Source organism: Mus caroli, unplaced genomic scaffold (genome assembly GCF_978045245.1).
Source record: "Mus caroli unplaced genomic scaffold, Mus_caroli_1 scaffold_7, whole genome shotgun sequence".
Classification (NCBI taxonomy): domain Eukaryota; kingdom Metazoa; phylum Chordata; class Mammalia; order Rodentia; family Muridae; genus Mus; species Mus caroli.
Window position 1 is genome coordinate 81230082 of NW_028227262.1, and position 119651 is coordinate 81349732.

General features: G+C 40.2%; 1 protein-coding gene, 1 non-coding gene and 1 pseudogene across 2 annotated transcripts; all 3 read left to right on the forward strand.

Moving 5' to 3' along the window:
* The first annotated feature begins 14364 nt into the window (after positions 1-14364).
* Positions 14365-28102, forward strand: LOC110295635 (L-aminoadipate-semialdehyde dehydrogenase-phosphopantetheinyl transferase pseudogene; annotated as a pseudogene).
* Positions 28103-33374: 5272 nt separating this feature from the next.
* Il12rb2 (interleukin 12 receptor subunit beta 2) lies at positions 33375-114153 on the forward strand. The gene is made up of 16 exons (XM_085840547.1): positions 33375-33509; positions 47178-47287; positions 48310-48636; positions 51059-51173; positions 52074-52267; positions 53995-54137; positions 57393-57543; positions 71887-71966; positions 91499-91715; positions 96043-96243; positions 101471-101569; positions 101650-101808; positions 106213-106350; positions 107228-107318; positions 110974-111073; positions 113465-114153. The coding sequence occupies exons 2-16, from the start codon at positions 47212-47214 to the stop codon at positions 113996-113998; spliced, it is 2625 nt and encodes an 874-aa protein (XP_085696673.1). The 5' UTR covers positions 33375-33509; positions 47178-47211; the 3' UTR covers positions 113999-114153.
* LOC115031435 (small nucleolar RNA SNORA40) lies at positions 102144-102270 on the forward strand. The gene has a single exon (XR_003837060.1). It is a non-coding gene; the product is annotated as a small nucleolar RNA SNORA40 (small nucleolar RNA).
* Positions 114154-119651: the final 5498 nt, after the last annotated feature.

Below are 119651 nucleotides of genomic sequence, written 5' to 3' on the forward strand. Positions count from 1 at the left end.
AGTTAAGACAGAGCTGTAGCATGATGGCATTGGGGCTACACAGAAATACATCCCTGCATCTACTGATACTGCTAAGGCTGTGGGCAAGACCCCAGAGCTGAACGGGAAGCTCACTGAGCTTCCATGTCCCTACCCAGAGTATGTCCATCGTGGATTTGACATGCCTCCTGGAGAAAACTGCTAAGTACCATGATGTTGTGTCCGGCCAGCAGATCACAGCCTGGGTTCTAGCCTGGAAAGGCATTTTGGAAACCTGGAAGAGAAGAGGGGCTAGGCGCGAGAGAAAGAAACGAGGCCAAGGCAAGCTCATCCTGTTCAAAGCCCAATTTTACTAGTACCAACATCCAGTTATAAAGGAAGGGGGAGGGAACCCGATTTCCCGCCAAACAATCTCGGGATCAAGTAACAGGGTTAACACGTGTGTGGCTCCAAGCAGCAAAGCGGGCACGGTCTAGCAGTAGGTGTGGCAGGACGAATGAGCAGGAAGCTCCACCCCTGAGCAGACAGGTTCCAGGCTGGGTGAGGGGGAGGCTACACCATGATATCAAGAAGGTGATGAAGCAGGCATTCACGAGCCCACTAAAGGGTATCCTAGGCTACACTGAGGACCAGGCTGTCTCCTGAAACTTTAACGGTGACTGACTCCTACTCTTCCATGTTTGATACTGGTGCTGGTATAACTCTCAAAGACAACTTTGTAAAGCTTAATTCCTGGTATGACAATGAATATGGCTATAGTAACATGGTGATGAACAACCTCATAGCCTACATGACCTCCAAGGAGTAAGAAGCCCTGGACCACATACTCCAGCAAGGACAACCTTCCCATTCTCAGCTTTAACTATACCATTGAACTTGTCATAAGTAGAGTCATACTGGAACATGTAGACCATGCAGTTGATGTCAATGAAGGGGTCATAGCAACAGTCTCCATTTTGCCAGATGACCTGGCAGCCCTGGTAACCAGGCTACCAATATGGCCAAATATGTTCACTCCGACCTTTACCACCATGTCTATGAGAGGAGACTGGCACTATATGAGAAGTCGAGGCTGTCTCTGGAACAGGGAGGAACAAAAAGACGAATATTTATCCATTTTGCTCTTTGTTTCAGACCCTCATAGCAAAGCAAATTCAAGTAAAACAACTAGAATTATAAATACAACTAATATCACAAATAAGTGGACTAATTGTTTTCCTCCTCTGCATTAAAGACAAACAAGGCCTTTTAATTTGAAACTTACTACACGCCCAGTGTGTGATGTTGGGTACTTAGTATCCTGATCTCTAGCTGCCCTTTTTTCTGTGACAGGCATGCAAGTTCTGGTGTGTCTTGCTCCAGATATTGCTAAGTTACTTACTTCTTTCTTGAAATAGTTTCTTCCCTCCAAGAACATCACATACTGATTTTTTTTCTTTCTTGGACCACCCTGTCTCTGTCTCCTTTCACAAATTTTCCTCATATCCTCATCACTGAGGCACTAAGAATCTATTTCTCCCTTGCGACCGTGTCCACTGTTGTGGCTTTACACACTATCTAAATGTTTAAAACTGAGTGAATCCAAGCTCTCTCCTCAACTCCACATTCATATATTCAACCATCTACTTGTCATCTTCATTTGTGCATCACGGAGGCAGATAAGACCTCATGGCTACCCTTTCAGGGAGTAGTAACTGGTCCTTTTCGCAAGCTTCAGCATCTGAACACAAGAGAGACAAAAGACACATTAAGAAGAGAAGAAAAAAACCTCATGTAATTTAAATATACACACATGGAATACCCACAACTTATAAGGCTTGAAGAAAAGTCATATGACAAGCTTATACATAAGCCTGCCAGTACTCAGCCCTTTTGGGTTACTCTGTCTAAAATTGCAACACATCACCCACCTTCATTCAGACACTATTCTTCCTATTCAATTTGCACCATTCATTAACCCCAGCATTGAATAAGCATTCTATATACCTCATTAGATAATCTTGTTCATTATCACCTACTGCAGCATGAAACCCAAGAGGCAAAAATTCTGTCTGCTTTATCCTGTCAAAATGCAAATATTCAATGAACTATAGATTTAATCGGCTTCCAAGTATATTTGATGAATGAGGGCAGTCTCAGTGCTGCAAAATAGCATGGGTGATCTTCTCTGGGGAGTGTGGAGCAGTGGGTTTGGCAAGGTGACAAGGGAACAGAACAGTGGGAAAGATGGTTGCTTAACATCAATTTCTGATCACATCTTGTAATAGAGAAAACTCAGTAAAGTTTAAGCTTCCTTTTTTTAAAATTATTTTATGTGTATGGGATTTTGCCAGTATATATGTATGTACACCATATGCATGCCTGGTGGCCAAGGAGGCCAAAGGCATTGGCAAGTTTTCAGAACTGTACAGTCTATGCCAACTACGTGGTGGTTTTGTTTTGTTTTGTTGCTTTGTTTTGTTTCATAATATCCCTATGTTGCATCTCCATCACTTTTGTTTTCCTAATCACCCATCCTGTGACTGATGTGAAAGGAACAATACAATTCACTTTATGTGTTTTTCTTTTCATTTATCCAGTTTTATTTTCTTGGGTCACTCCAACGTGACAGTCATTTTCAACGGACTTTTTTTGCTTTGACCAAACTCCCTTTTGTCAGGTAGATTGATTTGGTAAAGTTAAGACCCCCATCGAGTAAATAATGTCCCTCATTTGGGAAGAAATCTTTCCAGCTTCCACACTATGGAGACAGCTATGCACCTGAAAATAGGGCATGGGCAAGCAGTACACTAACTAAAAGAAAATGAATGAGCAAACCTTCCTATTCATTTTACAGAATATTAACTAAATATATTTCAACAGCTGAATTATAAAAGACAAAACATTCTTATAGCCGATGGGAAGTTTGGCATAGAGAAATGTGTTGCTTCCATATATAAATTTTATCTATCATTGTGTGATTAAAACCTTGACTTCATGAATGCCCACTATGTGTTCTGCCACTAAGCTACAACCTCAGCCCATAAGGTGCAAATTGATTTACTTCTAACCGTCTAAAAGTTTGTTCATTATATATTACTGTTTTAGATGACATCTAATTAGTTTAGATTCAATCCATTCTTTTTCTGAATGAAGCTGAGAGAAGCATGATGATTTATATGGGTATACAGAGACAGATCCTCTGCCTCACTCATACCATATTAACATGCTCACAAATGGATCAGGTTCTCACCCTGTTTCAAGCTCCAAGATTCCTTTTTAGAAATAATTAGGGGGGGGGAGGGGAACACCCAGTGAGACCAAACTCCTGAAGCTAAAGCTCATGTGAACCCTGTTGGAACTTTCTAAAGGTTTCTCAGAGGTATTTTATACACTTCCAGGAACTAAGTTTCTTCATTGTAAGAAGAACATTTTTTGCTTTTATTGACTATTGCTTGTCACTTTTAGTGCCTTCAGTATCAAATTTATGGATAACAAGCAATGGGAGCTTCATCACCCCAGCCCCAATCCATCTACAAACTCAGGTCCCCATGCCTTCTTGATGTCCATAAATCAAGAGGCACACCCTTGCCATCAGACTTATCTGTACCTTCCTTGGACTCTCCCGTCTGCCTGTGATTATGTGTTTATGACACACTTACAATCTTCCTAGAATTTACCTCAGTGTTGGGGTTCTAACTAACTATAGAAGAAACTGCTAAGTTCTTTCAAATAGTCATTCCCACATTTCTATTTAATGAGTTGTGAGAATTCCTATCTAATGGAAGTGATGCACTCAGTTAAGAGATACAGTGCCCAGCTTCTCTTGCAGCTAGGTTTGTCCATAATGAAATATGCATTAAAAACTACTGAGAGAGGTCCTAAGAAATACTTTTAAAGCAGTGGAGAACTATGGGGATAGAAGAAAGAAAGAAAGCATTTCTTCCCTTTCTTCTATTTGATGACTAAAAAGTTGGCAGGACAGGTACAGCTCTGATATCCATCTAAATACATAAGGTGACCTAAAAGTTAGGAGCCATGTACCAAAGATGGTTGATCAGGGTTGGCAAGATGATGTAGTAGGTGAAGGCAGTTGCTAAATCTGATGGCCTGAGTTTGATCCTCAGAACCCACATGATAGAACTGACACACCTGCAAGTTGACATTTGATTTCCACAGTACACACACGATGGCATTTACACACACACACACACACACACACACACAAGTAATATAGTTTTTTTAAGGTAGTGCTGCACTAAGAAAAATCCAGTGATTCCAGGAGAGCTTCCTTCTTCTTTTCTACCATCTGCTTGAACTTACTTGCCAGCACATCTGTTGGAACCGACTTCTTCAGAATCCTAATTTATACAGAAGATCAGCTGAAACACATAGCCTAATGGGACTGAACAACTACTATATCCTTGGATTTCCCATTCACAACTGCCCATTGGCGTGTCAGTTGGACTGCAGAATGTAAGTTATTCCAATAATTTCCCTTAATATATAAAGGCATTTCATAAGTTCTGTGACTCTAGAGAACCCTGACTAACACACTAGGGAATTAAAATTAAGTGACATTTTTGGGGCTGAAGAGAGTGTGTACTGCCCTTCATAGGACCTGAATTTGGTTCCTATCACAAATATGGGTAGTCTCACAGTCAACAGTGACTTCAGCTCCAGGAGGATCCAATGCCTCTGTCTTTCATGGACACCAACACTCACATACACACAACACTCCCCCGATATAGAGGAAATCCAAAGTAATAATACTTGATGCTATAAATGTATGGTATTTTGTTTTAATAATGATCAGCAATGGGTTGGAGAGATGGCTCAGTGGTAAAGAGAACTGACTGCTTTTCCCAAGGTCCCGAGTTCAAATATCAGCAACCACATGGTGGCTCACTACCATCTGTAATGAGATCTGATGCCCTCTTCTGGTATGTCTGAAGACAGCTACAGTCTACTTACATATAATAATAAATAAATCTTTGGGCCAGAGTGAGCAAGGCTGGAGCGAGCAGAGGTCCTGAGTTGAAATAATAAATAAATAAATAAATAAATAAATAAATAAATAAATAAATAAAGATTAGCAATAATTCACAGTGTCTGTTTTATCTTCTACTTTAACATACCTAAAGTAGAACAGGGACCACAGCGTATGGAAACATTTGGTGCTTCCAGCACAGTATGCTGGGGATTACACATGAAACCACCCTCACAGATCCTCCTCCACAGGCATCTCTGCAACTGCAGATAATAGAACAAGTGGAATTACACTGCAGACCGGTGAGAACATCATGTCTTAAAAGCTCGTGAGGAGGCACTATCCATTGTTTTCAACTTGCTCACCATACATCCTATTTGGAATTCTAAAATGGACCGAGAGCTCTGTTGATTTTATGGTCATAAATGGTTCTGATTGTGACCCTTACATCTCTGTTTAAAACTGTTCCTGGATAAAGGTATTAAGCATCAAGTAAGAGGACCTCCCCCTCCTAAAACACACAGCTAAGTTTCAGAATGTGAATAAAGTATTGTTAAATAAAATATTCCAGCCAACTAATGCAAGTTTTCTTTCCTATGATTGCATAAGCAAAAATCTTTTGCGTGGTACTGAGTTTGATGTGGTGTAGCACATAAAAGACAAAGCATTGTATTTGCACAGACACCGGATACCTCTTCCTACAAAGTGAGAAAGAGATGACCTAAGTGTCAGCTCTTACACCCCACCCCTGCTCTAAATAACTTTAAAGAAATACCATCATCATTACCCTGAATACATAAGCTTGACAGAAACTAAATCTCAGTGTTCAGGTTCATTCACACCGGATTCTGCACCTCTGTTGTTTAATTAATCTGCTTAACAACCGCTAAGATATGGGTTATCACCATTATTTTATGGCTAAGAAAACTAAGTATGGTCTAACATCACCTACTAGTGTGTGGTAATAAATAAATATGGGTTTTGAAATCATGTCCCTTTATTCCACTATAGGATCCTTGATTTCCAGGGTCTGCTGTTTAAGTAGAAATACAAATATGGATCCTTCTTCTTAGTAGTAATGATGCAGAAATAATTCACAAAAAATATGAAAGTTACATCAAGACAATATGAACATTAGCTAGTGTGTGTGGGGGGGGGGGCACTACTAAAGACATGTTACTAAAGACACACCATCCAGATCCAGCCACAATAAATTATTTAAAAAAATAAAGTTTACCACTTAATGTAGCACATTAACCTGGACCAAACCCTGTTCATAAGAAAGCATAATAGATTTTCCTGTCAAGTACTTTTGGGACAGTCATGAAAATTTTAATGCCTTAAATTATAATATGAAGTATGGAACAATGTTAAGTTCTAACATTTGATGCTATATTGTGAGCTTTAAAGGCATATCTTTATTTACATTAAAACACATACAGGGATTAGAGCTAATAGGAAATAATGTCTGCAAGCAGCCTTTTTTTGGGGAATTTGGGGGAAGTAAGGAAAGAGAGAGAATAATAAGGAACTAACATAAAAATAAAGCTCTTAACTCAAAGGGAATAAGAGAAAGTTTATTCTAGAACCAAAATTTGAATAACCATGGTCTGGGATACAACGGTCCAATGTGGAAGCAGTTTCCTGGAGCTTTATGTTAACAGAAGAAAGAAAGTTATAAAATCAACACTTTTTTTTAAAGTACATTGGTAGAAACATCTGAGAAGCAATTTCTGCAAAAATGGGAAAATCTCAACTACTGGCCTTAGATGCTATCTGATGCCATTCTTAGCCTTTCTGTTGGTAGAGAATAAGGCCCTTTCTAAGTAAATAGAACCTAAGGGCTTTTATCCATGTATCAGGATCTTAGGGCTGACACAAATGTAGGCAAGGAATGGTTCTATGGGAGCTAAAGATAGAGAAATTGTAATTATACTCTGAGCCCTACAATAGTCAAAACTCTCCATAGTCACTGAAGTTTTAATAAATCTTTGTAGATGGAGCTCCTTTTCAGGAATCCTGGTGCACAGGACAAAAATCTAGAACAAACAAATAAACAAAACCAAACAGGTAATCTAAGAAAATTTGGAAATTCTTTATATAGCCTTCACATTTATCCTGACAATTTGAATTACTTCAAAAATAAAGTGGTAATGCCTGGATAACTCAAGAACCCTGGTTTCAGGTTCAGATTTCTCATTATCCCTCTACATCATGTTGGTTCATCTATATAAGCTCCTTGGACATTGTTTTGAACTGTGGCTTATCATTCTATTATGAAAATAAATCTCTTTGTCCAGGGTAGTGAGCAGCTTACAGAGTATTCAGGTAAGACTCCTTAAGAAACACATTAAATTCCTAAGGATTATAAATATTCTTACCAACATACTGCACCTGCTATAAAATGCATGCATCATGAGAATGTGGGACTCTGTACAAATTACTTACAGTTTCAGGACAGTGATAGCAGAGCATTAAAATTAGCATAGGATTTTGTCCAATATATTTTTATTGATTATTTGGGAATTTCATATAATGTACTCCAATCACATTCACTTTCCAATCCTCTTAGGTCCACCCCCCACCTTTGTGACCACCTCCAAGGAGGAGGGGGAGGAAGAAGAAGAAGAGAAGAAGAAGAGAAGGAGAAAGAAGAAGAAAGAGAAGGGGAAGGAGAAGAAGAAAAGAAGGAGGAGGAGGAGGAGGAGGAGGAGGAGGAGGAGGAGGAGGAGAAGAAGAAGAAGAAGAAGAAGAAGAAGAAGAAGAAGAAGAAGAAGAAGAAGAAGAAGAAGAAGAAGAAGAAGAAGAAGAAGAAGAAGAAGAAGAAGAAGAAAGATCTAATTTGTGTCAAACTCCCAGTGCCCAGCCACTTAAAGAAAACTGAGTCCTTCACCAGAAGCCATCTCCAAGCCATCAACTGTGTAGAGACCTCAGCGTCCTTATCACAATTTTTAACAGTTCTCTTCGATAGCTTCCTATATAGGCTACTACTTTTTTTGAGAGTGGGAGATTAAGGTAGGGGTTGTCACAAAGGCCTTCTATGTCAGTCTTTCTCTACTGTGAGTCTGAAGTCATCACCACCACCATAAAAGTAGCTTCATTGCCCTTTACAGTCAGCAGAGATTCTTGGAAAGTTTCACATGATACCAACCTAAACTGAAGCCCTCTGTGTTGCTGAGTTTGGAGTCAGAACTGGATCACTCGGAAGAGTAGTGAGAGGAGTACCCTCTCTTTTCAAATGCATTCAACCTCACCTTTCAGTAATATCAATCAGTTATTTGAACAGCATCTTTGCCATAACACCATTTACTCACCTGTTTGTGATGCCATGTGTCTCCGTCCTGTTCCATCAGAAAATGCCTGACATGTTCTCCCTTCTTAATTATCACTGATATTGCCTCTAATCTGAGCTAGTTCATACTGCTATGAGTTCCCAAAGCCACCTTCACTATTACCATGCTTAGCTTTTTACTGGTCTAATCCTCTACCTTCCTTCTGGGTTCTAAGTTCAAGGAAAGTAGGGAAGACTTTATTTTCTTTACCTCTGTGATGCATTTTTTAGTACAGTGCCAAGGACAACATATTGTACATTTCTATCGACTGTATCAATAACTATAGTAGCAGCTAAATATTTTTTGCACCGTCAAATGTTTTAATTATAGCCATTCTGGTAGGTAGGGAGTGATAGCTTGTTGTGGTTTTAATTTACATTTTTCCGATGACTAATGAGTACCTTTTCATATACTCTTGTACTTTTCATGTTTCCTTTAGGAAACCCTAGGAGTTCAGTGTTAGGCTTGTCACACAAAGTCTTGCCACAAGTGGGTGGCTGAAACAGCACAAATTTATCCCCACCACCACCACCACCTCTGTTCTGGAGGCTAGAAGTCAGATATCAAGATGTCTGAGCACTGGCTCTGCTCTTCAACATGCAAATGGCTGAATACCCCCTGCATCTTCACAAGATTCCCTGTGAATGTCTGTGTCTTTAAAAAAAAATCCCTCTTGATGTACCCAGTCCTCCTCCCTCACACCATCCCTTTGAATCAGTGCCATGTGTGGGAGTCCCTGTAAGTGTCAATGCAGGCTTTGATCTGTGAAGAGATAAGAATGAAAACTTGGTACAGATTGACTTCATCAACAAGGATCTGATTTAAAAGAGTCTAATGCCAGATAGTTCGTTGTCCGCATATTTAAAACACAGTACAATATGGGAAAAGATTTCCAGGCAACTATCAACCCAGTCAGTCCAAATTCCAGGTACACAATAAACTTTACAGTATGACTACATAGACACTCTTACAAAGTGCATGTGACCATGATGGTGGGTTCTACAGTAAAAGGCCTAAAATCAAGTGTGGTCTCTTACATAGGTCATAAAGTACATGTGACATTTCCCCTAAGGATGGGTGAATGGTCCAGGGAGGAAAGAGTCTGGGATAATTTTTCTGGGAAATTTGGATGAGGTCTGCCTCCATAGCAAAAGGTAAATAAGGGCTGCCTTCACAAACAGCGAAAAGGTCACCATGTTATTAATAAAATGAACTCTCAGCTTTCCATGAGGAGACAACGTTCCTGGGTCTCTTACTGCTTCTCTGTGAGTATAAGCACTGCTATGCCCCGAACAACTAAGACCTCGAGGCACTTTCTGCCTGGGAATCCACTAGACATACTAGCCTAGGAATTAGGTAGGCTATCTGCACTCTTCTTCCTATTTCCCATTACTAATTCCCTGGGTGTCATCCCCAGCCCTGTAGCAGATGACTTTCAAGAGCCTTTCCTCCCTCTCTGCCACCATTCCCTGGAACTTCACCAAACCTCATGATAGACTCAGCTTTTCCCGTTCCTGTGGACCTTCTTGGCGCCCTCTTCTAGACTATCTTTATTCCTTTCTGTCAACCCCCAAAACTAGAAAACATTTTACTCTAGAGCCCTAGTGGCTACATCTGTAACCAACTTGGAAGTTACTATTGTACTACACACAGTCAACACACGTTCCTAAGGCAACAGAAATTAAGTAACAGAGCATCTCCCCACAAAGACAAGAGCAGATATCAACACCTAGAATCATCCAAAACCAAGATGTGTAGATAGCAGCAGAAAAACATAACGACACTCAAGACAATATGGCTTCACCAGAACCAAGTAACCCTACTACAGTAGGCTCTGAGAAATGCAATACAGCTGAAGCCTAAGACAAGGATGTCAAAATAGCTATGCTGTACATGCTCAATACCTTAAAGAGAATATGGATGAATCTATTAATGATGTCTGTGGAAGCAGAGATAATGGAATGAAATGATGAAACCGTTTAAGACATGAAAGTAAAAATAGATGCCTAAAGAAATCCCAAATGAAGGTAAAACTGAAAACAAAAAATTTAGGAACTCAAACAGGAATCTCAGAGGTAAGCCTCACCAACAGAAAACAAGAGATAGAAGAGAGAAACAAAGGCATTGAAGATAAGATAGAAGGAATGTTTACCTCAGTCCAAAGAAACAGTAAATTTTCAAAAGCTCCATCCTCAAAATACCTAGGAAATATGAAACACTATGAAAGGACCAAATCTATGAATAATAGAAAGGAAGGAAGTAGAAAGAACCCAGATTAAAGACACAGAAAATGCTTTTAACAAAATGATAGAAGAAAATCCCCCAGACTAAATGAGGAGAGGCTATCAAGGACCAAGAAGCAAATAGGGTAAACCAGAAAAAGAAAGTGCCCTTGGCACATAGTAATGAAAATAATAAATGTACAGAACAAAGGAAAATATTAAAGCAACAAGGATAGACAAAGTATTATATAAGAGCAGACACATTAGAGTAGCACCTGACTTCTAATGGACACTTTGAAAGTCAGAAGGGGATGGATAGATGGAAGGATGGATGGATGAATGGATGGATCTTCTACAACTCTAAGAGACCACATAGGCCAGCTCAGACTACTATACCCAGCAAGACTTTCCTTCACAATAGATGGTAGAAAAAAAAAACATTGCATGATAGCAACAAATTTAAGCAGTATATATCTACAAAGCCAGCTCCATAAAAGGTGCCAGAAGGAAAACTTCAACCTGAAGAGGTTAACCACATCCAAAAAAAACCAAAAATAAATAAATAATCCCAGAACATTGTATCAAAAGGGGGAGCATACCATAACAACAAAATAACAGGAATCAACAAACACTGCTCTGATGAATCTCAACATCAATGATCCCAAATCCTCAATTTAAAAAAAAAAAAAAAACCTAACTAACAGATTGTATCAGGATCCATCTTTCTGCTGCATCCATGATGCACACCTTAACATCAAGGATAGACATCATCTCAAGATAAAGGGTATTCCAAGCAGATAGACTGAGGAAGCAAGTTGGAATAGCCATTTCAGTATACGACATAATATATTTCAAAACAAAACTAATTTGAAAAGATGGGGAAGGATATTACATACTGATCAAAGGAAAAATCCTCCAAGACAATATTGTAATTCTAAAATGTATGCACCAAACATAAGGACACCCAACTTTGTAAAAGAAACATTACTCAGCTTACTTCACGTACTGATCCTCAAACAGTGACAGTGGGTAACTTAGGTACTCTTTCATCAATAGACAAGGTCATTTAGACAAAAACTAAACAGAGAAATCCTGGTGCTAAATGATATCATAAACCAAATAGACCATCCAAATATTTACAGAACATTTCACCCAAACACACCTCTGCACCTCATGAAACTTCCTCAAACTGACCACAAAATCAGGCACAAAGCAAGTCACAACAAACATAAGAAAATTGAAATAATTCTGTGCATCCTATCAGACCACCATGGATTAAAGCTAGATATCAACAACAGCAGACAGCTTACACACTCATAGAAACTGAACAACTACCTACTAAATGAAAAATGGATTGAGACAGAAATAAAGAAAGAAATTAAAGGCGTTCTAGAATTCAATGAAAATAAATATACACCATATCCAAACCTATGGGACACAGTGAAAATTGTGCTAACAGGAAAGTTCATAGCAGTAAGTGCCTACATTTTTCTTTATAATGGAGATCATGTATTTGTAAATTAGTGGCACACCTGAAATCTCTAGAATAAAAAGAAGTAATCACACCTAAGAGTAGTAAATAGTGAGAAATAAACTGAGAGCTGAAATAAATGAACAGAAACAAAGAGAACAATACAAAGAATTGATAAAACAAAGAGTTGGTTCTTTTAGAAAACCAATAAAATCTACATGTCCTTAGCAAAATTAATTAACAATATAAAGAAAATAAACAAGTTAAAAAAGAATATGGTGACATAAAAACAGGCATCAAGGAAGTCCAGAGAATCATAAGGATATACTTTATAAGTCCATATTTCACCAAACTGGCAACCTAAAATCGAAGAAAAGAAAAGAAAAGAAAGGGAAGGGAAGGGAAGGGAAGGGAAGGGAAGGGAAGGGAAGGGAAGGGAAGGGAAGGGAAGGGAAGGGAAGGGAAGGGAAGGGAAGGGAAGGGAAGGGAAGGGAAGGGAAGGGAAGGGAAGGGAAGGGAAGGGAAGGGAAGGGAAGGGAAGGGAAGGGAAGGGAAGGGAAGGGAAGGGAAGGGAAGGGAAGGGAAGGGAAGGGAAGGGAAGGGAAGGGAAGGGAAGGGAAGGGAAGGGAAGGGAAGGGAAGGGAAGAAAAGAAAAGAAAAGAAAAGAAAAGAAAAGAAAAGAAAAGAAAAGAAAAGAAAAGAAAAGAAAAGAAAAGAAAAGAAAAGAAAAGAAAAGAAAAGAAAAGATGAAAGTGTCTTGATAAATACCACCTACCAAAGCTAAATCAAAATCAGGTCAGATAATCACCTACAACCCCTAGTGAAATAAAAGTGGTAATTAACTGTCTCACAAGCAAGAAAAAAACAAAACAAAACAAAGTTCCAAACTGAATCCACAAACACATCAAAAACATCATTCACTAGCCTGGTGGTGGTGATATGATACATGCCTTTAATCCCAGCATTGGGGCGGCACAGGCAGGTGGCTCTCTGTAGTTCCAGGCCAGCCTGGGCTAGAGAGGACAGCGAGGGATGCACAATGAAACACTGTCTCAAAAACAAACAAACAAAAAGATCATTCACCATAATCAAGTAGGCTTTATTCCAAAGATGCAGGTATGCTTCAACATATACAAAAATCATACTGTAATCCACCCTACAAACAAATTGAAAGAAAAAATTATATAATCATATCTCATTACGTGAATTAAAGGTCTTTGAAAAAATATAACACCCCCTCATGATAAATTCTGGAGAGATTAGGGATACAAGGGACATATTTCAACATAATAAGGGCAATTTAAAGCAAGCATGCAGCCAACATTAACCTAAGTGGAGAGAAACTCAAAGCATTTCCATTAAAATCACGAATAAAACAAGGTTGTCCATACTCTACATACTTTTTCAATATAGTACTTGAAGTCTTAGCTAGACCAATAAGCAACCGAAGATCAAGGGGATATAAACAGGAAGGAAATAAGTCAAAGTATCTTTATTTGAAGATGATATGATATGAGAGGGGAGGTTTAAACATTCCACCAGGAAACTTCTACACCCTATAAACACTTTCAACAAAGTAGCAGAATGAAATATTAACAAACAAAAATCAATAACCTTCATGTATACAAATGACAGACAGAGAGACTGAGAAAGACATCAAAGAAATAATACCTTTAATAATACCCAGAGAGAGAGAAAGAGAGAGAGAATCAGAATCAGAATCAGAATCAAAATCAAAATCAGAATCAGAAAGACAGAGGCAGAGACACAAAGAAAGAGAGATCTTGAAAGTCAAAATCATATAATAAAATTTTAAGACATTGAAGAAAAAATTTTGAAAATATATTAAAAGATAGAAATATTTCCCATGTTCATACATCAAAAGTATGTATGAACTTTCCCAAGTTCATACATCATAGTATCAAAAAATAAAACAACCATCTTGCCAAACGCAATCTATACATTAAATGCAATGTCCTTCAAAATTTCAACACAATTCTTCACAGATTTTAGAACAAAAATTTTTAGATTCATATGGAAACACACACAAATAGGATAACTAAAACAATTCTGAATGATAACCAAACTGCAGGATGTATCACCAACCCCAATTTTAAGATGTTTTACAGAACAACAGAAAGAAAAACTACATGGTATTGGCACAAAACCAGACACAATGGTTAATGGAATTGAAGGATCAGATACACACTTATAAACAATCTACACACATATAAACACCTGATTTTTTTTTTAGAGAGAAGCCAGAAATACACACTGAGAAAAGAAAGACAGGATGTAGGGGAAAGAAAACCAAACTGCTATACAGAGCTCTGAGAGAGGAAAGGAGAAGGAAGATTGAGAAATGGTGGGGAAAACAGAGAGGAAACAAGAATGGATAAGAAGGAGCTGGAAAAAGAGGTACTAGGAGGGGAACGGAAGAGACAGAGGGGTGAGGAAGGAAGATGAGAGAAAAAGGAAGAGAGAAGAGGAAAGAAGGAGGGGGGAACCTAAATCAGGGAATGTAGCTCAGTAGTAGAGCATATGCCTAGTATGAGGGGACACAAATCTTGAAATTCATATGTCTAGACTTAACTGCTGAAAATAGCAAAGCCAGTGTGTAAACAAAGTTTCTACTGTATAGGACTTTGCACCAATGGTGTTGAAACTGGTCTTAATCTCAGTTTACTCTTAAACTTCTGTTTTCATTTAGTGAGGCCTTTAGAAACATAAAAACCTCTGGAATATCCATTACTTCTCTCTAAACCACAAATTTTCTATGTGGTTTGTTCATCCATAGACAATGGCTATGCTTGTTAAGTGTCATAAGATAGGGTTATTCTCTTATGAAAAGTTATAACTTGGGCTGGTGACATGGCTCACCAGGTAAAAGAACTTGCTACTTGGTGCAACGTAAATCAGATGTCCTGAGTTCAGTTCTCAGAACTCACATTAATGTGTAAGAGGAAAACTAATGCCACAGAATTGTCCTGAAGTTCACATTCACACTGTGACATCAAGCCCATCCCCCAACCTGGCCCAAATAATTTTATTTTGTTGTGATACAGGTTCTCTTTGTGTAGCCTTAGCAATCCTGAAACTAGCTCTGTAGATCAGGGCAGCACCAAACTCATAGAGATCCATGGGCCACTGTCGCCCAACTGCTGAAATCTTAAAGTCATGTACCACTACCTCTACCCCACAGATAATTAAAAGAGAAGAAAAAGAAGTAGGAGGAGGAGGAGGAGGAGGAGGAAAGAAGGAAAGAAGGAAAGAAGGAAAGAAGGAAAGAAGGAAAGAAGGAAAGAAGAAGAAGAAGAAGAAGAAGAAGAAGAAGAAGAAGAAGAAGAAGAAGAAGAAGAAGAAGAAGAAAGAAGAAAGAAGAAGAAATTCTGATGAGAGGCCATCATTCTGGCTGCCAGAGAGGACTAAAAACCACCAGAAACTCAGGGAGGCCACCACTCACAGTCCTCCCTCTCTCAGTAGCCCCTCCATCCTGCCCCCTCAGTTACCCCATCCCAGTCCCAACCCTAGAGAAGAACCTCCTGCTCTCCCAACCACCAGAATTCCAGCTTGATACTCTGGTGGACAACCCTTGCTCAACCACAAGCCACAGCAGGCAGAACACCAGAGAGGAAACAGAAACCAAGGAACAAAACACGCATCCAAAAAAGATAATCTCAGAAATTGGCACCTAGAACTATAATCACCTCAAACCCATATGCCTAGATGCCAGCATAAGAACACAATTAGCAAAAGCCAAGGTAATAAGTCAACACTAGATCCTAGCTAACCTACTACAGCAAACCCTGAATATTGCAACATAGCTGAAACACACAAAAAAGACCTTAAAACCAACCATATGGATCTTGGCTCCGGGACTCTGCCGAACTTAGTCTACAGGTTAGAGTGAGGACCACAGAGGCAGACAGCTTCTGGGACAGGCGGGAGCCACAGAGCCGCTGAGGCAGCACCCTTTTGGGGCCGCAGACATCCGGCACCCTCCCAGTCGGAGGACAGTGACCTGCCCTGCAGGGAGCGCCATCTTGGCTCCGGGACTCCGCCGAGCTTAGTCTGTACAGGTCAGAGTGGGGACCACGGGGGCAGACGGCTTCTGGGACAGGCGGGAGCCACAGAGCTGCTGAGGCAGCACCCTTTAGGGGCCGCAGACATCCGGCACCCTCCCAGTTGGAGGACAGTGACCTGCCCTGCAGGGAGCGCCATCTTGGCTCCGGGACTCCGCCGAACTTAGTCTGTACAGGTCAGAGTGAGGACCACAGAGGCAGACAGCTTCTGGGACAGGCGGGAGCCACAGAGCCGCTGAGGCAGCACCCTTTTGGGGCCGCAGACATCCGACACCCTCCCAGCCGGAGAACAGTGACCTGCCCTGCAGGGAGCGCCATCTTGGCTCCGGGACTCCGCCGAACTTAGTCTGTACAGGTAAGACTGAGGACCACAGAGGCAGACAGCTTCTGGGACAGGCGGGAGCCACAGAGCCGCTGAGGCAGCACCCTTTTGGGGCCACAGACATCCGGCACCCTCCTAGCTGGAAGACAGTGGTCTGCCCTGCACAGGAGCCCTCTGCCTCAGGAGCAGGGAGCACATCTTGGATCCAGGACTCCACTGAACTTAGGAACTTAGTCTGCACAGCTGAGAGTGTGTACCACAGAAGCCTACAGCTTCTGTGACCTGCCAAAGCAACACAGCATCTGGGAAAGGTCCTGTTTTCCGCCTTCTTCTTCGGCCAGGAGGAGGTCCAAACCCCAGATATCTGTACACCTTCCCTTTAAGAGGAAAGCTTGTCAGCAGGGAGTGCTCTAACCACTGAAACTCAGAGGAGAGATCCTGTCTCCCAGGTCTGCTGACAGAGGATACTCAGAATCCCCAGAAGAACAACCTCTGAACAGAGACAACTATAACAACTCCAGAGATTACCAGATGGCGAGAGGTAAAGGTAAGAATCTTACTAAAATAAACCAAGACCACTCACCATCATCAGGACCCAGCACTCCCACTTCGCCCAGTCCAGGGCACCCCAACACACCTGAAAAACTAGACCTGGATTTAAAAGCATATCTCTTGATGATGGTAGAACACATCAAGAAGGATTTTAAAGAACTACAGGAGAACATGGCTAAAGAGTTACAAGTCCTTAAAGAAAAACAGGAAAACACAACCAAACTGGTAGAAGTCCTTAAAGAGAAACAGGAAAACACATCCAATCAGATGATGGAAATGAACAAAACCATACTAGACCTAAAAAGGGAAGTAGACACAATAAAGACAACCCAAAATGAGGTAACACTGGAGATAGAAACCCTAGGAAAGAAATCTGGAACCATAGATGCAAGCATCAGCAACAGAATACAAGAGATGGAAGAGAGAATCTCAGGTGCAGAAGATTCCATAGAGAACATGGGCACAACAATCAAGGAAAATGTAAAATGCAAAAAGATCCTAACTCAAAACATCCAGGAAATACAGGACACAATGAGAAGACCAAACCTACGGATAATAGGAGTGGATGAGAATGAAGATTTTCAACTCAAAGGACCAGCAAACATCTTCAACAAAATTATAGAAGAAAACTTCCCAAATCTAAAGAAAGAGATGCCCATGAACATACAAGAAGCCTACAGAACTCCAAATAGGCTGGACCAGAAAAGAAATACCTCCCGACACATAATAATCAGAACAACAAATGCACTAAATAAAGATAGAATACTAAAAGCAGTAAGAGAAAAAGGCCAAGTAACATATAAAGGCAAGCCTATCAGAATTACACCAGATTTTTCACCAGAGACTATGAAAGCCAGAAGATCCTGGACAGATGTTATACAGACACTAAAAGAACACAAATTCCAGCCCAGGCTACTATACCCAGCCAAACTCTCAATTAACATAGATGGAGAAACCAAAGTATTCCACGACAAAACCAAATTCACACATTATCTCTCCACGAATCCAGCCCTTCAAAGGATAATAACAGAAAAAAACCAATACAAGGACAGGAACCACGCCCTAGAAACAACAAGAAGGTAATCCCTCAACAAACCTAAAAGAAGACAGACACATGAACAGAATGCCAACTTTAACAACAAAAATAACAGGAAACAACAATTACTTTTCCTTAATATCTCTTAATATCAATGGACTCAACTCCCCGATAAAAAGACATAGACTAACAAACTGGCTACACAAACAAGACCCAACATTTTGCTGCTTACAAGAAACTCATCTCAGAGAAAAAGATAGACACTACCTCAGAATGAAAGGCTGGAAAACAATTTTCCAAGCAAATGGTCTGAAGAAACAAGCTGGAGTAGCCATTCTAATATCAGATAAGATTGACTTCCAACCCAAAGTCATCAAAAAAGACAGGGAGGGGCACTTCATACTCATCAAAGGTAAAATCCTCCAAGAGGAACTATCAATCCTGAATATCTATGCTCCAAATACAAAGGCAGCCTCATTCATTAAAGAAACTTTAGTAAATCTCAAAGCACACATTGCACCTCATACAATAATAGTGGGAGACTTCAACACACCACTTTCACCAATGGACAGATCATGGAAACAGAAACTAAACAGGGACACAGTGAAACTAACAGAAGTTATGGATCAAATGGATCTGGCAGATATCTACAGAACATTTTACCCTAAAACAAAAGGATACACCTTCTTCTCAGCACCTCATGGTACCTTCTCCAAAATTGACCACGTAATTGGGCACAAAACAGGACTCAACAGATACAAAAACATTGAAATTGTCCCATGCATCCTATCAGATCACCATGGACTAAAGCTGATCTTCAATAACAAAATAAATAATAGAAAGCCAACCTTCACGTGGAAACTGAACAACACTCTTCTCAATGATACCTTGGTCAAGGAAGGAATAAAGAAAGAAATTAAGGACTTTTTAGAGTTCAATGAAAATGAAGCCACAACATACCCAAACTTATGGGACGCAATGAAAGCATTTCTAAGAGGAAAACTCATAGCTCTGAGTGCCTCCAAAAGGAAACTAGAAAGAGCACACATTAGCAGCTTGACAACACACCTAAAAGCACTAGAACAAAAGGAAGCAAATTCACCCAAGAGGAGTAGACGGCAGGAAATAATCAAACTCAGGGGTGAAATCAACCAAGTGGAAACAAGAAAAACTATTCAAAGAATCAACCAATCAAGGAGCTGGTTCTTTGAGAAAAGCAACAAGATAGATAAACCCTTAGCCAGACTCACTAGAGGGCACAGGGAAAGCATCCTAATTAACAAAATCAGAAATGAAAAAGGAGACATAACAACAGATCCTGAAGACATCCAAAACACCATCAGATCATCTACCACAGGCTATACTCAACAAAACTGGAGAACCTGGATGAAATGGAGAAGTTCCTAGACAGATACCAGGTACCAAAGTTGAATCAAGATCAGGTTAATGATCTAAACAGCCTTATATCCCCCAAAGAAATAGAAGCAGTCATTAATAGTCTCCCAACCAAAAAAAGCCCAGGACCAGATGGTTTTAGTGCAGAGTTCTATCAGACCTTCAAAGAAGATCTAATCCCAGTTCTTCACAAACTATTCCACAAAATAGAAACAGAAGGTACTCTACCCAACTCATTCTATGAAGCCACAATTACTCTGATACCTAAACCACAAAAAGACCCAACAAAGATAGAAAACTTCAGACCAATATCCCTTATGAATATTGATGCAAAAATCCTCAATAAAATTCTTGCTAACCGAATCCAAGAACACATCAAAACAATCATCCATCCTGACCAAGTAGGTTTCATCCCAGGGATGCAGGGATGGTTCAATATACGGAAATCCATCAACGTAATCCAGTATATAAACAAACTCAAAGACAAAAACCACATGGTCATCTCCTTAGATGCGGAAAAAGCATTTGACAAGATCCAACACCCATTCATGATAAAAGTCTTGGAAAGATCAGGAATTCAAGGCCCATACCTAAACATGATAAAAGCAATCTACAGCAAACCAGTAGCCAACATCAAAGTAAATGGTGAGAAGCTTGAAGCAATCCCTCTAAAATCAGGGACTAGACAAGGCTGTCCACTTTCTACATACCTATTCAACATTGTACTTGAAGTCCTAGCCAGAGCAATTCGACAACAAAAGGAGATCAAAGGGATACAAATTGGAAAAGATGAAGTCAAAATATCACTCTTTGCAGATGATATGATAGTATATATAAGTGACCCTAAAAATTCCACCAGAGAACTCCTAAGCCTGATAAACAGCTTCGGTGAAGTAGCTGGATATAAAATTAACTCAAACAAATCAATGGCCTTTCTCTACACAAAGAATAAACAGGCTGAGAAAGAAATTAGGGAAACAACACCCTTCTCAATAGTCACAAATAATATAAAATATCTTGGCGTGACTCTAACTAAGGAAGTGAAAGATCTGTATGATAAAAACTTCAAGTCTCTGAAGAAAGAAATTATAGAAGATCTCAGAAGATGGAAAGATCTCCCATGCTCATGGATTGGCAGGATCAACATTGTAAAAATGGCTATCTTGCCAAAAGCAATCTACAGATTCAATGCAATCCCCATCAAAATTCCAAATGAATTCTTCAACGAATTAGAAAGTGCAATCTGCAAATTCATCTGGAATAACAAAAAACCTAGGATAGCAAAAACTCTTCTCAAGGATAAAAGAACCTCTGGTGGAATTACCATGCCGGACCTAAAGCTCTACTACAGAGCAATTGTGATAAAAACTGCATGGTACTGGTATAGTGACAGACAAATAGACCAGTGGAATAGAATTGAAGACCCAGAAATGAACCCACACACCTACGGTCACTTGATCTTCGACAAGGGAGCTAAAAACATCCTTTGGAAGAAAGACAGCATTTTCAACAAATGGTGCTGGCACAACTGGTTGTTAACATGTAGAAGAATGCGAATCGATCCATTCCTATCTCCTTGTACTAAGGTCAAGTCTAAGTGGATCAAGGAACTTCACATAAAACCAGAGACACTGAAACTTATAGAGGAGAAAGTGGGGAAAAGCCTTGAAGATATGGGCACAGGGGAAAAATTCCTGAATAGAACAGTAATGGCTTGTGCTGTAAGATCGAGAATTGACAAGTGGGACCTCATGAAACTACAAAGCTTCTGCAAGGCTAAAGACACCATCAATAAGACAAAAAAACCACCAACAGATTGGGAAAGGATCTTCACCTATCCTAAATCAGATAGGGGACTAATATCCAATATATATAAGGAACTCAAGAAGGTGGACTCCAGAAAGTCAAATAACCCCATTAAAAAATGGGGCTCAGAACTGAACAAAGAATTCTTACCTGAGGAATACCGAATGGCAGAGAAACACCTGAAAAAATGTTCAACATCCTTAATCATCAGGGAAATGCAAATCAAAACAACCCTGAGATTCCACCTCACACCAGTCAGAATGGCTAAGATCAAAAATTCAGGTGACAGCAGTTGCTGGCGAGGATGTGGAGAAAGAGGAACACTCCTCCATTGTTGGTGGGATTGCAAGCTTGTACAACCACTCTGGAAATCAGTCTGGCGGTTCCTCAGAAAATTGGACATAGTACTACCGGAGGATCCAGCAATACCTCTCCTGGGCATATATCCAGAAGATGTCCCAACCGGTAAAAAGGACACATGCTCCACTATGTTCATAGCAGCCCTATTTATAATAGCCAGAAGCTGGAAAGAACCCAGATGTCCCTCAACAGAGGAATGGATACAGAAATTATGGTACATTTACACAATGGAGTACTACTCAGCTATTAAAAAGAATGAATTTATGAAATTCCTAGCCAAATGGATGGACCTGGAGGGCATCATCTTGAGTGAAGTAACACAATCACAAAAGAACTCACACAATATGTATTCACTGATAAGTGGATATTAGCCCAAAACTTAGGATACCCAAGATATAAGATACAATTTGATAAACGCATGAAACTCAAGAAAAATGAAGACCAAAGTGTGGACACTGTGCACCCTCTTAAAATTGGGAACAAAACACCCAGGGAAGGAGTTACAGAGACAAAGTTCGTAGCTGTGATGAAAGGATGGACCATTTAGAGACTGCCGTATCCAGGGATCCATCCCATAATCAGCTTCTAAACGCTGACACCATTACATACACTAGCAAGATTTTGCTGAAAGGACCCAAATATAGCTGTCTCTTGTGAGACGATGCCGGGGCCTAGCAAACACAGGAGTGGATGTTCACAGTCAGCTATTGGATGTATCACAGGGCTCCCAATGGAGAAGCTAGAGAAAGTACCCAAGGAGCTAAAGGGATCTGCAACCCTATTGTTGGAACAACATGATGTACTAACCAGAACCCTGGAGCTCTTGTCTCTAGCTGCATATGTATCGAAAGATGGCCTAGTCGGCCATCAATGGAAAGAGAGGCCCATTGGACTTGCAAACTTTATATGCCCCAATATAGGGGAATGCCAGGGCCAAAAGAATGGGAATGGGTGGGTAGGGAAGTGGGGGGCGCTATGGGGGACTTTTGGGATAGCATTGGAAATGTAATTGAGGAAAATATGTAATAAAAATATTAAAAATCAAAAAAAAAAAAAAAAAAAAAAAAAAAAAAAAAGAAACTCAAGAAGAATGAAGACCAAAGTGTGGACACTGTGCACCTTCTTAGAATTGGGAACAAAACACCCAGGGAAGGAGTTACAGAGACAAAGTTCATAGCGGTGATGAAAGGATGGACCATTTAGAGACTGCCGTATCCAGGGATCCATCCCATAATCAACTTCTAAACGCTGACACCATTGCATACACTAGCAAGATTTTGCTGAAAGGACCCAAATATAGCTGTCTCTTGTGAGACGATGCTGGGGCCTAGCAAACACAGGAGTGGATGTTCACAGTCAGCTATTGGATGTATCACAGGGCTCCCAATGGAGAAGCTAGAGAAAGTACCCAAGGAGCTAAAGGGATCTGCAACCCTATTGTTGGAACAACATGATGTACTAACCAGAACCCCGGAGCTCTTGTCTCTAGCTGCATATGTATCGAAAGATGGCCTAGTCAGCCATCAATGGAAAGAGAGGCCCATTGGACTTGCAAACTTTATATGCCCCAATATAGGGGAATGCCAGGGCCAAAAGAATGGGAATGGGTGGGTAGGGAAGTGGGGGGCGCTATGGGGGACTTTTGGGATAGCATTGGAAACGTAATTGAGGAAAATATGTAATAAAAATATTAAAAAAATAAATAAATAAAAAAAAGTTTAAAAAAAAAAAACCAACCATATGAAGATGATTGATGTCTTTAAAGAGGAAATGAATAAACATCTTAAAGAAATCAAAGAAAAGACAAAACAAAAATGAAGAAAATTAATAAATCCTTTTTAAAGAAAGCCAAGAAAAACAAACAGTAGAAGAAAATGAATAAAATTGTTCAACACCTGAAAATGGAAATGGGAGCAATAAAGGAAACAAAATTGTGGGATTTCTGGGAATGAAAAATCTAGGAAAGCAAATAGGAACTACAGAGTAGCTTCACCAACAGAATACAAGACATGAAAGAGAAAATGTCAGGTACAATAGAATAAATAGGTACATTGGACAAAGAAAATATTAAATCTAAAAAAAATTTCTTACACAAAGTAGCCAGGAAATTTGGGACAATATGAAAAGAATAAACTAATAATAATAGGAATAAAAGACTCCCAGCTCAAAGACCTATAAAATATTATCAACAAAATCATAGAAGAAAAATTTCCTAGCCTAATGAAGATGCCTATGAAGATAAAAGAAGTTTATAGACCACCTAATAGAAGGGACCAGAAAAGAAAGTCCCCTCACACACAATAATTGTACAGATAATTGCAGATAACTAAACATATAGAACAAAGAAAGAATACTAAAAGCTGCAAGGGGAAAAGACCAAGTAACATATAAAAACAAATCTATTAGAATTATGTCCAACTTCTCAATGGAAACTCTAAAAGTGAAAAGGACCTGGACAGATGTCCTGGAGACTCTAAGAGACCACAGATGCCAGCCAAGACTACTATGTCCAGCAAAACTGTCAATCACCATGGATGGAGAAAAAAAGATAGTCCACGATACAGTCAAATTTAAACGTCTACCCATAAATCTAGTTCTACAAAATGTACTAGAAGGAAAACTCAGCCCAAGAAGATTAACTACAACCATGAAAACACAGGGAATAAATAATTTCACACCAACAAAGTGAAAAGAAAGGAAACAAACACTCTTACACACACACACACAAACTACCATAACCAACAACAACAATAAAATCAATAAGATAAAAGTAAACAACAATCAATGGTTATTGCTTTTTCTCAATATCTATGGACTCAATTCCCCCAATAAAAAGACAAGCAAGATCTGTCCTTCTACTGCATACAAGAAACACACCTCAACATCAAAGATACATATTCCCTCAGAATAAAGGTTTGCAAAAAGGTTTTCCAAGCAAATGGACCTAAGAAATAAGCCTGTGTAGACATTCTAATGTATAACAAAGTAGGCTTCAAATCAAAATTAATCAAAAGACATGAGGAAGGACATTTCATACTCATCAAAGGAAAAACATCCAACAAGATGATCTTTCAATTCTTAACATCTATGCCTGAAATGCAGGACATCCACATCTGTACAAACATTACTAAAGTTTAAATCATGCATTGGCCCTCACATAATACTAGTGGGAAACATCAATATCCCACTCTCACCAACAGACAACTTATATAACCAAAAAACTAAGTAGAAATACTGGAGCTAGCATATGTTATAAAGTCAATGAACCAAACAGGTATCTTCAAAACATTTCATCCAAACACAAATGAATATACCTTCTTCTCTGTACCTTACGGAACTTGCTTTAAAATTGACCACATACTTGGTCACAAACCAAGTCTCAATAGATGCACGAAAATTGAAATAGTCCCCTGAATCCTATCAGACCACCACAGATTAAAGTTGGATTTTAACAACAACAGAAACAACAAGAAGCCTAGAAACTCATGGAAACTGAACAACTCTGTACTGAACGAAAAATGAATCAATCTGAAAATACAGAAATTGAAGACTTTCTAGAATTCAATGAAAATAATACACAACATACCCAAACTGATGGAGCACAACGAAAGCAGTGCTAAAAAGAAAGTTCATAGCACTAAGTGCCTACATAAAAAAAACTGGAGAGTTCTCAAACAAGCAACCTGAAATCTCTAGAAAAAAAAGAAATAGTCACAGAGAAGATGAGTAGATGGCAGGAAATAACCAAATTCAAATTAACAAAGTCAGACATGAAGGAGGGCGATAACAACAGACACACACACACACACAAAATCTAAAGAATCATTAGGTTATACTTTAAAAACCTGTACTACACAAAATTAGAAAATCTAAAACAAATGGATAATTTTCTTGATTAATTCCACTTACTAAAGTTAAATCAAGTTAAATCAAAATCAGATAAACAATTTAAATAGAAATATAACTCCTAGTGAAACAAAACCAGTCATCAAAGTCTCCCAACCAAAAAGCCCTGGGCTAGATGGTTTTAGTAAAGAATTTTACCAGACTTTCTAAAATGACCTAATGATAATATGCCTCAAATTATTCCATAAAATAGAAACAGAAGAAACATTGCCAAATCCATTTTGTGAGGCCGTAATTACTTTAATACTCAAGCCACACAAAGATGCAGCAAATAAGGAGAATTTCAGACCAATTTTCCTTATAACATATATGCAAAAATACTTAATAAAATACACATGAACAAAATTCAAAAACACATCAAGTAGATCATCCACCATGACCAAGTAGGCTTCATCCCAGAGATGAGGGATGGTTCAACATGTGAAAAATCAGAGAATATAACCCAACATATAAACAACTGAAAGAAAAAAGTCGCATGAGTAGATGCAGAAAAGCTTTCAACAAAATCTGACTCCCCTTTATGATAAAAGCCTTGTAGATATTAGTAATAAAATGGACATGCCAAAATATAATAAAGGCAATTTATAACAAGCCTATAGCTAACACCAGTTAAATGGAAAGAAACTCAAAGCAATTCCACTAAATCAGGAACAAAGCAAGGCTGCCCACTCTTTTCATATCTATTCAATATAGTATTTAAATTCTAGATAGAGCAATAAGTCAACTGAAGGAGCTCAGGGGGTACAAATTGGAGAGGAAAAAAATGAAAGTATCACTATTTACAAATAATATGACAGTATACATAAGCAAACCCCCAAAATATACTAGAGAACAGCTGATAAACACCTTCAGCAAAGTGGCTGGATACAAGATTTACTGAAAATATCAGTAGCCCTCCTATACACAAACGAACTGAGAAAACAGAAAACAACATCCTTCATAATAGTTACAAATAATATCTTGGTGTAACTCTAACCAAGCAAGTGAAAGACTTGTATGATAAAAGCTTCAAGTTTTTGAAGAAGGACCTTGAAGAAGATATCAGAAGATGGAAACTCTCCCAACTTTCATGGATCGATAGGATCAACATAGTAAAAATGACCTTTCTACCAAAAGCAGTCTACAAATTCAACACAATCCTGGTCAAAATTCCAATGGGGAGGATTGGCGGTCCAAGCAGGTCGTAAGGTGTTCTCCGCCAAGAGGCTGTGCGTAGTACCATCTATGAAGGGCGTTTGTTGGGCCTTCTCCTGCAATACCTGGCTGCCAAGTCGAGCCGAATAGCTTCTGGCAGTGCTGTCTATCTAGCCCGAGGAGAAGCGCACCAGCCAGTTCGTGTTTTCCCGTGACGCCAAGGTGGCCATGGCTGGTCATCTGATAATAAGGAAATTAGTTGCAGAGAAATTGAATATCTCTTGAGATCATATCCGTCTGCAGAGAACTTCAAAGGGAAAAAGGGGAAAACCGGCTCTTGCAAAAGACTTGTTGAATCCCTATCCCAATTTCAACTTTAACATCTCTCATCAAGGGGACTTATGCAGTTCCTGCTGCAGAACCGGAGCTATACGTTGGTATTGATATCATGAAGACTAGTTTTCTAGGTCGTGGTTCAATTCCAGAATTCTTTCATACTATGAAAGGAAAATTTACCAAAAAGGAGTGGGAAGAAATCAGAAGTTGTAATGATGAATGGACTCAATGTTTTACCAGCATTGGGTACTGAAAGAAAGCTTCATAAGAGCCATTGATGTTGGACTGGGATTTGAAATGCTGCGGCGTGAATTTGATGTATCTCCATTAAACAAGGACATTAGTCCCATAAGCAGCTTCTAAACGCTGACACCATTGCATACACTAGCAAGATTTTGCTGAAAGGACCCAAATATAGCTGTCTCTTGTGAGACGATGCTGGGGCCTAGCAAACACAGGAGTGGATGTTCACAGTCAGCTATTGGATGTATCACAGGGCTCCCAATGGAGAAGCTAGAGAAAGTACCCAAGGAGCTAAAGGGATCTGCAACCCTATTGTTGGAACAACATGATGTACTAACCAGAACCCCGGAGCTCTTGTCTCTAGCTGCATATGTATCGAAAGAGGGCCTAGTCGGCCATCACTGGAAAGAGAGGCCCATTGGACTTGCAAACTTTATATGCCCCAATATAGGGGAATGCCAGGGCCAAACGAATGGGAATGGGTGGGTAGGGAAGTGGGGGGCGCTATGGGGGACTTTTGGGATAGCATTGGAAATGTAACTGAAGAAAATATGTAATAAAAATATTAAAAATTAAAAAAAATAAAAATAAAAAAGAAGAAGAAGAAAAAAAAACATGGACATTGGTCAGGTTTATAAGGAAACATGTTTGATTTGGGATGGGGAAGAAGAAATAGAATGGGCCTCTGAGGAAAGCAAAATAGATGAACACCATTTTGTTGCAGTGGCTGTAAGGAAGCCTGATGGATCTAGACATCAAAATATTTCATATCAAGATGATTCTATGGTATCCCAGAGGAAGTTTACCATTCTTAATTTTAATGATTTGGTAGCATCTGCTATTCCTATGACACCTGAGTATCCTTCATTTTGGGACTGTTTTTGCTTCACAGAAGAAATTCTAATACCAAATCATGATAGGATTCTCTTAGTAAGGAAAATAAATGAAAAGGGGTAATCGTGTGTATTCAGTGAAATAAATTGCCTGATGTGATCAAATTTTATTTAACAAAGCATTTTTAGAGACACAAATTCTAAGAGGAGATTTCCAGTTCAGTGGCTCTATTGGCTCCATTGAGTATGTTCACTTCTTCCTCCCAGAACTGTAATTAATAGAAACAATGACAGAATCTCCCAAGGATAAATGTGCATCTTAGAAAGAAAAGATAAAGTGTAAATGTGCCGAAGGCAAGCATTTCACCTTGTTTTTCAGAGAACTCTGAAATTTCTGTTATCATTCCAGAGACTTGTGTTGCAAATTAATCCATGTTTGCTTTTCTAAAAGTAGGAACATATGTTTTGTAGTTATAAGAAAATACACCTGCCTTTCATAACTATTTCTGCTGCATAAACTTACAGGTTCTAAGTTACTGTCTGATATGACATTTGTTTGGCACATAGCACGAGGTTTAAGGTGTCAGCATTACAATACTCATTTTGCCTTGAGTGCAGTAACACAAACTGCTGTTGAAACTTCAAGGCTTATATCTTCATAAAGTTGTAACATTTGTTTTATCTTGATAAATTATCCCTCCCAATATTCCATCAACTCAGATGTATCTCAATTTTTTTAACCACTCTTAAAAGTAAACTATTGGTGAGAAAAATTAAGTCTGTTGTCTTAGTTAGGGTTTCATTGCTGTGAACAGACTCCACAACCATGGCAGCTCTTATAAAGGACAACATTTAATTGGGGCTGACTTACAGGTTCAGAGGTTCAGTCCATTATCATTATGTCGGGAAACATGGTAGCGTCTAGGCAGGCATGGCCCAGGAGCTGAGAGTTGTATCTCTTGTTCCAAAAGAAGCTAAGAGAAGACTGGCTCCCAAGTGGTTAGGAGGAGGGTCTCAAAGCCAAGCCCATTCCCACAGTGACACACTTCCTCCAACAAGACCAGACCTATTCCAACAAATCCACACCTGATAGTGCCATTGCCTAAGCCAAGCATATTCAGACCAGCAAACCAGTATACCTGGTGTGGCTTGAGAGAGTTTCATTGACGTCACACTACTATCGTTGAGGAAAATCTACCATAGGGTACTCATTTCCATGTTAGGAGTTTTAATTGTCTTTGTCAGTGCTAAGCAGTACTACAGTAAAATTCTGTGGCATTTTGAGAGGCATTCTTATGTCCTGCAGACAGGAGTGACTGGCTCAAATGGTTTAAAAAAACACCTTTAGGTATTACCTTATTGCTCTTGAAAAACTGTAGTTTATGCTTCAGCTAGTCGTGTTTGATCCAACTGCAGGTATTACCTTGCTTTTATTTACCTGAAGATTGGTTTGTTGGTTTTTGTTGTTTCCTTTTATTGGATAACTGTATAACTAAAAAGTGATATATCACACTTATATTTACATCCTTTTATTACAAGCGAGGTTAATATGGCATTGTTATTGGTTATTTGTATTTCCTTTTTATGAACCCTTTGCTAATCCTCATTTGCTTTTATTTACTAAATAGACTTAAAGTGAATATAATATATTAAGATGACAAGACCATCATATTGATGAGAGAATCTATTTGTGGTTATAGTGCAGGTTTTCAGGAGTTAGTCTTGTTAGTGTTAAATAGCAAGAAGTAGAATAATATCGTTTTTATTACTAACATTACTGTATATAAGTGCTCTAAAATTTAGTACAAGTTTTTTCTTTTAAATTGGGCATGGTTAGTTATAGAAATCATAGAAAATCTTAGAGCATTTCTAATAGATGAGGTACTGTTTTCCCCTGTATGAGTATAATACTGAAATAAAAAATCATTTGTCTTACCATTATAATAAAATAATAATAATTATGGGAAAAATCCAATGCAACTCTACACATATATTAAAAGGATAGTTTTTACCTTCATATGGAAACACACACACACACACACACACATGCAGGATAACTAAAACAATCCTGAACAATAAAAGAACTTCCAGAAGTACCACTATCCCTGATTTCAAAGCTGTACTACAGAGCTATAACAGTAAAAATCACATGACATTACCCTAAAAACATACACATTGATCAATGAAATCTAATCAAAAACCCAGACACAAATCTACACACCTATGGACACTTGTTTGTTTGTTTGTTTGTTTGTTTGTTTGTTTGTTTTAATAAAAGAAGCCAGAAAGACACAATGGGAAAAAAAGAAACAAAAAAGAATGTACCTTCTACAGTTGGCTCTGTTTTAACTGGATGTCTGCCTGTAGAAGAATGCAAATAGATACATATTTATTCACACACACACCCTGGGCATAACTCAAGTCCAAATGGATCAAAGATGTCATCATAAAACCAGATATACTGAATCTGATAGAGAAAGTAGGGAATATTTTTTTAATGTGTTGGAACAGGAGACAACTTTCTGAACAGAACACGAGGCCAACCTGATCTGCAGAACTATTTCCAGGACAACCAAGGCTACCTAAAGAAACCCTGTCTCCAAAAACAACAACAATCATATAAAAATGAATTTAAAAGAAGTTTTGACTATATTTTAAGACTGGGATTTATTAGTCTCTAAGATTCTTCATATATGCATAATGTAAGATTATATGTGTGTATATATACATGTGTGTGTGTGTGTGTGTGTATGTGTATGTGTATCCTTTTCAACATTTGATACCACAAGCATATTAAGGAGTTATATTGATTTAACATTATTGGAGTGGTAAGTGAAACCAACAATTTAGAGAATATTGTTTTAAAAAAGTTGCTGAAAGCAAGGCAACAAAGAGAGTGGTTAATTTTAGATCTGGGTCTCTTTGCATGTAAAATGTTAAACTTGTGTTGACACAAGTTATGATGGTTTGAATGAGAAGGTCCGCATAGGCTTATACATTTGAATGTTGGTTCCCTATGGAGCAATCTTATTCAAACCACCACACCTTCTTGCCATGTTTAATTAGTAGCATCACTATCTAATATTTGCAATCTCCATGTTGGCAACCACCTGTTAATATTTATCCGGGGCACTTTAAGCAGAGGACATCTCAGTTACTCTCAGAATGCCCAAGTATGGACATTCAAGGCACCAAGTGTCAACGGTGAAGCAAGAAAGACATTTGAAGGAATAAAAGCACGTCAGAAATGGAAACTGAGCCGTTTCCTAGAAAAGCCTCTGTGAGTGTCACTGTGGTTATGAACTTAGCTGAGTTTCGTCACAGGCACAGGCTGACATTTTGGATGACATGTTGGGCTTCTGTTGCCTTACACGAACCACCTCCACTGTCTTAGTCTTGCTTTTTAGAAAGCACACAAGCAAGCCTCTCTTTTCTTTCTAACTAAACAAGTGGCCACCTTCAAAGGGGAGGAGGAGGAGAATGGAGGGAGAAACATAGAAGTTCTGCACTGGTGAGATGGTCACAGACTTGCTAAGAATAGTGTCGTTCCTCAACAACTTTTTAACTCTGTTGAAAGTTTTGAAAATCCTAAATACCTAGAACTTGTTTAATTCCAAAGAGAATGAGCTCTTTTTGAAAAGAGCTAATTCAACTCGATAAAACTTTAGTGAGCTCCCCACCTTGTGCCCTCCAGTACAGCAGTGCTAGAGGCAGGAGGGCAGACATGGCATGGGCATGGCATTCCTGTGCTCTAGGAACTGAAAAACCGATGAAGTGAGAAGCATGAGAGGATCACTCTTATGCATAGCTATTGGCACAAGTTCTTAGTTGGCCTGAATTCTAAATTAATTGACAGACATAGACTGAAAACATTCTTCTACGTTATGGAAGAGAGACCACCTTATTGATTTGCCTCTGGAGAAATATAAAAACCAAAGAAGGCTATATTCTCCATAGCTGATGTTTCTGCTTCACAATCAAATTTAAACCTGACTCTTAAACTTTCACATCTTAGTCCGTAAGGTAAATAAAGTGTCTCAGGAGTATTTAAAGCAATTAGTATCTGGTGGTAGTGAGTGGTGGTAGTGAGGTAAGGAGGTTTGTAAACAGTGGTCTTTCAGTATTTTAGACTGTATACGCCTTCAGAAAATAAAAAGAGATTTTCAAAACCAATTCTAATATATATTCAGCTACTTTTTATTATATATGCATAAATAATAAGCTAAATGAAGCTATTGAAAAATAACCTAACCTATAAAGTGCACAAAGTTATCATTCATATTTGACCACTATAACTTTAATATCATATCATCTCTGATATCACCAGCTGTCCTTTCAACTAACCAGAAACTACTATGTATTTGTTTACTCATTATTTATTTAGCTTATTCTCACTTGGTGTATATATTACTTTGCTGTCACCACTAAACCCGTAAATTTGGGCTTTTAAATATTTTGCAGAAAAAAACAAGTAGCATATTGTGAATAATCTTATATTACAGAAAAATCAGCAAATTTGAAATATTTGTTACTCTAAAAATAATTAGTGACTTAATCCTATCTCCATAGCTCAAGCGGGCCTGGAATTTACTAAAGCCCTCCTGCCTAAGATTACCGGTGAGAGCCAATACACCTGGTTTACATTATTTACTTTTGACTAAGACAATTCAGCTAACTTTGCTATACCAAGGATTTCCACAGCTCTGAACCATCTTGTTACAAAGGAGTGTTGATCTGAAATTTTAAAGCTCTTTGTAGTCCTTGCATAATAACTTACTAGAGAATGTAAATTACATGTGGCACAATCTATTTGCAAGTTGTGTATTCTACATATGCACTTTTCCAAATTTTAACACCTGGCAAATTAGGAGGCAGAAAAGCTGGGGTCTAAATCTAGCTGGTGGCATGGGGGGTGGGGGGACAGTGCGGGGATAACGGAACAGCAGCAACGCATATGCTTATGAAATTGTGTTATGTTTATCTGCTTATAATGAGGGAAAGAAAGGGTTTACTTAAGCATGTTGAACTGTCAGTGTGAACACATAAAAAATAGTTTCTCCAGTGTGTTTTGTTTCAAGTCCACTTTCTGTTTTATATATCCTTAAAGCCACCTTTAAATAACTGAGCTGCTAATTAATGAGTTGGTAAGTGAGTTGGTTAGCGCGTCAGCCTTGTCATTTTGTGGCACACGCCTCCTGCACTGGGCAAGTTCCCTTTTTTCTCAGAACCGCACTAAGCATGCTGGGTGCTGGCAACTAGGGTCACACGCCTTGGTTCCTTTCTCACTTAGTTTTAAACCCTCCCTCTGCGGCTAGCAGCGGGCGTGGTGAGAGTGCAGAAGGGACTTCCCCAAGGGCCGGGCACCTCTGCCTGGACACTTGTCATGGCCACTGCACCGGAGGTCCACACTGCCGCGTGGACTCCAGCGATGGCGCTGCGCTAGGCTAGCGGGTGCCAGGATCCCTCTCCGCGTCCTGTGCGCGGGAAGAGCTCTGGTGAGTGGAGGCACCGGGCGAGCGCAGAGGAACCCGGTAAGGCGAACCCGGGGCTCTGAGGTCCAGTGACTGACTTCCCTTCACCCGTGGGCACTGACTGGTCCTCAGACTGAGCCCCGCAGGCTTCCCTGGGATGAGGATAGTGGTAGGTGCCCTCGACCAAGATCTAGAAAGGTGGAGAGCCACACTTTAGGGCCAATTATGCCTAGGCCCACGCTGAAGCAGGGGATCACTTCTTGTTACAGAATGAGGTGCTGTTTTAAAAGTGGGAGTTAGAGGGAGGAGAGGGGGAAAGATTGGATTTCCATTCTCCATCCGTGAGGAATGGGTGTAGTGTCCCTTTTCCTGTGCATCCCCCACGCCTGATTCAATGAGTCCTCAGCTATCCATTTGTTAGGCATGGAGTATATTCTGATAAACTCCTCGTGGCTCTTGAATGTCTCCGTGGTTAGTTAGATAGGATGGCAAACTGAACTTCAGCCTGACTTTAGGAGAGAAGAATCCTCTTAGAACAGTAAGTGTTGCAAATAATTTCTCAGTATTGGGCTCTCTTTCTTGCTGTTGCACCTGGCTTGTTCTCTAGCGAATTGTTGCCGTCACTGCTTTCAATATGTAACCACCAAATCTCAGAGGAGATCTAGTTTCCTTTGCTGTTGGAAGTTTCTAGTACTCTGCACAGGGCAACAGCATTTGTTGTTGTTTTGAAGACAGAAATAAGAATTGAACATCCGTTTTTCTCACTACACTTGGTAGGCACTATAGCCAATAGAAACCCCACTTCATTCCTTTAAAGTTATAATTAGAGATACTTATATCAAAGTATATCAACGTATATCATAGTATATCAAAGGTATAACAATATACCTTGTTTTAATCAAATTAATGTTTCAGTGGAACTAGATGATGCTTAAAGGCTACCTACCTAAGTTTTAACTATGACCTTGAAAAAAATGGAGTGGTGTTCTTTTTCTTTTCAGCATGGGAACAGGAGCATTATCTACTGAGCGCTTGCTGTATGCTGGGTACAGTGCTTAAGAGCATCTCATTTTAACCCCACAATGGTCTTGTGGCACAGGGGCCATTTTATTTCTCATTCCGTGGATAAGCCACACGGTGAGAATTGTCAGCTGATACTGAAATGTCTTTTCCCGGTCTTCTGCAAAGTTCTTGACTAACCTAGCTGCTCAGGGAGCACTTTTCAAAGCTCAGGTTTGAATGATAAGAGCAGACACCATCCAGCTTCAGGTTAGCTACTTTGTGGCATTGACATGAGAACAATGGAGCTCATTGAAAATAAATGAGGTGTGTAAACTAGTCCCCATAGAATTGCAATGGGCAACATAAGAACTGCTGTTAGGCTAGCAGGCACCTAGAGTGATGGAGGGATGAAGGAAAAGCTTGGAACATAACTCTAGTCTGACTCTAAGTCTGCTCCTAAGTTTCCTGTGTCACCTTATCATAACAATTGTCACCTCGGTGCAGAAATGCTAATAGTTCCCTTATGTAGTAGAGCAATTAAGATTAACAACTAAGTTATATGCTTTGTGTAATGAAAACTTGTTAACAAAGGCCAGAAAAGATGATCAAGTTCAGATTAATCAGAGTCTGTTTCCTTATTACAACATCCAGAAAAGGCATTCATTAAGTAAATGCCAGGCAGAGATGTTGACATGTGGGTTATTAGATCAGAAACTTCAGCGGAATTCTCTATTTATATGAGAGACCTGGTGGGATGGCTATCAGTCTTAAGATCCTCTCACTTTATGAAAAGGCAGAGGGTAATGTCACAAGATGAAGCAAACCTGTCGGGATTTCCCAATGCTCAAAAGAGAAATAAACCAATGCCTACATGCTCCCCCTGACTCCGCCTCAACACACTAGCCACACAGTGGGATCTAGCACTGGGGTATCAAAAAAAAAAAAAAAAAAAAAAAAAACAAGCCCTGTGGAATTAATTAAGGAAGAAACAGCTTGCAGCTGATTTAATGTTCTTTTTAAAAATGATTTATTTTTATTGCTTTTAAGTGTGTGTGTGTGTGTATGTGTGTGTGTGTGTGTGTGTGTGTGCGTGTGTGTGTGTGTGCAGAAGCCCTGGAACTAGAGTTCGAAGTTGTTGTAAACTGCCTGACATGGGTGCTGGGAACTGACCTCAGGGTCTCTGCGAGAGCAGTTCCCACCCCTAACCACTAAGGCATTTCCCCAGCCTCATGATTTAATTTTCTCAGTAAATGTTAATTGCTTTGGTTTTATTTTCAGTCATCTTTCTTTGTTCTTTGTTTTGTATTCTTTGAGTTTTTTGTTTTCTTTCTTCTATTTTGTTTGATTTGTTTCACTTTTTTTTTTTAAGGTGAACTTCTTGCTGTGTTTTCCACACTGGCCTTGAACTCCTGGGCTGTAGTGATCTTCCAGGTTCAGCTTCCTGAGTGCTGAAGCCACAAGTCTGTTCCACCTTACCTAGTTTGGCCATTTACAATTTGTTATTATTATAAGTAATAGCAGTAGTATATGCTTGTGTGTACCCATGTACATACCTGCCACATGTCAGGGGGAACAGGTAGACCTTGACTGTTTCCTTCCTCTTTGGGATCCAAGAATCAAACTAAGGTTCCCAGGCTTGTACAACAAGCACTTTTAACCTCTGAACTGCTTGATAGCTCTCCTTGTTGTCATTGTTTATTTTCTTATACCATCCTGACTCAGTGATGGTGGAATCTCAGTGTGATTTTTATTTTCCTTTCGTTGTTGTTGGACACTTTTGCATGCTTGGTAGCTATGTTCACTTCATCTTTTCAGAGCTCTCTGTTCTTTTCAATAGCCCATCTATTGACTAGGTTCTTTGACTTCTCATTATTTATGTGTTTTGTTTTGTTTTGCTTAATCTTGTATGTTCTACATACTAATCCTTTGCTTAGTATTTAATTGACAAAGATTACTGTACACTTCCTCTTCACCTGATTAATTTTTTATTCTGTACAGAAGCTTTTACATTTCATTAGGTTGTTTATCGATAGTGTTATTTCTTGCATGAATAGACTCCAGTTGAGGAAGTCCCTATCCATGCCTATGTCTTAAAGGATGAGTCTCACTTTTTCCTTAACAGTTTTAGAATTTCTGGTCTTTCATTCAGGCCGTGGGCTTGTTTGGAGGTGATTTTTGTACAAATTCTAGTTTCATTCTTCAGTGTGTGGATATCTAGAGTCTGCAGAACTTTGGGATGAAGAGGCTATCTTTTCCACATTTTTAGCATCCTTGGCTTAAGAAAAGGGCACCTGTAGCTGTGTGAGTTAGAATCTGTGTCTCTAGTTCCATAGATCACGACTGTTTTGTGTGAGTACAGCTGTTTTAGTTATCATTGTCCTGTAGCATAACTTCAAACCAGGTATGTGATACGTCTAGCATTATTCTTTTGCTCAGAACTTCTTTGTTTATCTGGGATCTTCTGTGTTTGCAAACCAATTTTAAGATTGTATTTTTTGTTCTAAAAAGAAGGTCACTTAAACTTTGTTGGCAACTTCATTTAATCTGGGCTTGCTTTTGGAAATGCCGCTATCCTCACAATATTAATTCTTCCAATCCATGAACGTGGCATATCTTCTACTGTTTCTTGAGTGTTTTTCCTTTGTTTTTTTGTTTTGTTTTGTTTTGTTTTTTTGTTTTTCGAGACAGGGTTTCTCTGTATAGCCCTGGCTGTCCTGGAACTCACCTCACTTTGTAGACCAGGCTGGCCTCGAACTCAGAAATCTGCCTACCTCTGCCTCCCGAGTGCTGGGATTAAAGGAGTGCGCCACCACGCCCAGCTTGTGTTTTTCCATTTTTGTTGAAGAGATCATTCACTTTATTTTGTGGACTTATTCTAATTTTTTGGTTTGTTTATTTTAGCACATGTGTGTGTGTGTGTGTGTGTGTGTGTGTGTGTGTGTGTAATTCTTTCTCCAATTTCTTTGATTGCATGTTTGTCATTGATATATAGGAAGGCTGTTGATTTTGTATGCTCATTTTGTATCCTGCAATGTTACTAAAAGTGTTTATCAGTTCTGAGTTTTCTGATGGAGTCTTTAGGCTTGCTGGCTGGCTGGCTGGCTGGCTGGCTGGCTGACTGGCTGGCTGGCTGGCTGGCTGGCTGGCTGGCTTGCTTGCTTGCTTGCTTGCTTGCTTGCTTGCTTGCTTGCTTGCTTGCTTGCTTGCTTGCTTGCTTGAGACAAGGCCTCACTATGCAGTGCTGACTGGGCTGGAACTGCCGCGTAGAGACCAGGCTCACCTCTAACTCACACATACTGGCCTGCCTCTGCCTCACTAGTGCTACAACCATCACATTCAGCTAACTTCTTGTATGTATAGAAAGATGTCTTCTGCAAACAAGTGTACCTTGTCTCCTTGCCTTATTTGTCTCCCTGTTATCTCCTTCTCATGTCTTATCGCACTTGCTAAGACTTTAAATGCCATGGAAAAAGAAAACACCCTTGTCTTGTTCCTGCTCCTAGAGGACGTGCTTTGAGGTTTTTTTCCCTTAGCCTAGTGTAGGCAATAGTTTTATTGTATGGCCTTTATTGTGTTGAAATATGTTCCTTCCATTCCTAATTTCTTCAAGGCTTTTATCATGAAGGGATGTTGGATTTTGTCAAATGCCTTTTTCTTTATCTGTTGAAATGATCAAGTAATTTCTGTCCTGATTCCATTAATATGCTATATTACATGTATTAACTTGTATGTGGTAAGCCATCTGTGTATCCTGGGAATGAATCTGGCAAGTTTTTGGTTGTTTGGTTGGTTGGTTGTTTGTGTTTTTTCTTTTTTAGACTGAATGATAAAGAGATCCTAAAAGGGCTGAAAATAAGCAAACAAAAACAAATATAAAGGAGTTTCCTAAACTCAAGCAAAAAAGCTAAGACAAGCCACAGAACTGCAAACACTCACAGTGAGGAGAGCAGGAATCCTGTGCTGACTCTGCTTCAGCTTCTGGGTAGGAAGAGAAAATCCCGAAGAATGGTGCAAGTATCAGGTGCCTTTAGAAAGTCCAAAGCTTTTGGATAGTGTATTCAGGAGGTGTGAGGTGGACTGAGAAGAAGAGTTGAAGGCAGATCATTCACAGCATGAATATAGTCCTATCTGTGATTTCTCTTTTCATCTTGTGAGTTGACCATTTTTATTACTTTATTATTTTTTGTGTATGGGATGTTTTGCCTGCATGTATGTCTGTGCATCATTTCCATGCCTTGTGCCTGTGGAGACCAAAAGAGGGTGTCAGCTCCCCTGGAACTAGAGCCACCACGTGGATGCTGGGAATCAAACCCGAGTCCTCTATAAGCAGCCAGTGCTCTTAACTGCTGAATCATGTCTACAGCCCCAGTTTGATCATTTTAATGTTGGCAAAAATTATTTTAATCTGGAAACATCTTGGAACTGAACACATGTTATACAAAAAAACTATTAATCTTTATTATGAAAAAACTTTTGACCTGATTTTCCTTTCTAACCCCCTCCTTTTATGAGCATATTTTTCTAATTATTTGGATATTACAATTTACTGACATATTATCATGCTAATTTCTCATTGTCTTCCCCTTCTTTTTTTTTTCTTAAGCTATTTAAATATTAGCCTTGTGAAAGTTCTATGATTTTGATTATTAGGAAATCTTAGGAGTATGACGTAGTGGTTCAGATCTTTACTCCTAGCACTTGGAAGTGGAAGGTAAGACAAAAAAGTTCAAAATTGGGACTGATGACATGGCTCAGTGGGTTAAGGAACTTGCCAACAAGCATGACAACCTGAGTTCAATCCCTAAGACCCCAAAAGTGAGAGATCTCCACACTTGGATCTCTGTCCTCCACACACTTGCCATGGTGCACATGCACATAGATAAATAGATGATAAGAGTGAGGATGAGGATGATGGTGATAGATGATTGATTGATTGATAGATTGATAGATAGATAGATAGATAGATAGATAGATAGATAGATAGATATGATAGATAGATATGATAGATAGAATAGATAGATATGATAGATAGGTAGGTAGATAGAAATAGAGAGATAGATAGATAGATATGATAGATAGATATGATAGATAAATATGATAGGTAGATAGATATGATAGGTAAATATGATAGATAGATAGATAGATAGATAGATAGATAGATAGATAGATAGATATGATAGATATGATAGGTAGATATGATAGGTAGATATGATAGGTAGATATGATAGATAGATAGATAGATAGATAGATAGATAGATAGATAGATATGATAGATAAATATGATAGATAGATAGATAGATAGATAGATAGATAGATAGATAGATAGATATGATAGATAAAATCTTGTATTACATAAGACCATGTCTCAATTTTTTTAGAAGCAAATAACACAGGAATGTTTGTATTCTTTTAAACATTCAAACCTTGTGTTTTGAGGGATTTTTTTTGTTTGTTTTTGTTTTTATTTCTTATAATGAGCTTCCTTTACTATACTGTTAATTTACAGCATGACTTTGTAATACAACAAGCCCAGTGCACATTCCTAAGCAACATTGATAGTTCTGTAGTGAACAAAAATGTCACCTATCAAGAAGGTGGAGGAGGTGGGACAGAAATCAGCTCATACAGTTACCTGTCAATATTTGAAAGGCCTTTTTCCAACCCCTAACATACAATACTTTCCCTTGTTCAGAAAAATGTACAACTCTAGTACACTGACAGTGATTCAGAAAGCAGCACAACCCAGCACTGAGAGAAATGAAACAGTGCCCTCAGTGGACAGCTCACTTGGTTCTAGGAGTTGGCATTGGTCTGATACACTACCACATTAAGTCTTCATAGCAATTTTGTTTGAGCGGACATTACTAATGCCAACTATGGGAGGAGGAAATGAGGCTCTCACTTATAGCAGCACACAGCAGAGTAAATTATACTAGCCTTATTTTTTCACCAGACCATGTTTTCCCTTCAACGCATCACAGTGCTACAAAAGAAAACAAATGTGGGCATGCAACGTGTTCCTATCTAGGTGAAATTAGCAACAGTGGAAGTCCTGGGGTTTGGGGGTTTGGGTTTTTTTTTCTGTTTATTTTGGGTTTTGTTTGTTTTGTTTTGTTTTCATATTCTGCTCAAGGACAGCTTCAGAGAAGCTGCCTGCTTTGTGCTTGTCTCTGGGGTGACCGGGCAGAGACTGGCTGCTATAGCTGCTGTGCTTTCCTGCCTCACTGGGTGGTGCTACCTGGGGTCCCTCTGAGACATTATTTTCTGCAGTTGAACCAATTTAAACTTACCCCATCTAGCTTATGAATGAAGAAGACTCAGTCTATGGTTATTTTATTTGGCTTTGACAATTACTGGGGGATAACTCCTAATCCACTTTTCTATCTGCTGACCGGGCTATTTCCCCAGCAGTGTACTCCAGAGACTAGCTGTTTCTCCTGGCCATGCGCTCATCATCCATCTTTCCTCATGAAGGCTTCCTTGTCTCTCCCTCATCCTTCTTCCTCTCTCCTTGCCTTCTCTTCTCCCAATCAAGTAACTCCAAAACCGCCTACCTCTGATACCTCCAGTAATTGGGTGTAGCCATTTTTATTTAACCAATAGTTTTAAATTAAGGAACAAGGTTTACACAACAAAAGCTGGATATTCACTGGTAGGCAATTAGGCCTCCCAGTACAGAATTTAGCATTCCAATGCATAGCAACAGACCAAACCTCAAGGGTTTTCAGTGGCTGGAAGCTGAGGAGTGATGAGTCACAGACAGTCTTTCATCCTGTGATTACTGACAGAATTGAAGTTTTGATATTGACCTTAGAGGTAGCTGTGTGAAGGATGTTTACAGCCCGTAGGAGGTTTCATTTTATTGGAAGACACCTCATTTACTTGAAGGTTGTCAAAGGATTTGAACTTCTCATAAATGGGACTGCTTTCTCCTGGTGTTCAGGGAAAATCAATGCTTATGTTTACTTCAGTGTATAATATAAGCCTAAAGGTACCATTTATCTATATATTATATAGACTGTCTTACATGTCATATCTTTATATGTATACATTATGTTCTATCAAGACCTGCCAAGGACACTGCCTCTCCTGTCACAGGAAGCACAGCAGTAAGAATCTCATCAGCTTTAAGAAACAGTGTGAAGACTGTCTCCTATTAGGGCTCCTATTGCTGTGACACAACACGATGGCCAAAAACAACCTGGGGAGGAGAAGATTTACTTCAGCTTACAAGTGCACATTATAGTCTGTCATTAATGGAAGTTAGGGTGGGAACTTAAGGTAGGAGCTGGAGCAGAAGCTGCTGAGAAAAAGCACTGCTTACAGACTTGTTCCTCGACTTGCTTGGCCTGCTTTTTTATAACATCCTGGGGTGGCATTTCCCCCCTCCCCCAGTGGCCTGGAACCACCTACATTAATCATCAATCAAGAAGATGCACCACCTATTTATCTACAGACAATTTTTTCTTTTTGAATTAAAAATGTATACAGTATATTTTGATCACAAGTTCCCCTCCCTCATCTCCTCCCAGATCCTCCCCACTCTTTCCATCCCTCTAGTTCAGGGCCTTCCTTTTCTGTCTGTTCAAGAAACAAACAGCCAAATTAAAAAAAAAAAAAATTAAACGGAAAAAAGACAATGAGAAAGCACAAGAAACATGTACATATAAAACAAAACAAAACATAATACATGAAATCAGAAGCCATAACGTAAGAGCAAAAGACCAGAGAGATTTTTTAAATTCTCAAACAAAATAATATATATAAAAAATCTACATAAACACAATTGAATTCATTTTGTGTCAGCCATTTTCTACTGGGCATGAAGGCTACCTTTATGTACCCACTGGAGGAGATGAATTTGTCCTTTGCTAACGAGAGTCAATTGAGGATAGTTTCTTGGGTAGGAATGGGAAAGGTGTCCTCTTCCCCGTCTTAGCACTGGAACCCTGTCTGGCTTGAACCTGTGATGGCCCTGTGTATGGTGCCACAGTCTCTGATTTCATGTGTGGTATCAGTCCTGCTGTGCCTGGTTTACCTTACTGTCCTCCAGCGCCTCTGGCTTTACAATCTTTTACCTCCTCTTCCTCATAACTCCCTTTTCCTGAAGGGACGGGTTTGCTAAAGGCATCCAGCTTAGGAAATGAGTGTTTCTAAGTCTCTCAGCCTCTGCACAGTATCCAGTTGTAGGTCTCTGGATTCGGTTCCACCTACTGAAAGAGAAACATTCTCTGATGATGGCTGTGCAAGGCACTGATCTACGGGTATACCAGATACCATTAGGAGTCATTTTATTGTTGTATTCCCTTAGTAAAAATACAGTGCATTGTTTTCCCCCAGGGGTCCATGGCCTATCTACTTTCAGGTTCTTGGTCAGCCAAGCAGTTTTGGGCATGAGTTCCACAGGCCTTATCAGAGAGTGGCTGGGTATTGTCATAACATTTACTCCCTTGTTGCATCAGAATATCTTGCAGACAGGTCACATTGGTAGAGGGTAGGATTTGTAACTGGGTTGTTGTTTACCTTTCTCCTCTGGTATCATGCACAATACCTTCTAGTTCTCTGAATACTAATCAATAGGGGTAAAGTCTCTAGCTTGGCACCATCTCACCTTCTCCTTGTTCAATAAGATATGAAAGTGTTATCTTCAGCAATCGAGCCTTACCATCAGTTTGTGGAGAGCCAGCCTTGGCCTGGATTGTTTGAGAATGTTCATGGAGACCCTTTGGCCAACAACTCAACTATATGTAATCACTTGGTGGCAAAAGATATGTAGTGGGGTCATTGTCTTTCTCGCTATTTGACTTTATTTAGATTTATTTCATGTGTTATATAGTTTGAGAAATATATACTTTAATAGGCTTTGATATGACCAGTCACGTGGCCCTTAGTGTTGTTTGTCTCTGCATTCTCTCCTTACTCACCCTTCTCTATAGGATAAAACTTAAAGGTTGCAGTTTTTCCTAACCAGGCTAGTTCCCAAATAATTGAGACAAGACATGCTGATTGATTCAGCAAGCTTTAAGCACAATAACTAAGCTATCTATGCTATCTACATCCCAGTCACACACCCCGAATTACTTGCAGCTTAAATTGCCCTGGCTTGCTCTACTCCATGTGTGTTCTCGTGGTGAACTCCCTTGGCAACTCCTCCTCATGCCCAACCTTGCCAAGACCTTCTTCCTTTTTCTCCACCTCATGGTCTTTCTTCTCCTGGACCCTCACCTGCCTTATGGCCAACTCTTTCTCCCTCGTTCTTCTCCCTCTGCTAGCTCCTGATGGGATTGGAAGTCCAGGCTTTCTACCTCCTCTGTCAAGTCATTGGCTGTTCAGTCTTTTATTAAGCAATCAGAGATAATTGGGGATCATTCCTTACACCATACTGTACAGGAGATGCTTCACTATTCCTTACAGTGTCCCTGTCCAGACTGTGACTAGATTGATCTCAGGCACAAAAGTTAGCATCTGAATACACAGAGTACAAAACCACCAGCAACACTTCTCTCTTCTTCCTTGTTCATCCTCCTGTTCAGTTCTCCCTCCTGTATCTCCATAACTATACATTCTATTTCTTCTTTCTTGAAAAATCCACCTTTCCCCCCCTCTTACTAGCTACCTAACCTCTGTGGTTATATGGATTAAAGGATGCCTACAAAAGAGTTTAAAGCCAACATTCACTTACAAGATAGTACATACTATATTGGCTGTTGGGAGTCTGGGTTTCCTCATTCTGAATAAACTTTTCTTTATTTTTATTTTATTCACTTTACATCCTGATCGCTGCTCCCCATCCCAATCACAATCCCTCCCCACATTCCCCTCTCCACTTCTGAGGCCTGTCCTCCCACCCTAGCACATCAAGTCTCTGTGGGCTTAGGAACATCCTCTGCCACTGAGGCCAGACAAGACAGCCCAGCTTAAAAAACAAAAACAAAAACATATCCTGAAGGCAAGCAACAACTTTTGAGATAACCCCACTCCAACTGATTAGGATCCACATGAAGACTAAGCTGTACATTTGCAACATATGTGCAGAGAGGGGGTATGTCCAGCCTGTATATGCTATTTGGTTGGTGGTTCAATCTCTGAGAGTCTCAAGGGTCCAGGTTAGTTGATTCTGTTGGTCTTCCTGTGCAGTTCATGTCCCCTTTGGGGCCTCAATCCTTCTTCTTCCCATTCTAACAGACCCCAAGCTCCACCCACTGATTGGCTGTGGGTCTCTGCATGAGTCTGAGTCACATTGGGGTTATAACTTTCTTTCCATCTAACAGTTTTGTTAGATGCCAGGTCCACATTCTCTGTGGGTTCAGACCATCAAGGTTGTATCTCATGAGGATCAGAGGCAGATCCCTCATAATATTTAGGGATATTCATCTCTTTGCTTTGACTTACAGTTTGTGAAACATTTCTCTTCCAAATTTGAGTGAACACAGAAATATACCTATACACTATTCTTTACAAAACAAACAGGAATCCCATCACCAAATACATTGAAAGTCATGGTCTTATTATTAGTTGACTCCTTTGTCCAAGGAGACTGAAGAAGTTGAGTATTGTTACTGGTCACAAGAATCTCTGCTCTGGAACACACTGCTAGATGTATCACTGGGGGATCAGAAACATAGGCTCAGTAGACTTCTGTGCATACAGGAACTATCATTGTCATCAGTAAGGGGATCAGCAGGAAGGTGGGATTGTTTCATTTGTTGCACCAGCCTTTCTGGCAGCCACTGTGCTCCATTTTCCTCCTGTAAAAAAATGCAAACATGACCTTGTCCCCATATGAGTACAGAGTCGGGTCCATGTCATTGGCTTATAATAGAATCCTTCCATTTCACTAAAGCATATGTAATCCAAGTGTGAGGATGCCAAAAATGCTCAGTAACTGTTTGCCCATGAACATCCAAATTTAAAATAAAAAAAGCATGGTTTAAATAGTTTTGTAGAGTACAGAGATATAATTCTCCCTTTTTTTTAATGAAGATATTGTTTTAAAGTTCCATGGGCCCACTTAACAATACCTTGTCCTTGAGGATTATAAGGAATCTCAGTAGTATGTGTAATATTAAATTGTCAACAGAATGTCTCAAATGTTCAATTGCAATAGCCAGTTCCATTATCTGTTTTAATCTGATTTGGAACATCCAGCACAGAGAAATAACATAGGCAATGAGTAATTACATTTTTAGTTGCTTCTCCTGTTAAAGATGCAACAAGAAAGCCTGAGAAAGGTATCAATAGTCACATGCACATATTTTAATTTTCCAAAATCAGAAATATGAGTAACATCTATTCGTGATAATTTACTAGGTATGAGTCCTCGAAGATTAACACCATTATGTGGTACAGGTAGAAACTGAGGACACTGAGGACAAGTCTTTACAATTTAAGGTGCACATTCTCTAGAAATACCAAATTGTTGTCTCAAGCTATGACTTTAGCTAAGGGTTTGTCTATCTTACTGATTTTCTCAAAGAACCAGCTTTTGTTTTCATTGATTCTTTGTATGGTTTTCTCAATCTCTCACTGATTAATTCCATTCCTGATTTTGATAACTTCCTACCTTTTACTCCTCTTTTGTGTGCTTGCTTCTTTTTTTTCCTAGAGTTTTTAGATATACTTTTAAATTGCTGATATAACTTTATACTTTCTCTATGGAGGTACTTAGTGCTATGGGCTTTTCTTTTAGCACTGCTTTCACTATGTCCCATAAATTTGAGTATGTTATGCTTTCATTTTCATTAAATTCTAAATGTTCTTTCATTTCTTTCTTATTTCTTCCTTAACCCAGAGATCATTGAGTAGAGAATTGTTCCATTTCCAGGAGTATGTAGGCTTTCTTGGGTTTCTGTTGTTGTTGAAGTCCAGCTTTAATCCACGGTGGTCTGATATAATACAAGGCATTATTATATCTGTTGGAATTTTCTTTGTGACCTACTATATGATCAATTCTGGAGAATGATCCATGAGGTGCTGAGAAGAAGGTATATTCTTTTGTATTTGGGTGAAATATTCTATAGATGTTTGTTAGGTCCATTTGATTCATAATGTCTGTTAGTTTCATTATTTCTCTGTTTAGATTTCACCTGGATGACCTTTTAGTTGGTAAGAATGGTGTGTTGAAGTCTCCCACTATTAATGTATATGCTTCAATGTGTAATTTAAGCTTTAACAATGTTTAGCAATATTTCGTCTATAAATTCAGGTACCCTTCTTGAGCCACAGCTATTCAGGATTGAGATATCATCTTGACAGATTTCTCCTTTGATGAGTATGGTGTCCTTCCATGTTTCTTTTGATTAATTTTGGTTGAAAGTCTATTTTATTAAATACTAGAATGGCTATTATAGCTTGCTTCTTTTGCTTGGAAAACTTTTTTCCAGCCCTTTGTCATCACTCCATGGTACTAGCATCTCCAAAATTTTGGGGTCTCCACTGAAACTGAGTTGCACCTTCTGGGCTTTCTTTTTGGACTCTCATCCTGCCATTTTGTGCCAAGCCTCAGCAGCCTGAACACAATGAGATACCCAGCCCATTCTTAGCTTCTGCTCATCCCCAAGATGGCTCACTGAGATGGGAGGCATAAAGTGGTGATGATGCTTCAGTTTCCTAGTTTTCAGTCTTAATAATATGAGGAATCAATAGTGCTTGAGTTGTTCTGGAAGGTTGTGGTCCTGCTAGTTTCTGAACGTGCTTAACATGAATTAATTTGTCTTCTTTTACAAGGAGAACAGGAGTTGCATTCTGGAGTTGAAGACTCATGGCACAGACTGTTAGAGAATGCTCATTGGCACTTCTTTTTTTGTTCATGTGGCTGTTGATTAAAGCAAATATAGGTAAGATATAAACTAGTCTGTGAAAGAAATTGCAGTTTAAGTTCTCAGGTAAAAAAAAAATCACACATTGTGGTAAGTGTTCTAAGTGGATTTTGTAATCAGTCTTTTATCATTGAATGGATAAACCCGGCTCTATAGTATTAGCTTATTTAGTTTGATAATTAATACAAATACATAATCATGCATTTACTCTTATGAAACTGCCTAAGAAACATGAAGCATAATGGCTGCACATTTTATATTAAGGTGCATTTTAGAACCAGAAGATGCCTAGCAGGTAAAGGCACTTGCCATAGAAGTCTAACCACTTGAATTTGATTCTGTAAACCTACATGCTCTAACAGCCATACAAGTTCTGTGGCACAGGTGTACACACATAAATAATAAATAAAATTAAAACCTAATTCATGAAGCCCCATTAAGTTATAGAATTGCACCTGGCTTTTGATTTTCATCCATGATGCCAATTCAAAACACTCCTGAGCCTTTGAGTATTTATATTGCTTATAAAATGATTTTACTAGTTACACATAATACAACTGATACACTAAGAGAAGAAAATATTTCTAGATATGCTTCTAAAGTCTTGTAAAATTGTCTTTCTTTTTTCTTAATATATTTATTAAAATAAGCATTTTAAATCACAAAGGTGATGGTAAACATGAGATTTTTCCTGGGAAGCTCTCATTGAGTGGTTTGGTATGAAATCCACATAGAGAGATTTGGAACTGCATTCCAGAATGTTCTTTTAGTGCTGTTTTCTTCCTACTTTCCTCTTACGATTATGATTATAGCATGGATGTTTTGAGAAGAACATATATTTCATTAAAATGCACTTCAGTATGTCTGTCTCCTGTTCTCCAGCATCACCAATACTGCTGGAGCAACGTACATTATTAGTAGTTCTATAATCTGATGAGTTTTCATTTTACTCTGCTGGAGGTGAGGGGTGTTGAACAAACTTTCCCTCTAAAATGGATGTCTTCTTTCCAGCTGAGTTTTGCATTTGTCTCTTCCTGCAGATGTGTGCAAGCTTGGCACGGTGACTGTCCAGCCTGCCGCTGTGATTCCTCTTGGGTCAGCTGCCAATATTTCCTGCTCCTTGAATCCCAAACAAGGCTGTTCGCACCATCCCAGTTCTAATGAATTAATCCTCTTAAAGTTTGTCAATGATGACCTTGTTGAAAATCTCCATGGCAAGAAAGTCCATGACCACACTGGTCACTCCTCCACTTTTCAAGTCACCAACTTGTCCCTTGGTATGACCTTGTTTGTCTGCAAGCTAAACTGTAGCAACTCTCAAAAGACGCCACCAGTCCCAGTATGTGGGGTGGAGATCTCAGTTGGTGGTGAGCATTCCTTTCTGAACTCTTAGGAAGTGGCTGTGTGTGTGTGTCTGTGTCTGTGTCTCTGTGTGTCTGTTTATGTTTGTCATGAAGTAAATAGAAACCCAAACACCAGACAGATTTTTTTGTTCTATGACATTCATTATTTTGTTGTGAGAGCAGCATGGGAATCTCAGTGTGAAAAGTCCAGAAATCAACAGAATTAGGATTTATTCAGCAACTGAGTAAAATTCTCTCCAATTCTTGCCCTTCGCTCTCTTTTACTTGGTTTCCTCTTCCTTTCCTCTTTCTTTGACCATTGGGGACATTTGCTTACTTGCTGTCCTTGATTCTCTGCAGCTAGATCATCATATGCTCTTGGTTTGGGAATATTGGTTCAAAGCAACAAGGTCTTTTTCTATTATTATTAGATATTTTCTTTATTTACATTTCAAATGCTATCCTGAAAGTTCCCTATACCCTCCCCCCACAAAAGAGCTGAAAGAGTGTCTCTTCCAACTCTTCCAACTCAGGCTGGCAGCAAGCAGCTGAGCATCCCCTCTTCCCTTGCTTAATGCACAGCAGGGAGTTCTTCTTTCTCTACTGAGTGACTGTCACACTTAAGATAGGCTAACAGGAGCTGTCACCATACTTAGGGTCCTTTCCTGGAAATTAGCCCACTGCAAAGCTGATGAGCTAATACTTCAAGATGGGAGCTGAGCGAAAAGGAATTAAGAAATATAGTTAATACATCATCTAGTATTGGGGTGGTTCTAGAAAGGTCCCATGAATTTCACCATTGTGCAAATTACATAATGAATACTTAAAATAAGCTACAATGGTATCACCAGGTGACAACATCACACAGGACCACTGTCATACATGTGGCCTATAGACTGAAACACCACTACGTATACTTGATGGTACTGCATAATAATGTTACTAAGCAGGTAATAGCCCTAGCAGAAAATACTTCAGACTTTTTGGTCACTTAAGGACATTCCCAGGAGAAGCACATGGAACTACAATAGTGAGAAAAGGGGAAAAGCATTTAGCTAACTCCCCATTACTTCACATTTATCCCATAGGAACTCTTTCGTGCTACTGGCTTGCATGGTTGGTTCCTCCAGGCAGCTGCTGAGAGATTCGGGAGGTATATATGCCTAAATAAATGTTTAAAGGGAAGTGATTATTATTTAGCAAAAGGAATACTTTATTATTTTATTAAGTAGAACCATGAGAGCTATATACTGCTATAACCATTTAATAGATGAAATTAAACGCTGAAACGTTAACGTGTTCAAGGCCACACAATGAACACTACTGTGTACATACGTCTACTGAGTGATAGTGAGAGAGAGAGAGACAGAGAGCAGAGAGACAGAGACAGAGACAGAGACAGAGACAGAGACAGATTTCCATCAGTTACAGAACTGCCTGCATGACAGTCTCAATTCTGTAGTAAAATGGGATGGATGGGCAACTGAACATTTTCTCAAAACCTGCCATTAATTCTGTTCCTGCAGAGCACCTGGATTCAAGTCCACGTGGAGCTTCACAACCATTTGTAATTCCAGCAACACCATTTTCTGCACTCTATAGGCACCAGACAATGCAAATGGTCTGAATACACACACAGGCAAAACAACCATACATAATTTAAAAACACATTGTTTAAAAATAGGTGCCTTGCCTTGTATAGCTTTATTTTGACAGCTAGGTGTATGTAAACATCTGTATACATAAGAAACCATCTAGACCTGGACTCCAAGTCATACAATATCTTGGGAGCCCATTTCATGTAGGTGGACATAAAGATGGTTTCTTTACATTAGTAGAGACTTTTTCTTTGTTTCTTTGTTTCTTTGTTTTTTGTTTGTTTGTTTTTGTTGAGACAGGAACAAACTGTGTAGCTTAGGATATCCTTGAATTCATAATCCTCCTACATTTGCATCGTGAGTGAGGGAATTACAGGTGGGTACCATCATGTCTGACTTAAAGTTTTCTAGTAATGAGTTGGTATTCATCTGGCATTGTGGGTTTACCTGGGGTAGAATTATTGATTGCCAGCCACATCTGGACCAGATTCTGCCCTTCAGAGTTTTGTACTCAGGGACAAATAGTTTTCTTGTCTTCGTTTCTTCTTTGATAATATGAAAAATAATCTTACCTACTTTATGGAGTGCTCTGGCTGAGAACTACGTATAACACACCTGGCATGGGGCTTAAGTTATAAAAAATAATCAATATTCATCACTATTGCTTTAATTATTAGAGGAAAATTCATGCTTTGAGAGCAAATATGAGCATGATAGTACATGACTTCAAGTAGATTTGTGGGACACATGGGAGGTATTATCAATATACTGGCAAAGCAGTTTCCCTGTGGTCTTGATGTCACCTACGGAATATCTCTACCATCAAATCTTGCTCTTCCTTTTCAAAGTTGCTCCAGAGCCACCTCAAAACATATCATGTGTCCAGGAAGGAGAAAATGGAACTGTGGCCTGTTCCTGGAACTCTGGAAAAGTTACTTATCTGAAAACCTATTACACTTTACAGTGAGTAGAGCACCTTGTGGTTGTTTTGAGTATATTCTCTTACATGGCTTTCAGCAATATCAAATGTTTTTCATTATTGCCACGAAGCAGCAATAGATAGCTTGCCTAGAATCTAAATACTGTTCCCAGTGTCAATGAGAACTACCTCAGCAGTTTGAACTGTGAGCCCTCATATCTTGGCTCTAAATTCTCATTCAAGAACATCTTTGGATCATCCAAGGCCCTGGCTAAGATAGTCTCCCTGCAACCAGGTTAAGCTGGCTGGGTAAAACCCCATCTCATTTGCAGTCACACACTTTTGGGCGTCATGAATATATAAATGAACTCCTCTTTGGAGGAATTGCTTTTGAAAATACAGTTCGCTGATGTGAGAGTCCACAAGAAGAGGGAATATAGGAGTCTCTCTTCCTGGAATATATCTCATAATCTCATCACCAGCCTAGCTGAACCTAGGTGAGCATAAGATAAAATAGGCAATGGGACCAGGATTGGAGTCCTCCTACTTACAGTATGGACATACTGTGAGCTCACACCATATTTCCACTCAATATAAGTCATATGCTCACAGGTCTTTTGGATAAAGGTTAGAACTGCCCTGAGGAGCCAAGATGACAGCCATGGTTTAGAGAATTGAACAGGGTAGGCAAAATACTCCTTTATATAAACATGTATTTTAAAAAGATTTCAATTGTACCAAAAAAGAAATGGAGTGAGGAGGAAGCATGGCCCTATCCATAAGAACAGGATTCAGAGATGGCCACAGTATATCCTCTAGTAATAAGACCAGCCTGAAACCATCTGTCTGGAATTTCTAATGTTAGAACATTTTGTCCTTTTGTAGTAATTGCAGGAAGCAGCGTGAAAAGTATACTGCTAAACACAGTTTTGTTTGGGTTACAGGTTAAGTGGACCGAACAATCTGACCTCTCAGAACCAATGTTATTCTGACAATCGTCAGAATTGTAATCGTCTGGATCTTGGGATCAATCTAACCCCTGATTTAGCTGAATCCAGGTTCATAGTCCATGTTACTGCCATCAATGATCTTGGAAATTCTTCTTCACTTCCGCATACGTTCACGTTCTTGGACATAGGTAAATTCTACTGCAGTTAATCAGGCGTCATTTACTGGCACATAAAACTTACTTTAAAGCTCATTCAAATCTTCTGTGTATAGTTATTTTCAAGGAGACAGAAGTTAATGGGAAGTAACAAAAAGCTACAGACAAAGTACAAGGCTATTCTAATGCATGTAAAAGAAGGGCTGGCCTGTAGCCGCATAGAAGTGCAACCAAATGGGACTTTCAGCCTCATTCTCCCAGAGAAATAAGAGTTTTTAACCTGTTCCCATGAAAGAAGAAGCTGTCAGTGACACCACTGACTGAGGAGTTTTCCAGAAGGTCATACCAGTGGCTCTTTATCCCACTGGATAACCACCACCACCACCACCCCCGTGTACACTGTGCATATAATACGCCAAGATACAAAAGCTCTGCTCTGAGAATGCTAGCATCTACCCCTCACCTCTGGGAACTGTAACGAGCCATTCCCAGCACCTGAACAATAGAATTGGCCTAGCTAAATTAGAAGCCAATCTCAAGCATCCCACTTTGCATCCAATCATATGGACCTAGGACTATCCTGGGGGGCCTGAGTGTCTGTAGTTCCTACTCACACCACGTCTCTCTTTGCTATTTGCATACCTGTTTGCTCTCAACCTCCCTCCTCATCCACCTTCTGTCTCTTTAAAAACTGTTCAAACAGGGCCCCCAATGAAGAAGCTAGAGAAAGCACCCAAGGAGCTGAAGGGGTTTGCAACCCTATAGGTGGAACAACAATATGAACTAACCAGTACCCCCAGAGCTTGTGTCTCTAGCTGCATATGTATCAGAAGATGGCCTAGTCGGCCATCACTGGGAAGAGAGGCCCCTTGGTATTGCAAACTTTATATGCCCCAGTATAGGGGAATGCCAGGGCCAAGAAGGGGGAGTGGGTGAGTAGGGGAGCAGGGCAGACGGAGGGTATAGGGAACTTTCAGTAGAGCATATGAAAGGTTTATAAAGAAAATATCTAATAATAAATAAATAAAATAAAATAAAAATTAAAAACTGTTCATGACTGCACCACCATCCTTCCCTTTCCCTTTTTCTGTTTTTCCAAAATTTTCCTAACTTTTTTTTTTCCTGAAGCTGTCACCACTAGCCACCTTTGCCTTCCCAGTCATTGGGATATTGGTTTTCTTTAAATCTATTAAGTGGAGTCAACAAATCTATTTTTTTGGTAAAGATGAAGTTGTAAGGGCAATTATTTCAGTGGATGAGAAGTGAAACCAATTTTTTATTTAATTTTTTTTGTACTTATTCACTTTGTATCCCACACACTGCTCCCATCCCAGTCTCCCCCCTCCCACAATTCTTCCCCCATCCTCCCATTCTATCCTCCTCTGAGTGGGTGGAGACACCCCTGGGTATTCCCTCACCCTAGCACTTCAAGTATCTTCAGTGCTAGTGGTTTTCTCTCCCACTGAGGCCAGACAAGGCAGCCCAGCCAGAAAAACATATCCAAGTACAGGCAACAGCTTTTGGGATAGCCCCCATTTCAACTGTTCAGGGCTGACATAAGGCCAAGCTGCACATCTGCTACATATGTGCAGGGAAGCATAGGTCCAGCCCGTGTATGTTCTTTGGTTGGTGATTCAGACTCTGAGAGCCTCCAGGGTCCAGGTTAGTTGACTCTCTTGAAACCAACATTTTCAATTGTACTTAAGCAATCTCTGGTTGCAAAGCCTGACTTGCATATTTTGGTTTGTCTTGATTATTAGTGATCCCTCTTCCTCCGTGGGACATCAGAATCAACTTTCTAAATGCTTCTGGGAGCAGAGGTACACTGCAGTGGGAAGATGAGGGGCAAGTGGTCCTCAATCAACTCAGATATCAGCCTCTTAACAGCACATCCTGGAACATGGTAATAGTCTTTAGAGGGATGGGAGAAAATACGTAAGAGCCTTTGACATTGTTCTACAGACTCATCTTGTCATGTCAACTGATAAGAAGTTTAGGAACTTTTAGCCTGGAAACACATAATTTGAAATCTATCAGGAAGCTGTGTATACCTGCCTACTTTTTAAATGTTTTTATGTGTGCAAGTGTTTCCCTGTATGGACCTCATGTCCCTAGAAGCCAGAAAAAGGCACCAGATCCCCTGAGGCTGGACTTGCACACTGTTCTGAGCTGGGAACCAAAACTGGGTCCTCTGCAAAAGCAACTCGCACTCTTAATCACTGAGCCCTCTCTGTTAAGAACTATTGGCACTGGAGAGATTGGTCAGGGAGTAAAGTGTTTGCTGAGCAAGCACAGGGTCTGATTTTGGATCCTCAGCACACTCACTAAAAGGTGGGGCATGGCAGCCTATGTCTGTGTTTCCAGCACTGAGGTACAGAGATAAGAGGACGTCTGGAGGGCACTGGACAGCTAGCCCAGCCAGTCACCAAGAGGCAGGTTCAGTGAGAAACTTTCTCTCAAACAAGCAAACAGTGGATAAGCAGTTGAGGGAGGCACATGCATATACGTGAGCATGAAGACACACAAACAGACAAGAAAAATGTTGATCCCTGATTCTAAGTTTTATTTTAATTTTTTACTTTTGTTTACTTGTGTGTGTGTGTGTGTGTGTGTGTGTGTGTGTGTGTGTGTGTGCGCGCGCGCGCGCGCGCCCCTTCTAGGGATAAGAATCGGGTTATAAGGTTTGCACAGCAAGCACCTTTACTTGCTGAGACATTTTACAGGCCCTAAGTCTGAAGGTTTTAAGCCACAGTATTTTATAAATCTACTTTCAATAAATAATTTGTTTCTCCTTATTCTTCTATCCCCTTCCTCATTGTCCTTTTTTAACATTAAAAACATATTGGGCCAGGCGTGATGGCACACACCTTTAATCCCAGCACTTGGGAGGCAGAGGCATGTGGATTTCTGAGTTCGAGGCCAGCCTGGTCTACAAAGTGAGTTCCAGGACAGCCAGGGCTATACAGAGAAAACCTGTCTCAAAACAAAAACAAAAACAAAAAACAAAAACAAAAAACAAAAAAAACATATTGGAAAAATATTAGAGTATGTACTCAGAGGTTTATATGACACTATATTTTCCCAAGAAAAGGACTGCAATTTGCATATTAGGCACCACACTGTATGTATAAGGGTGATGAAGGTGCATATGTGTCGTGGCACGGATGTGGAAATCAGAACAGCCCTGAATGCCAAGGCTCACATCCCACTTTTGTTTGAGATAGGGCGTGTTTGCTGTTCCCAAACACATACTCAAGGCTAGCCCATACCCCAGGTTAGCAGCCTATGAGCTGCTGGGATTCTCCTATCTTCACACTTCACTCACTATAGGAGCCTGGGATCACAGATGCTTGTGCCTGGATTTACACAGGTCCTGGAGATTTGACTCAGGTGTTCATATTTGTTCAACAAGAGCTGAACCCACTGAGCCATTTTCTCAACCTGGCATTACCATTTTTTATAATTTAAAAAAAACGTAAGGCCAGGCAGTGGTGGCACACGCCTTTGATCCCAGCACTTGGGAGGCAGAGGCAGGCGAATTTCTGAGTTCGAGGCCAGCCTGGTCTACAAAGTGAGTTCCAGGGACACCCAGGGCTATACAGAGAAACCCTGTCTCGAAAAAACCAAACAAACAAAAACAAAAATAGGACATTGGTTTCTTCAGGGATTTTATAAAGTACAGTGGCTTATAATAATAGCAATGGATTGGTTTCAAATAGAGTTGAAACCCAAGAGACTGTAACTAACTTTTTTTTTTTCTAAAACCAGTTGTGTGTCTATGTTAAAGCATTCATCATATTGCTAATTACATATAATGTAGAAATTTCTCCATGTGGCTTGAAGAACTGATACATTTTTGGACTAGTGTAATGGCATATACCTATAATCCCAGCATTTTAAAGGCTAAGAGAGAGGCTAGAGTTCCAGGGCAGCCTGGTGTGCCTGATGCTCATGGAAGCCTTAAGAGGACAGATTCTCTGGGACTGGAATTGCAGATAAGTGTGAGCCACCATGTAGGTCCTTGGAATTTAACTGTAGTTGTCTGGAAAGGCATCCAGTACTCTTAACCACTGAGCTGTCTTCTCGACCTCCAATAGATAGGTTATTAATCACTTGAGATTTTTTTATTTAGAAACTATTATATTAGGTTAACTTCCCTTATTCAGTAACCCTAACATTATTTATTCTCATTTAATGGATGAACTGGAGAATTTAAAGGGTTATCTTACCTAGTCTACCCTTTCAGGTTAAAATTCTCTGTATATGGATGGGGAAATGCCTCAGCAACAGAGGCTCTGGTTTTGGTACCCAGTTCCCATGCTGTGCAATTGTCAATTGCTTTTAATGCCAGTTCCCACTCCTGCACACACACAGGTCCACATACAAACTCTCAGGCACACACGTAAGCAAACAAACAAATGAATAAGTAAATCTTTCAAAACTTCTTGGTATTATCCTTTTTATTATCCTTTCTGTTTATGAGTTTGCGCATGCTAAGAACACACTGTACCACCAAGTTACCTCCTCTTTCTATCCCCTTACTACTAATAGGTACTTTACAAACTTTATCCTGCTATTTCTTTCTGTTCTACAAGATTGCCTTAGTGAGTAAGAACCTGGATTTGTCAGTAAAGCCTAGGGAGGGAAGGGAAGAAGGAAGGGATTCTCTGAATACAGGAGTGACTCAGGCTCACCCTTGGCACACTAATATCTAACAGCTGATGTAACCTATAAAGTACTTCAGAGTGGTCAGAAGAGTGTGAATTCCCAAGAAAATGCTTGCTATTTTCAGTTTTGTTTTGTTTTTTAATATGTATGGTTGGTTTACCTGATTTATGTCTGTGTGCCACATACATGTTTGGTGCCTACAGAGGCCAGAAAAGAATATCCAGTCAGAACTTATGGAACTGAAGTTGTAGATGGTTGTGAGCTGCCATGTGAGTCCTGGGAATCAAACTCAGGTCCTTTGTAAAAATACCAGGTATTTAGTCACTGACGCACCTCTCCAGTCTCAAGGCTTACTGTTTTATGGGGAGGGAAACTTTGTCCCCCTGCTTTGGCCATTGCACAGTGTGTGCCTGTTGTGAACTGTCACAATGCTCTCTATAAGAATACACAAACACTGTAAATCACTGAAGCAAATCTCATCTGCTTCAAGGTCAATGCTACAAATGCCAAAGGAAAATATGACCTGCAAGATCTGAGACCATTTACAGAATATGAATTTCAAATCTCCTCTAAGCTACATCTCTCTGGAGGAAGTTGGAGTAATTGGAGTGAGTCACTGAGAACACGAACACCAGAGGAAGGTAGGGATCCAGAAAGGAAAAAAAAAAAGTGGTGGGGGGTGGGGGAAATCAGAGAAAGGGGACTGGAAGAAACCAAGGCTTCCTTGAAGCAGACTCTTTCAGTGCATGCTATACAGAAACTGCCCAGAAGGTAAGTTTTATGATGCTAAGAAGTATAACAGGCACAGACAGGCCCTGCACTTGTCTGCCATAAGTCAAGTCACCACATTTCTACTGTCCAGTTAAATTTGTTCTTGCTTCTCTATTGCCTCAGTGACTATTGCTCCCCAAAGCTGTAGACAGAATTAATCTCATTTCTTTGATACATTTTTATCTCTTTGGTTCTTTGAAAATTATAAATTGTAATTTTGAAACTATAGAGCATACTAAAAGCTTGAAAGAACTTCTAAAGACAGTATCCTAAGATAGAAGTAATCTCCAACATTGTCTCTTTTCTCCAAATGCTACGTTTCACTTCTTCAAGCCTTCTATGTCACATGGCTCAAGGGGTGCCTGTGGTACCAGGACTAGGAGCAGTATAACAAGTTCAAGTTTTAATCTAATGAGTGGGCTTCTCCTCTTGATAATTATTGAGAAATCACTATCACTGAAATAGAAGCAAATATTTTATCAAAATAGAAATCCCTATATAACTTATCATCATATTGAAAATGTTTTTCTCGTTTTTATTAGTTCTTTAAAAGTTTGATCAGGTTCACCCCTCCCCCAACTCCTACCCAGATTCATATCTAACCCACACAACTATGCCCTTTTTTCTGTTTGTCTGTCTGTCTGTCTGTCTGTTTGTTTGTTTTTAAAAATCAAGTACAAGTTATGCTGCCCATACATATTCTCGATTATGTAGCCCTCACTGGAAGGCAGTCAATCTACCAATAACCACAAGCTTTGACAAAAACTGACTCTCCTTCTCCCAGCTGCTATCAAGTGCCAATAGCTCCTTAGCAGGAAGTGGGCATGAAGTCCCACCTCTCCATGGTGGAACTTTGCCTAGCTGGACGTGCAGTCTCAACTGCTGTGAATTCAAATGTACATCTGCCCTTCTGTGTCTAGAAGACACTTCCAAGCATAAAAGCCTAGGAGTTCACAAGAATACTCTTCTGTTTTTTCAAGGACTCATTAGTAGCAAAGTATAGAACTTTTCATACAGTGTGGGGTATCTACTAGAGAAGACTGCTTGGACATGTGTTTAAGCCAATAGAAAGTCTTTACTAGCCTAATAATAAGCTAATATTGTAGCTGGCTGGCTACAACACTGGGTGTTTGGGATCCTTACTGTAGCCCTGGACCTGTCTCAAGGTAACCTTTTAAGTGATGAGCAAGTGAGAGAGAGGGAAAGGGAGGGGAAGGGGGAGGGGGAGGGAGAGGGAATGTCCTGGGTTAACACACTTCAGTTAACAAGAACAGTTAGCCAGAATCAGAACTACAGAATCTAAAAAGCAAAGTAACTAAATTTTGAGACCTTCCCAGAACTATACGGACTTTGACAGATTACTCCTTTGTTTTAGTTTGGCACATGATGAATTTTACAGCCTGAATGGTGCTGCCATCATGAAGTCAGGTGACCTACTAAGGTTTGGAGCCCTGTTACAATACTTTGCGTAAATTACAAAGAAATCCGGGTATATAATCAACTGCTTATTACTATCTGTAGTTTTGTTTTGTGAGACAAATTCTTACTATGTAGCCCTGGCTGACTTGGAACTTGGCTGACTATGTAGACCTTGGTGGCCTTGAACTCAAAATGATCTGCTTGCTTCTGCTCCCCACATGTTGAGATCAAAAATGTCCACCCCTGTGCACAGCTGGAATTTTTATAATATTGTGAACACCTAAGTGGTTATTTGCAAAGGTGGAGTATGCATATGTAAGAAGCAGCCTTGTAGTTGACCTGTACTCCTTGAGCTCCTAATAGTTGGGGAGGGTGAGTTGTTGGTTTTGTTTGTTTTGAGTCAGGGTCTTACTAGTAGCTCTGGCTAGCCTGGAACTAAATATGTAGGCCAAGCTGGTCTTAGACTCAGAGACCACCCTTCAGCCTCTGCCTCCCCAGTGCTGGGATTAAAGGCTTGAGCCACCACACCCAGCCTCTTAAAAGTTCTTTCGTAACTGATGACACCTGACAGTAATGGGCTGGTGGCATCCAAGGCCTCAGAGAGACCTGATACCTACTAGGAGACTATTATACCCAATACAGAGTTTGAACAATAAACTTCTTGTCTTCTGATAACTGTATTTCTCCATGTAAGAAAATATTTAAAATGGATTCATCTACCATGTGGATGAATGCCTCTTTTTCTGACCTACATGATCCCTCTGTTGCACAAAGATTTTCTTTGCACTATTTAATGTAGTTGAAGTAATTTTTGTTGTTGTTGAAACAGGGTTTCTCTGTATGTCTGTTTCCCTGGCTGTCTAGAATTCATGCTATTCACCAGGCTGGCCTTGAACTCAGAGGTATGTCTGCCTCTGCCTCCTAAATGCTGGGATTAAAGGCAAGGACCACCATGCCCAGTGTAAAGTAATATTCTCTTAAAATACCTCATGGACTAGATTTTGTTTGCAAAATGCTGATAAGAGCTTTCAAATGAGTTGTATTTGATATTCAAATCCAAAATAGTAAATAGGTCTAGATAAGCTACGTAATTTCATCCCATTGGGCTGAGCTACAAGCGACAGAAGCTTGGGCTTTATGAATCCTTGTCATTTTACACTGATTAGTGACTAACTTAAGATGTGCCAAAAAGGATTTTCTTTTCTTATTTTCTTAGCATTTATCCGACAATTTAAAACCTCTCCAAGGCAAACTAGTAACTCTAATAAGCTGTAAACAAGCCACCAGTCACTGTGGGACTGGTGTGCTCAGAGCAGAGCTGAAACATGGCCCAGCTCACCCCACTTGCTTCCTTTCAATGCCTGCATCTTGCTTTTCTAGTTTGATCTTTCTGTGGGCTGTCCTATACGCTGCTCTTACTTTAAGCTGTGTGGTTTACACCCCTTACCACGCTTCTGTCATCAGTTTCCCTTTGAAACACCAACTGATGCAAATCCAAACGTGTGAAGTTTTTTCTAACACTTCTTCCTTTTAACCCTTTTAAGTGTCTAGTCACACGTAACGCACTTTACTCTCCGAAACTGTGAATGATTTATGGCTCTTTTTCTGTAGCCTCAGCTTCTACAAACTGGAAGGAGCATGGTATCCCCTGTGGCCCAGGCATGGCTATGTGTCATTCCACCTTCATGAAGGCTGTCTTTGCTCCACGTGTGCCCCTTCCTTTGCTGGTAAATTTTACTCCCGTCATGGTCTTCCAGAGAAATGACCACTAAGGGAGGGGAGAAGAAAGGAAACCAGGTCAATTTCTGTGCCATAAATCAGAGAAACAGTCCATAATTCAGCATCCATCCAAAGCAGTCTTGACTCTGGGGGATCGACGCTATATTTTCTTTCTAGTAAGAGAAAACTCATGAATTTGAACTCAGAAGTATCTAGATCTATGTGTGCTCACCACTCACAACACCTAGCAGGAGGCTCCACTATGCTGAGTAGGCCTTCTTCTGTATACGTGGCTCTCTGCTCACCATACATTAATTTGGGAAGTTAACCCAGGAAGCATGGAATGCTTATCTTCAGGCCAGAGTGTCAAAGAAGTGCTTCATTTCATGGTGACAACGCAGGTGAATAAAAGATGTCCAAGAGAGAGATTCAGAGGTCCATTAAAGCCTCACTTCCTCACATCGAAAAGCTAGGAAATTCATTAATTCATTCATTCATTTCATTCATTCATATGTTATACTATCATATGTTTATACTATTATCATATACTAACTATTATCACCATTAAGATGGATGTGAACAACCAAATAGTAGAGTTATTCTAACATCTCAGACCTTTCATCACAGTGAAGCTTGGGAGTTTGCAGTTTATCTGCAGAGACAGAGAGCTAATACTTGTAGCTTTGTATATTGTATAGTCTCTGCAATTAGTAAAAGTTGTTACTAAGGTTTCTGAGCAGTCACTGGCATCAACCAAAGACGTGGCTGCATTCCAAGAAAAATCCATTATGAATATCAACATTTGGATATTACAAATTTCCAATGTGTAACTAAAATTTATATTTCTCACTTTATAAACTTTTTCAAATGCAAAGCTATTATTATTGTTTGCTATTGTGCAAAAGTAGACAACAGGCTTGAGTTGGCTCACAAATCATGACTGTCAACCCCTAGAATAAGCTCAAAGATTGTTATGCTTCTATCTCTTTGCCTAAGGCTGAAGAAAATGAGAATGAAGGGCTCTGTACAGTACTAAAAAGATTTACATGCAAACCTTTCATTAGGGAGGAAATCATTCATGATCTAGTCAGAAGCCCAACCTTTGCCCCTTGGCTTTCCTTAAGCTTGTTCCTGTCCCTGAGGAGAAAAATACCTGTACATTATTTAATAAATGGTGGTCAGGCCACTACTAGAAAGTACTTTTTCCTTGAAATAGAAAGCATAGCCTTCAAAAAATGTGTTTCCATCAGGAACTATACCAGGTGATGGGACATAATGCCAACCAGTCAGAACAGCAGACTCCAAGAGTGGCAATTTATCTTGAAAAGCTAAAGCAAACATCCTGGGGGAGCCAATGCCAAGGTGAAACACAATACTCAAGAGGAATCTAGGAGCCTTCTTGTATTTCTTCCCTGATATAAACCCAAGTTCCTCTTCCCACAAAACTCATATAATGAAGCCCTGATCACCAATGGGATGAAATTAGGAGATGGGACTTTTTAAAAAATATTTTATTTATATACATTTCAAATATTATCTCCCTTTCCAGTCTCCCTTCTGCAAACTCCCCACTAGCTCCCTTCCCCTTTGCTCTAAGAGGGTACTCACTCACACACACACACACACACACACACACACACACATACACACACACCTATTCCCACTTACCCCTTTAGAATCCACCTTCAATAGGGCAACAAGCCTCCACAGAACCAATTGATGCCAGATAAGGCAGTTCTCTGCTACATATGTAGTGGGAGCCATGGACTCACCCATGTATACTCTTTGGTTGAGACTCTGAGAGCTCTGTGAGGTCCTGTTAGAGATATTGCTGTTCTTCCTATAGGGTTGCAAACCCTTCAGTTCCTCAGTCTTTCCCCTAACTATCCCACTGGGGACCCCAGGCTCAGTCCAATGCTATCTGCATCTGTCTTGGTCAGGTGCTGGCAGAGCCTCTCAGAGAACAGCCATACCAGGCTCTGTCTACAAGCAGATCTTGGCATCAGCAGTAGTGTTGGGGTTTGGTGTCTGCAGACGAGATGGATCCCAAGGTGGATGGCCTTTCAGTCTCTGCTCCATTTTTTTGTTCCTGCATTTCCTGTTGACAGGGAAAATTCTGGCCTAAAAATTTTGAGATGTGCAGGTGGCCCCATCCCTCAACTGGAGGCCATACCTATCTACTGGGGGTGGTCTCTTCAGGTTCTGTCTCTCCTCTGTTGGGTATTTCAGCTAATGTAATCCACATTGGGTCCTGGAGGTGTCTCACATCACTGGCATCTGGGACTTTCTAGGGGTTCCCCATGTTCCCCATCCCCCACTGCTACATATTTCTATTCATTCTCCTGGCCCTCTGGAATTCTCTTCTGTCTCTTCCCATACCTGACCTTGCCACCCATTTCCTCCCCCAAACCCCCCACTGCCCTCTCCCACCCAGGTTCCTCCCTCCCTCTACCTCCTGTGATTATTTTGTTCCCCCTTCTAAGTTGGGATTGAAGCATTCACACTTCGGCCTTGCTTCTTGTTAAGCTTCATATGGTCTGTGAATTGCATTCTGATCTTTGGGCTAATATGCTCTTATCAATAAGTACACTACTATGTATGTCCTTTTGGGTCTGGGTTACCTCACTCAGGATGATATTTTCTAGTTCCATTCATTTGCCTGTAAAATTCATGAAGTTGTCATTTTTAATAGCTAAGTAGTATTCCATTGTGTAAATGTACCACAATTTCTATCCATTGAGGAACATCTGGGTTGTTTCCAGCTTCTGCCTACTATAAATAAAGCTGCTATGAACATAGTAGATCACATTTCCTTGTTATTTGTAGGATCATCTTTGGGGTATATGCCCAGTAGTAGTATAGCTGGACCTTCTCTGTAGAATTTTTGGGGTCACTTATGTATAATATCATATCATCCGTAAATACTGAAACTTTGAGTTCCTTCCTCAAAATGTGTATCTTTTTTACCTCCTTTTGTTGTCTAATTGCTCTAGTTAGAACTTTGAATACTAAGTCATTAGATATGCACTCACTGATAAGTGGATATTAGTCCAGAAACTTAGAATACCCAAGATACAATTTGCAAAACACAAGAAAATCAAGAAGAGGGAAGACCAATGGATGGATACTTCATTCCTCCTTAGAACAGGGAACAAAATACCCATGAAAGGAGTTACAAAGACAAAGTTTAGAGCTAAGATGAAAGGATGGACTATCCAGAGACTACCCCACCTGGGGATCTATCCCATAATCAGCCACCAAACCCAGACACTATTGCATATGCCAGAAAGATTTTGCTGAAGGGACCCTTTTATAGCTGTCTCATATGAGGCTAGGCCAGTGCCTGGCAAATACAGAAGTGGATGCTTACAGTCATCTATAAGATGGAACACAGGGCCCCCAGTGGAGAAGCTAGAGAAAGCACCCAAGGAGCTGAAGGGGTCTGCAACCCTATAGGTGGAACAACAATATGAACTAACCAGTACCCCAGAGCTCATGTCTCTAGCTGCATATGTAACAGAAGATGGCCTAGTCAGCCATCACTGGGAGGAAAGGTCCCTGGGTATTGCAAACTTTATATGCCCCAGTACAGGAGAATGCCAGGGCCAAGAAGGGGGAGTGGGTGGGTAGGGGAGCAGGGCAGAGGGAGGGTATAGGGAACTTTCGGGATAGCATTTGAAATGTATATAAAGAAAGTACCAAATAAATAAACTTTGAATGCTATATTGAATAAGTAGGAGAAGAGTGGGCAACTTTGTCTTGTCTTGATTTTAGTGGAATTGCTTCAAGTTTCTCTCCATTTAATTTGATATTAGCACTTCATTTGCTATATATTGATTTTATTGTGTTTAGGGACAAGCCTTGAATTCCTGATCTCTCCAAGACTTTTAACATGAAGTGGTGTTGTATTTTATCAAAGGCTTTTTCTGCATCTAGTAAGATTATCATGGGTTTTTTTTTTCCTTTGAGTTTTTTATATAGTGGATTACTTTGATGTATTTCCATATATTGAACCATCTCTGCCTCCGAGAGATGAAGCCTACTTGATCATGGTGAAGGATTATTTTGATGTGTTCTTGGATTCAGTTTTTGAGAATTTTATTGAGTATTCTTGCATTGATATTCATAAGCAAATTTGGTCTTAAGTTCTCTTTCTTTGTTGGGTCTTTGTGTGGTTTAGGTACCAGTGTAACTGTGGCTTCACAGAACAAATTAAGTAGTGTTCCTTCTGTTTCTGTTTTGTGGAATAGTTTGAAAAGTATTTGGTATTGGGTCTTCTTTGAAGATCTGAGAGAATTCTGCTCTAAAACCATCTGGCCCTAGGCTATTGGGGGGGGGGGACTTTTAATGACTGCTTCTATTTCCTTAGAGGTTGTGGGACTGTTTAGATGGTTTATCTGATCCTGATTTAACTTTGGTACCTGGTATCTGTCCATTTAATCCAGGTTTTCCAGTTTTGTTGAGTATAGCCTTTTGTAGTAGGATCTGATGGCTTTTTGAATTTCCTCAGTTTCTGTTGTTATGTCTTCCTTTTCATCTCTGATTTTGTTAAAACTAAACAAACTGTTTCTGTGCCCCTTAGTTGGTCTAACAGTTTAGCTATCTTGTTGATATTCCCAAAGAACCAGCTCTTAGTTTTGTTGATCTTGGTATAGTTCTCATTTCTAATTGGTTGATTTCAGTCATGAGTTTGATTATTTCCTGCTGTCTCCTCCTTTTAGGTGCATTTCCTTCTATTTGTTCTAGAGCTTTCAGATGTGCTGTTTAGTTGCTAGTGTAGGATCTCTCCAATTTCTTTATGAAGGCCCTTGCTGCTATGAGTTTTCCTCTTAGCACTGCTTTCATTGTGTCCCCTAAGTTTGGGTATACTGTGCCTTCATTTTTTATTGAATTCTAGAAAGTCTTTAATTTCTTTCTTTATTTCTTCCCTGACCAAGTTATCATTGAGTAGTTCCATTTCCATGTGTATGTGGGCTTTCTGTTGTTTTTGTTGTTATTGAAGAACAGCCTTAGTCCATAGTGATCTGATAGAATGCATAGAATTATTTCAATCTTCTTGTATCTGTTGAGTCTTGTTTTGCGTCCAATTTTAAGGTCAATTTGGAGAAGGTACCATGAAGTGCTGAGAAGAAGATATATTCTTTTGATTTAGAGTGAAATGTTCTGTAGATATCTGTTTAATCCATTTGTTTCCTAACTTCTGTTAGTTTCAATGTGTCTCTGTTTAGTTTTTGTTTCAATGAACTGTCCATTGGTGAGAGTGAGGTTTTTTAATCTCCCACTATTATTTTGTAAGGTTCAATGTGTGTTTTGAGCTTTAGTCAAGTTTCTTTTACAAATGTGGGTACTCTTGAATTTGGGGCACAGATGTTCAGAATTGAAAGTTCATCTTGGTGAATTTTTCCTTTGATGAATATGAAGTGTCCTTCCCCATCTCTTTTGATAGCTTTTGGTTAAAAGTCTATTTTTTTGAATATTAGAATGTCTACTCCAGCTTGTTTCTTGGGACCATTTGCTTAAAAACATGTTTTTCCAGCCTTTTCCTCTGAGGTACTGTCTGTCTTTGTCACTGAGGTGTGTTTTCATGTATGCAGCCAAATGTTGAGTCCTGTTTACATATCCAGTCTGTTACCCTATATCTTTTTATTGGTAAATTAAGCCCATCAGTGTTGAGAGATATTAAAGTCCAATGATTGTTAGTTCCTGTTATTTTTGCTAATAGAGGTCATAATGTTTGAGTGGTTCTCTTCTTTTTGGTTTGTTGTGAGAAGATTAATTTCTTGCTTTTCCTTGGGTTGGAGTTTTTCTTTTATTATCTTCTGCAGGGCTGGATTAGTGGGAAAATATATTTAAATTTGGTTTTGTCATGTAATATCTAGGATTCTCTATCTGTGCTGGTTGAGAGTTTTGCTAGGTATGGTAGCCTGGGCTGGCATTTGTGTTCTCTTTGGGTCTGCATGTTATCTGTACAAGATCTTCAGGCTTTTAGAGTTTCTGTTGAGAAGTTTGATGTAATTCTGATAGGTCTGCCTTTTTTTATTGCTCTTTTTAAATTTAATTTTATTTGTAATTCATTTTTTACACTCCATATTCCATTCCCCACCCCTCCCCACCCACCCTCTGACTGCTCCACATCCCATACATCCTCCTCACACCTCTGTCTCCATGTGGATGCACCCAAACCCCACTCCACCTGATTTCTAAACTCTCTGGGGCCTCCAGTTTCTTGAGGGTTAGATGCATCATCTCTGAATGAAAACAGAACTGGAAGTCTACTGTATGTGTGTTGGGGACCTCATATAAGCTGGTGAATGCTGTCTGTTTGGTGGTTCAGTGTTTGAAAGATCTCAGGGGTCCATACTAATTAAGATTGCTGGTCATCCTACAGAATTGCCCTCCTCCTCAGCTTCTTTCAGCCTTCCCTAACTCAACAACAGGGCTCAGCTGCTTCTGTCCATTGGTTGGGTGCAAATAATTACATCTGACTCTTTAAGCTGCTTGTTGGGTCTTTCAGAGGGCAGTCATGATAGATCCCTTTTTGTGAGTGTTTCATAGCCCCTGTAATAGTGTCAGGCCTTGGGACCTCCCCTTGAGCTGGATCCCACTTTGGGCCTGTCACTGGACCTTCTTTTCCTCCGGCTCCTCTCCATTTCCATCCCTGTAACTCTTTCAGACAGAAACAGTTATAGGTCAGAGGTGTGACTGTGGGATGGCAACCCAATCCCTCACTTGATGTCCTGTCTTCCTGCTGGAAGTGGCTCTATAAGTTGCCTCTCCCTACTGTCGGGCATTTCATCAAAGGTTCTTCCCTGAGTCCTGGGAGTCTCTCACATCGCAGGTCTAGACCTGCCTTTATATGTTATTTGGCCTTTTCCTCTTACTGCTTTTAATATTATTCTTTTTTCTGTGCTTTTAGTGTTTTGATTATTATGTGACAGGAGGAATTTCTTTTCTAGTCCAATCTATTTGGTCTTATGTAGGCTTCTTAAATACAGTTCATGGCTATCTCTTTCTTTAGGGTAAGGAAGTTTTCTTCTATGATTTTTTTGAAGATGTTTTCTGGCCCTTTGATTTGGGAATCTTCACTCTCTTCTGTACATGTTATTCTTAGGTCTGGTCTTTACATTGAGTCCTGAATTTCCTGGATGTTTTGAGTTAGAAGCTTTTTGCACTTTGTATTTTCTTTGACTGTTGTGTCTATATCTTCTATGGTATCTTCTACACCTGAGATTCTCTCTTCTATCTCTTATATTCTGTTGGTGATGCTTGCATATGTAACTCCTGATCTCTTTCCTAGGTTTTCCATCTCCAGGGGTGCCTTACTTTGTGATTTCTTTATTGTTTCTATTTCCATTTTTTAGATCCTGGGTGGTTTTTTCAATTCCTTCACCTGTTTGATTGTGTTTTCCTGTATTTCTTTAAGGTATTTATGTGTTTTCTCTTTAAGGGTTTCTACCTGTTTACCTTCGTGTTCTCCTGTATTTCTTTAAGAAAGGTATTTATGTCCTCCTTAAGGTCCTCTATCATCTTCATGAGATGGGATTTTTAGGTCAGAATCTTGCTTTTCAGGTGTGTTAGGGTATCCAGGGCTTGTTGTGGTGGGAGAACTGAGTTCTGATGATGCCAAGTGCCATTGGTTTTTGTTGCTTATGTTCTTGTGCTTGCCTCTCACTTTCTGGTTATCACTGGTGTTAATTGACCTTGTTTTCTCAGTCTGGAGCCTGTCCCTCCCAGGAGCCTGATTATGATGGATCTCCTTGAGTAAAGCTGTCACTGGGTATGGTGTGGGCAGGGGGAACTGGAGCACCCGATCTGCCCCTGGGCACAGTTGCAGAACAGAAGGACAATGTGTCTCCTGCAGAGCAGATAGGTCCTGTACCCTTTGGGCTCCATGGTAGTCCCAGTTAGGCCTGGTATTAGGGCAGGTAGTCTCATCTGTGAGCCTGGTTGTGACAGACCTCCTAGGAGTCAAGCTGTCTGTGGGGGTCTTTTGTTTGGTTTGGTTTTTTGGGTTTTGGGGTTTTTTTGATGGGGTGAGGGGAGACTGTAGCACACGATCTGTCTCAAACCAGAAGGAAGATGTGTAGGAGATGGTACTTTTTCCAGTAATTGAGTTATGAATATGGAACCTTCATGTATGAGATCCTTGCCCTCACAAGAAGAAAAAAAATATCTGTCTCCTACTCCACCACTTCCTGTTTGAGGGTTCAGCAAAAAGGCTACCACACCAAGCAGGCATCAGATCTGACAGAGCCTGGATCTTCACTCTCAGCCTCTAGAACCATATAATGGGTGTGTATTGTTCAAACCATCCATTCTACACTTGGTTCTTGGGGGTGGGGTCTTTGTTTGGTTGGTTTGGTTTGGTTTGGTTTGGTTTGGTTGTTTTTAAGAGCCGTCTGACTTAAGGTGCTTTGTCTTGGATTTACAGCCTTCAAGGTCTTGCAGTGAGGAAAAGAGATATTGCCTCATTGTTGTTGTTGTTGTTGTTTTATCTCTTGTACTGTCTTTCTCTTCTCGGTCTCATCTGTAATCTCATTGCAAGTAAGGCAACAATATTAGCACTTCCAGATCCAACACTTGTCTCAAATACTGTCACATTGCCAATATGTTCTTAGCCTTGTCATTGCTTCCCATTGGTAGCTCTGTCCTGAACTGTGCATTTCTCATCCATGTGGCTCTAAACAACATCTAGCTTTCCTTGTTTGAGCTTTATGTAATTTACTTTCTCTGTATATCCTACAACCCACACTTCCCATCAGTACCCTAACAATTCCTTCATTGTAGGATGGATGAATAAGCACGAGAAAACTAGAATGCTTTGTTCCTTCACCATTTTCTCACATGTAATGTCTCCAGAAAAATAAAAAAAAGCAACATCCGCTTGACTCGGGATGCTATGAAATGCAATGATATGAGAGCAGAGAAGTGACCTTTAGACCTGGTGACTTGGACAGCCACACAATCAATGTATATGGAGGAAGGGATTTCACACACCATGGTCTGGGAGTAAATATGAAATGAGGGAGTGAAGACAGCAACAATGTCTACCTCTTTTCCAAAAGTTCAATGAAAGACAGAGATGCGGGGCAGTAGCTGGGAAGTATTTGGTATTAAGAAACTCACAGGGTTTTTTTGTTTTGTTTTGTTTTGTTTTTTGTTTTTTGTTGTTTTTCTCTTAGATATCAGACACAATCCAGCTTATATGAAAAACTATGACAAGAGTCCCAGGGAGGGGCCATGGGTGATCCAGGGAAGGCAATCTGAGTCCTGTACAGAAAGAGAACACCACTAAAGCTTTACTTATACTTGTTCTTGAGTTTGTGGAGGGGACATAAGTGCAGAATTTGATTCCTAGTCTATAATAATCTGTTAGGTGCTGGATCTTTAGTAAGCAATCCAGTGAGTAATGCCTTCAAATTTGTTGCCAATATGTAATTAGATGAAGGCCTTACTGCTGGGAACAAGTCAACTGATTTTGACATGGAACACACCCAGTCCTAATTACACGGTCAGTGCCTGGACTGTGGAATTTGTGGAATTTGTTCAACACAGCAAACTGCAATGGGAAAAACAGGCTCTTCGGTGATAACAAGAGTGGTCTCTTTTCTCAGCTTTGCCAGTTATCAGCTTTGAGTCTTGTTCATCTGGTTTTGCCAACTTCCTCATCCACAAGTGTGCAGAAGGTCTTATCATGTGAGACATCTGTATCAGAAGAGGGCTCAATGAGAACATGTGCATGATAGTGGCCAAACTTTACCTTGTACTTTAGATTGGTTAGTGTCAGTTGCCTGTACTGTTTAATTTTTTGCACCTGGACTATCAGATCTGTGTCACCCTTTCAAGCCCTGAAGAATGAAGAGCATTTCAGAATCCTTTATGAAAATTTTTCTCATCTTGCAGTTCTCACTGCAAGGGCTTACGGTACACCTAGTGGGAAGAGAAGGGGAAGAAAAAAAACTTTAAGTAAAAACACAAGTAGATGATTAAGAGGAGAGGGAGAGAGGAAGAGAGGATGAGGAGGATATGTGGGAGAGAGGGAAGGAAGAAAGGGGGGAGGAAGAGAGGTGGGGTGGGAGTTACAAAGGAAGAGAACAGTCACAGAAGAGGCCCAGAGGCCTGCCTGATGGGGGAATGCACCTATTACCTATCTGTTCTGGTTGAGAGAAACATTATTCCAGAAGGAAAGCCAGTGTTGCCTCACCTCAAACACACTGCAAGTTTCACTGTGAAGGAAGTTGGGTTGGAGCAATAGCAGCTGAGTTCAGTGGTTGTACTGACTGTACTCCTAGCTAGCAAATCTATCAAGTAGGAGAGAACAAATGCATACATGTGCACACTTGTTTGTGTGTGTGTGTGTGTGCGCGCGCGCATGCTCATAAACACACACACACACAGCACAGGGTTGATATTCTATCACTTTTTAAAATGTGTCTGCCTTTCTCAAGTTCATTAATACTATATTCAGCCATTGTCTTAGAGCATCAAGTTCAGCTTGTGTTTTGACATCAAATACATAGCATTGCCTGGTTTGCTCATTCATTACTGAGCAATGTTTACTACATCCTAGATACTGTCCTAGGTACTGTGACTTTTAAGGTAAATAAGATGTGCCTTCCCTCCAAGTATATCACACCAAGTAACTGCTCTTCACTCTAAATTTCAAACTGGGGTGAAGATAAATCTTGCCATTTTTCTTTGTGTTTTATGTCCTTATCATATCTTGATTTTATTTATATCCTTATTTTCCCACATTCCAATTAAAAAAAGAGAAAGATAACCACATATACCTTGATTTTTTTAACTTCAGTACCTTACAATGAAACGTGGATTAACATATTTTAAAGGTAAATTAGGAAATAACTTTTCTTCTCAATATTTTTAATTTTTTTCTTTTCAAAGTACCCATCTTTTTTTTTAACTTTTGTGCCAAAAGTATACATGTTTGCTTTTGAGTAAAAGAAAACAGAAATTAGTCTATAATAATTTCCAGAATTTTTTGTTGACTTTTAAAGGTTTTTCTATTATGTACATATTTATGTGAAAATCTGTTTTTCACCTCTTACTCTTGTTAGAGCCTGTTGGGATATTAGACATCTGGTACATGAAGCAAGACATCGACTATGACAGACAGCAGATCTCTCTTTTCTGGAAGGTAAGCTTTCAATGTGAAATTCAAGGAGACTATTAACTTAAGCGAGTCTGAGAGCATGTCCTTATGCTTCCACTGTGATTTTGAAATAGCACGCTGGGAACACATGTGCTCAGACAATTCCATGATACCTGCTCTAATGTCCTCAGCACTCACCCCACCTCTGTGCCCAGCATTTCTTCCTCTAAATTATACCTTCCCCTTTAGCACCACTCTTTCAAAACTGTGCTCAGCAGAGACTTTCCATCCTGTTGAGTCATCCTTGGGAAATAAAAGATGAGAAAGTTGTGGGTGTGGATGTTCAGGAATTTTTCCCACAGCTATTGAAAGAGCAAAGATTTTAAGTAGTCAAAAATAACCTAAATGGTATTGGAAAGCAATCGCTGCTCAGAGGTAAAACAGGAACAACAGAACACAGGAGGATCCTGCCTTTCTTATGAAGAATCAAAGCTGCACCTGAGCTGAAAGCCACCATTACCACCTCATTTAACTCTTATGAGCCCAGTGGGTTAGGCATTAGATATTCAGCTACCAGATGAAATGCCAAGTGTCGTGGGAAGGCAGAGCATGACTAGCTAGGGTCATCCAGACATTAGAGATGAGGACTTGAGAGCCTCTCTAAAACTTTATCTGCTGCTTGATGAGTCATCTTTGTTGAGTCAAAATACAGTTTGAACTCAGCTTTGACCTGCATATCGACAGTGCAAGGTTTCCAGGTGAGGTATCCTATACTTGATTTCGCAAAGTTCCTTCCCAGCTCTCCCTACCACACACACACAGAGTGCGTCTGTCTGATACAAGAGAATCTATTAAAAAATAACTTGTTGCATCATGACCAAGCCTTTCACTTTGAAATTATCAATGCAGTTCAAACTGAAGCTGCTTTCAAGAACAGTGCTCAAAGTAAGCTATGCAGAGAGAGTCATAACTTGTGAATGAAAACTCCAGATTGGGTGCTGTTCAATGATACCCAGATGATACCACACTGGGAAGAGGGCTAGAGGATGTGCATATGAGTGTCTTATTCAAGGTTTCTAGTGCTGCACAAACATCATGACCAAGAAGCAAGTAAGGGAGTAAAGGGTTTATTCAGCTTACATTTCCACGTTGCTGTTTTATCACCAAAGGAAGTCAGGACTGGAACTCAAGCAGGTCAGGAAGCAGGAGCTTGTGCAGAGAGCATGGAAGGATGTTACTTACCGGCTTGCTTCCCCTGGCTTGCTCAGCTTACTTTCCTATAGAACCCAAGACTACCAGCCCAGAGATGGTACCACCCAAAAGGGGCCCTCCCCACTTGGTCACTAATTGAGAAAACGCCCCACAGCTGGATCTCATGGAGGTATTTCCCCAAATGAAGCTCCTTTTTCTGTGATAGCTCCAGCCTGTGTCAAATTGACACACAAAACCAGCCAATACAATGAGTTTTCTTCTTTAACAACACAGATACCCACCATAACTGCAAAGAGGAGTACCAAGGAAGTCCAAAGTAGAACTACACTAGCCTGTGAAGACAGTTACAGAGTTGTTATTCTTGAATGAAAGGAAATGTGAAATTGTTCTTACACTTTCTTTGGTAGGGTATTTACCTTAGAGGAATAAGTAGGTGTTGAGTGGGTGCAGCCCCTGCAGGAACTGAGTATGTATGGGTGCAGGTATAAGTGTACTCATATGTATATCTGTGGGTGGGTGTGTTATGAGATTGTTTCATGAATGTGTGAATGTGTTTGTATGTACATAAAGGATAAGTGTATACATAGGAGTTTGTATGTATAAGATAGCAATCCTGTGAGAATGTAGATAGGAATGGTGTGTGAGTGAATGAGTGAGTGAATGAGTGAGGATGTGAGAGGGTAAGTTTATATATGTGTCCAGAGGATGGTCTAAAGTGTGTGGATATGTGCCTGTATGGATGTGTGCCTGTGTGAATGTGTGTCTATGTGAGTGTGTGCCTGTGTGTGTGCCTGTGTGGATGTGTGCCTGTGTGGACACTAAGATGAGAAAGACTTCACTTCTTCATTAAGTTTCCACAGTTCATCACTTTCTCATGTCTCAGTTTCTCCTGAAGACTCCATTTCTTTCAAAAAAAATCTTGTACTTGGTAATTTTTTAAATTTATTAATATCACATGTGTGCACATGCACAGACATGTTCATGAAAGTCAGAAGACTTGGTAGAATCAGTTCTCCTCTTCCACCATCTGGGTCACAGGGTTCTAACTCAGGTCCTCAGCCATGGGGCTAGTGCCTTTTCCTGCTTATGGGCCCAATATCCTGTAAGTTTTTAGCCATAGCTATTTTTAAAAGTGTTATCAATCATGAAGCCCAAGTGTTTGATATAATCTAAGAAATATAAGAAATGCAGTACAGAAGAAATGCTACAATACAAGATCTGTGACAGGCTCTGCAGCATGGCCCCTTTACCAGGGGCATCCTGCCAGCCTCTGCCTACTGGCCAAGGTTCCATGCCATTTGCTCTGCTTGGATACCTGCTTAAACCTATGACTCCCACGTGCCTTTCTCCCAGGATAACACACCATGCATCCTTTAAAGGGAAGTTACCTTCAACGTGTGGGTTTATATGAGGACTGAAAGAAATTTGGCAATGTGTTAAAAATCACATTAGCCTTTATACTTGTCTCTTGATTTCTTCAGTCTTGACAAAGCACTCATGTTTGAGGCCCATTGATGTGGAATCGCAGTGTCTGTGTCCAAATGAATCTCATGAACTCATTCATTGTGCCATTCAAACAAGCATAGCTTTTCAGAGCTTTACACTTGCTGCCTGGTAGGATGTAGAAGCCGTACCCTGGCCTTGAATCCTAAAGCTCACAGGCCAGCAGGGAAGCAGACATAGACACAGGGTGACAAGGATGCATGCCTAGGAAGAGTTCAAGAGTAAACCAAGAGATTCTGGTCAATCACCCAATAGATCCGGAATAAATAATAAGAAACCGTGGAGGGATGTCACAGCCACTGAGGCTAGAGCTAGACCCAGAATCATGAGTTCCCCAGGACAGGGGTGAGAGAACACTTGTTGGGAGACCTAGAACTGAAACTTCATTATGAAAAGTATGACCTTAATGAACCACTGTTCTGTATAAATGAAAGACAAGCCACTGATAAGAACCATGTGTGGGCTTTAAAATGTTCTTCTAGCCATACTTAACTTGTTTTGACTTGAGTTTTAGTTTCAGGGGGATTATGTTGTTGTTTGGTTGTTTGTTGTTTAAGACAGGGCTTCAGGTTGACCTTGAACGCTCTCTAGTGTCTAGGGTGGCTTAGAACCTGAAGCGATCGACCTGCCGCAGGTTTTGAAACACTGAAATTACAGACCTTCTCAAAATAACGACAGCAAACAAACAAAAATCAACAACAAGAGCAATGGTGAAATGTTGATTTTACTGCAGGGTTCCATGCTCTCCTCTTTCCTTTCCAGTCCTTGCCCTCTCAGTTACCAACACAACATTTCCAAGGATATTTACCTTGGAAAGAAAAGGTTGCTCTTCCCCAGTTGCTAACTACACATTATTCCAGCTAAAAGGTAAGGGGTTCTGATTAGAGAGCAGAAAGTGGCCAAGGACGAAAATGATGCCATTGAGGGCAGAGAGTTACCAAACTAGAAAGCAGAAACAGAAGAGAAAATAGTTCTATTTCATAAAAGGTTCCCATACTTTATAGCATTTCTAGCTGCAAAGCAAGATAGAAATCATGACACCAGGCAATGGCCATGAGATTACATTCTTGAGTCAATCAGCTCAGAAGCACCTTGGGTATAGCTCATATAAATGCTAGCTGGTCCAGCTAAGAGTCTATCTTCTAGTATAAAGAAATCTGTACTACCTAGTTCAAGTTCTCTGTTTCTCTGTCATGTGATGTGTGTGTGTGCGCACATGTGTATGGGTCTGTGTGTGTATTTCTATGTTTATATATCTGTGGTATATATATGTGTAAGTAATGTGTGTGTGTGTGTGTGTGTGTGCTGTCGGTGTGTGTGTGTGTGTGTGCTGTCTGTGTGTTATAAGTTTTTAGTTTATTTTGACCATTTCATATACATATACAATATAGTTATTTAATGTCATATATGCACACAATGTATTTTGCCAAGATTCACACCCATTATCCTCTGTTGCCTACCTCCAGCCCCCAACACACACACACACACACACACACACACACACACACACACTAAACTCCTTGTTTCTTCCTAACTAGCTCTGCTCACACTTTCAGGTCTTTGTTCATGTGTGTGTGACCCACTGAGTTCAACTAAGCTGGTATACACAAGCATGGTAGAGTGTTATTTACTGGAGGCTGTGCAATTTGCAGTGGCTACACCACTGAGGAAAATGACTCCCTGCCATAGCAACCCACTAAAGAAGCTCCTTGGGAGCCGGGTGTGGTGGTGCACGCCTTTAATCCCAGCACTTGGGAGGCAGAGGCAGGTGGATTTCTGAGTTTGAAGCCAGCCTGGTCTACAGAGTGAGTTCCAGGACAGCCAGGGCTATACAGAGAAACCCTGTCTCGAAAAAAACAAACAAACAAACAAAAAGACCAGAAGCTCCTCAAGGAGGCGTAAGCACTCACGAGTCTCCCCTATCCTGGATGGGATGCTGACAGACTTAATCTTGCACATGTCTTGTTCAGGTAACCACGGCTACTGTGATTTTATAATCTCAGTTACCAAAAGACAGTGTTTTACAACATCCTTCGTCTTCCCAACTCACTGGGCATTGAAGGGAATGATAGAGATGCCCCGTTTGAGTCTGAGCACTCAACAGTCACTTATTCTTAGCCTTGTTGCCAGTTATGGGTGTTTGCCTTAACCATGCCCACTTCCCTTCTGCTAAAGAGCAGTACTGGCCTATGGGTAGAAATAGAAATACTGGGAAGGCATTTTGACAGTGTGTCCATTTAAGAAACAATGGGTACATTCCCTGTGTGTTCTCCCCAACCACTGGCTTTTGGCCAGTTTATATACTGGATATGGATTCTCTCCTAAAAACAGGCCTCAACTCCAAACAGGAAGTTATTACTTGATATCTTGCCCTCCAACAGATGGAAGAGTGCTATACTCTTCCATCAGTGAGTACATTTGCCTCACAGGAGCCACATCAGGGTAAGACTGTTGATGACATTCCCCTAGTGGCCTGAATTGTGTCTTCTGGGACTGGGAACATTAGATAACAGAGGAGAAGATTCCATCTTGATTTCACTGTGCCCTACCACCGAAGTATGTGTTGTCTTCAACAATACCTTCAACAATTCAACAATGGTGATATCTTACAATCTAGTTCTAGTGGGCAACCAAGCAAAATAGTAATAGCCTGAATTGGTTTAGGGGGACCTCTCGACCTCCCTGACCTTTCTAATTCAAAGAAAGACGTCCCACACATGGCACTGAGATTTTCATTTAATATCATTTGGCTTCTGATGCAGCATTATCCACTCACCATTCAAATTATTTTATTTTTACCTCTATAAATCATACTGTAGTTAGTTTATAATGTCCTATGTTTCTGTATATTTTTCATGCATCCTTAGTTTTAGTTTACCATCCATTCTATCATTTTCTTTTCCCATCTCTCCACCCTATCCCTGTTTAGACTCCCTTGCTCAGTATTCCTATCTCAATCTTCATATCATATGAATTATACTATTCCCTAATTAAAGCCTCTTACCTCCACCCTCAGGCCTCTGCATGACCCTTTTCTTGCATCTGGGCCTTGGCAGATTCCCATTCCAGCTTAAATACTGAAATAAAAAAGAAATCAAACTTGGAATCCACATACAAAAAAAAAAAAAATACATGAGATGTTTGTCTTTCTGGGTCTGGATTATTTATTTCACTTAGTATATTTTCCAACCCCATTCATTTTTTCCTTCAATTATAATATTCTTTGCAGCTAAGGAATTTTCCATTTGTGTGTGTGTGTGTGTGTGTTATGCACATCACATATTCACCATCCATTCATTTGTTGATGAACATCTAGGCTAATTCCAAGTGTCTCTGCTATAAGGTAGACACGTTGAGCACATGTCTAGGAGTGATCCAGCTGAGTCAAAGGCAGCTTTACTGCAGCTCTATGGGAAAAGCCCCATACTGATTTCCATAGTGACTGTCCCAGTTTACTCTCCTGTGGCTCCTGGCACTCTCCAAACAGCAGTGACTAAAGAAGTCCCCTTGCCCCACATTCTCACTAGCAATTGTTGTTCTCTGTTTTCTTGATAAGAGCCATTGTGTCAGTGGTGAAGTAGAATCTCAAATCTACTTTTAGAATCTAAATCTAGTTTTAGTCTGCAGTTCCCTGATGGCTAAGGATGTTGAACATTTTTTTAAATATGTATTAGCCCCCTGCTCAGTTCCATAGCTCATTTTGTGAATGTTTTTATGATGTTTAGATTTTATTTACTTGTTTGTATGTGTATTTGTTTGTTTGTTTGTATTAGCTCTCTTTGTACCCTCTGTCAGATGTGTAGCTGGCAAAAATTTTCTCCTGTCCACCCCCGTTGATGCTTAATTTACAGTTTCCTTTGCTATACAGAAGCGTTTTAATTTTATAAGATTCAATTTGTCAGTTCTAGTGTACTCCTCAATTTCTTTCTTCCATGTTTTAAGAGTTTTCATTTGTAAAGGTCTATTGTTTCCTTCCTTAAATTTATTCCAAGATGAGTTTGTGGGGTTTTATCTATTTTGTTTCTGAAGCTGTTATGAGTGGATTAATTTCCTGATTTTTTTTCTCAGAATGATTCCCATTAGTATATAGGAAGATGCCTTAGTTAGTGTTTTACTGCTACGAAGAGATACCATAATCAAGACAAGTCTTATAAAGAGAAACATTTAATTGGGGCTGGCTTACAGTTTCAGAGGTTCAGTCCATTATCATGGCAGGAAGGATGGAAGCATGCAGGTAGACATGGTGCTGGAGGAGCTGAGAGTTCTACATCTTGATCTGCAGGCAGCAGGGAGGAAACAGTCTTCCTCGGGCAGCCAGGAGGAAGCTCTTCCAGACTAGGAGGAGCTTAAGCACTAGGAGACCTCAAAGCCCACCCCCACACTGAAACACTTCCTCCACCAAGGCCACACTTTCTAATAGTGCCACACCCCATAGGCCAAGCCCTCAAATACATGAGTCTATGGGGGGCAAACCTATATAAACCACCATAGAAGGGTACTGATTTTCATATTTATTCTGTATCCAGCCACCTTATTGAAAATGTTTATCAGCTCCAGGGGTTTTTCTTGTAGACTCTTTATCTTATGTACTGAACTATATTATCTGCAAATAGAGAATTTTGAATTCTTCCTTTCCTACTTGTATTTACTTTCCTTTCCTTCTCTTGTCTATTACTCCAGCTATAACTTAAAAATGCCTGTGCTCATGATCTTAATAGGATTGCATATGCAACCTTTGTCAGGTTGAACTTTTTTTCTCTATCTCAATATTCTCCAGAATTTTAAATGCTTTTTCAGCATCTATGGCAGTGATCATGTAATTTCTTTCCTTTACATGTGTTGAACAATCCTTGCACCACTGGTATAAAGTCAATTTGGTCATGACTAATGACATTTTTGTTGTGTTCTGTTTAAAAATATTAGAGAGATAATATTAGAGAGATGGCTCAGCGGTTAAAAGCACTGACTGCTCTTCCAAAGGTCCTGAGTTCAAATCCCAGCAACCATATGGTGGCTCACAACCATCCGTAATGAGATCCGATGCCTTCTTCTGCTGTGTCTGAAGACAGCCACAGTGTACTTATAATAAGTAGATCTTTAAAAAATAAGATAAAATAAAAATATTTTGTTGAGGATGTTTACGTTTATGTTCATCAGAGAGATTGCTCTACAGTTGTCATATACGTTTCTTTTGTTGTTTTGTCTTTACCTGCATTTGCTATTAAAATAAACTGGCTTTGTAGTTTAGGATCTTCCTTTCCCTCTCATTTTACAAAATAATTTTTAAAAGTATTGGTGGTAGTTCTTCTTTAAAAGCCTTGTAGAATTCTACAGTGAGTCCATATGGACCTGGATCTTTTTTTAATTATGGCTCCATTTTCATTGTTTGTTACAGATCTGTTAAAATTAGTTCTCTTATCTTGGTTTAAGTTTTGTAGTTCGTAGACATCTAGAAAGTTATCTATTTTCCTTTTTTTCCCAATCTAGTGGAATGTAGCTTTTAAAGGTATAGCTTTATGATTTTCTGCATTTCGTTGGTATTTCCTGCAATGTCTTCTTTTATTCTCTAATCCTATTATTTGAGGCCATCCTCTGCTCCTTATGCGGCTGGAGCAATGGGTTCCTCCATGTGTATTCCTTGGTTGGTGGTTTAGTCCCTGGAAGATCATGAAGATCATGGGGGAGGGGTGTCTGGTTGGTTGATATTGTTATTCTTCCTATGGGGTTACAAACCCCTTCATCTCCTTCAGTCCTTTCTCTAACTCCTCCATTGGGGATTCCATGCTCAGTACAATGGTTGTCTGAGAGCATCTGCCTCTGTACTTGTCAGGCTGTGGCAGAGTCTCTCAGAGACAGCTGTATCAGGCTCCTGTCAGCATGCACTTCTTGGCATCTACAATAGTGTCTGGGTGTGGTGACTGTATATGGGATCTTTCCCCAGGTGGGGCAGTCTCTGGATGGCATTTCCATCTGTCTCCCCACTTTGTCTCTATAGTTCCTCCTGTATTTTGTTCCCCCTTCTAAACAGGGACATAACAACAGAAACCGAGGAAATTCTTATATTCTTTCTACACCCTCTTCTGCAGTGTTTTCTGAGTCCTGGATATGCATCTGATATAGATGTCCCCGTTAGAGTTGAATACGCAAGAGTAACTTGTTTTCAGTACTTTAGCTGCTGACCACTGCAGAGAGATACTTCTCTAGACAAGTTTTAGTCAGCACTAATCTGTGTTTAAATATTTAGAAGCTAGTTTAACAGCATGTCCATTGAGAAAGACAGCAATAGTGGGTCTCTCTAGGGCCTTTGGTCGCCTCAACCATGGGCTTCTGTCCAGGTTCACAGTATCAGGCATACATTCCCTACTGTGTAACAGGGATCAAATCTCATCCCCAAGTGGCTGGTTGCCCCATAACCTTCAAGTCACTGTTTCACCAGTGGACATGTCATCCCAACATGTCTTGTAGCATGCAGGCTTTTCTTCACAGCTGCATGCACAGCACCTTCCAACACTATGAACATTGGTCAACAGGGAACACATTTTCAAGTCAGTTCCAGTTTGATTTCTCTATGTCCTATAAGCAAAGTGTTTCATTTCTTACCATTTAATTCTGGTGAGCAACCAAGAACAATAGCAATGTCAATAGCCTGTGTTGTTTGGGGAGAGTTATTTGGGGGAACTTCTATCCAATAACTCATGGGGAAATACCCTGTACCTGGCACTGAGATTTTTATTTAATAAATATCTTCTATGGAAACATTGCCACCCAGGCAGGGCACCTGTGTTCAAGGTCCTTTTTTCAAAAAATGTCATATTTTTTAATTAGCCTACAAAGTAGTGGGTTTTTATGGGAGTTTTTCATACATCCTTAGTTCAAGTTAACCCACACAAACTCCCTTCCTTCCCCTGTTCCTCTTTAATTGTTTGTTAGATTTTTAGGTAGGGTCTCTCTATGTAGCCTTGGCTAGCCTATAACTCACTATATAGACCAGCTGGTCTCAAACTCACAGAGTCCTGCCTGCCTCTCCCTCCAGAATGCTGGCATTAAAGATGTTTGACATTATATCATACCCAATGTTGAGTTTCTTGGGTTCATTGTAGATTCAAGATATAAATCTCTTGTCTGATGTATGAATAGTGAACATTATATGGGCTACATTCTCACTTGTTTGACAGCTGCACAGAGCTTTTTAATTTCCTGAAAACCCAATTATCCGCCATTTACCATATCTTCTACACAACTGGAGTCTTACTCATAAAATCGTATTCTCTCCTTTGGCATTTTCAGAGATTTGGGTCTTGAGGTCCTTGATCCATTTAGTGTCAATTTTTGTATAAGGTGAGGCAGTAACTTAGGGTTCTTTTTCTTTTGCACATAGATATCCAATTTTCCTATACCCATTGTTGAAGAAGCTTTCTTTTCCCAATATGTATGTATTTTTTGGCATCTTGATCAAAATTTAGGTGATTTTAGTTACATGGACTTGGAACTTGTACCTAGGTCCTCTATTCTTTTTCTTTTACAAAATATTTTTATTTTTTATTATGTGTATGTGTGTGTGTGTGTTTATGGATGTGTGTGTTCATGTGTGTGTACATCAAGACTGTAATGAATGCTCAGAAAGGCTAGAAGAGAGCTTCAGAGCCTGTGGCTTGAAGGGAAATGGCCCCTACAGGCTCATTGGGAGTGGCACTATTAGGAGATGTGCTCTTGTTGAAGTGGGTGTGGCTTTGTTGGAGGATATGTATCACTAAGAATGAGCTTCCCCGGTCCAATGTGACATTTTAGTCTTCCTGGCTCCTTCTCAAATACAATGTCTGCCTGCATGCTAGCGTGCTTCCCAACAAAAATGGACTAAACAAGAATGGACTAAACCTCTAAACTATAAACTAGCCCCAATTATACGATTTCCTTTATAAGAGTTGCTGTGGTCATGGCATCTCTTCACAGCAATAGAAACCCTAAGACACATCCCCTGGAGCTGAAGTTACAGGTGGTCTTGAACCATCCATATACATGATAGAAACAGAACTTGGGTCTTCCACAAGAGTAGTGTGTGCTATTATCTACTGAGTCATTTTGCCAGGCCTCTGGATCCTCTATTCTATTCTGTTTATTTGCATGTCTGTTTTTGCACCAACACCATGTTCTTTTTATCACAGTGGCTCCATAAACTACGTTGAAATCATATTGGGCGATGCCTTGAGCAGGATTCATGTTGCTCAGGATTGTTTGGCTCTGTAAGGTCTCTTGTTTAATTTCATAGGAATTTCAAGATTTGTTTTTTCCATTTCTGTGAAGAATGCAACTGGAATTTTTGATGGGATTGCACTGAATCTTTAGGTTGCTTTTGGTAAAATGTCCATTTTTACAATATTGGTTTGTCTGATCCACGAGCATGGGAAGCCTACTGTCCTTTTCAATTTCTTTCTTAAGTGTTTTAAAGTTTTCATTATAAAGAGAGTGAGAGAGCTTGGTGGGTGAAAGTGCCTACTGTCAAGCCTGATGGCTTTAGTTTTATCCTTGGGGCCACATGTTGAAGGAAAGAACTGACTCTCACAAGTTGGGCACTAGCCACCATACATAAACTATGTATACTCACCTATAATACACAAGCTAATGAATACACAATAAGTAAAATGTAATTTAAAAAGTTAAAGTTTTTACATTCTTAGTTTATTCTTTTACTTATTGTGAGATTATTCCCCTGGGGTTTTTTTTGTTTTGTTTTTTGTTTTTTGTTTTTTGTTTTTTGTTTGTTTGTTTGTTTGTTTGTTTGTTTTTTCGGTTTGCCCATCATTGATACATAGGAAAGCTAATGACTTTTGTGTGTTCCTTTTGTATCTGGCCAATTTCATGAGAGTTTATTAGTTCTAAATGTTTTCTGATAGAATTTTTAGGGTCTCATACATACAATCAGACAATCTACAAATAGATATACTTTAATTTCTCACTTTACTATTTGTACTCCTTTTATTTTCTTCTCTTGTTGTTTCTTTCTAGGCTTAGACTTTTCAAGATCTACTTTAATAATGGTTCTTAAATGCTTCAATCTCCCTTATAGCCCACTAACCAAAGGTAGGGGAGAGGAAAGATTAATAGAAGACAGGAGATGTGGAACTGTTTAGAATTAGTTCTTTGGGGCAATTCCACACATGAGTCAGTAGTGGCAGTCCAGTCCAGTCAGCAAACACCAAACATGTATAAGTAGTAACAGCTTAATCCAGACAAAAACTTTGAGGCTCTGCCAAATAAGCACTAGTCCCTGGAAGCAGCAAGAAGCAGCCAGAATAATACAAGAAGTTCTTTGGCATTTTTTTCTCTATGAAGTCACAACAAGTAACCAGCAAAGCATTACAAGGTAAATCAATGCAAGAGTGTCGTTCACTGCCTGAGGGATTCTACTTATACGCTTTCTGAACATCACATGTCCTCTCAAGTGTCTGCCTCAGCAAAACATTCTTTCATAAGACAGCTTCCAGAAAAACATCACATGACACAACCGAGTCTCCAAAGAAACCAGAAATTTCCACTTTGTTTTAGCTAATATTCTAACACTATATTAAATATGAGTGGATTAAGTAGATATGCTTGCCTTGTTTGCATCTATCTCACTTTAAATATAATGTCAGCTGTGGATGTGTCTTATATATACCCTGTATTGTGTAAGACATTTTTCTTCCATTTCAAATTTCTTCAGAGCTTTTAACAGAAAGGATGCTGTCTTTTGTCAAAAGCCTTTCCTGCCTTTATTGGGATGACTGTGGTTTCTGTCCTCAAGCCCTTTTATATAATTTATAACATTTACTAGGTTTTGTTTACTGAGCAATTTCCGAATCTCTGGAATAAATGCTACTTGACCAAGGTAAATGATCATTTTTATACGTTCTTGAATTTGGTTTGCAACACAGTGTTTCTTTGTATTGTGTTTTTTATTCATTTTTATTTTATTAACTTTAGCACTACTACAAATTATTTCTTCCTGATTATTACTTTTAGGTTTGGCTTGTTTTTGCTTTTCCAAATCCTTAAGATTTATTTTTAAATTATTCATTTTAATTTCTTTGATTTGTTTTTAATGTAGGCATTTAAAACTACAAAGTTCCCTCTTAGGACTGCATTCATTTTATTTCATACACTTTAGTATGCTGTAATTTTATGTTCATTTGAGTCTATAACTTTTAAATTTCCTTCTAAATTTTTTTGCCTTAAGTATTCATCATTCAAGAGTGTGTTGTTTAATCTCTATGAGTTTATATTTTTTCTGTAGTTTTTCTTGCTGCCGATCCCTAGTTTTAAACCACAGTGTAAGACAGAATGCAAGAAGCTATTTCAATTGTCTCGTCTTTATTGAGGCTTCCTTTCCACGTGATCCAATATGTGATCTATTTTAGATAGTTTTACGGTTGCTTAGACAAAAGACTATTTTGTCCTGTTGAGGTGGAGTGTCTATAGATGTCTGTCCGGTACATTTGACCTATGATGTCATTTAATTCCAGTGTCCCTCTAATTGTTGTTGTTTTTGTTGTTGGCATGACTTATCTTTGGGTGACAGTCCGGTATTGAAATCATTTCCTATTGCTGTGTCATGGTTAATCTGTGACTTTGCATCTAATAAGAGTTGTTTTTTGAAATCGAATGCGCCTCTGTTCAGTCCTCAGATGCTTAGAATTCTCGTGTCCCTTGTTGGATTGTCTCCTCCTCAATCAGTATGAAGTGATTTTCATCTCTTCTGACTAAATTTGGTTTGAAGTCTATATTGTCAGATGTCACAGTAGCAGGACCTGTTTGTTTCTTGGTTCCATTTGCTTGGATACCACTTTCTTCCTCTCACCAGCCTTAGGAGGGCTCCTGTTTTCTAATCCAATCTTCTAGTCTGTGTCTGTTGATTGAGATATTGAGACCATTAAAATTCAGGGTACTGAAAGCTGTAAATTAATTCTCATCATGCGGTGGTTGTGCAGTGCTCAGTGTTCTTAGTCCTTATGTACAGAACAACTGTTAGCATCATTTATCCCACCTCCTGGAGCCTCCTGAATATGTTTATTCCTCTTTCAACTATAATCTTCCTTCCAATATCCTCTGTTGAGCTGACCTAATGCTCATAAATTCCTTAGCTTGCTTTTTTTATGGGGAGCTTTTCTTTTTCCTTTAATTATGACAGTTTTGTCCGGTATAGGTAGTCTTGGGTTGGCATCTGTGATCTTCCATAGCTTGAATATATCTTCCCAAGTGTTTTGGGCTTTTTGTTATTTTGTTTTCCAAGGCAGGGTTTCTGTGTAGTCCTGGCTGTCCTAGAACTCGATCTGTAGACTAACAGAGATCTGCCTGCCTCTGCCTCCAGAGTGAAGGAATTAAAGGCATGCATTACCACTGCCTGGCTTGTGTTTCTGGCTTTTAAAGTTTCTATATTTGCTACGCCTTTGACATGGCTTTCGTCTCTTTCTTCTATCCCCAAAGTACATATATTGACCATTTGAAAGTGTCACAAAGATTATGTTTTTAAAATTTTGCCACTTGAGCTGAAGAGATGGCTCAGTGTTTTTAAGAATACTTGTTGTGGGCTGGTGAGATGGCTCAGCAGGTAAGAGCACCCGACTGCTCTTCCAAAGGTCCTTAGTTCAAATCCCAGCAACCACATGGTGGCTCACAACCATCCTTAACAAGATCTGACTCCCTCTTCTGGTGTGTCTGAAGACAGCTGCAGTGTACTTACATGTAATGAATAAATAAATCTTTAAAAAAAAAAAAAAGAACCATTTAAAAAAAAAAAAAGAATACTTGTTGCTCTTGCAGAGCACCGGTTCAGTTCCCAGCACCCACATGCCCCCATCTGCAAACACAGTTTTAGGAGATCCATGCCTGCTCTGACCTCCCTGGGTATTAGACATGCATATGATATACATAGTGTACATACATGCATGCAAACAAATGCTCATAATAAATAAATCTTATAAATAAAATGTAATCAATTTCCTGAATTAAATGATACAGTCTTATAGCTTCTCTCAAGTATTTTGTGGTCTACATGGCCCATTCCATGGGTGAGGTTTTTCCACTGAGATTTTTCTTATTATTTGACTTAGTTAATATTTCACTTCTATTCATTTCAGGTTGCTTTTTGCTCAGTACTTCTATTTCTTTATTGAACTTATTTTTGTATCCTGAATTGACTTCTTTATTTTATTCAAGTTGTTTATACAAACAAATTCTCTTGGGCTTCATTTAGGAGTTATTCCTGTCCTCTCCAAATTCATTTCTGGGATTTACTTATGTCCTCTTTGAATTCCTTGAACACATTTATAGTTCTGTGGACTACTTTCTCTAGGGGCCATCACTGCGGGTGTGGCAATTCTGAGAGGCAGCATAGTGTCTTGGTTTTTGTGTTGTTTGCCTTTTTGAGTTGAGATTTACACATCTGGAGATAGTCCACTGGTTGATTTTTGGTTTGAGTGTCTAGACCACCTATATTGAGAGATTATTTGTATCTATGCCTTGGCATTAATGTACCTTAGCTGGTTTGGAGTCAGCTATGAGATGCCTGAAGTTCATCCATGGGAACACTCAGTACTGGTGGGTGGTAGGGTAGCAGAGGTGGTATCAGCTTGGCTACAGGGTGCACAACCTCTAACCTCACAAGTAGATAAGCTATACCAGCTGACAAGCGAGATGCCTCAGGAGTGGGAGTGTGGCATCTGACCTCATGAGCCAGCATTCAATGTGATCCTGTAGTACCAAAGAGAAAGAGTGCCAGAGTCAGCTGAGCTACTAGCCTTTGACCTAAGGAGCTGATGGGATCTCTGTGCAGTACTGTGGTAGCCAGGTGGTAGAGCATCAGGATCATTAGGAGTTCTGGCCTTTGATCTGATAAGCAAGTTGACTCTATGACAGCTGAGGATGAGGTACTAGTATTAGCAGGAGTGTCAGTCTCTGATCTGAAAAGTGATCAGCAGAAGTGATCTCCATGTGTCGCCTGGACGGGGGTGAAATTCTGGATCAGCAGGAGCACTGGCCAGTGACCAGACAAGCAGATAGGTTCTCTATATGGCTGGGGTTTGGAGTTCTGGGTCACTAAGGGTGCTGGTTGCTGACCTGAGGAATCATTCTGTGGCAGTTGAGGGATATGCCAGGGGTAGCAATGACCTAATTAGAAAGCAGGACTCTCTATGTGACTCTGTTGCAGCTAAATAGTGGTGGATCTCATGTGTTCTTGAGCAAGGTGTTTAAGCTCTTGGTACATACTTTCATTATGAGTTAACTTAAGATAATACTAATGTACAGGACACGAGACTATCATGAAGATTCACAAGGTAATTAGAGAAAGTCAGAGCAGCATTCCTGTGATGTGGCAAGCTTTGTTCAAACCCATGAGGATGTCAGGTGAGCTGATAGCCTGCAAGGGAGGGAGAACACACACATCGAAGATTGCCGTAGAGTGATGCTTAACATTTTAAATCAAAATTAGAATAAGACTGTGATGCACCTACAGTCCTGACTACTAAAAACACTGATTCAGGGCAATCAGTGAGCCTAGGAACTTAAGGCTCTCCTGGGCAACACAGTGAACCCTCATCTCAGTAAGGCAACCCAACAGCATGACTGCTTCCTATTTCTCCTCTTTGTACTAGGGTTGCTGAATATAAGTTATGAATTCCAAAATGAAGGTACTCAAGTTTGTGTGGGGTTTTGTTTTGTTTTGTGTTTGTTGTTGCTGCTGTTGCTTCTATATTTATTTATTTGAGGTTGTATGCATGTGCCATTCATAGTGTGGATGCCTGTTCTCTCCTTCCACCATGTGGGTGTCAGAAATTGAACTCAAATCATCAGGCATACTAGCAAATACCTCTTTAACCACTGAGCAATCCTGCCAACCCAATATTCAGTTTTCAACTCACAAATTCTATGTACTTTGTATATAGCCCTAACATCAGTAGAAATTTCACAGAGGGCCAAAGGAGAAGCCAAGAGTTGTTGTTATTATCCTTATTTTGAAAGTAGGGCTATTCTGTCTCAAAGTGATGAAAAGGAACTCTGTGTGGCAGATGTTACACAGAGAAGTGAGAAAATCAAAGGTCCTCCTACTAAGCATCGAGGCTGGGGATACAGCTCAGTGTGAAGAGCCCATACTAGCATGCACAAGGCCTTATTCAATCCCCAGCATCACACATGCACAAAATCAGCAGCAATCCAAGCAAGAAGAGCTGTGCCTAATGTGTCCAAACGTCTGAGCTTTGGAAGGGGCTGCTCTTCTTTGACATTAGCCAAACTCTAACAGTTTTTCCCTTCTGACATTAGAGCCAGCACTCTGTCCACTATGCCACACTGCCACCTGGTTTTCCTTTTTTTCCTCGTTTGCATCTAGGAGTCAAGCTTTACTTTAAAATAAATACAACAGGTTTTGTCGAAGTCTTAATAATAAATAGTTTATCCATTCAGAGGCGCCTTCCTCTGGTAGATTTTTAACTTAAAAATTCAAATCAAGTGTGTCACATTCTGAGATATGTCAAATTCTGTTCTTCTCATGTTTAGGTGTTAAGACGGTCTCAGGTTTTGTTCCCCAAGTTATTTTTGATGCTGAGAGCCTTTACCATAGGATTAGCCAGGACGTTCTTCATTTACAGTGTTTCCATACAGTGCAGAGAGAAAACTGGAGAAGGAAATCAAAAGGATGGCACTGTCTTGTAGCATGCTCTTATCATGTATGAACATTGGCCTGAGGTCCACACTCTGTTAGAAGAGATCCAGGTGTTAGAAACCCTACCAAGATTGAGGGCTGCACACTCCAATTAACGCTGCTCGCCTCTGCCCACCAGGGGGCGTTCTACGCTCTCATATGTCTTCTCCCTGGGTAGGGCTTGAGCTAATTACGCAGCAGCCTGGGCTCACTCCTCAGAATGGGAAATGAGAAAACCTAAACATGACAAGAAATGTAAAGCTCATGGTTAAAAAAAATGTTCTTTCTCTCCCTTATCACTGTCTCAGACGAGTGCCACTGGAGTGCAAATACATTTATCTACAGAGCCAATTGGCTCGGAAAGTCGTACACCTTCAGAGTTCATCTCCTGTGATTCAGAGCCTTTTGGCTCTTGGGGAAAAGAAATCTTATCCCCACCCATTCCAAATTGCTAAACTCAGGCTCTTAGCTGACGCTGTGTGTCAGAGTGGGTCATAACCTCTGGACTGGAGAAGGTGCTTTGCAACTTTGGGCTGGAAAGGTGACGGGGGATTCTATCTGTAAATTGTGGCGGCCTGAACCTCACTGTCTCAGGCCTTAGGAGCAACACATCACAGCAGAGGGAGAAAAGAAAAAAAAAAAAAAAAAACACTACAGATGGAAGCAAGCACTCGTTCCAGAAAGGCATCCCCTCAGCTGTCTCTTACACCATCCTTCCTTGCCAGCCCTATAGGTTCAAAGACAAGTGTGTATCTAACACAGACGGTCTGATTTCTCCCACCAAGTCTTTCCTCAGGTTAACTGTTCACAAAGCTCCCCCTTCCTGCCAGAGGATGGTTTCTGTACAAGCGTTTGCTTCATCTTTGTTCTTTTTCTCCTTTGATAAAGGCCAGGCTTATTAATATGGTGTTTGTTAGAACATCATACTACAAAAAGCACTTGCATGGCTGGGTGTGGTGGTGCACACCTATAATCCCAGGAGGGCGAACACAAATTTGAGGTCAGCCTGGTTTATGTAGCGAGTTCTAAATCAGCTAGGGTTGCACAGTGAGATCCTGTTTTAAAAAAAAAAAAAAAGACAAACGCGTGCTTGAGCACGCACACACACATACAACTGGGGAATATGATTAAAAGCACGCACTTGCTTATACAATCTTCAAACAGGCAGTGAGATTGATTGTAATGGATACCTGAAAAGACGACTTCAGGACAATGCTCAATTGTCTCCAAGAGTTCCCCAGCAGCACGGTCTTCACCCAGTACACTGGGCTTGGGGACCAAAGAGTTTCCCCCAACAGATTTGCATCTTACATTAACTAAGCTCCCAGAAACAGCAGTATACAAAACTGAGAGCTCATTAATTTACAGTAAGAATACAGCCACTAGGCCAGCCGGAAGTCCTGACTCAGCACATCAGAACAGTCTTTCTCCTGTGCTAAATGTCTCAGAATCCAAATTACAATCAGAAAGCTGGTTTGTTCACTTAAAGTGAAAGAACTGAAGTGTACCAGATGTTCGTGTCAGCTCAAACTCTTTGGGCAGAGAAACTGCATTATTCGGCCTCCTGGTAAGTGAGAAACCAGAGCAAGGGCATTGGCTGGTCCTCGGACAGTGTCTCCTGCCATGAACGGATAGTTGTGCCCAGAAAACTATGTCACTTAAACCTGTAAGCCCTGCCTTCTTTCTGCAGTAGGTAGCCATGGGCACTACCAGGGTTAGACCTGACAACTCTTTGTAGTCTGTGCTTTCATTTGCCATGACCATTGGACAAAACACTGTACAGACCGGAGAGTAATATCAGATAGTTTCTGCTTACTTTGTAGGTTTGTTCCCAAATGATCTCAATCAAAATTTTGCAGTTTGGAACTAGGGTCCCAGCACAGATGGCTAATTCAAGTTCCTAAGTATCAATTTTACTCGTTTAGCTCCTGGAAGTCTTGGGATGGCTGTTTCAAGCAGCATTGCATTTTCTATTATCTTTTTAAAATGTTCACTGGTTTAACTTTATCTACTAAAATGAAAGTGTGAGGATGTGAATCACTGAATGAAAGTATACAATGGAGATGAGAAGATATAAATAAAAAGGTCATATAGTAGAGTCAACTGCAGCAGGGCCGGGCAGTCCAGCCACAGAGAGTGACCATGCTCTTGTCTGAGAGTAAGGATGTGTGTATATGTCTTGTTACAGAGTCTGAATCCATCAGAGGCAAGGGGGAAGATCCTCCACTATCAGGTGACATTACAAGAGGTGACAAAGAAAACAACACTGCAGAATACTACAAGACACACCTCCTGGACCAGGGTCATCCCCAGAACTGGGGCTTGGATGGCATCTGTGTCTGCAGCCAACTCGAAAGGCGCTTCTGCACCCACTCACATTAACATAGTGGACCTATGTGGCACTGGTAGGTACCCACTGACCTTAGCATTACCTGTGGGAAACTGTCTCCTTCACCGTTTGCTTCCTGCAGGTGAAGGCCAGAGCCTGGTATGAGTAGCCAAGAGTTTAGACTTTGGAGTCCACAGCTGTCTTTTCCTGTTATCCTGGGATGACCTTGAACAAGTCAATTAAACCCTCTGAGCTTCAACTTCTTCATAAGATTGTCTTGAAGATCACTGAGGGATTATAGTCTTATATAACTACTAGTAAAGAAAGTTACATTAAATTAAAGAGTAATATTTTCCAGCTAGAAATTTTTACATATTCAATAACAATATATATTGTTAAATTCTAGGGAAAAAAACATTTATAGACTTATATTTAAAAATCAAGAGTATTAAAATGAAACTCTGACCTTAGTGAAATTCTGTTCTTTACTACATACATTTAAATATATATACAGTTGTTTTCTACAACAACAAAAAAATCAACTAGCTGTACAGTCTCACATTTATAATATCTTCTCAAATAAAAGACCATGAATAGCTTTGGAAATGAATCTCATGCTATGACTCAAGGTCTGCACTGTTTAAAAAAAAAAAAAGTCTAAGTAGAATAGAACATTATAACTGGGCCCTTTCTCATAATTTGGTGTCATAATGTTATTATACATGGGTCTAACAATCATCAGATTGAAGAAATTTCTACCAAAACATTAGGGTTTTTATAGTTTTTTTGGTTTTTGTTTTTTGGGGTTTTTTTGTTTTTTGTTTTTTTGTTTTTTTGGTTCTCTTTCTTTTTATTCTTCTCCCATACATTACATCCCAACCCCAGTTTTCCCTCTCTCCACCCCTCCAAGTTTCCCTCCACATGTCCCCTCTCCCCCAGAACCACTCCTTCTCTGCTTTCCTTCAGGCCTCCCAGGACATCAATCAAACACAGCATAACAAACTGCAATCAGACAAGGCCCAAACCCTCAGACCAAGGCATCCCAGTAGGAGAAAAAGGGTCTCAAGAGCAGGCAAAGTGTCAGAAACAGCCCCACTCCCAGGGTTAGGAGTCCCACGAGAACACCAAGCTACACAACGATAACATACATTCAGAGGACCTGGCCCAATCCATTGCATGATTATTTCTGCAGTCTCTGTGAGCCTCTAGGAACCCTACTTAGTTGATTCTGTGGACTGTGTTGCCTTGGTGTCCTCAACCCCTCTGACCCCTATAATCCTGCCTCACCCTGTTCCATAGGGCTCCCTAAGCTCTGACTAATGTGTAACTGTGGGTCTCTGCCTCTGCTCTTATCTGGTGCTAGATGAAGTCTCTCTGATGATGACTGGGGTAGGCTCCAATCTGTGAGTATAGCAGAATATCATTAAGAATCATTTCATTAACTTTTTGCCGATTGTATTTGGTTTTATTCTATAAAGATTTACTTATTCTTTTATGTGCATAGATCTTTTTTTTTTTAATATTTTTATTACATATTTTCCTCAATTACATTTCCAATACTATCCCAAAAGTCCCCCATAGCGCCCCCCACTTCCCTACCCACCCATTCCCATTCTTTTGGCCCTGGCATTCCCCTATATTGGGGCATATAAAGTTTGCAAGTCCAATGGGCCTCTCTTTCCATTGATGGCCGACTAGGCCATCTTTCGATACATATGCAGCTAGCATAGATCTTTTGCCTGCAGGGATGTCTGTTTATCATCTGCATGCAGTGCCTATGGAGGGCATCTGATGCCCTGGATCTGGAGTTACAGATGATTTGTGAGCCTCAATGTATGCTGAGAATCTAACATGAGTCCTTTGGAAGAGCAGCTAGTGCTCTTAATAGCTGAGTCATTTCTGCAGTTCCAAAACATTATTATTTTAGATGCAGCATTAAATCTTTGTTATATTTTAAGAACACTCAATGAAACAGCTAGAAGAAACTATAAGTAAATGTGGGTATCAGTGACTGAAGGCCTGACTACTGTGGATTCTTTGCCCTCTCACATGAAAGAGGTTCACATGGTTACATGGACAGATAGCTCCTGGTGGTTACAGCAGTACTCCAGGCTTCTCTCTCTCTCTCTCTCTCTCTCTCTCTCTCTCTCTCTCTCTCTCTCTCTCTCTCTCTCAAAGTTGACATTCATCCTCAGAGGGAAATGGTCCAAAAAGGCTGACAGAGCTCTAGCTGTTCCTTCGTAGGCAGCAGAACAGAGAGGAGGCAGAAGGGTGTGGCTCCAGGCCCAGGAGCTCACCCCAGTGCACAGCCGCTTTGCACTTGCTGCCACTTGCTGGCCCACACCACTCACCTGGCCACACCCAGCTGCAAAGAAGGCTCAGAAACATACTTCTGGCAGCCACATTCCCTTCCTGAAGATGAAAAGTTGTTCACTAGGCAGTGAGTAATCCCTTTCTCCTGTGGGAGAAGCACCCAAGGCAGAAACATGAAGGAAAAAGTAAATTTCCTAACTATGGGAAAATACTTCCAAGTTCATGCACTGTGAAATGATTTTATCTTAAGAAACATGAGTAGTAGACATGATAGTGCATGTATCAGGGCGCAAAGGCAAGATCTTTGCAAGCTAGAAGCCACCATAGGTTTTGTGGTAATGTCATATCTCAAAAAGAAGAAAGATGCCAGGGAAGCTTAAAATGCAAATAAAAGTTCTATTACATATTATATAATAGTTTATATATAACATTATGTAACATTATAATATATAGTATTATTATATAATTATATTACATATGTATTTTATAGAACTATATATTTATATAATAACTGATATAATGTGTATTATATACTTATATAATATTAAATTATATAATTAACATTAAAATATATTAGAGTATATTGTAAATATTATATATAATATAAAATTAAAAGTTTATATATCTTACATTTTAACATAAAGACAATTGATATGTGTCTCTATATTTATGTGTCTATTAATCTACATACTTTTTTTCTAAAATACATGATATGTCAGAGATGTGAGAACACAACTCAAAAAGGAAAGTACAAGAGCCCAGCCTACCTAGGTCAGAGAGCACTTTTTAATATATACAAGGCCCTACGTGTATATTATACACTCAGTATATATCCATGTACATCTATGTATATATTCATGACCCCCCCCCATTATGAAAGTAACAAGAGAGTGATGAAAATGTCTACTTAGCTAGCAATCAATAAGATGCAAATTTTGAAAAGTCCAGTCAGGCTGAGAGTGTGAGAATGAGTGTGTTCCATGATGGTAAAAACTATTTTTATGTGTGCTTTGTGAGTGTGTACATTGGTACAACTTTTTGAAAAGCAATTTGGCAATACACTAAAATTGCTAAATATGAACATATCTTTTGACCAGAGAACTTCACTATTTATATGTATTGTCAAGCTAGGCATGTTGGTTTCTCCCTGTAATACCAGGACACCCAGGGCTTCACAGAGAAACCAAAATAGAGAAATAGATGGTAGGTAGGTAGGTAGGTAGGTAGGTAGGTAGGTAGGTAGGTAATAGATTCATTTATTTAGTGTGTGTTTATGTGCATGCCACAGTGCACATGTATGTCAGAGGACAACATGAAAAATTGTCAATGTTTAACAAAAATAATAATCATTGTTGAAGTTAGAGTTAACCTCTATGCTCTTTTTAAAAAATCCTCAGGCATAAACCACTGTACAATTGAATCCTGAAAGAATATATGATCTTATTTTATTCAAATTCCTATAGATAATAGAAAGTAAGGCAAGCTGTCCAATCTACTTTATGGGATCAATTAACCTCTATTAATGAATGCAAAAAGAGACAATACAGGAAAGATTATTGTTTAAATCACTTTAACATCTAAATAAATTATTAGCACTTTAAATCTCTATGTATATTCAAGGTTAGTGCCTTGCAGAGGACACCGGTTCACGTAGCCACAGGATAACCTTGGGTGAAGGTCATTACTTCTTCACTATCTAGACCATGCTTTGGGAGAGAGAGAGGAAGGAGGGAGGGAAGGGAGGGAGGAAGAAAGAGAGAGGAAGGGAGGAAGAGAGAGAGAGAGAGAGAGAGAGAGAGAGAGAGAGAGAGAGAGAGAGAGAGAGGAGAAAGTCCCTCACTGGCCTAGAGCTCATTGAGTAGGCTAGGCTGGCTGGCCAGATACCCTCAGGGATCTTTCTGTCTATGCCTCCCAGCACTGGTACTGCAAGTATACACCACCAAGCCAGCCATGCCTGGCTTACCCCAGTGGGTTATGGGGATTGAACTAGGGTCCTCAGACACTTTATTGACTCTTTAGTGTTGTCTCTCCAGTTCCTGTTTTCAACTTTATCACTCTTGGTTTGTCCTTCCTCTTCCTCACCCCCAAAGGGTTGCTGGCTCCTCACCAGGTCTCTGCAAAGTCAGAGAACATGGACAACATTCTGGTGACCTGGCAGCCTCCTAGGAAAGCTGCTTCTGCTGTTCGGGAGTACATAGTGGAATGGAGAGCTCTCCAACCAGGGAGCATCACAGAGTTTCCCCCACACTGGCTGCGGATTCCCCCCGACAACATGTCTGCTCTGATTTCAGGTGCCTCACTACTCCCATTCCTTCTAGAGGGTCACCAAGGTCCCCTTTATTTGTGTGCTAGCTAGTTTTATGTCAATTCGATACAAGTTAGAGTGAGGGACTCACAACTGAGAAAATGTCTCCATAAGCTTAGTAGTAGGAAACTCTATGGGGTATTGTGGAAGGGCCCATCCCACAGTGGGTGGTGACATCCCTGGGTTCTGGGTGCTGTAAGAAAGCAAACTGAGCAAGCCATAGTACACCGCATTTCCCCCTGGCTTCTGCACAAGTTACTACATCCAGGATCCTATGGTGAGTTCTACCCTGACTTCCTTGGATGACAGACTATAAGCTATCTATGGTGGGACACACCTTTAATCCCAGCACTTGGGAGGCAGAGGCACGCGGATTTCTGAGTTCAAGGTCAGCCTTGTCTACAGAGTGAGTTCCAGGGCTACACAGAGAAACCCTGTCTCGAGGGGGAAAAAAAAACCACTTATCCTCTCCATGATTTGGTCATGGTATTTTATCATAGCAATAGAATCCCTAAGACATTTGGGGAGACTTCAAGCATTTTTGCCTTCAGTTACAGCAGGCTACAATGGTATACTAGGGTCCTAAATCATGGGAACTTAGAGTCCATCAATGCTGTCCTGTAAGTCAGGTATAGGGTGATTTAGCACTTGGAAGGTAGGTAAATCTCTGTGAATCGACAGCCAGACTGGTCTATATAGTAAGTTCTAGGACAGACAGAGCTGAAGTGAGACCTTGTGTTGTTAAAACAAAACAAAACAAAACAAAAACCAAAAAGACTGCCCTCAGGACTGACTAGAGGATCAACTGATTAAGAAGTCTCCTGGTTTTGGACGGCTTATGTTCCCTAGCACCATGCCCAGTAAGATGAAAGAATAATTAAACCAAGTGAATACACAGAGAGCTAAGTTAACTTGTCAATATAACAGGTACCTTTACCTTTGTAAAGTCATTTAACTCAAAAATAATTTTTGTGCATTGAGTCGTTATTTTAAACTCATCATACAGATGACAAAACCAGGAGATCCTCATTCCCAAACCTGCTCGTTGTCATTTGCAAATCTAGAACTAGAATATGATAATTTGGATCTCTATTGCTGAGTAAGTTTTCCTTCCCTTAGGGATTACAACGAAGGGAAAGTAGCTGGAAACATAGTACAATGACTAGAAAGAACTTAGTGTCAGTTTAAGTGTAAGTTCAGTATCCTGGTTCATGGTCTAGCTCTACTGACAGCCTACCCAAGTCTGAGTCCCTGTTCCTTCTCTAACAGATGTGAGGTCTTAGATTATTGCCGGGCTCCTCTTTCTGCATCTGAGTGATTATGAGGAATGACCGTATTAATATATGGAAAATGTTCTGAACAGTACTTAGCATATTTCTAATACTGAACTTTTTTATCTAACAAGTGATTATGATTAAATCTGTCAGAAATGAGAATTGAAGGGGCATGCTGGTACATCCCAGCCAGCACCCAGGAGGCAAAGGCGGGAGGATGTCTGAGTTCAAGGCCAGACTGCTCTACATTGTGAGTTCCCAAACAGCCAGGGCTACATAGGGAGATGGAGACCTTCTCAAAAAAGAAAGAAAGAAAGAAAGAAAGAAAGAAAGAAAGAAAGAAAGAAAGAAAGAAAGAAAGAAAGAAAGAAAGAAAGAAAGAGAGAAGAGAGAGAGACAGAAGGAGGGAGGGAGGAAGGAAGGAAGGAAGGAAGGAAGGAAGGAAGGAAGGAAGGAAGGAAGGAAGGAAGGACTGAAGAATTGAAGAACTGAAGAACTGAAGAGGTTTGCCAGCTAAAGTCTATATTGTTGTTACACTATGAAAATCATTACCTCTTTGGGGGTGTGTATACAACCTACTTAAGGTAAGGTGTACCTGGAGAAAAGCACCATATTAAATAATAATATATCAGCTGGTCCTTGACCGTGTGCCTCTTGTTTGGCCTGACTGCCCAGACTTCTCACAGGTGAAGATCCCCTTAATAACCTTTACAGAGGAGGCTACATGAAGCGAACATCCAGAGAAGGAAGAGCAGGCTACTGAGAGTCTAGAAGTTTTCATTTGGAAACCGTTTAGCCTATGGCAGAGAAATGTAGAAGGGGTGTGGTGGGCAGTTTGATTGTTGTTGCTGGTTTCAACATGTATACATGCAAAAGTGCGTGTGTTTCCTTGGTTGGTCTGGATTGCAAGAAGACTCCAATGCTGAAAGACAATGGTAAGAAAAGAAGGCATCAATTTAGTTGTTTGAGTCACAGCAATCCTCCTGCCTCTGCCTCATGAGTGGTAGAATTAAAAGCATGCATTACAACACCCCAGCAGGAAGCATCAATTTTGAGAGCAGCTTTGTGACTTTCTTCTGGGATAGCTGAAGGCTTTACAGTCATACCAGTTTCCCTCAGGGGCTATCCCACCCAACAAATTAAATGGAACACGGATAGGAAGCACACTGACTAAACTGGGAGGCACTGTCAAGATTCATTCCCTGTGGACAATTTGAACTGTGCCTTTCTTTTGGAAATCAGATCATTCTACACAAATATCTTAAAGCAGATGATGAAAATGTTCTTCATACTTAGTAAAATTAAATATTCACAATCACTTTTGAATTATGCGTTTAAAAAACCAACTAAATAAAGTTGTAAAATAACATTATTAATATTGTTCTGCCACTTGGAAATACTTGGTTTTCGATCTCTTCCTGTTAAACTGAAAATTTCACTAATTACTAGTTAGCACAAATTTAAGTTGTTTATTCCCAATACCCTTACAAGCTTTTTCTAACTCTGGCTGTATGGACAAGAGTCCGATATTCTCGCATGAACCAGAGTGAACCTGATTCCTGAATTGTAGGCTGGTGGACCTACAGACTATCATTACCATCCTGTCTGTCCACTGTATCTCAGTGTCTGGAAGTTCCCTCCTGCCACGTGCTAGTCTCGGTGCCTACATAATGATTCATGGAGGAGTTGCCTGCTTTGTCCCATCCCTGAAGTGAAACTAAATCTCTGCCGGGAAAAGAAAACTGTACAATACCTTATACACAGAGACAAGGCCTTTGCCCAAGGGTGCTGTGTATGTAGGTCAGCATAGTGACAGAAAGGGAATTTGGAAACCAGGCATCATGCAAAGGAAATGAGTCTTCCACACATGGGCTTCCTCCACCTAAGTCTTAAAGTGGGGAGTGGATACCATAGTGGGATGTGTATACAGAATCATCCAAAAAACCCAAACCTCACTTATGATTGATATAGTCGTGTTCTTGCTCACATTTTGCTTTGCAAGGCTCGTCAGGAACTCCCAGATCTCCACAGGGTCCAATGTTTGGTTAGCTCCTCCCAAGACATGGGGCAGGAGGAGAGCAAACCAAATACTGGAAACAGAAACTTTCAAAGTATGATTCCGTATCTTTTGTTGCCCTTCAGCCTGGATCTCACGGCCCTCTACAGACCGAGCAGGCGAGTGTTTTCTGCACTTTTTCTGGTTTATGGACTCAAGTCGGAGCCCATCCTATGTGCATCTGTTCTTGTCAGGCTCTCTCCCACAATTGGTTGAGTGATTTAATGGGCTTTCAAGTAAAAAAAAAAAAAAAAAAAAAAAAAAAAAAAAAAAAAAGCCATACAAAATCTAGTAATTGCGTGAGAGGTGAAATTCCTCTGCACCCCCAAAAGATATTAAACCTAGTCAATTTTTAGTGTACAGGACACAAGTAAGCTATTAGCATGATTCTAAGCACTTGGTACTATAGTTACCTAGTAGGAGTTATCTCTCCCTAGGTAATTTAGATTTTCGGGGCTAAAGGGATAGCTCAGAAGTTAAGAGCAATTCCTGCTTTCCCAGAGAACTCATGTCAGGCAGCTCACAATCATCTGTAACTCCAATTTCAGGGGGTCTGATGCCTTATTCTGGCTTCCATGGACACACTAGCCCACCCATACCCACACCCCACCCTCCATACACACATACACACAAAACTGACAATAAACTGTGGGAAAATATGTGGTTGGTTATTTATTTATTTATTTATTTATTTATTTAGAAACAGGGTTTCTCTGTGCAATAGCCCTGACTGTCCTGGAACTGACTGGTCTTGAACTCACAGAGATCTGCCTATCTCTGCCTCTCTGCCCCTCTGCTCCTACCCTCTGCCCTCTGGCATCTGCCTCTGCCAAGTGCTGGGATTAAAGGTGTGCACCACCACCGCCTGGCAAGATTTGGAATTTTAAAGGTACATCATGAGCAGTGTTATGAAAGGACCCTTCCCAGGCAGAACAATAGGGGCTTTGGGAAGGGGAAGAGGCGCTTAATTTCTACAAGGCTGTCAGAAAGTTGCAGAGTATGGCACTTACAAGCTAGAAAGGAGCACTGACATTTGTGGAAGTCACCTAAGTCTTTGAGGCTCTGAGGCATCTGAGATCTAATTGGAGGGACTCAGAGAGCTGAGGGCAGGCACCAGGGGCTAAACTCCTCTGAAGTCACTCCTTAGTCACATACCAGGGTGCTGTGGCTGACCCTGATGAGCATTGCGGAACTAGGAAAGCTGCTGGGGTCCTTATGCCTGCAGGACTCCAGCTGCTCTATGTAAACAACAGATGAAGGATTCATTTTAGACGTCCACTATTCTGTACACTTGGGTTTGTATGGGTATGTTTAAATCTTCGTGGAGCTTCCCAGGCTTCTCTCCTTCTAAAGAACAATAATTCTGTTCTCTTAAATGAAGAAACAAGGCACAGCAATGTATGTCTGAACCCTTGGCCTAAGGAGGGAGACTGCTATGAATTTAAAGCCAGTTTGGGCCACATAGCAAGAATTTGTCACATAAATAAAATCTACCTGGAGACATGGCTCGGTGGTTAAGCGCACTGACTGCTTTTCCAGAGGTCCTGAGTTCAATTCCCAGCAACCACATGGTGGCTCACAACCATCTGTAATGGGATTTGATGCCCTCTTCTGGTGTGTCTGAAGACAACGACAATGTATTCATATACATAAAATTAATAAATAAAACTTCTAAAAATAAATAAATAAATACCATCAGTTTTCTTGGAAATGATACTTAGAAGCTGGCATCATGGAAAAAAAGATGCAGGGAATCTAGCTTAAGCCATTGCTCTACCCTCAGTCCACACTGCTCATTAGTCTTGAAACTAAAAAAAAAAAAAAAAAAAAAAGCTAAAAATGGCTTGGATATAGGGATTAACATAACTCTCTCTCTCTTGCAGAGAACATAAAGCCCTATATCTGTTATGAAATCAGGGTGCATGCACTGTCAGAGAGCCAAGGAGGGTGCAGTTCCATCCGGGGTGACTCCAAGCACAAAGGTGAGCCTTGGGATCCTTCAAGCTTGTTAGTGTTTTAGATTTGGAAGGTGACAGAAACCTCTTGTGTCCTTTTCTGCCAGCACCAGTGAGTGGCCCTCACATCACTGCCATCACAGAGAAAAAGGAAAGCCTTTTTATTTCCTGGACCCACATTCCATTCCTGGAGCAAAGGGGCTGCATCCTCCATTACAGAATATACTGGAAAGAACGAGACTCGACAGCCCAACCTGAGCTCTGCGGTATGTGTGAAATCCTAGTGCATTAGGGCCTCCTGCTTAGATGCCGGGAAAGCACAAGATGGGGCATGTCTTCACTACACACAAGGTGAGAGCACTAAGTCAGCACTTGTCAAGTGAGTTGAATGAAGAAACATAAGACACCTAAATACGCAAATACACATGTGCAAAGTTACTGAGTATGCGTTCCATACTAAGCAAACTGTTAAAGACAGAGAGATGAGGAGAGTGGACTAGGCTGCCAAAGCACCTGCTCAGAGGGAGAGACAGCCCCAGGATGGCTTAGGAAGGAGAGCTTTACACAGTGAGATGCAGACTCAAACCAAAGGACAAATAGCAACCCTTGTGGTTTTGATGAACTGATGAACAAACACATAAAGACAGGTAAAGAGTAAAGCAAAATCCAATTTTGCAACCAAAACTCATGGTTCAGCATGAGTTTTTAAACAGATAAGGAGGAATATGGCACTCAAGAAAGCTCCAAGTTAGAATGGTGTTGATGAGGTTAGCCCTAGTAGTCGAGCTTGAGACATAAACGCACAGCAAAGGTACTTACTTCAGTACTGGTAATATACACCCTCGAGGTTCAGGAACACATTTGGATAGTTTTTAACTCTTCACATATGCAATTGCCATCATATTATTTTCTTCTTGGAATGGGTAATACACAGCTCTGTTTAAGTAGCTATCGCTTATCATTGTTCTACAGCTGCAAAAGCAAATCCCTTACAGTAAGTTCTGGTGGGAGCATTCTCTCAGATGGTTGCAGGAACTGCTCATACACCTAAGGAGTCACTTGTCAGGTCTGCTCTTCCAAACTTTGATCTAATCAGAGCTGGTTTGTTTTTATTTTTGTCGCTTCCTGGCTTGCACTTCTGTTTCAGAAGCAGCTGGCTTTCTTTTAGGTGAATTTGTTAGAAAGAAGGAGCATTTTCATTGGAGTTACTGACCCAAAAAAATCTAAGGCCACATGAGTGGCAGCTCCAGAGCTCTGCTGCAGGAGCGCTCACAAACCTTAAAATGTTTGTCTTCTCTCTTGACCTTTCCTTCAGTTATGACTCTCACAATTGACTTTTATACGTAGTTTTGAGAGAAAATAACTTCTTGGGCTATTTCCTCCAGAAGGAGAAATTAATATCACACACACACACACACACACACACACACAAATGTACTTGGGATCTTTTTCTGTATGGACCTGCATCTTCAATGCTCTTTCCACATCTGTCTCTGCAGAGTTGACTCATTCTTAATTGACAGCTCTGTAAACTTAGTCATTTGTTAGCTAATCTGCCACCAGACCTGCCGGGGTAAGTCAGTTTTGAGAGGCCTCCTAACGGCTGACTAATCATCTGGCCTTTTCATGGGCTCTTTGGGATCCTTCCTGCAATGTCTGCCCCAGAAATGATTCCCTTTCAGCAAAATTTAAACCAATGCCTATTTACAACCATAAACATCAGTATGGTCAGTTGGTCCTGTAGCCATCGCTGTATGTTAAAAATAACCAACCATATTTTGTCACAGAACTGATGCATCTAAAGCCTACACAAGAGTATTTTAAAATAAGTTAAAAGATTCACAGTTTGATTTTTATACTAGTCTAGATTAGATTCCCACTTACTCCAGTAAGTACTTACTGGCAAGCTCCATTCCCATATCCCCAGAGTCTTCAGTATGCAGAGAGGTAGGAAAGCCTAACAAGCACTACTGAAGGAGAGTACAACTGGAAAGCACTACATCTAGTATCTATTCTAGATGGTGGGAAGTGCCAAGGAGAAACAAGACACCTGGCGAGAAAAGGGCCCCAATACCAGGAGAAATGTTGCCAGTGCCAAAAGAAAGGGGCTGGAGCCTATCTGCTTAGTTTAGTTTCCCAGTCCCAGGGAACTGTGCAAATGCACATGGATATATCAGTTCTTTGACACTAGTTCTACCTGGGCAGGTGAGGTGAGGTGAAGAATTAGATGCCCTAGCTTCTCAGTGCGCACAGCCTGTCGTCTGGATGTCTGCTGGCGTGGCTATATGCAATAGTGCTCCAACGGTAAGCACACCTCCCCTCTGTAGGACACATGACACTGCCTGGCTATTTTTGCCAACAAATTCTAGGTAGTCAAGGGCACAAGTTATGGCAATTCAATCACCTTTCCTCTAGAACACTGCCAAAGAGATGGTAGGTGAATACCATACTAAGCATGGTATTCATTGAATGATTGAATTGATTCCCAGTAACAGTTTGGCCTGGTCTTCTTGACCTTCAAAGCCACTGTCTTTCAGATGGATGACAATGATCACACCCTCTAAATTCATTCCTTTATCACTGAACCACCCGAGTTTAAAATTTCATCTGCTGAGGCTTGAAGGAACCCTTTTATCTCTTCTAGGGATCACAGCCCAGAGGCAGCAAGACCTGTCTTTCCTGCTGGACTTCTCTCATTACACAACTCAGCCTATTTTGCTAACAAAACTGCTGACTCTACCATTCCCAGCTCCCCACAACAGCTGCTATTTTTGTTCTTCAAACATGCATATGCGAATGAACGTTACCAGCCCAGCAAAGCATAGAAATCCCTTCCTTTCTGCTCCAGTGTTTCATTCTCTTCCCCAGCTCAGGACACCTCACACAGTTGGACAGCCGACACCCTGCAAAATGAACAGAAGCTCTTCCTAAAATTCATTTTTTTTAATTCCCTGCTTTAGAAATAGGTAACCCACACACTCCCACATGCACGTGTGTGCTTACATATTTATAGTGCTTTAGTCTGTATAAGCAATTTCACCAGGTTATACCAGCCCTTGCAATTTTCCACAAGGTGTTTTTCTTAACAGGTGATAAGCTATTCTGATAGTCCCTATGAAATTATCTGCTCAGGCCTCTTCCCTTTCCAGTGGGGCACAGGGACTATTCCAGGGCCCCTTCTTACTACCTTTGTAAATAGGAACAGCAGAGTGGGCAAAGGTTGTAGCTGCTGTCACGTGGTTCTTCGAGTTGGTGCAGCCAACAAGCATCTGTCTCTTCATGAGTCTGTCTATGAAGTTAGATACAGTGCTAAGTTCCAGTTTCACCACTGCCCTCAGCAGAGGCACAGGCTGACAGAATGAGCCAGTAGCTATTACTGTTCAAGTTCTGGCCTCATTGATAGTGGGGATAAAACCAAGGAGACTGTAAGTAGGAGGAAAGCACTTTAAACACAGCTACAGACTATATCCCCTCTGCCTTGATTTTACAGCCCTCTCTCCACATGCTAAGATTACAGTTTTGTACCGCCATACACAGCATTTTTCCCCAGCTGTTGAAGGTCACCCTGAAAGGCACCCCAAAACACTCTGAAAGATTGTTTCCTAAAGGCTCGCTCACTCACATCTTAAGAGAGAATAGCCGCATCCATAGATTGCTCCACACACTCTACCTTGCAGAGAAACTATAGGAGTGTTGAAAGCACAACCTGGGAGCCAAAGACGCTTCATCCTGTACCATGACTCTGTTTTTCCTGATTGTATGTCAAACTGAAGCTAGGCACTGTAAGTTCAAGACCAGAGCCTAACAGAAAGAAAACAGCAAAAGCGCAACAAGAGCATAATCTAAAAACCTCGAGTAGGGGCTGGAGAGACGGCGCAGCCGTTAAGAGGCTGGGTTGCTCTTTCAGAGGATGTAGGTTCAATTTCCAGCATCCACACAGCAGCCCATGACTGTATGTACCTCAAATTTCAGGGATCTAGTGCCCACCTCTGGCCTCTGAGGGCACCAGGCATACACTTGGTACACAGATGTAAATGAAGGCAAAACACCCATACACATAAAGTTAAAGGAAATAAAAATTCTCAATATTTCATTAATTTGTAAACTTAGATTTTAAAAAACTCTATCATCCTAAAAATAATTTTATACTAATTTCCTCAGTAATTATCAAATGACTTGATAAATGAGAAATACAGTCATAGGAAACAAAAGAATTGCTCCAACTAAACAGCTTCATAGGCAAAGAGAATAACAATTCTTTGAGAACATTTCTGTCACAGGCAAAACTGTATGCTGCACTAACAAGACCTCATAAATGACCATGCCTCTTGAAGTACTAAGTGCTGATGGATTTTGAAGCTTTTAAGGGAGAAATATGTAGGGCTGGTGAGATGGCTCAGTGGGTAAGAGCACTAACTGTTCTTTAGGAGGTTCTGAGTTCAAATTCCAGCAACCACATGGTGGCTCACAACCATCCGTAGTAACATATGACGGCCCTCTTCTGGTGTCTAAAGACAGCTATAATGTACTTACATATAATAAATAAATTCTTAAAGAGAGAGAGAAATATGCTTCTCTCAAATTAAATGATGCATTAAGAATAAAAATGGGTGAGTACCCTTATTCAATTATTTTTCTTTATACCACATTTTCCTTTATCTTCTTTTCAGAAATTCAGTACCGACGCTCTCAAAACTCACATCCAATAAGCAGCCTACAGCCCAGGGTGACATATGTCCTATGGATGACAGCTGTGACAGCTGCTGGTGAAAGTCCCCAAGGAAATGAAAGGGAATTTTGCCCACAGGGTAAGAAACTAAAAACAGCCAGTCCAAGGGATCTACAACCCTATAGGTGGAACAACAGTATGAACTAACCAGTACCCCGGAGCTCTTGACTCTAGCTGCATATGTATCAAAAGATGGCCTAGTCAGCCATCACTGGAGAGGCCCATTGGACTTGCAAACTTTATATGCCCCAGTACGGGGGAACGCCAGGGCCAAAAAGTGGGAGTGGGTGGGGAGTGGGGGGGAGGGTATGGGGGACTTTTGGGATAGCATTGGAAATGTAAATGAAAATACCTAATAAAAAATATTAAAAAAAAAAAACCAGCCAGTCCACTGTGGGCTCTGACATAAGACACATTCCCACTGGACTTTTCTTACCTCATTAGTGACTGTATTTCACGCTTGAGGCTACCTTCAAGTTGCCCTCCCACTCTATTGTCTGCTTGAAGACCATGCCAACTAATTTTTCAAAATGGAGGAAAAAATCCTTTCCCTCAGGCAGGAAGCCTGGTGAGGCTTATGTCCACTACTGTATACTTCATCCACACTTGTGAGCTGGGGGGGGGGGGGGGGGCTTTAAAGCCTTTAGAATATACAATTGAGCCCCATAAGGTCCTTCTTTTTTTTTTTTTTCCGGTTTTTTTCGAGACAGGGTTTCTCTATATAGCTCTGGCTGTCCTGGAACTCACTTTGTAGACCAGGCTGGCCTCGAACTCAGAAATCTGCCTGCCTCTACCTCCCAAGTGCTGGGATTAAAGGTGTGCGCCACCATGCCTGGCCCATAGGGTCCTTCTATCTTACTACTCAAAAATGACTATGGTCCAGAGGGCTCAAAAAGATCAGACTTTTGACGAATTCACTGAAGATAACTCAGTAACAAGATATGCTCACTTTCCAGGCAAAGCTAACTGGAAAACATTCGTGATATCAAGCATTTGCATCGCTATCATCATGGTGGGCACGTTCTCAATTCGTTACTTCCGGCAAAAGTGAGTTAGTTGCACGCCCCCCTCCCAATTTAATATATGGACTGTGGCTGCATGCATGCATGTGTGTGCATATAAGGGGAAGCATGCAGCTATGCATAGGTATGTGGAGGGCAGAGGAAGATGTTGAGTGTCTTCCTACATGCTTTCAGTCTTATTTGCTTTTAGGATCTTTCATTGACTCCAAGGTTGACATTTTAGCTAGGTTGATGACCAGCCAGCTCCCAGGATTCTGTTGTTTCCTCCCTGCAATACTGAGTTTACGGGCACACACAGCTGGCAATACCTGGCTTTTATGTGTGTCGCAAGGAAGTGAACCGATCCTCACGCATGCACAGAAATACTAGTAAGCACTAAAACCCATCTCCCCAGTCCTATAAATGCATTTCAAAAATATAAACCATCACTGCAATAACAGGATAAATTTATTCAACCATTGTGGCTGAATGTATATCAAAATTTTTAAAAGTTTACATTTCATTTTAAAATCCCCAAAGCCAAAATCCATGTAAGCTGTCATAGCAGGTTCTCAGCTGGATAAAGAAACCTAGGTAATGGGTTGCTTGTCTGGCTCCACAGTTGGCCCAGACAATTTTCCTAGGGCACTCTTCTGATTTGGATGAGATGTTGCACTATATCATTCGATAGCTTCCTTGTGAGCTCTCACTCTGTGATCTCACAGCTGTGTGCCACTATATTCTACAATCGAGGGAAATAGGAAAAGGGTGTCAATACTTCCCCTTTCAGGAGCTTGGAAGACGTTGTACATGGTACTTTTAGTTATATCTCAATAGACAGAACCTGGTGAGGCAAGATGGATTAACACTGTAGTCTTTTAGCTGAACTTACTGTTATTTCAATAAAGCAAGATCCTGAACTGAAGAAAAAGGAGGAAATAAGTCAACGGCAATGAATGCTCTGCTCCAAAGATACATTACACCGTATTAAATGGTGATTATATTTGGGAACAAAACGATAGGTGACTTTAATTCTATTTGATAAAAAATTGGGCTGACAAGATAGATCTCAGTGGGTAAAGGCACTTGTCACCAAGGCTGATGACTTTTGATCTCTAGAACCCACTACCAAGTTGTTCTTTGACTTCACATGCATAATAGCACATGCAAACCCACACCAATACAAAATAATAATTTAAATCCTTTTTAAACGTAGTCTTAAAGAACTACATTGGGCAGGAGAGTTGGCTTAGTGGTTAAAAGCACCGACTGCTCTTCCAAAGGTCCTGAGTTCAAATCCCAGCAACCACATGGTGGCTCACAGCCATCCATAATGAGATCTGACGCCCCCTTCTGGTGCATCTGAATACAGCTACAGTGTACTTAGATATAATAAGTAAATCTTTAAAAAAAAAAAAACTACATTGCAAAAGAAAAATAATCAGTTCATTTTTCACCACAAAAATGTCTTAAGATGCCAAATAATAGGTGCCAAATACAACTAGTTCGGCATTCTGCCAGCTAGTGCACTTTGTCTGGCAGATCTACCAAAAGAGCCTCAAAGTAGATGTCTTTAAGAGCCGGGCGTGATGGCGCACGCCTTTAATCCCAGCACTTGGGAGGCAGAGGCAGGCGGATTTCTGGCCTGGTCTACAAAGTGAGTTCCAGGACAGCCAGGGCTATACAGAGAAACCCTGTCTCAAAAAAACAAAACAAAACAAAAAAACAACAACAACAAAAAAACTTTGGAAGGGGCTAGAGACATTTGCTCAGCACTTGAAAGCACTAGTTGCTCTTTGTATGGGGGTCAGGTTCATTTCCCAGAACCTACATAGCAGCTCATAGCCATCTGTTACACTAGTTCCTGGGGATCTGGTGCCCTCTTCTGACCTCTGGAGGAACCAGGCAAAACACTCTTACACATAAGAAGGCAAAACCAAATCATTTTCTAAAAAGACTTTGATAAAGTTTATCTCAGGAGTCAAAGAGAATCACATCCAAACGACCACTACCCACCATTGCCAGATAGCAAATCCATCTAACACACTGGTCCTCAGCCAACCACTACCCACCATTGCCAGATAGCAAATCCACCTAACACAGTGGTCCTCAGCCGACCACTACCCACCATTGCCAGATAGCAAATCCACCTAACACAGTGGTCCTCAGCCGACCACTACCCACCATTGCCAGATAGCAAATCCATCTAACACAGTGGTCCTCAGCCGACCACTACCCACCATTGCCAGATAGCAAATCCATCTAACACAGTGGTCCTCAGCCGACCACTACCCACCATTGCCAGATAGCAAATCCATCTAACACAGTGGTCCTCAGCCGACCACTACCCACCATTGCCAGATAGCAAATCCACCTAACACAGTGGTCCTCAGCCGACCACTACCCACCATTGCCAGATAGCAAATCCATCTAACACAGTGGTCCTCAGCCGACCACTACCCACCATTGCCAGATAGCAAATCCATCTAACACAGTGGTCCTCAGCCGACCACTACCCACCATTGCCAGATAGCAAATCCATCTAACACACTGGTCCTCAGCCGACCACTACCCACCATTGCCAGATAGCAAATCCACCTAACACAGTGGTCCTCAGCCGACCACTACCCACCATTGCCAGATAGCAAATCCATCTAACACAGTGGTCCTCAGCCGACCACTACCCACCATTGCCAGATAGCAAATCCATCTAACACAGTGGTCCTCAGCCGACCACTACCCACCATTGCCAGATAGCAAATCCATCTAACACACTGGTCCTCAGCCGACCACTACCCACCATTGCCAGATAGCAAATCCACCTAACACAGTGGTCCTCAGCCGACCACTACCCACCATTGCCAGATAGCAAATCCACCTAACACACTGGTCCTCAGCTATGGGTCACAGGCCCTGGGGGAAAGGTGTTGAATGGCCCTTTCACAGTGGCTGCATGTCAGATATCCCGCATATCTGATACTTACATCATTCATAACAGCACAAAATTACAGTTATGATGTAGCAACAAGATAATTTCATGGATTGGGGTAATTACAACATAAAGAACTGTATTAAAGGGTGGCAGCATTAGGAAGGTTGAGAACCAGGACCTAACCTTTCTCATCAAGGTTTATCAGTCTTTGAACAATACTTTATATCGGTTTAAATAATGTGCATTTATAAGTTTCTTGAATTTTTCCTCATCACATTAAAAGACCTATCTTTATGTTACTGTTAACAGTATAACTACTGTAAACAGATATTTCTCTAGAATACCTTTTTCATAGCATTTTAAACATTATATTTAAGTTATACTCTTATCCTACTTAAACCTTCATTGTAACAATTTTACCACAAACTGTAAATATTTTTATTATCTCATTAGTAAGATCCCCAAGCCTATGAACAATGCCTTCCAGCATGTGCCACTCTACTGGTCACATGTTTAATGCTATTTGCTGAATTAATACATGGCTAGATAGTGACAAACCGCTAAAACTTAAATGAAAACAAATTTTGTTTTTAGATTATTTAGCAAATTCTAAGTGGCCGCAGCATGTCACCAATCCAAGGAAGCCCTTTAGATAATGTTTCTTTTGCTTTCTGAACAAACGATTCTTCTCCCATGAATTAACTGCCCTGACTGTGCACCGGTCTTTGTATACATATTTAACTAAATGTCACTGTTTTCTTATCTGTAGGGCATTTACTCTCCTTTCTACTCTCAAACCTCAATGGTATAGCAGAACCATCCCAGATCCAGCAAATAGCACTTGGGTAAAGAAGTATCCCATTCTGGAGGTAAGGTACAAATCACATTGGCAGCCAGTATAATGCTACTGATGAACACAGCTAAGGTACGCCCACCCCCACCCCAGGCAGGAATGAAATTCTATGGGTGAGCTGAGTTGATAAGGAGCCATCATGAGAACTTCTGAAGCCCATGAACACAAAACCCACCAGGCTTTATTCTCCCATAAGCTTCCATGTTCTTCCTCACTCCAACTTATTTCAAAGAGAAAGCAAGTGGGTTTTGCCAATCAGACCGGTCCTCAGATAACTGATCCAAAGTCAGGGTAACTGAAGTTAACTTTCCAAATCCTGCTGAAGCACAGAACAGAGAAGTACAAACAATTGGTTTTGGGTTTTGTGGGAAGCCATTATGTAAAGCTTTATGGAAGTGCTGGCTCAGCAGACAAGAGAATCTTTCCTGATGCTGAAGACTGAAAATTTTCTTCAAGATTCTTCTCTTGAATTATTTCCTTAAACCAGAAGCCAGTGATCCAGCCTCTACTTAAAGGATCTGATCCTAGACATCTCTGCTTTAGAAATGCAGTGTTTTTGCCATTGGGTCTGAAGGGTCCTGCCTGTTGCTTACTGTGTGTGTGTGTGTGTGTGTGTTGGGTAACTTGTCCAAGTTATCTAAACACCAAGCACCATCATATTGCATACTACAGCAAGAATTGAACTTTACTCTGTAGGTCTGGTTGGCCTCAAAATCATGAGATCCCAAATGCCTCAGACTCCCAATGCTTGGAATCCATTTCTTTTCAGTTTTCATTTCCTTCCCAAGAATAACCATACTTGAAGACTTCTATTAAGGGATTTTTGTTTAGGTAACAAGAGCAAGAATAGCAACAATGACACAATGGTCAAAAGACACAACGGAAAGCCACAAAGCTTTAATAAATGCCTTGCTGGTGTGGATTCAAGTACCAGGATTTGAACCAACTGAGCTGAACATTAGAATGTTTTAGGTTTAGAAGCCTAAATCACAGTGGGAGCCAGCTCTCTCCTAGGTGAAAGCACTGCCCTTCATACTATAAGCATGAACTCTGATTGGGAAAGAGAGACAAAGAGACAAGCCCTGATAAATGCTAAGATGCCCAAAGGTTTTGACAGTAGAGTAACAGAAACTGTCATATAAACACATGCCAAAAGTCACATGGCAGAAGTACATTCACCACAATATAAGTACAAGTAAAACATGCATGAAGACACCTATATGTGCTTAAAGGGTTTTTTAACCATGTCTAAGTGTATGTGGTGGTAGTGGTGGTGATATAATCTCTGTAATAGGGAGGTCAAAGCAGGAGTACCAGTGTGTGTGTGTGTCTGTCTGTCTCTCTCTCTACACACACACACACACACATTATAACAATTGCTTAATGTAGTGATCCTGGGTATGAGGGAGATCGCCCTTACAGAAGCCAGCCAAATACAAACATTATTACGGTGGCTACCTCTGAACAGAAGTTGAGAATAGGAACCCTTTTCATCTTTATTGCATATTCTTTTTGACCTCTTAACTATGTACTTGTATTACTTTGTACAAATAATCAGAGAATTGCGGGGGGAGGGGGGGATCTGTTTCTTATATGGGCTGGAGAGAGACAGGGTTTCTCTGTGTAGCCCTGGCACGCACTCTGTAGACCAGGCTGTCAAAATCTGCCTGCCTCTGCCTCCCTAGTGCTGGGATTAAAGGCATGCGCCACCACACCTGGCTTTCAAGTGATCTTTCTTAATTGCCAAATCTGACATGTCTCCTTACCTGAAACCATGTAAGTCCATGAAAGCCTAAGCCCCTTAGCATATCCCCAAAGTACGATCAAGATGATATGATGCCTTTAATCACATTTTTAATCCTAGTACACAGGAGGTAGAGATCCAAGCTAGCCAGGGCTACATAGCAATGATGTGGTCTTTAATAAAAGTGCTTCATGAGTAGCCTTTCCCATTTCTAAATCCTTTTTTCTTTTCTAGTACTAACAGGGTTAGGAGTGTGATCCAGTTAGTGTAAAGCATATGCCTTATCCTACACAAACCTGAGTTTGATTCTCAGCAAAAGGGTAATGGGCAACAAACCAGAAGGCTTAGTACACCAATTTCCCTCACCCTCCAATACTCCATCCTCTCCAGGCTGCCCTAAGCTTTTTCTTTCTGCCTTTCCTACTAGGAGGGAGGAAAAAAATAATAATAATAATAAAAAGCAAGTGGCCTGAGGCTGAGCAATGAATCTGTCCTTGGCTGGAGAATGGCAGTGATAGGGTAGGAGATGGGGATGGGAGTGAATCTGACTCTGGCCCCTCAAGGCCCATAGTTTCTCACCAGGCTGAAGCAGGGCAGCAGGGTGAGGTTCTGGAAACCAGGAGAAATGGGCCAAAGTAACCTACACATCTACTCCTCTCACAGGAAAAGATCCAGCTACCTACGGATAATCTCCTGATGGCATGGCCCACTCCTGAAGAGCCTGAGCCCCTGATCATCAATGAAGTTCTCTACCAAATGATCCCAGTTGTCAGACAACCATATTACTTCAAAAGAGGCCAAGGATTCCAAGGTTACTCTACCTCCAAGGAAGACACAATGTATATTGCCAATCCACAAGCTACAGGAACTCTCACAGCTGAGACCAGACAACTAGTGAACCTATACAAGGTGCTAGAAAGCAGGGACCCGGACTCTAAACTGGGCAACCTGACCAGCCCCTTGACAGTCACCCCAGTGAACTACCTTCCTAGCCATGAAGGCTATTTACCCTCCAACATAGAAGATCTGTCACCACATGAGGCTGACCCAACTGATTCTTTAGACCTGGAGCATCAACATATTTCTCTTTCCATTTTTTCATCAAGTTCTCTCCGCCCACTCATCTTCGGTGGTGAGCGGCTGACTCTAGATCGGTTAAAGATGGGCTATGACTCCCTCATGAGCAATGAGGCTTGATACTAGAAAGCCAATGTACCTCATTTTATCTGCCCAGTTCCTACTCCAAAGCACACCATCTATGGTAGTTTCAGGCCTGTGACAGTGCAGACAAGCCAGCTGTCTCTGGATTAAATTAGCTTCACCATAGGGACTTAAGTCTTATGGATAAGGTGGCAATACACCAACACTGATAATCATATAGATGGGGCCCCAAGATAGTTATACTCATCGTTCTCTTCTCTCTCTCTCTCTCTCTCACACACACACAGTTTCACATCTGTCATTATCAGTTTGATGGAAAATTGCCTCTGTGCTTACTCCTTTTAACTCGTTATATCATGTGCTGCCTTCAACACGACTTCGCTCTGGTCAGTTTTAGTTTTAGTCTGAATTGCTTTTCTATTGTAGGAAAGAAGGAAGGTCTTTTCTGAACTCTTAAATGAAAATGTTTTGTTGTAGACTTGAGAAGTTCTGTTCTCAAGTAAAACATTTCATAAGAAGCACAAACCCATACCTTGCTGCTGTTTCTTCCTAACTATGGCCTGACTTAGCATACTCTCCTATCATACCACTGATAATGTCCAGTGCCACTTGAAAGGTTCAAGACAGTTTTTTTCTTAAAATATCAACCCTCGTCATCTCCAACCCATCCTCTCCATTAACACTACTTTTCTGTTTGGTGTTTTCATTTAACAAAGTATCTATTGAAAATCTGTACTTCCTTTTCTAGTAACAAATTAGCAATGTGCCCATATAACCCAGTCCTATAAACTGGTCTTTGTTTACCAAACTTCCTATGCACCTCTAGAAATTGAAGCTATCAGTTTGCACATAAACATTCTTAGTCGACTGCCATTATAAGGCTACCTTTTCTTGGGCCAATTCACTAGCAATGTCATGAATTGATGTATTCTTGATGGATTTTCTCTTCCCTCAAAGCTTTACCTAGATATTTAATTCTCAACTCATTAAACTCATTTAAAGACCTATATAAGGCCGAAAGCCTCTTCCATACTTTCTCTCATAAGATTCTCTTATCCCTTAGTATTATACTACAACCAACTTGGCAAGGGCTTCCCAGTACAGTGCCTGGTCATGTCACCTGTCATCTCTGTTCGGCTGTCCTGCTTCCCAACCTCTACTCTAGCATAACCTTTATCAGAACCACTGAGACATTAACACGTTGGGAGTGGGAGGACATACTTTTAATGTACATTAAGAATTTGCCTGATAGCTGTCTCAATGAATGTCAGAGGACTGTGTAACTTTTCCTTACCATTCCAAGTAATTTCTGAATTTTTTCTTACAAAACATCTTCCCTTGATCCCCAGATAAAACTCCAAATAAAGTTCCAAGTCTTTCATTCCTTGGTATTTTTCAACTCTAAAATACATTCCACCAACTTACCTCTACTTTTTAATTAATAAAATTCCACAATTCTCTGGAGGCTAAACACCAGTGTATACCACACCAAAGGGATTCATGGGAATCTCCCTGATTTTTTTTATTAGTATGAAGAAGGGAGGATCCAGAGCATAGTTAGGCAAGCACTTCACTGAGCTTTGTCCAGACTTCAAATTTAGGTGGATACTCAAAACTGCTTTGAAAATGTCCCTTTCCAGAGGCAGATTCTTTTCTAGTTCTATCTGCAGGCAAGTGGAGTATTTAACTCCATCTCCCATGCATTCTCCCCTTAGTCCTAGACCCACCACCACTTTTTAGTTACAACCACAGGCTGCCCATGTCCTGGAGCAAGGAGGAAGAGAAATGCCTGTGCTTCTTTCTCACTAGGATCTGTGTGTAGGAGTCACCTGAAAGTTACCTACCATTCTGATATCAAAGATGAAGCCCTCCAAAGATTTTACTTTTCCATCTACCCTACAGGACTCATGTTCACTTTGTGCTTCTTATGAAATGTTTTACTTGAGAACATAGAACTTCTCAAGTCTACAACAAAACATTTTCATTTAAGAGTTCAGAAAAGACCTTCCTTCTTTCCTACAATAGAAAAGCAATTCAGACTAAAACTAAAACTGCCCAGTGATATAGCACATTAAAAACTCAAAGCCTACCACATACAAGAACTTGGGTTGGACTCCCCAGAAGCAGAGAACAAGGCGGCATTTGCAATTTGAGTAATGGAAAGAATCAAGTTGAAATATATAGCTTATACCAAAATAATAATAAAAACTATAAAACAGAGAAAGTAGGTTCCTTAACTGGGCCCTCATACAAATAAAGATAACTAAGTCTGCACTTCAATGACACAAAGTATATGTATCCATTAAGCGTGGTCAACTGTAAAGAAATGAAAACCAAATACTATTTAAATATTTTGAGCAGCTAGCAAAGATTACAAAGCATGGTAGCCAGTATTAATTAGAGAATACTAAGATTAATTAGTAGATGGATTCTGAAGGGCAGCTAGACAAATATTCAATAAAGTGATAACCACCAATTCAATTCTCAACAGGTAACAGCAGCTTACTATCCTAAGAACATGTGATTTCCCAGCAGTAAGTCACAATGGTGGCCCTCTGAAGACAAATACTATCTGTACAATGAAAATCCTAACTAGAGTTCAAGGAATTGGACTGCATTACCTTGCTAAGCTGTCCTGTGCCACGTTTCTGTAATGTTCGTTACGTTAGTGATGGTGAGGATAAGACCCATGCTAGAGCTACAGGTTTAGCTTTTCACACTGATACCTAACTTAACAGCTGAGTGGTTTAGAGCAATTGCTCTTGCAACAAATAGTTTCTACTCCCAACATGTTGATTAACTCCAGTTCCACATCTGGTACCCAATTCTGGCCTCCATGGTCATGGCATGCAAGCAGTGCACATACTTAAACAAGTTTTACACTGGCTCAAAACTTACTGTTAAATCTAGGGGCCAGGTTATGCAATCCAATGCCTCCACCTTCTGCATTTAAGTGAGAGGGCCATACAAGTCCATTGGACCTGTATGAGCAGGTGAAAAGATAAAATGGTACCAACTTCTGCATGTTTGCTTTTTATTGGTATGATAAAACATCATGACCAAAAGCAAGATGGAGCACAAAGGATTTATTTCGTTTACATACTCCAATCACAGACCATCACCAAAGGAAGCCAGGGCAAGAACTGAAACAAAGACCACAGAGGAACAGTTTACTGGCCTGCTCTCTCATCTTCCACCTTCCAAAGCCAACCCGTTGGGCTTTGAAGCAACAGGAAATATTCCCCATCTGGTACCAAGTTGTGTCCTAGTTTGCTTTTTCTGGCTGTGATAAGAGTCTGACCAAATGCAGCCCTGACAGCACAACTATTTATACATTCTAATCACTGAAAGAAATCAGAAAAAGAACTTGAAAGCAGGAAGCAAAAGACCATGCTGTTCTGTGGTTTGTTTACCTTGCTTTTTAGAAGAAATAAACTCAACCCCAGGATACAGGAGTGGCACCTCTGCAAGTTGGACCTTTTCACATCAATCATAAACCAAGAAATTATCACAACAGAAATGGGTACAGGCCAATCTAATATAAGCAATTCCCCAATTTTGCTCCCTTCCTAGACAACTGTGCTAAATTCACGAAAGACCTACATTTCACTGATAAATCTTTCGAGGTGCAGAGATCTGGTTTTAAGATAGGGTGATGCTATTTAACAAGACTTCAGATTATAACCCTTAAATTCAGCCTCAAGTACCACCAAGCCTAGCGGTGCCCTTTAAACACTATGTGAGAATAAACTTTCACCTCATAATTCTACCCAAATTAATATACTTTGAAGAATGCATAAATTACTTAAGCCAAAATAAGATGTCTTAATTTTGTGCCATGAATAAGTTATTGAAAGTTCTATCTTCATTATACAGTATACTTAGTGGGTATGTTTTCAGAAAAAGGGTACAGAGTGATTCTCATTAACTTCTCAAACCCTGAAATTCAAGAATATTTTCACTAGTTTAAAAACACTATAAAAAGTCTAGTGCAGTGGCTCCTACTTTTAATCCCAGCACTCATGAGCTAGAGGCTAGCCTAGTCGTGGTCTATATAACAAAAGTTCTCAGCCAGTAAGAAACATACTGGAACTCTATTTACTTAAATATCAGACTTAATCATCCCTTTCACTAAGGCCTATCACTATTAATGGAAAGTTAATCTAGATTCTTTATGAGATACATGGAGGCAGGCTAGGCTTATCACTACTAATAAAAAATTTAATCTAGACTTTTTTTTAAATATAGTTACCAAGTCTCACTTTCTTTTGAAAGTGTGAGGTACATACATTCTTACCTTACTGCTAAGAATATGGATTCACCTTTCAATCTCCCATGCTGACACCCAGGTCTCCCACACAGCAAAAGTTGTCTAACTTTATGTTAGATGTTAGCACCCAAGTAAACCATGAATACATAAGGAATATACTTAAAAGGTATATAAAATCAAGTTGAAACTACCAGACATTCTGGAATTCAGGAAAAATATGGGAAAAAAGCTGCCAGACATGGTAATGCCCATCTGTAACCCTCTCAGAAAAACCAAAGCTGTAGACATCCAGTTTCAAACCAGCTTGCAATACTGACCAATATACTGTCATGGAAACATATACTTGTTTATGTAGCAATAGGAGAGACCATACATCATCTTGAACATATTTATGGAACTCATTACTAAATTACTGAATTACTAAGAGCTCCATCTCTTCAACACAAAACAACAAAACTACCTCCCTTAGTACTCACTCCTATAGTACTCACTGGCTAGAAGCATACTTAATCCCTAACACTACTCTTGTCAAATTAACCTGGACCACTTTAGTTCTGTGTATGAAAATAAAATTAATATTAAACATTAGCACTAAATTTTAGAAATGACAACTGCAACCACAAGCCAAGTAATGCAGTGCAAACTAATTTAAGCTAAAATATCTTGTTTAATATTAGCAAATTCAGGGGCTGGAATTATAATTCCAGTTCTAAGTAATCATTGTCCTCTTCTGAACTTAATGGGATAACAAAGACAGTACACACACTAAAATTTTAAAAAATAAAACTACTAGATACTGTCTCTTACTTTTTGACTATGGACAAATGGCTACCTGATAGACACCTCACTTTAAAGTGACAGGACTGCTTTAAGAGTAGCAGGATTTAATGCATATAGAGGTAAATAAATCTTTATTTTAAAGGAGCTCTTAAATCAGGACATAGCTAGCAAAACCTACTTACACTTCAGCAGTCACTTATCCCACGAAAACCCAACAATTGAAGTGGAAGAATGTCTGATGACAGAACATGTGTCCAGGACACACAAATCCCTAGCATTTCAAATCAGCCAAAAAAAAAAAAAAACCCACAAAAAAACAACAAACAAAACCCCACAAATCACGTGACAACTGGTTCTGCCACTGCAGATAAATTACTAAGGCTGTTCAGTCTGGTTTCTGGTTCTTTAGTTAACATGGGATATGACTTTCATTTAATATTTACATAGTAATTTCTTTACAATTACAGAGGTTAGGGGTATTATATTTCCTGGACTTTTTCCTTTACTGTGGTTATAGTTAAGCAACTTGCCCAGCATGAGCAAGGCCCTGGTTGAATACCCAGTACCAAGAAAGTAGGGTGGGGGAAGCAAAACTGCATGTATCATAGGTATACTATACCAATTAGCTAATGTCTGGCA

Bases quoted from the DNA above. Each gene is read 5' to 3' on its own strand.
- Il12rb2 (XM_085840547.1), top strand. From the start codon at position 47,212: ATGGCACAGACTGTTAGAGAATGCTCATTGGCACTTCTTTTTTTGTTC. The intron at 57,544-71,886 runs GTAGGGATCCAG...TACTCTTGTTAG, and splicing joins AACACGAACACCAGAGGAAG to AGCCTGTTGGGATATTAGAC. The intron at 101,570-101,649 runs GTGAGCCTTGGG...CTTTTCTGCCAG, and splicing joins GGGTGACTCCAAGCACAAAG to CACCAGTGAGTGGCCCTCAC.